Here is a 111468-nt window from a genome sequence, read left to right on the forward strand (position 1 = left end):
TTTGAACAGTTTACAACATTTTTAGAACAAACACCTTCAAACCAGTTTGAAACTTTACATCAGCAAATAATAATTCAATAAATCTGTCATCTTTTACTGCAAAAAATTGTTCAGGAGAAATAAATCTGCAGAGTAAAACCAGCAGGTTTAGCAGAATAGCAGCACAGTCCCCCGTCTTCGTTTTGACAGGATACAGAGGGCCTCAGCATTGAGCTGGAGGTCACATGTGTTTTGGAAGCATTATGAGATCAGTACACGCCTCAGTGATGCCTATGAAACTGAGTTGAAGTGTAAAAATACAAAAGGTGCACAGCTGGACTGATCAAAGAGAGGAGCTGAGTGCTCTGTCAGACACATGTGAGCCAGATGATGGTGCAGCTCTGAAAGTACTGTCCCATCATCCTCCGCTGCTATTAGCAGCGTGTCTATTCACTGCGCTTCAGCAAAACAACACAAAGATGAGCTTTACATTTTATATCATCCAGTTTTGCTTTGTTTTTTTTTCTGGTTTTTGTGATTAAAAACAACACTGGGAAAACAAGAGTTGCTTTATTTGACTAATTACCACACGCCTGATAACAATGGGCTTCCCTGGGCTTTTAGTTCCTGCAGCACCTGAACGTTCCTGAAGGGTTTGGAGACTTTTGTTTGGAAAGTAATGTAAGAAAACATGATGTTAACATGAACTTAATAATCTGCCTGATACATTTGTGGGATTGTTAATGCATTGTGGAGTGTTTAGCTTGCTCATCCTGGTAGAGGGGTTGAGACAGCGAGAGATTTACTGGAAGCAAATGATGTGATTGCAAGCGAAAAGAGGAAGTGGTGGTGCCACGTTGTGCTTATACTATAAATAATGATTAATTAGTTACTCATTTATATAAATATTCAGTGCACATGGCCACACAATTTGCATAAGCTATAAACAACACTATATAAAAGATCATTTAAAACTATGGGAGAAACCACGAGACACACTATGTGCGCACAGGTCAGAGGTCAGCCCCAGTGTTGTAGACTGGGATACCCAGGTGCTCCTTCCCAGTGAGTGCTGATTTCCGGCGAACACTCACCACCAGGGTACCGTCAGGGTTAAGGGTCCCACTGACTGACAGGGGGTCCATATCCTCAGGGAACAGGGACTTATGGGTGAACGTGTCACTGATGCTGCCATCATCCAAAACCTGAAGGATGGAGATGAAAAGTCAAACAAGGGATTGACCAGCTGGGAATGAAAAGGAAGAAAGGGCACAGAAAAGTGAGAAGAGCAACAAGGCCAGGGAAGGTGCTGGGGTGCAAAAAGAAGGTGAGAAGCAGTGAAAGAGATGGAGGCAAGGAGTGCTGCACTGCTCAGCTGGTGAAGAACAAGCGGGGGGAAACAGAGGCAGAGGAAAATGAGCACTGACTGCTGCTCTCTGAAGATGCTTTTTCACTGTTATAGGGCTTCGAGGCAGGTTGAACGCTTGTGGATTTTTGCCAATTTGCCTTCTTAACCCTGTTAAAATGATTTTCCTGGACTGCAGCGAAGGCTCTTCCCACTTCTCCTTCTGCTCTCTCACCTTTTAAAAATGATTAACATCAAACTGTGAGGGGAGGCGGAGAGCGAGAAAGCCGCAAAGGCACCAAGCTCCAGCTTGTCTGCAGCTCAACAGACCACATCCGAGTCCGATGTGATGGATATGACAGCGGCCCAGATAATTTTACTATACAACGGTCAGTCATTTTTGATTTACGAGAAGATGCTGTCTTCTCATAAACATGTTTTATTATGATAAATTCTGTTTTTTCACAATCTTTTTTCTGGCTTAAGAAATTATTTTATGTCTGCTTATGATCCCTCGTGTGATTTAATGTAGCACTGATGGTGAGACACAGATGGAACGGCCAAGCTTTGTTGGTCTAGGTGCATCTCTGCACTCCCACAGTCAGACAACAAAGTATTAACTCCCCACTTTTACAGCCTATACCACCAAGAGAGCACCAAATCAAGATTAACATCTTTTACGTGTTACATATGTGATTTTTTTTCTATTGTGCCTTTAACCATAATACTTTTATAAATGAGATGATACCTTGCTCAGGGGAACCTCATACACTCAACAAAAATATAAACGCAACACCTTTGTTACTGCTCCCATTCCCCATGGGATGGACCTAAAATTCATTCCAGATACACAATATAACCATCCCTCCCAAACAGTGGTCACAAATCAGTCCAAATGTGTGGTAGTGGGCACATCTGCTATATTGAGATAATCCATCCCACCTCACAGGTGTGCCACATCAGGATGCTGATCTGACATCATGAGTAGTGCACAGGTGTACCTCAGACTGCCCACAACAAAAGGCCACCCTGGAATGTGCAGTTTTGTCTCACAGCAAAATGCCACAGATGCCACAAGCAATAAGGGAGCGTGCAATTGGCATGCTGACAGCAGGAATGTCAACCAGATCTGTCGCCCGTGCATTGAATGTTCATTTCTCAACCATAAGCCGTCTCCACAGGCGTTTCAGAGAATATGGCAGCACATCCAACCGGCCTCACAACCGCAGACCTCGTGTAACCACACCAGCCCAGGACCTCCACATCCAGCAGGTTCACCTCCAAGATCGTCTGAGACCAGCCACCCAGACAGCTGCTGGAACAATTGGTTTGCACAACCAAACAATTTCTGCACAAACTGTCAGAAACCGTCTCAGGGACGCTCAACTGCATGCCCGTCGTCCTCATCGGGGTCTTGACCTGACTCCAGCTCGTCGCCGTAACAGACTTGTGTGGGCAAATGCTCACATTCGATGGCGTCTGGCACGTTGGAGAGGTGTGCGCTTCACGGATGAATCATGGTTCACATTGTTCAGGGCAGACGGCAGCTGAGAATGTCCCAGTTCTTGCATGGCCAGCATACTCACCGGACATGTCACCCATTGAGCATGTTTGGGATGTGCTTGACCAGCGTATACGACAGCGTGTACCAGTTCCCACGAATATCCAACAACCTCGCACAGCCATTGAAGTGGAGTGGACCAACATTCCACAGGCCACAATTGACAATCTGATAGACTCCATGCAACGATGTGTTGTACTGCATGAGGCAAATGGTGGTCACACCAGATACTGACCGGTTCTGGGTCCCCAGACCCCCAATAGCGCAAAAAACTGCACATTCCAGGGTGGCCTTTTGTTGTGGGCAGTCTGAGGTACACCTGTGCACTACTCATGATGTCAGATCAGCATCCTGATGTGGCACACCTGTGAGGTGGGATGGATTATCTCAATATAGCAGATGTGCCCACTACCACACATTTGGACTGATTTGTGACCACTGTTTGGGAGGGATGGTTATATTGTGTATCTGGAATGAATTTTAGGTCTCTACGTCCATCCCATGGGGAATGGGAGCAGTAACAAAGGTGTTGCGTTTATATTTTTGTTGAGTGTAGTAGCCGTTCGGTGGATTCAATCCCCTGATCTTCCGATTATTGGGCGACCACTCTATTTACTTAACTATCCCTGTCATCCCTGCCATGTTTGACTATCATCAGCTCATCTTTTTTGAGAGTGTGCTACATGTTCCACCTTATACAGCCATGGAAACATAACTACAGGGAATACTTCCACTAGAAGGAATAATCCCTGTCAAATCCTCAAGACCAAACAGCTGCCTTTCACCATTAATTCACCTATACTTGTTCAATGGAAGCAACAACACAAAGTTTAGAATTTCTTCCTGAGACCAGGTTCTCTGAGTTCAGTTGAAGTATCAACAGCTGAAATAGATGCCTGGAGTCCCCTGGTTAAAGTGCTATGCTGGTTCATTATTCTCATGGTAATCATCGAGCTGTTATACGTCTGGCAAGGAAATGTTAAGAAAATGTTTCTGTATAAGGAAGTGTGTATGATTTATTTATTTTTTGTCCCTAATCATAACCAATTAGTACCTAAACCTATCTGCATAATATAAAGTCTGACTTAATGCATAAATCTAACCGAACAGTGTCATTAAAGGTAAAGTGCAAGAAAAATGGTCCCAGCAGAACTTATTCTTGTCTTATGGTTGAAAGTCATATGATCTCTTCACCCTGTCTGACTCCTAACATTGACATTTGTAAATTATGATGAGGGCTTTCTGACTAAGTCAGAATGGAAGAATATGTTATTGTATTTGTTTTCAGAAACTCACGATAATCCCAAATTATTGGAGTCACTCATGGAAATTAGAAAGCATTCATAATAGTTAAAAAATTCAAAATATTAATCAGTGATTCAAATGGCAGATGTCATACTTTGTGATCAACAAACAAAACATTGGACATGATTAATGATAATTCATGGCAGCAGCTGATTTGTTTGCAGTGATTTTGTAACAATAACAGCTTTACCCAGACATGAGTGATGCATCGCAGCAGGCCCACGAGTGCGCTCATGCACATTTGCATGCTACAAGAGTTCACAAATACCCTGCTAATTCCCCCTCACTCATTCAGAAATCCCAAAACGCACATACACCTACACACCTTCTGGGCGTGGATGACCACGTGTTGGTTGTAGGCCAGCACCACTACGTCATGTGGCTCAAACTGGCTGACATCAGCTGACATGTAGTAGCTGTCTCCCAGACACCTCACTACACCACCTGTGCTGGTCTGTCCAACTGTTGCAGCGCCCCCCACAGGAGCTGCAGAATAAATGCACAAACATTACAACCGTATAAAGCAATATAGTTAATGCTCATGGAAATGTATCACAGACAAAATGTAGAAAAGTCCATCAACATGTTAACGTTATGAAACATTTATATTTGTAAGACATTTGTTTTTGCTGAAAATATTGTGTTGTGTCTAAAAAATAAAGTCAGCTCCAGATTGCAGTTATGGTCTGTATTTGTATAGCGCCTTACTAGTCCCTAAGGACCCCAAAGCGCTTTACACAATACACAATCATCCACCCATTCACGCACACATTCACACACTGGTGATGGCAAGCTACAGTATAGCCACAGCCGCCCTGGGGCGCACTGACAGAGGCGAGGCTGTTGGACACTGGCGCCACCGGGCCCTCTGACCACCACCAGTAGGCCTCTAATAGCCTCTTGAGGCTGAGTCCCAAAGTGGGTCAATTGCAATGGACACCCACAAAGAGATAGCACAATAGTATTAAAAGTGGATTTATAGAATTTTTAAAACAATCTTGGCCCTCATGGATAGTTTGAACCTTCATGAACATTTTTTAACTGTTTTGAATCTTTTTTTTCTTCTTTCTTCTTTTTTTCTTCTTTGTAACTTTTTTAGGACTTTGTTAACCCTTCAAAGTTTTCATTACTAAGTAGTGTCACTGAAATTGACATCTTGACTTTGTTTTCTGTGTTTGTGTCTTCAGTAGCATATTTCAATAATATTGAATATAAAAAAGGCAGCACGGTGGTTAGCACTGTTGCTGCACAGCAAAAAAGGTCCTGAGTTCAATTCCACCATCAGGCCGGGGTCTTTCTGTGTGGAGTTTGCATGCTCTCCCCGTGTTTGTGTGGGTTCCCTCCGGGTACTCCGGCTTCCTCCCAAAGACATGCAGTTAGTGGGGATAGGTTAATTGGTTAATCCAAATTGCCCATAGGTGTGAATGCGGGATTGAATGTGAGCGCGAATGATTGTCTATCCCTGTGTGTTGGCCCTGCGACAGACTGGCGACCTGTTCAGGGTGTACCCCGCCTTTCGCCCTATGAAAACTGGGATAGGCTCCAGCGCCCCCCGCGACCAGAGATGGGCAGTAACGCGTTAACGCGTTACTGTAATCTGATTACTTTTTTCAGGTAACGAGTAAAGTAAGGGATTACTATTGCAAAAACGGTAATTAGATTACCGTTACTTTCCCGTAGGAACGCTGCGTTACTAAAACCGTGATTTTTTTTTTGCCAGAATGTCTCACGACAGTGACGTAAGCGAGCGCGACGTTCGTGACAACAGCTGTGTGCAGATCAACAGTGGATCATATATCGAATGCAGGAGAGAGTATGAGCGTGCAGCGTTTAAAGCGTGGAAGTACTGACCTTATTTTGAGTTTAATTCCATAAAAAGTGACAAAAACATTAGCGTCCGTTGTGCGTGGGAAGAAAACTTCTCTTTACAAGGAAAAAACCCGTAAACTTCCACGCAAGCACCGAGTGCGCTGAGAAACTCGCGGATTCTTCAACTGACCGCCGCGGCACACCTGCACCAGGGCAAACCTCTGCCTACGCTACTCCTACTTTACAGGTGAAAATAGAGCAACAGGACCGCTAGTCTTTGATGTTATTTATTTTCTGCTGTGTTTTACTTGCATCTATTTGAAAGACTGAGTGTAAACACAAAAAAAAATATTTTATGTGCTGGAATGTGCAAAAAATAGGTTTAAATATTAAACAAATTTCTTCCAGTCAGAGAATGTTGCATATAATTAAATTTTTGCTTGATGCATAAAGTTAAAAGATTAAAACTAATAAAGCAAGTTTTAAAAAGAGACTTTTGATTTGATTACATTTTGTATGATGGATTATGCAGAAAAAGTAGAATTGGGCTGAAAGATCTATCGCTTTATCACCTATTCAGGTTGTAAATCGTGTTTTTAAAAAGTAACTAAGTAACTAAGTAATTAATTACTTTTGTAAATAAGTAATCAGTAAAGTAACAGGATTACTTTTTTGGGGACGTAATCGGTAATTATTACTGATTACTTTTTTCAAGTAACTTGACCAATACTGCCCGCGACCCTGAAAAGGATAAGCGAATGGATGGATGGATGGATAAAAAAGGCATACAAATAATATGTCTATTCTTAACATAGTTCTGTAAGCAAGGTGCAAAGCTAGCAAGCTAGCTAATGCATAACATAGCACTTCCATCTCTCCTCTAAATAGAAGAACTCTTGGCTCCTGAAAAACAAGATGGTGATTATCATGAAGCTGAACCAGGGCCTTCAAAGTGCAGAGTTAACAACCAATGGTGCCTCCATTTTCCGTATACAGTCTATGTTTTCAGCCTAATTTAATAAGATGTTATTGAGTCAGTGCACTGTGTTTATTTACAAAGTCCACAGACTGGATTATTCGGAATTACTTATGGCACTAGTTCGTTTCTAACATGAGACTGAGAGTAACTGTTAAGCTTCCTTGAGAGGCACTGTCATTATGAAATTAGAAAAAATGTTAAATGAAGTCATTTAATTCAATCTTGTATTTTTAAAACAAAAATGCACAGTAAACACAAATTAGTAGTTAATTTACTACTGTGCATTTCAATGTGCCTCATCTATTAGTTTGACACTGAACGAGTCCTGAGTCTCAGTTGTTTGGGTTGTTTCCAGATTTTAAACCACAACCTGTGCACTTAGAGGCCCGTGGACGTCCGACAGGGACAGACTGAAGGGTCAGTCTGGGCCGTCAGTGTGTTTTACTGCTAGTCAGAAATAAACAATGTTTTGGTAAAGAAGAGACACAACAGGGCAAGAATTGCTTTCATTTTATTTCCACCTTCAGTCTCCATCAGTTCTCAGGTAACTCATGAGAAACTGAAAATATTCCTATTCAGTGAAATAAAATTTTTAGTCCGGTTATTGATTTTGCTTTAATCTGCCTGTGGGATCATAAACCTTTTATTATTTCTGGTCGTTACAGTTCTGTGCCCTGTGCAGCGTAACTCATTTAACACGTCATGATAAGTCTATATCTGCACTCCACCTTTGCTGTAATAATTTTCACCTTGCTATTAAATGCACTGCATTTATACAGCTTTTTTCCAGCCTTATTGACCACTCAGAGTTACTTCTTTATGTTGTCTGGCAGACGATGTCTGGAGCCATGTGCACTCTCACAGCTAAGGCTGGTTGCTGTTTTTCAGGTCTTTTTTATTCATTTAACCTAGAACAGTAACATGGATTACTAAGACCTCTTTTCCTGCTTATGTGCAAAATAAAGAAAAGAGCTACGACTTACCATCACGGTACTCGTGAGCAGCTGCTCGAAAACAGCTAATGTGGAGCTAAGATGACCTTTTTTGTGCACTTTTGTCACACATAATAACAGCAAATTAAATCACATCGATCAGATCAAAGAATACACAAACCCTAGGACCTTTTGATCAATAATTTTTTATTGGCTGCTGACCCTTTGCTAAGCCCCTTCACTGAACAGTGACTCAAACCATAGCAGGTCTTCAGGCTTGTGATTTTTGTTCTTGCTGAAGGATCACAAAAAATAAAAATACATGTTTTTATGTCTTTATGAAACTAAAAACAGAAGCACAAATGTGTAAGTTATGCATTTCTGTGTCTTTATGTGCGCCAGTTGTAGATCAATCCAAATATTGATAGTATCGATACAAACATTGGCATCATATCGATACTGGTGTGATAGGATCCATACTTTATTTCTATCCTCTAACAACAGAAGCTGACCCAAAGTGCATTAGAGACAAGCACATTTACATTCCAGCTCTCCAAACAAACAGCTTCAAAATACATGAAAAGCTGAAAGATGTGTTTTGTTGTATTAGCTAATTACTGTGGAAAGTAAAAATCACAATGTGGTAATTAGAAGTGTTCAGAATTTGCAATTTAACGACGATTAATCTGATAAATCATAGCACTTAGAGGTAATTAATGACTTCCAGTGCTCTGAGCTATAGAGTTGTTCCTCACTGTTGTAACTGCACAGGGATGCAAACATAGACATATAAATCATGGATGTAGCTTCTGGGTCAGAAAAACCAAGCAAGTGCAGAAGTGCCTTAAACCTGCATTCTCTGCGAAAGGCCACCAGATGGCAAAAGCTGTGGTTGCAAAAACACCTCCAGTCCTAGAAGTCTGTGGAAAAATAGCTTTTTGACTTGACCGCTACGAACACTTTTCTGATGAGTTTATAAGCTCAGTTGTTCATTTCTGGGCATGTTCAATACAGTTATACTATGTTTAAGAAAAAGTATTATCTTTTGTGCAGTATTTTTGGCTAACTAAGTGTTTATAGCTTCCTTATTCGAATATTAGGTAAGAAGATGTTGAAAAAAGTGTTTTAATTTTAAATTTAGAAAAGAAAAGCCCTGTGTGAAGAAACCCAGAAAAATGCAGATGTAGCATATATTAACCTATACTGACACAAGAGTTCCTTACCATCATGCCCATAGAAGGGTCTGCTGTGCCTTCTGAATGGGGCCAGACAGTTTGGTCCTCCAGGGCCTTCCTCTCCAAACAGACTGGAATGATCGGCGTAGTCGAGAAAAGGCTCAAGAATTGTTTCCAGTGAATCAGATGATCCACCCAGAGACCCCTCTGTGCAGTAAGAGCTAGACGTGCTGTAGCGTGCTGACGAGCGGTACGATGAGGAAGCTCTGCGGCTTGAAGATGTCAGCGATGCCATATTGAGGGACACGCACAGTGCCAAAACACAGTCTGACTCTTCGAGCAACCAGGCTTCAGAAAACAAGATTGTGTTTCAAATACAAGGCTCTACTGACAAAATACAGCAGAAGCAGTGGGCAACCAAAGCTACTCTCCAGCCAGAGGTCCTTGCTGTGGGCTTTTATAAAGCACTGGTGCATTGTGGGTCAGTGGAGCACACTGTGGACTTTACTGTACTGTATCTCTCCTGTGGCCATAAATGGCATTTTGTTTCACCACTGGGGCCAAGAATGTAACGGACAAACTGATAAGGAGTAGAGACCCTTTCTTATTCACACACACACGCACGCACGCACGCACGCACGCACGCACGCACACACACACACACACACACACACACACATGGCAGAGATAAGTAAAGAGGACCTCTTGGAGATGCTTCTGGCATGTAGTCAGAAATAGGAAAGTGATGGACTGACCCCACACGTGATGCAAGCACTTTATCAATAACGCATGAACAAATTGGCCATTGAAATCCTTCTAAACTGCTAATGGAATAAAAGATATTTTAAGATGTGTAACGGAGAGTGTTTTCCCCAGAGAACACATTTCAGAACAAAAGTTAAAGGTTGTTGTTTTTTACCTTTTTCCCTCCAGAAGAGCCAGTGTAAATGCAGGCCCTGTTGACCTTTTCCATTCCCCCTCTAAAAGCTTTAATTGTAATGACATTTGCCTTCTGATGATACAGTCGCCCTCCAAACAGTGCCACACATCAACAATGACATTCAAGAGCGTCACATTAATATGTTTTGTGGTATGTTTGTTTGTGCATTTTTCATCCGAGGATGTGAAAAATGACATTCAGCAGCATGTCATTTTGCCCTTCGGGCTAACACCAGCCTCAGTCGGAGCAGGGACACAATCATGTACAACCTATAAACCTGAAACAATCCAGTTAATACAAGCAGCATACATCAACATGACAGTCCCAATTTGTGCTCTCAGGTGAAACACTTGTATCCGTCCTTGTATAAAATATTATGCATTAATAAATCCTCTGTTTTTCTTTTAAAGAGGCTTTTCAGAGCTTTTCAAACATCTTAATTATATGAGCTAAAAATGCACAAAACACACAAAATGGACAAACATTGAAAAATGTAGAAACTCAGTCGTGTGTCTTTCAGCATCTCACACTCAGCGGTAGAGGTGTTCATCTGTCCTGCTCCACCCCCACAGCGGTCCACTGTCTCCACTGGGAATAGTTTTAGTCTCTTGTGGCACATTATGGTCTCTGGAGCCAGAACATAGAGTCTCTGCTGACCTCTAACAGATGGTGTATCTTAGCTGCAACATGGATGATGGGATAAAAATGGTCAACTGGTGTTAATGAGGTAAAAGGCTAGAAATAGCAGCTGCTGTAAATTAAATCTTAAACTGTAGAAATTTTTCAAATTCGGCTGGAAACATGTTTAAAATCATCAATTACATTCAAATATCACGCCTAACAAAAAGCAACAGGCAAGGATGGGACTGTCTGGCCCTCTATTGGTCCAGACTGAAATATTTCATATTTCATTGATGAATTAATTGTTCCATGGAACTACATGCTTTCCAGCCATCAGACTTTGGTACTAATGCCTTCAAGCACACTCACTTTGTGTTCCTACCTGGTGGGTTTGAAAAAACAGACACACACAGTTTAAGCTTGGCTTTCTCGAGAATGAGCACACGCACTAAAAGAAGAAATTGATCTGACACTTGCTACAATCATGGCGTGTGTGTTGGTGTCTTTCCAGTGTGACTTGTGCTCGCACTTTCTGTAACTTGGCACGCACACAGTGCAGGTGGTTTGGAGGCACAAATGTGCAGTCAGGCTGGTCCGTGGTATATCGCTGCAGGAGCAAAGATTTCTATACAGATTTCTATACACAGAGAGAGATTACTGCAGATGTCACAGTCCAATGGCTGGACCCAGAAAGCAGACCCAAACAACTGACGTTAAGCTTAAATGGTTTATTTAAACAAATGGAGCTGGTATATGTACAGTGAAGACGTTTAATAGCAAAGGGCGGCGGACTGCTGGAATCTGGAAGAGGAGAGAGAGTTTTAGGTTCAAGGTTCTTTATTTGTCACATGCATAGTTATACAAGTATAACACACAGTGAAATGAAACCTGACACGCTCCTCGACTGGTGCAAAAGGGGGGAGGGGGGAGGAAGAACATGAAATATAATATATACATTAGGTGAATGTGCAGTAGGAGCATGCATGCAGGTGAATTCTGTACATTAAGTGAAGTAAATTAATGATGATTAGCAGTGACTGGCAGGCTCAGAGTGTGACTGAAGAGCATTCTTACTTAAGAGGTGACTGTTAAAGGCTGAGGCAGGCATTCTGACTTCTGTGAGTCATGTGGTGAGCGGTGGAGAGTGGGTTGGCAGGTGGGTTGGCAGGTAAGTACTGATATCCACTTTGTCTTGATGGGGGAAACAGCTAAACCAGGCAAATGCCAAAGCAGAGGACAGAGTATTTACAAAAACAAGACATCGCCACAGCCAGAGCCAAAAAATGATTTAAACTGCTGTAGATAACTTGTTGGCCTATAGTCTGTGATACAAATTCAAATTCAAATTTTATTTGTCACGTACACAGTCATACACAGTACGATATGTAGTGAAATGCTTGGACAACTGCTCGTGACCTAAAGAGAACAAAAAAGGAAAAGGCTATGAATAAGATAGGAAATAAATATGAAAAATTAAAAAGGGTAAATTTAACTAGGAAGGAATAAAATATAAATTAAGGTTAAAAATGAAATAACTGTACAACACAAATTAGAATGAAGGGTAAATTTAACTGGGAAGAATAAGATAAAGATAAATATATAAATTAAAGTTGAAAATAAAATAACTGTACAACACAATACACAATATAGAACTATATAAGAATGTATATAAGAATGTATATATATATACATTATACAATATACGTATGTCAAATATGTCTCTCATGAATCATAAAAAGTATTTTTGAGCCACAAACAACATTCCTGTCACAAGGCAGAAGCTGCAATCAGTTTGTGGCAAAATGACTTTTATATAACCTTTATTTATCCAGCTATAAAGTCTCAAAGGACTGGATTGAATATAATGTAGCTACAATAACACTGAGTCATAATGACACTTGCAGAATAGGTACATTTACCAAAATAAACAAAGATATTACACGTAAAAGACAAAGAAAAAAAAAAGAGAACAGAAATCTCTTTCTGGCACAATACTGACCCTTAAGTACACAGTTTTGATAATGATAACAGACTGCAGGTGTGTAACAGCCAGCCTGAGGAAATGTGATTGGTGGTTAGGCAGGAGTCCGCCCACATGTCCACCGGAAAGCACAAAGACAAGAAAAACAGCTCCACCACAGCTTGTCCCAATCCTAACAGGAAAAGACCAAACATTCAGCAGAATTAGGGCAGATTTTTGTTGCAATGTAACGTAGCGATTACTGGGCTGTGCAAACATCACAGTTTACACCAGGGGTAGGCAGCCTTTCTGATGATGAGTGCCATCTCAAATTTCCTCAGCAGTCAATGTGCCATATGATTGTATTAGCAATAAATGTAATAACGCTCTATATTAACAGTTACGCACTATATAGAACAACTTTATAGAATTATATTTGTTCACATATGTTGGCAGCTATCAGTGAATTGTTATCAGCTATTTTGAAACAAAAAAAGACACTTTTTATCCATAACAAGAACAGCAAATGAAATACAACAGAAAATGCAAAAATGCTATTTATGGTCTTCTCACAACAATGATATGAAAAATAAACTGGGCCAATATGGCATGTTTGTTAATACAGTGATACACATGTTAATGTGATCTATCCTCTCCCACTCAGAGACACAGGTCTCCGAGTGTCCAGCATTCAGACGGCTGCCTGAGGACACTCTTCGTGTGAGAGAAAATCTGCTCACACAGATATGTAGAGCCAAATGACTTTGACTAGAGACCGGCCCACCAGGGCCCTGTTTCAGGAAGCCGGTTTAGTGGAAAAACTGAGTAAGTATACCCTGAGTTAACGAAAACTCTGGGTTTTCGGTTTCACAAAGCGAGTTCAGCTGCAGCCTGAGTGAGTCACTATGACGACACACTCCGTGAAGCTAACCTGCCCCCTAGCAGGTTTACTACAACTAACCCTGACTGTCTCCGCCCCTTTGTCGGAAACCTGACAGTAGGAAGTGTCGGACATGGCGTGCCACTTCCTTGAAGAGCCAGTAGATCGTGAAGCCCAAATTCTCCGCAGAGCTCTCCGCCGGGAGAGAGTGATCAGAGCGCGTTTGGACATTTTATCATTTCCTGATGATTTTCTGTGCGAACGTTACCGTTTCTCAGCACAATCTATAATTTATTTGAATAACATCCTCAGGCCATATATTACGCATGTGACACATCGCGGACATGCTCTCAGTTCATTGCATATTATTTGTATTGCACTTCGGTTTCTTGCAAACGGGAGCTTTCTGTATAATATTGGTGACGCTGAGCACGTTTCCAAGGCTACCGTCTGTCGGGCAGTCAGGAATGTTACAGTTGCACTGAAACGTCTCCTGTACTCGTCTGTGGTGTTCCCCGGTCACAGACCCACAAGATTTATCAAAGAGGGATGCCACAAAATTGCAGGTATCAGGATGACCAAAACTTAATGTATGATGTGGTGATACTTGGACTACTACTTAAATTGCACATTTATTTTCAGGGTTCCCAGGCGTGATTGGCTGTACAGATGGCACTCACATTCCAATCATTGCTCCTTCAGTAAATGAAGGAGACTATGTGAACAGGAAGTCTTTCCACAGCATTAATGTACAGGTACATAGTTCCCTGTAGCATGTCAAACTAACAAATTATTTCATTATAGTAATGGATGCTAATTTGTGTTCTCTGCACTGTGAAGATCATATGTGATGCTGCCAACATTATCACAAATGTGGAAGCCAAGTGGCCAGGCTCTGTCCATGACTCACAAATATTCCGTGAATGTACACTGAGCACAAAATTTGGACATGGTGAGTTGAGAATACTTTAAAATATATAAAGACCAATTGCTTCAGGGACATTTGAACTGAAGTGTACCCTTCTGTCTTAGGAGAGTTCACTGGCTACTTGCTTGGTGATAGGGGGTATCCATGTTTACCCTATTTGCTTACCCCTTACCCTGACCCTGAACCGGGCCCACAGCAGCGATATAATCTGGCTAATTGCAGGACAAGAGCCAGAATTGAAATGACTATCGGAATGCTTAAGGCCCGGTTCCAGTGCCTTCAAAGACTCAGGGTCACCCCAGAAAGGGCATGTGACATTATTGTGGCATGTGTGATTCTTCACAACATTGCCACAATTAGAGGAGAACACTGTCCTTCTGAACCAAACATCAGCAGTGATCCAAACCATGAACATCCTGACCCTCCCACGGACATACAAGATGGAAGAGCAGTCAGAGACACCATATGTCACAATCATTTCTTTTGACCCATCACCTCAACATGTTGAAAGAAGAATAAACAGATTTTTTGTTCAACTGGCTTTATTGGTCGCCTGTATTTCCTGTACACAAAGTATTAAAAGATGTAAACCTCATAAAGTGTCTCTGTTGCTTCCTCCTCTGTAACAGCTGTCAATGTTTCTTCATTATTTTCCTGTAGTAAAGAAATAAACAACATTGCTGTTCTACTGTAAACTCATATAATCTGTGGAGTATTACTCACAACTGCATGTTGGTCTGGCTCAACAGGAGGCTGCACCAGATGCAGTACACCATCACCATCAACTGATAGAATATGAGGTTTATACAGGTCACTTATAACTTACAAGGGACCAAATGGCAATTAACAAACATACCAAGCACCTTACACTTCATTGTCATTATGCTCTCAAAGACAATCAAGGCTGAGGGAAGGCAAAATCAGTCGGAAAATAACTTCACTACAAAATAATTCATTATGGTAAAGAGTTTATCAAATGAATGAGTAGCACTGCAAAGGTGACTGTGAAGAAAGGATGTATGCACATCATGTATTATTTTGAATTTACCCCTTATGTAGGCACTTGTGTCTTGCGGGGTTATTGACTCAGAGGATGTCCCCGCAGAGATGCCTTCAGCCACAGGGCGCCCACTGTTTTGGCTGAGGGCCAACTGCTCAGCCTCTGTGAGTGGTGGTGGTGGAGGACCCCCACCTGTTTTTCGGGCCTCCGCTTTTTTTCTGTTGGCTATAACGGGCCACATTTGAGCATACAGAGTAAGCAAATATGTACTTGTAATGTGCTCAGATAATTTCAATAAGTGCTTACAGAAAGAAAATTAATGTAGCCTCTAACTGCAATTGATTTACATGGGACAAACAGACCAAGCACTATGGCTCATAATACAATTACACCTTACCTGTTTGGACTATATTTTTATATTTCATTTTTACTTGCTGCCAGGCACGTTTGGGGCCTGTTGGGTTGCACCTGCGCTCACATCACATCACAAAATAAAATGTATAAAATAACAAATAAAATAACATATGATAAAATAACGTGTTAAATGGGTGGAAATCCCTAGATCAATGTTTATATTAACACTCACGCATTGACTCTGTCGGCTATGTTTTGCCATGCATGCTTTTGCAGCTGTGGCTGTGTTACTTTTTTCCGCGGAATTTGCATGTTATCGGCATATGCTGCCATCAGAATTTCGGCCTCAAGCGCTGTGAAATACATTGACCGCGCCTTCTTTCCCTCCGTCTCCATGGTGACTCGCTTAATCTGTGCTCCGCTTATCAGGGCTTTATGTATCCTCGTCCGCGCGCTTCACTTGGGGTTAAAGCAACTCCGCGTTGACTGAACTAATTGTTATCAGCCTTTCTGAAACGGAATATTCCGAGTTGGACAGTTCGGGGTTACTCAACCGTGAGTGTCGTTTTTCACTCTGAGTTTTCCAAACCGGCTTCCTGAAACAGGGCCCAGGTATTATAGGGAAAGCCATAAAGCCTTTGGATGAAAACAAACGCTGTTGTGACAGTGATGTGCACTGTTCATCACCTGTTCAGCTCTGATGATTCAGTAAGGACATCTCCTGGTTTCATCTTCATGTTTCCCTCTCACCACATATCCAAACCGATATCATGACCAGCAGCTTTTACAGCTGTGGCTCCAGTGAACATCAGCTGATACTAGAAATTAATATTAAATCAATTCTAACAACAGCTGACCAAGCTTAAACGTGAAAAAACGTGAAACGTGAAACGTTTTAGACAAATTTCCACTGCTCTGTGATGAACAATAAAGATTTTTCTGATTTGGATTCTAATAAGTTACACCATGACACTAAAGGTGATGTCATTAACTTCCTGTTTGTTTTGCTTTTAACTGGATGTGAGAGTTCAATCTGACCAGGAAACTGAGAGCACTGCACACTTCAATTTTCAAATCAATGTTTTTATACAGCGCCAAATCACACCAACAGTCGCCTCAAGGGACTTTATATTGTAATGTAGACCCTACAATAATATATACAAAGAAAAACCCAACCCAGATGATTCCCCCTCCCCATGAGCAAGCACTTTGGCAACAGTGGGAAGGAAAAACTCCCTTTTAACAGGAAGAAACCTGTTATATGGTAACAGCCTGGAAACACAATGTAGCCACGTATTTAGGAATAGTTTGACCCTTATTTGGAAAAGTAGAATAGAATAGAATAGAATTCAACTTTATTGTCATTGCACATGCACAGGTACAGGGCAACGAAATGCAGTTTGCATCCATCCAGAAGTGCTTTAGTGATATAGATATATTACAATATATATTAGCAATAATATAGATATGTGAGTATATTACAGAAATGGGTCTATTATGGTATGTTATAATGTACACGGTATGAAGTATGTTGTGAATATTCTATAACTATAAGTATGTACAGGCTGTAGTGAGTACAAGCTATGTACAGGATATGAACAGGATATAAATATGAAAAACTATACAGAATATGAAATAAATAACTTTACAGAATCTGGGATATACAGCTATACAGAAATGGGAACTATGCAAGTTGTAAACAGTTGTAGGATTAAAGATTATCGAATGTACAGAATGATTATTTACACAGAGCTATACAGTAGTGCAGTTAAGATAAGTGAGGGTGTAGATAGTTTCTACAGAGGCTATATAAAGTGCTAGTGGTTGTGAGTGGTGGTTCAGTCCATGTTATTATTGTGTTTGAGGGTACAGTTGTCCATTGTGGGTGTGTGTATGTTCAGTCCATGAGTTTAACGTGGGTCAGATGTCAGGAGGCAGAGTTCAGGAGTCTGACAGCTGTGGGGAAGAAGCTGTTCCGGTACCTGGTGGTCTTAGTCCGGAGGCTCCTGTGGCGCCTCCCAGAGGGCAGGAGGGTGAAGAGTCCATGTGATGGGTGACTGGGGTCTTTGATGATTTTCCCAGCCCTTTTCAGACACCGCTTCCTGTAGATGTCTTTTATGGCAGGAAGTGGTGCTCCGGCGATGCGCTGGGCAGTTTTCACGACCCTCTGCAACGCCTTCCGGTCCGAGGCAGAGCAGTTCCCGTACCAGACTGTTATACAGTTGGTCAGGATGCTCTCGATGGTGCAGCGATAGAAGTTCACCAGGATGTCTGAGGACAGGTGGTTCTTCCTCAGAGTCCTCAAGAAGAAGAGGCGCTGGTGAGCCTTCTTGACCAGCTTGGAGCAGTTGGTCGTCCAGGTGAGATCCTCGGAGATGTGGACTCCCAGGAACTTGAAGCTGCTCACACGCTCCACAGCCGTCCCCTTAATGTGGATGGGTGGATGTGGGTCAGCATTCCTCCTGTAGTCCACGATGAGCTCCTTGGTCTTCTCGGTGTTAAGCAGCAGGTTGTTTCTGTCGCACCACTCAGCCAGACGATCCACCTCCTCCCTGTAGGCGGCCTCATCGTTGTCACTGATGAGGCCAATCACCGTGGTGTCATCTGCAAACTTAATGATGGTGTTGGAACCATCAGCAGGTCTGCAGTCGTGGGTGAGTAGAGCCTGATATAATGAAAATGCTTACTGGGGGGATAGATAATTTCTGATATATATTACAGATTATTTTCCAACCTGGAGAGTCACCCCTGGTGGTAAGTACAAAAATGCAGGTTTAAATAACAAGTGCGTTGGCTTCATTTATCAGGGACTTTTGGCATTACTGATTTTAAATTATAAAAATTATACAAAATACAATTACGGTACCTAAATTCATGGCATTGCTGATCAGCTCTACAAGCTGGAGGGTTCTGTATGGGTTTCTGAATTTTAGGTTAATTGAAATATTTAATGTCGAAGATAAATTAAATTCAAGTACAGCTCTACAGCAGGTCTTCTATTAATATTCTGGATTTATATTGTCACAGTTTTCAGAATTCAAACTTTCTGTATTTGAATTTTCTTTAAGTCTTGACCCAGATACTACTGGATATGTTGAGCTCACAGCCTGAGCTGGAGCCATTCAAGCCCAAGTCTCATAATCAGATTTCTCACTCTATGGCAGAGGTCTGATCTGTTCATGGCTGCCTGAGCTGGGAAGATCAGATGTGGTTCCACTCTGTTTCACAGCCTTGACAAGATGAGATTTGTACCATGAAGAAGTCTTTTTTATTTTTTGAGTGTGTCATTTTTTTCCTCGGCCCTGGTGTCAACTGTATTTTTCTGTTTTGAAAAACAGATGTAAAGCTAATCTAAAATACTCTGTAGTGCAGGTACAAGGATAAAAAAAACAAGGGACTTTGCTCATCTTCGTAGGTTAGTATTATATGACATATTAATACTGTGCACTAGTACTGAGAAACATTTGCATCATTAAAAGGAATGTGAGGCTGAGAGCTGATCTCCTGTCATACTGAATTATCTTTCTAGGTCAGAAAGATGTGTTTTGCCTCTTCAGAGGAATGCAATGGATACATTACACTGCCATCTGATAAATGATGTGCCTGACTCACACCGAGCTTTTCTTTTTGTCTTGGAGAGAACCTCGTGCTCTGCTTTTTAACCCAGACAAAAAAAGATGATCAGAGAAAAAAACGCCTCCAAGGTGAGGAGCAAACAAATATTCCACTGGAAATAAGAGTGTAAATATGAGTGAAAATGATCCTTCTTCTTGCTATTCTGAAGTCAGAATGGGATGAAAGAGATATATTTCAACAAGACGGTAGCTGCAGACAGTAGGAGCCTAGTAGGAGTAGGGTTAATGAAATAATACATGCTTCTCATTTGAATGTAATCTGAATGCTTACTGATCTGACGGTCTTTGGTCCGGGAACATTTGGCCATGGAACTGTCACAAACATCTGCAGGTTATTAACATCTGCATTCTTCTCGAGTAATCACTACACCTGTCAACTGTTGTGTTGCTAAGCTCACTTCTCAACCAACTTAGTGATATATACTCACATTTTATTAGTATATTTATACTGCTTTTAATCCCCTACAAGAAAACTGATTGACTCTGTTCGTTTCTGTCTGTGAAGTTTTTAAAATGTTGTACTGAAACAACTTTTGATCAGTCAGGCATTGTTAATGGCAGAACCACAAACAGCTAATCACAGAGTGGCATTAAGACCATAAACTGTATATAAAAGATGGACCTCTCTTTCGAGTGTGAAAATCTGATGTGGAAGTGCCTCAGGGGCAATTTTAGCCCATTTTTGGGGGTGCTTCAACATTACACCAGGTAACCTGCTGTGTTGAAAACGTGTTTTCCAACAATGTTTGCTACCCTACAATCCGTCCTGCTCTGTAGTAAAATCAGCGACATTTGACCGTCCTGTTGCTCCCTTTGAAATGTATATAGCCTATTTAAAATCTAAAACTTTAAATTGTCCGTAGCCTGCTGTTGTTACCACTGTCCTGTTTGAAATGGATACTAACTAGCTAACTGACTACTGACTGGATGCCCATTAACCTTATAACTCCTGTTGTGTGTGTGTGTGTGTGTGTGTGTGTGTGTGTGTGTGTGTGTGTGTGTGTGTGATTCTGTCCTACTGCTGTCCTTTATCAAAAGTCTTTCAGCATCATTGCTCTCAGCGTGACGTCCACCTCATGTGTAGGTGTGCTGGGCATGTATAGGGTTACCAAATATGCAGCATTTCCTGTAGGTCACATATAGGATAGGCATAACACGCACGCACACATACACACACCAAACTTTTCTAACTAAATCACACCCCTGCAAAATCTCATTGGACAGTTTAACATCTGTCTGTATGGATGCACACACTTGGTCTCCCTTTTACACACAATTACAGTCCATACATCCACACCAGAACATAATACAACACGCGCACATAATGGATGTAAGGAAGTTTTTTTTTTTCAAAAAAAGGAGCCACATTCAGGTAAAAGTGTAAGATCAAATGATCTGTCAATCAAGAATAATGTTGGATCAGTGTTTCAATATTTATCTTTTATTAGATGTTCATGTGGTTTGGTTATCTGCCTTTTGGTTGAAAGTACACTGAGAGAGGACTTTTCATTAGTGATCTTAATAGTATTTTTTTCATATTAATGTAAATTTTCATCTAATTGAATACAATCTAGTTGTGTATGATTGTCAGTCCAAAGAGGGAGAGAGGAAAGAGGAGAAAGTACGAGGTCAGGAAGAACCAGGTATGAAAACAGACAGGGAACAGTGACAGGCAAAACAGAAACTGTTAAACTGATGAAGAGAAAAAACCTGATTTTACTCACACAATCAGGAAGTTGTGTTCTCCCTATATTAAAGCTGCTATACAGAATCTGCAAAACAAACTGGTTTGAAACATTTTTGACCCTCTAACAACATTCCAACATAACATTATCATTGATTGGGGAGATTAAAATTCATGATATATTTTTATGTGGTTCAGCCACAACTTTACTAAAACCTCAGCCAGTAATGGGTAGGCCAACTTTTGGACTGTCCAGTTGTCTGTATGACTGCCGCATCAGAAAGTGCCAAACAGCCCTGGTGGAGTGAGGAGCTGTAAAGAGAAGCAGATGCTCTGTTTATATTCTAAAAATGTTTTAAGCTAGCTCGTTTCAAAGATTCTGTACTGCAGCTTTACCGGTAAATGTTTTCCAAAATCACACATACACTTACCTTATCAGTGTTTCTCAAACTTTTTACAGTGTGTACCACCTGAGAAAATGTCAAGCTCTCCCAAGTACCAAACATGAAACTCATAAATCTTACAACACAAAATTAGTATTATTAAATTAGTCAAATTAGTGTCTGCAGTAAAGATTTTTTCATACATTGTATACATTCTACCACAGGCAAAGTTGCCTCCATTTTTATATTTTTTTATTAATATTTTGTAATAATTTATTTGTAATAAGTTATTCTGTTTTGGGAGTATTTTTTATGTAACTGTATTATATTATACATTAAAATTGAATCTCTGTCCAAAAAATGCACTCAGTTTACTTTTTACTCACCATGAGCATCATTCATTATTCTCCCGCAGTAATTAAGGTTAGGATATGTATTTCTTTTATTCTAATCCATTCTTGTTTTGCAGCATTTAAATAAACTTTATCAGATTTGATGGTTTTGTTACAGACTTTTCAAAATTTGGGGATTAAATTGTGTTAAAATGTACAGTGACAAAAACAGTGATGTTATGTTTTGTGACGAGGATCCAGGCACAGAGAGACTTGATGAATTTAAGAATCTTATGATTTAATAAAGAAATTTGCAGTCTTGCACAGAGATGGTAAAATTATAATGACTGATAACAGAGACGAAGACAACAGACGACGAGGACAGGGAGGAACAGGGGTTTAAATGCACCAAGGAGACAGTCAGAGAGAACTTGGGACAACTGGAGACATTTAAGGATGCAGGGACTGACAGAGACAGGGAAGAAGTCTCAACCTGACGTGTAAAGTTTATTTTGCCTGGCTGTTTATCTTTTTATTATCTTTGTTTATATTTATATGCTGGCCACAATGTTATTATATACAGTTGATGTCAAACAGTATTTAATGTTGCAGAATATTCATGCTGGAGGCAGTCTGACTTCTGTGAGAAGTGTTGGAGAAATGGTCAGATAACATGTAGCCAAAAATGAAGTGTAGGGTGTCATCGTGCATAAACAATGACAACAGACCATTTCCCTCTTGCTGAAATATACGTGGTCAGATGGTCAGTTAAGTTTGTTAACCATCCGTCACAGCCCCGATCCTGCTCACTTTATCCTAAAGTCAGGTTATAATTTCCACTGCTTGCCAATCTGCATACTTTATGCTGTGAATGAAGTCTGTGAAATTTAAAATGATTCTTTTTTTTGTCTTTAAGTTCATTATCACTGGGGTTCAGCGACCCATAACTTAATGGTGATTTACATTTGTCTGAGTGTTACGGCCCTAGCTGGGCCTCCTGAAACTGCCCTTGTGTGGGTGTGGTTTTTTTCTCCGCCTCCTCCTCTCCCTGCCCCTGCCTTCTCCCTTAGGACACACCTGCTGCTCATCTGCCCTCGTTTACCACCAATTACCCTCAGAGGTGATATCTATAAGCTGGAGGAGAGCAGTGTGGGTGTGGGAGAGGCTTCTGGTGGTTTTCCTCTGTGCTGGGCAGTGTGTGAGACTGGTCTAGGTGTGGAAAAGGCCTGCTGTGTGTGACCAGCCCCACCGTGTGTGGCTCTTTGTGAGTAGCTCTTAACTGAGCAGTAGTCTTCCTTAAGTGTCGGTGGCCTCCATTATTTTGTTTGGCCTGCCTAGTTATTGCTAATAGCAGTGTTGCTGTCTTTTTCTGTTGAAGCCTTATAGTTTTCTTTGTTGACGTGGTCGCCGTCTCTTTGGGTTGGCCTGTCTGATTTATCATTAAAGCAGCGTTGCTGTCTCTTTTTGTTGGTGCTGTTTATATGAATATTGAGTTAACTGATTATAATAAAGATATATTTTGTGTTAAATACCTCTGCCTGGCGTTCTTTTCATTTCAACCTGGATCCAACTGTTACTGTCCCCCACCCTCTTTGCCTAGTTTTCATGTGGGGACGTAACACTGAGTGTGAACTCCATCCTCTCCACTCTTTCCTGAACCACCAAATGCATTAGCTGGCTCCCTGGGGGCCTGTGATGTCATGGAAAAATGAAATGCATACTACTGCAGGACCACTGTAACCAGCTCGATTCTGTGCAGTTTGTCTCCAACGAGCGTCCTCTGCCCTGCTAATGACTTCATAATTATTATGTCATCACGTCAGGGAGCTAATTGCAACAGGGTTTATGTTGTGTGTCCAAAGTGAGCATCCAGGACTAAATGATGCTGACAGAGGATGTAAAGTAATAGTTCATTATCTAATAATAACCTTTAAACACTGTATGAAATCCTTGGAGAACATTGCATCACCATGCGATTAAAAAAGAACACACTTTTTTTTGTAAATAGCAATAACAATATTTTTATTAAGTTGAAATAATATCAGATGCAGCAAACAAAGTTGTTGTTTTTTTTTTTCAAATCCAATGTGGTAATATTCAAATAATTACATTCAGCCAAAACAGGAAGAAAGTATTAAAAAGAAGAGGGAGGAAAAAAGAAAGAGAGAGAGAGATGATTTCAGTTCAGGAGGAGAGGTTGGGTTTGAGTGTTAGATGTGGGTGGATGTGGGTGGTGGTACATGCATCCCAGGTAGGATGTGGATGGGACAATACATTCATTTACAGTCATTTCCTCGTACCCTGTTAGCCCATAGTGCTGCGATGCCTCTCTCTGTTATATGGCTTTGCTCTCTGAACTCACACAAGCCTCCTCTCATTTCAGAGTGCACGCATCGCCATGTGCACCCAAACGCCCACCCCCGAGGATTTGTGGAACATTTTAATTAAAACAGCAGTGGCTAATGTGGGTTAAACATAGACCATCTCTGCCTGGGAAGATTCCACTCTCCGTGTTCCTGCAGCACTTTTCACGCTCTCTGTCTGTCTTGTGTTTGCAGCTCTCGTCCTGATATCCACAGGCGGGTGGGGCTGTGGCGCGGAGAGAAAGAGATCCGTCCCCAGGCCCTTCAGCTTTGCTCTAAAATGGTAAGTAGGTTATAAGGGGACAGGGGCACCAACGCCAACTGAATATTCATACACCCCCCCACCCCCCTCCCCTGTGTTGATACTGTCCAACAGATGTTTTGATGTCTTTTTATAGCGCTGGGTTCTCCCGTCACTATCACACACGTACACACAGAATCTGGAACACCTCTCTCTAATAAGTATCCAATGTCAGTGCTTGCCTGAAGCAACAAACGAAAACACACTGCCCAGAGACACACACACACACACACACACAAAGGAATATGTTTCATTGCAAAGACATCTGTCAGACTCAGAGACAGCAGGGTGGTCTTTTGTTAGTAGCCTACAAAATATTGTTCACTTCAAAACAGAGACCGTGGAAGTAAAAAAACTGTGAGGAGTTTTCTGGGACAGCCAACCTCGAAAGATGTCACTTAGAAAACGGGTGGTGGTGGTGGTGAGGAGAGGCAGTGGGGGGAGGGTAACGACAGAGTGAAGGGGAAAACGATAGACAGGAGAGACACGCATCTCCCGATCACCAGGCGGTTTTATAATCGCTAGCTAATTGCCTGTCGGCAAAGGTGGCACTCAGATGTCCTCTTAGTTACGTAATGAGACCCCTGTGGGGATGGATGGAGGGCGAGAGAGAGAATGGGGAGGGGGGGGAAGGGACAAAAGAAAGGTGGGAGAAGAGGAGACAGGAAATGACAGGACGGCTACAGCAGGATGGAAACGGGACACATTCATCAGGCTGTCTGTGTGCGTGTCAGTGGGAAATCTGCTATTTTTTACTTTTTATATGGACAAAACACTCCCAGGAGGACAGAAAAGATGAAGAAATCCAGAAAAATGCCACTTCTACACAGGAAAAGGTTAATGGCTGAAGTCTCTAATAATAAAACACACTTGTGTGGATCTGTGTGAGACAGAATAAGACAGCTGGGTGAATGAAAAATGCATCACCTTCAGTCTCACACACACACAGCCACACACAGATGGAAGGTGAGGACGCTCAGAGACACACAAACACAGTGGTGGACAAAGTGAGAAGATAAATAGAGGAAAAAAGGAGGGGGTTTCAGGGTGGGGCGTGGACAATGGCACACTCGCGTCACGACACCCAGACAAAAGCACAACCTCGCTTTGCCAGCATCGCCCAGCTTTTAATGTCAACCAAAAGGACAATGACGCAAATGGGCCGGCTGTAACCTCCAGCTACAGCAGGCGGACACAGAGGAGACGCAACAGGATCTTTGCTCTCGCCGTCCGACTCCAACTCAGGATTTTTACTCTGCTCTCACTCCTATTGTTTGTTTGTTTTTTTAGCAAAGGGGGGAAGGAGGCCAAGCTACGGCCTGAGTGACATCGTAGATTTGATTATGGCGATGATGATGAAACATGGGAGGTCAAATGAAAGGCACAGCTTCAATGGTTCCCCCTGAGTTGTCACAATCTTTTCAAATGCTCCTCCTCATATTCACATAGTTTTGATCAGAATTCAGACGATTTAGCTTTATCGCCACTTTTTGCTTAATTTTTTTTTCATTTTATGCACCTTTTGTTTTTTTTAATCTCCCACACTGGTAGAAGTCAAACCTCTGTCCAGCTCCCAGCTACACCAGACACTGTTTTAAAGGGAATTGCTGCATTGAAGGGATTTTGGAATGAATATACGGTGCAAGCTTAAAGTGCTTGCTGACATCTTACAATACAGACACACATACACACAATAACACACCCACACACCTGTGCAAAAACTTACAGAGTAGCACAGTGAGGCTTTTCTAAACAGTCGAACAAAATAAATTAAGGGATGTGGGGACTGATTCTGTGCTTTAATTATTTGTAGAAAATGAGTATGCGCACCGGGCTTTTTCTCACATACAAAGCACACACACACACGAGCAGGCGGAGGATGAGAGCTGAGCGGTGTGATGCGAGCGGGGGCGGGATGCATCGATGCTCTGGTCCGATGGGATTTCCTGAGTTGTATGAATGACAGTCCCTCTGGGAGAACCTCAACAGGACTCCTGACGTCACAATGGAGACAGGAGATTCTGCAACGTGTCACATAAACATGCCCTTTTGCCAAGCATCGTAGAAAAAGAAGAGAAAGTCGAGAATAAAAGGCAAAGCTTTCCAAGAGTCAGCATGAGAGAAGAGAGCGAAGAGCGTTTTTGGAAAGAAAAAAAGGAGGAAGGGAGGGAAAAAAAACAAGCTCTTCACGAGGATCATGACAAATGGCGATAACAAACTGTATCACAGTATCCTCTTTTGAAATAATTTTTTTTTGTTCACATTTGAATGTTTTTTTTGTTTGTTTGTTTCCCAGTAGACTATATCACACAGTGATAACAAAGAAAAGGAGAAATCTACAGCCACGTTAGCTTCGTGCAAAAACCACATACACTGGCACGCCGCATAGGCGAAGAGATCAAAGCAAGACAACGCATACAAAAATATAGAAAAATCTCCAATGCAACTTATCGCTTCACAGAGGAAAAAACAAAAAAACATATCTGTCTGTTTAAGACTGCGTGGCTTCCTGCTGAACACCCACAGCCACTTCAGGACTGCCAAAATTCTTGTTTTTTCCCTGCAGGAATCCACAGAATCACTCAAAATATCCAGAAGCCAAAGCTGATCATTATGGCGGATGCCCATCATAATGACGTTTGGAATAATATGAACAACGACTGTCTGAGTGATAGAAAACTAGTACAATAAAAACATATCATTTCTGTCATATCATCTGTGACAAATTTGTTTGTTTGTTTGTTAGTTTTTTTTTAACTTTGTTATTTTAAAATACATACTATGTCCTGTCACTTTGAAGACATTCCCAGCATTTGCTCATAATTGGTAGTGACAGGGATAAATAGTTTGGCATACTCAGCAAGCCATGCCCAAAAAGGATGCTATTTAGTCTCTTGCAAAGGAGGGGGGTTTGGGGGGAGGGAGGAAGGGCAGGTCCCAGGATGCAATGTCAACCTGCCCTCCTGTGGGAGACGCTGAGGTGGGAGGGGGGAGATGGGCAGGGAGGGAGGGGGGTTATACAGAACAGCTGAGATTACAAATCGTGCTCAAGACCGGGTCAGCCCAATGATTTCAGCACTTGCAAAAAACATGCAAATAGTAAGTCAGAGTTTTGGACTCTCAGTCATTCTGTGTGCCTCGGAGCGGCGTCTGTTTGCTTCACAGGTACAGAACAGAGCCGAAAACTGTGAGCGTCATACCCACGAGTCGGTCGCTGGGCTGCTTCAGCAAGTCCAGCACACTCGCCGCTTTCACATTGATAAGAAAAAGGATTGTTTGGACGCCTTCAAAGGAAAACTGACGGGAGACGTGGGATGAGGACAAAGCAGTTATGAGGAAATGCTGCAAGTAAGGCAAAGACGGATGATTTAATCGGTCCAAGGACAGAAAAAAACCCAACATGCTCAGAGGGTGACATTTTTCAGATGCCATGAAGGGGGCGAGGGAGTCTTTCGGAGGGTGTGGAGGGATTCAACACTGAGGCGAGAAGAGAGGAGTCACTGGTTGTTTGGCTCTCCTGCCCTCTCTTCTTCCTCCTCCTCCTCTTCGTCCTCCTCATCCAGAGAAACGACACCAGAGGAGGCCACGTCGGACACCCTCCTGCGAGGGTCGTAGTCGGGCGGGTATTCCACCCTGTTGCGCTCCGCCTCCACCTGGCACACGGTGCTGTCATAGTCCTTGCAGGGGGTGTCATCATCCTCACCTGGTGACAGGTACGTGTCAGAATAAGACACTGAGTAGCAAGGCGAGTCCTGACCCCCACAGGGCCTGATGCCCCGCCCTACCACTCCCAGGCTTTGGAAGCCACAGTCTCCCCCGCCAGGCCCGCTCTGCCCCACCCTCTGAAGTCGGGCAAGGAGCAGCTCCTCCCGTCCATGCAGCGCTGACAGGATCTTTGCAGCAAGCTCTGCGGCGTTGCTGTGGGAGTGGGTGCCGCGGTGGCCTCCCAGGTCGCGCAGCAGCGGGTGCTGCTCATCCAGGCTGCAGAGGCTGGAGCACAGGGTGTCAGGAGAGCCTGCCGTAGGGGAGGGCTCTCCACTGCCACCTCCCTCTACACCTCCACCTCGACTCTCGCAACAGGGGCTTCGGAAGCCGAGGTGTTGGCAAAGCTGACTGTGGATCAGGTCCTTCAAGTAGGGAGGATAAGATGGCACATCTAGAGGGAATGACACAGACTGTAAGCATGAAGTCCTGAAGGAAGAAGAACAGCGATAAGATAACATTTTCAGTTGGTTTTTGTGACTGACTGCAGAATCAAATCAATTTTTTTCCTCATTTAAAGGAACCCTATGGAGACGTTTACCACTAGAGGCACTCTGGAGCTATTGTAGTTTTGTCATTTTGTCATTAATTTTTATTTGTGTCTTAATTTTTTGTGTTTCTTTGTTTTAAAATATCATGATGACATACCATTAACTCTAGATTGAGAGTACACACTAAAATGGCAATAACGGTGGTGTTACGTCCTCAGGGTATGTAATAAATAATATGATTATATTATATTATATTATATTATATTATATTATATACTGAAACTAGAGGATAGAAGTAAAGTATTGATCTGTTTGTGCTAATATCGATCCAATACCAGTAGCAGCTTTAGTAACGATACTATCAATATTTGGCTCAATCCGCCCACTTCAACTAAATAAACTGCAAGAAAAGTAACAAATAAATGCATAAATAAAATTAAAACGTTAAAACTAAGCACTGGGTATATTGGGATATAAACTGCTGCCCCGAGGTTTATTTTCTTGTCATTTATTCTAAATGCCACGCTCCCTGCCAACTTAAGTACTTTCAAAAACACAAGTTACAGTTTTGTATTAGACAACCAAAAACAGTTTATAATTTGATACATTTAAGCACTGCAACTTTTCAATGACAATCACAGTAAGCTTTACTATAATCTCAGAGTAGAAAAATAATGAAATGAAGTTTAATTAACTATGAATTTACTCTCTATTAATTATTGTTTTTTTTATAAAGTGTTACGAAACACACATGCATTTTACTGAACATGTATTTATCTCCATAGAGTGCCTTTTAAACAAACTCATGTTTCAGAGTTTACTGCTAAAAAGACACAGGAAGTTAAAACACCAGCATTCTCATGTTAGAAGCTACTCAATGCACAGAGTTTAAAAATGTTAAAAAGTTACTCTTTAAATAAAGCCATGCAATGTCCTGCAAATATTTTTAGTAGAAATACTAACATGGCATTATAAGGATGACAAAATGTGATTTGAGTGGAATCACTGTGGAAGCAGCGGAGGTCGGGATCTATGCAACAGTAAAATGAAGAAGTCGGTTTCACAGTGTCACAAACTCAGATCACGTTTCATGTAGAGCTGATTAATATCACAAACAGGTTTGCACATGTGGAGCTGTCTTCACTGAATGGTCTTTGCCCCGGGGTAAGAAAACATTGATGATCATATGAAGACATAGATGCAAGAATGAGGTGAACCTTATTAGCTGCAGTACGGGTTATTGGTGGTTCCGTGTAATCAAGATGAAAGCTGTGGTGAACACGAGCATGCACGTACACACTGCCTTGGTCAGATGCACTCTGTGTATTTATAACCTGCTCACACACCATCCTCACACAGACACTGTCTCTGCTGCAAAGGAAATGATATTAAACATGCAGGAGGGATATCAAATTGCACCAAGGAACCAAAAAAAATGTCTGGAGAGGATGAAAACTAGGGCACTGGGACAATGAAAGACACAGAGACAATGAAGGGGGGGAGTGAGGAAGAGGGTGTGTAACAGGGTATTAGGGAGGAAGGGCACAATATGAAGGAAGTAAATGTGATTTAGTGATTTAGTGTCTGTGTGGGTGCTTACCTGTGCTCTGTGTGGTGGGCTCATTCGCAGGCAGGTAGTCTTCATCATATGAGTCATCATTGGACTCGTCGCCATCCACGGAGGACCAGGCCCTCAGCTTAGCCTCTGCAATGGCAAACTGCTCCGCCACACCTGCAAACACACACGGACACGCATGAGCTACACATGCACACAAGCTATGACATGATTGGCATAGTAACAAGAAGGAGCAGCAAGGCAGTGAGCCTCCACGTCATGTAGCTGATTTTAATTGGCAGGTCTGACCGAGCAACAAAGCACACGGCGCAGAATAAGAAGGGACACAGACTGTTCTCCTTTTGCAGTAAATGCTGTTCGGCAGCCATTTAGCTCGTGTACTTCAAACAGATGTCACAGAGTGTGTGACAGTGTTGTTATGCAGGTTGCATTCCTTCCAGTGCCGAGGAGACAGTGAGTTGGAAGAAGCACAAAGATGAGAGTCTAGCACTGGCTAAATGTGTTTGCCTCTCATAATAGCAGGAAAGATCCATTATTGATCAGCACTGACATTTTTATTGAAATGACAATGATATCATTTCTTTATAAAATTTGAAAATATGACACGCATGTCATGATGCATTTAATGCATACTCATGATGGCAGACGGCTGTACATGTGTGTGTGTGTGTGTGTGTGTGTTTGAGTTTGTTGTTGATGTGACTCAGCAAGTGCCAGAACCAGTAAGCTATAAGAACCAAGTGACCAGTCACCAGTTATCATCATCAGAAGCTGACCAATCAGAAAGCCCTTTCTCTGTTTTCCTCATCATGTCTCTGCCCACTCTCATCATACCTTTCTTACAAATGTCTTTCTTGATAAAACACTCTATCCACTCGCCTGCTCATGACTACTGTTCGATTGTCTTTCATAGTGCATACCTGCCCCTCTCTTCTTATTAGAATTTCTGTCTCCTTCGTCTCCATCACCTCATGTCTCTCTGACTCTCTTTCTCCATGCTCAATGCTCAGTATTCGTGCGTTGTCTCCCACAGAGAAAGATCGATGATCTCATTCATCTTTCACTGTAACTTGGCCCTGAGCGTCCTCACAAACACTGGCACATGTACCAGCAATAGAAATAGTGTGGGCTGCTCTTTACTTGTCCTTTCAAAGTCTTTTTATAATTCCTTTAAGCAAGCATTAAATACAAGCTACAATAATAAAAGAACTTTAATAAGAAAAGTAAACATTTAGTTCAGATCAATAAAAATAGTATTTCACAAAATATCTATAAGGTAAAAAATACCTTATATGTGTTTAACTAAAAACAAAAATATAAAGTAAAATGAACTATAAGAAAACAAACTATAAATAAGTTAAAGAAAATGAGTACAAAATTATATAAAATATTATTCATTATTTATTCATAATGAGAATTATTAAATGTTATAATTACATTTATTATTAATTATCTAATTAATTATAATTTGTCTTTTGAAAATCTGAATATAATTCAAGATGCTAAAGTAAATTGACAACAGGAAAGTAAAACAAATTATTAATTATTAAATGTAGTTTAAAAACTACAATTTACATTCATTTGTAGCAAAATAGTGTAATGGAGGGTACCACAGGGTAGCATTACAATAGGTGAAGCACTTTACAACGTAGCATAGCACTGGGTAACGTAGCACAGAGTAACATAACGTAACAAGGAACAATAGCATAGTGTAAAATAACATAGTATAGCGTAGCATAGCATAGCATAACGTGCAATGTGTAGCGTGATAAAGCATAACATAACGGAATATAGCATAACAAAGAATAATAGCATAGAGCATAGCGTACATAGTATAGTATAGCGTAACCTGACATAGCATAACCTTTCATAATGTAACTTCACCTCGTTGGCGTAATATAAATCTGGCCATGCAGCTACAGTGCTGGCAACAGAAACTGGTCTGGACTCACTGTAATGAACACATTCTTCAATGATAATATATGGGGCGATCGTGGCTCAAGAGTTGGGAGTTCGCCTTGTAATCGGAAGGTTGCTGGTTCGAGCCCCGGCTTGGATAGTCTCGGTCGTTGTGTCCTTGGGCAAGACACTTCACCCGTTGCCTACTGGTGGTGGTCAGAGGGCCCGGTGGCGCCAGTGTCCGGCAGCCTCGCCTCTGTCAGTGCGCCCCAGGGTGGCTGTGGCTACAATGTAGCTTGCCATCACCAGTGTGTGAATGTGTGTGTGAATGGGTGGATGACTGGATATGTAAAGCGCTTTGGGGTCCTTAGGGACTAGTAAGGCGCTATATAAATACAGGCCATTTACCATTTACCATATTCTAGGCACGTGTGAGTATGGAGATACTCTGCAGGATTACCTGCAAAGAATTCATGACTGTGTGCGTGTGTGTGTGTGTCTGAGCATGCTGGCAGAAGTCAGTCTATCGAAAGGACAACCCCAGCAGCTCTTTCAATTCTCAGCACGCCTCCTACACACATACACAGAAGTATATTCACAAACACCAGTGTGTTCTAGAGTAACTAGTTCAAATACGCACTAAGCCCACCAAATGCTCACTTAACACATTCGCACATGCCTGCTTAATGCATTAACACACTTGCTGACATTCACACAGTGTCTCCAGTCACCCACAGTAGCACCATAACAGACTACAAGGTGAAACTTGATAAACAAATAAAGAGAGTCAGCACAAGTGGCGGCTCCCTGAGATGAAGAGGAGTACAATGTGTAGTAATATCTCTCCAACAACTACCCCCACTGCTTCCAACTGTAATACAGAAACAAAGAAATGAATGAAATGATTTGAAGCTTTTATGTTTACATGCTGTTATCTACCGTTTAAAACAAAGCAAAAAAAACACTCTCTGGTATGTATTACAGTTAGCTGGCCAGGATCAACTAATACTATACAAATATAGTACTGTTTGAACTATATAAATAGTACAATATACAAAGAGTACAGGTTTAGTCCTGATAGTGTGTTGATCTTATGTATGGATATAATGCTTTTAGGTACCTCATCAATACACGTACACAAGACCATGAGATCACAAAGACAAGACGGATGAGTAAACAGTTAAAGAGGACAGAAAAAAAGAAGGCAGAACAGAGGAGGCACAGAAGAAAACCGCTCTGTTACGGTGCCACTAGCCGGGAGCAAAACCTTACTGTGCAAATTAACCTTGAGAGTCTGCATTGCAGGGAGCGAGCAAAAGAATAGAGGGAGAGTGGGCAGGAGGGGCAGGGTGAAAAAGATGGAAAAGAGGTAAGAGAAACAGAGGTCAGGGGGAGAAACATTTAAAGAACGGACAGCAAATAGGATAAGAGAATAAATACAGGGGACAAGAGTGAGTGAAAGAGTAGGCAAAGATGAAGTGAGTCAGGGAAAGAAAGAGGAGACAGATGAGCTGTGGTGAGTGCGCTCTCTCTCAGAGGAACATGAGAGGAGGAGGAGAGTTAAAGACAACAAATGCTAACATGTGATCAGTGTCTGGATATCTTACCTGACCAATGACATTTGAGCCTCCTTGTATTTACACCTGGTATTAATGAGTGTTGTCTCAGTTTTGCCTGCTTTGTGATTACATCTCAATATTCAAATTAGGAAGGCAGGTGTGACTGGCTGTGGAAAAACAATCAGGCTGTTCCAGGAAAGCTCTACTTACCTACTTGACATAAGGAAAATAACATCTTAACCGCGGTTATGTCATTAGAGTTATCTCAGCTCGGGCTAAACTCACTCTGCATTACAAACAGCTAAAGTGCACAAAACTGTAAGCTCTTGTGTTTTGATTCAACTTTTGGAAGTCAGGGAATTTATCGCCACATTGCCCGTCTCATTATACAGCAGTGCTGTGCAGTACTGCAGCTCTTTGTTGTTCATCTGATACCAAGTAAATATGGGAGCAGCATTGACAATACCAATACAGATACAAATACTTTTAACCTATAAAGGCAGCTTATATAGCGGAGAGCAATGTGTCAGTATTTATGAGCTCAAGCTTCACTAATTTGCACATTTTAAACACATTTTAATGACCACTAAATCACTGTGATTTACTGCAATTACTGTGATTAGTACACAACAAAGTACACCTGTCATTTTATCATGCATTTTGAAAATTAGTTTTTTTGGAGACCTTGAATGTTTACATTGGGTCAATGTCTGTTGTTTAAATGTGCAATAGGCTATAAAATAAAATAGATGTGACAGTTTAACGCAATTTCAGTGAACTACAAATTGCACTTGGAGGACAGAAGCAAAGTATTAATACTAACGTGCTAGTCGTGATCTGACACCAATACCTGTGTTGGTATCAATACTATTGTTTTTCAGATCAATCCGCTCACATCCACTGTACAGTGTGGCTGATTTAATCCTGTTTGAGATCCAGCCACAAACCACTCTTCCTTCACGTGTTGCAATCAGCAATTGGTGCCGCAATGATATTATTAACGTACGTAACTCAGGCAAGAGATTAATAATAATAATAATAATAATGGATACTTTATTGATCCCCATGGGGAAATTACTTGTTTTTCTCTGCATTTGACCCATTCACTCAGTGAAGCAGTGGGCAGCCCACTAAGCAGGCGCCCGGGGAGCAGTGTGTAGGGACGGTACCTTGCTCAGGGGTACCTCAGGGTAGCCGTTAAGTGGATTCGAACCGCCGACCTTCCGATCATGGGGCGACCACTTTACCTACTGAGCTATCCCTGCCTTTCCCCGTGTTTACCTGATCACACTAACAGTGACGATGTTGTGTTTGACACAGCATTAGATGGAAGTGCTGGGGTGGAGGTGGGTTGCAAAAGCGCTTGCACAGGATGTAGGCTGAAGCAGCTTAAATAGCTGTGACATCTGAGTACTAACCAGCCATCAGCTGATTGGGGTTGATGTTTCTGTGAACAGGTCTTGTTTAATGCTAAATTGTACCTGCAGTGATTTATTGAAGTTCATGAGCATGCAAAACTGATATGCCGTAAATATAGTCATCATGAGTTTGCTGTTAAATTAGCCTACATTTACTCTTATTATGGTTTCTTGTGTAACTAATGCTTCATCATGACGTTTTCATATGCCCTCTTGCCTTAAGTCATTGTTTCAGTTTGTTACCAGTGCCTATGTAAAAAACACTCTCTATAACTTTTTATAATACATTATAAGAAACACAAAATCTTACCAGCAGCAAAGCGTGCCTCCTGCTCTCCTTCAGTGAGGTCAGAATAGGAGTTGAAGTCTGATTCCAGGGCCGCTGTAGTGTCTATAGGCTTGCACCAGCCTTTCCACTCTATTAGATGGGCTACTCTGCCCTGTGCCATGGCTGTAGGCTTCGTCACATGGTCCTTGACCACCTGGGAAATACCTATATGCCAAATATCAAGGATTAGACTGCAACATGACCTCGCAACGATCAGGTGTTTTCACCATGTACGATATCATGCAGCACTCACCATGCAGGGAGGATCGTGCTAACGCAGCAATCTCTTGAATAGTGAGAGCTCTTCTTGATTTTGGTAACATTTCAATGGTGTCGTCAACATTCACCTGAAACGGCAGAAAAGAAAAGAAAAGAAAAAAAAATAAGAGTGAGTGAAAACTCATACAGTAGCTCAGCGTGAATGTGAGCCAGCTCTGAATACATCCTGCTATGAGTCACAGGAGAAAACACAGTGCTGCCTTTTGATAGAGAAGGAACTCCTGGATTCAGAGTACAGAGTACTACTACAAGCCTTTGTGAACTGAAGAATTTTCTCTTTACACACTTTAATCTGTGTTTTAATGAGTTGCACGCTGCACACCATCAATAATGTACAGCAGTTACTCCAAAGCTGGACTGTGCTTATGTTTAACCGACTTATGTAGCACGCAATAGCAAGTTAAATGTCCTATTTAAGCACTCTGGATGAGCATAGTGTTTGTTGAAGGGATGAAACAGAAGTTGCAGAAAAATACTTGATGCTTGGTCGCACTCACGTTAGCTTTAGTGGTTTTGCCTGCTGGCTAATTAGCAAACTAATAGTTCAGGTAACTGAGAAGATGCTTCTCAAGATACAATGGAGGATTTAGCTATGTGGCTGCAAGAACGGAGATGGTTGAGGAAATGGAGCATTTCTATGTGTTTCACTCATATTTATTTACAGATTATCTCCAAACAGCTGTTACCCAAGTGAATCCCTCCAGTGGCATCAACTCTGTCAGGTAGATTTTTATTTTTTTTGACATAGTTAAAATTCTGTCTGTTTAAATGTGTGTGTGTGTGTGTGTGTGTGTGTGTGTGTGTGTGTGTGTGTGTGTGTGTGTGTGTGTGTGTAGACAGGTAATTTCCCCATAGAGAATTAAGAGAACCAGACTGAAGACAAAAGGATGGTCCCCTTCCTCCCTCCACCCCGTCCTCAGTCAAATCTGTCTGCTCTGTAAACTCAAACCACAGAGGGAGTATCGGGTGTTGACAAGTTCCTTTGTCTGCTAACTTTTTACAGCACGACCTGTACTCACGTGGGAGCACGTCAGCAGCAAGGGCTGCGTGCTGAGCTAATGCTCCCACGTTGTTACTTGATATGGGTCAACACACTTGGCTGACTGAGCAATTTGATGATTTCTTTTGTAAAAGGCTGAAGAGGATCTCAACAGGTACAGGTTGTCTCCAATCCCACTGTGACTCACAATGGAGCTGTCTGATGCTCTAGTTTCAATCATCTAAAGGAACAGCACTGGACTACTTGACCTACTATGAAAGCCATATTTCCCTTCCTTGTTGCAGTGAGTCACCAGTCTATGCAGGGTGCATCTGATGTGCAACGAACACTGGTGATGAAGTTAGCTCAACACAGGAGCTTCACCCTGACCTTGTCGTGTCAAGTCCACTTAACCGCAACAAAACAGCAGTCTGAATAAATGAACAACAAAACTATCTGTCAGAGGGGCGCTGTCACGGCAGAGGGGATCCCACACTCAAGACGTGCTAATCCTCCTGTGTCGCAGAGCTGCTCACAGATCGGAGGGAGGATAATCCGGAGGAGACGTGATACATGGCGTCAAGGAGCTCAAGAATAACATATGATGTTGGGCTTAAATTGGAAATCAGAAACGACCCACAGCTAAATATCTTATTTGCTTTCAAACAGCTGCTCTGAGAAAGTCTAACATGGGAGGATTTTATAAATCATTGGAGAAAATCCATCTCAAGAACTCATGTCTAACCCTGCCTCATGAATCTAAACTTCATTTCACAGCTTGTTTTTTTTCAGTGGAATATTCCATGATGATTTCAGGGGGATATCACTACCCCAACACGATGCGCTTTTTCTTATTCTGATAAAGAACACATGCTTTTGAAAAACATGGGTACAAGCTCTCTGCTTGAGCATGATCATGCTGACTGCCGACTCTGCTCCTCCACCGACTCTCTCCCTCCCTGCTCTCCCACTGCCCCACTGAACAGCAGAGTGAACACGAAGACATGAACCGTACTCAGAGCAGACAGGGTGCTCAAGACTGCTGTGCAGAATCTTTATTCAGTGCAACGTAGCACACATTTATATACCTCAGATATTTTAAATACAACTGACTGAGTTTTAATGTCAAAATCCTTCATTTTAAAGTTTCATGTCTGCAGGTCAGTGTACTGGCTACTGTAAGAACAACAGTGCAAATACGCACGTACACACATCACATCAGAATCCATAAAACCTCATGGTCTACTGATTGCCAGCAGCAAAGAGGCTGCTCAGGTTCACCTTTGGCTTTTAAATCATTGGTTAAGTGCTGTCTGTGTGAGCCGTGGCCTGGAGACAGCACAGAGAAAAATGCAGCGGACTCATCAGAGCAACTTGCATTATCAGTGCCTCTTTAACTGCATCACCTGAAAGCCTGCACACTGAGATAAAAGCATACTGTGAGGTTTGATTCCTTTGTTTTTATTTAGTTTTTTCTTATTAAATTTTTTACAAAGATTGTCACTCCATTAAAAAAAAAGTAGCCGTTGCCATACATATATCGAATAACTGCCACCAAAGTACATTTGCTAACACAATTTTTTTCAATCTATTTGAAATAATGGTGCCATCTGTGATTGTCTGATTTACCAGTGGAGAATCCTGTGCTCTTATTTTGAAAGTTCTGTTGCTGTTAAACCAGCTCTTCTTGTCCTGCTGGGCTTGTTATTGCGGTGGCCCTGGATATCTTTCAGCTCCTCCGTCAGGATCTGGGATTCCAACTCCACCATCTTGGACTGCAGTTTGTGAAAGGAGTTCTTCTTTGCCTGTGCTGAGAGCTGGAGGACCACTCTTACCAGAACCTGCAGCAGGTCTAAAAGTGGTTCACAGGGCAGAACTAGGGCTACCGCTGACAGCTGCAGTACAAGATGGTGGAATTGAACCCATTATCTGTCACAAAATACTTGGGAATTCAATTTTTTGCAGAGGAGAGCCTTACAAATGGTATTGTTTATTCACCACAAATAGAATCTAAATCTGTGGGGAAACACTGGAATGTGCTGCATTTGCTATTGTACCTGTGATTAAGAACCTAAAGTGGATTATTAGGCTTACCTGTTTCACTGGTCTGCAGTGACACAGCCACAGAATAACATAAGACAATGCCCCAGGTTTTCCAATAAGCCTGGCAGAGAAGCATTTTACAGCCATAGCTTCTGTTTTATGGGCTAATTGAGGTCACGTCACAGCAGAAATCTAACTTGTACCATTGTACTGGCCAACTGAGTCAATTACCCTGTTCTTGTTTACCAAATGTCAACCCCTTCTTCTGCCACCCATACATGACAAAAAAAAGTTGAGAATTCAAGCCCTCAGAGCTGTTAGTGGAACAGAGCGCTGTGGCTTCTGCTTCCACTTGTGGAAAAGAACCTGAATATTTTGACACGCCACATTTCTACCGTCTTCCTCTTTTCTCACCCTCTCTCTGTCTGTTAACTTCTCCACAATGGGAACATTTCTATGGCAACCAGTCACCGTGGAACAATTCCTCCCGGCGTGTCTGCGTGCGTGATTCACCAATGATGTCACACACTCAGAACACCAACCGACAGCCAGATTAGAGACTCTCACACTTGGCGTCCTGCTTTCTTTTTACAGTAGACGCTGTAGCATTAAATAGAAATGTAGGATGCTGAAGCAGGGTCCGTTAAATGTGAAGCATTAGAGCACTTCCTCTGTAATATAGATGTGTTGAGCTCAGCAGTCCAGCCAAGCTGTCTCTCACAGTCTCCAATGTTCAATATCAGGCCTGCCCATGAAGAGCGAGAGGCTGCATTTCGTAATGGATCACTTAGATGCCGCTAATCAGTGCCTGGCTGGCTCTATGCGACACATCTTATTCACACCCAGATGGTATCCACTGACAAAACTGGGCAAGGTGGATTCATCATCACTCTTGTCATCTCTCAGCCAATTATGAGCCTGCTAACTCTCACTGCTGTTGCATTAAGTAGCTTGCTGTAGCTGAACCCCTTCTTCGTTCCTTATAGGAATCTTTTAAATAGGTCAAAGCATCGGGGTCACATAGATTAGTAGATTCACATTCAAGATGATATTTGCAAAACTTCTCAGAGAGAGCCGCTGGACTCACCCAAATTCCACTTACCTCCTTTTTTTAAAATATATGCCTGCCACACAAGGGCATCCCCCAAGGCTTTTTAGTTCTGCGAGAGAGCATGTCAAGCCTTGAGTCCACCTGTATTTTCAATTGTCAGATCAGAAATACAGATTAAAATGTGCAAATGTGTTCATCTTGGCTTGGGAATTCGAATGAACATCCAGGCAGATGCTCCAGTTGGGCATATGCGGAGCAACAGCGCTCTCAGTGTACTAGCTCTCGTGTGCAGAGTGAGGGACCTTGCACGTCACTGAGATTTCATTTAAAATTCCTAATTTGAAAGAAGTAGCCACTAATTACCCTGAATGGCTTGTAAAATCAGTTGAAAACCAGCTGGTTAGTATCAGCAACAGCTAAAAAGGAGAAAAGAAGCCCAGGTTGAAATGCACATTACAGACTTGGGTGGCTTGATTAATAAGGTAATTATCAGAGCAGGAAAGGTTGAGGAAATCATTTTCCGCTTCATGTGGGGAGATGCAGCCATATCTGATAGTTGCTTCTGCAGGTTATAATCCACCAGTTTACTTAAAACGTGGCCCAGACCATACGTGTTCAGCCACAATTGTGCTGCCAGAGGTGAGCCTTTTAAGGCAGAAGATAAAAGAATAACACGTGAACTTTTGCAGCAGCCTGCCCTTTCACCCTGTTAACAATCTGCATCAGATAACATGACTGCCTGTTAGAACAGAAATAACAAATCAGCGCGAGAAGAGAGGAGATTACTGAAATACTTAATGTCAAATATACCACCGCTACATCTTGCATGACTACATCCAAAGTAAATACAGGACCAGTACTGCTGATAGCAACACTGATACTGATAGCTTTAGTTTATGAAAGCAGCATATATAGGGGGAACAGTGTGACATTATTTATGAGATGAATCATCATTAATTTGCAAATTCCGAACACATTTTAACGACCGCTAAATCACTGTGATTGTGATTACTTTCCATAATAATAAATTAACAAGACAACTTTCAGCTTTCAGTGTATTTTGAAACTGGATTTTTGGAGACCTGGAGAGTAATGTGCCATCTCTACAGCCCTTTGGGGTTGTTTAAATGTAATATAGGCGAAATGACAGTAAACACAAAAAGATACAGTGCACGTCTGAGGTATATTTTTCCATTTCAGTCCTACTTTGTTAGTATCAGTCTGATACCAATGCCAGTACTGGTATCAATACTGTGGATATTTGGACAAATTAGGGTGAGATCCTGCTTCTGTGCACACTAGTTCACTGTTATGATTCACTGGCAGACTTGAGCCATTGTTTCTTACACCTGTGAAAATGGTCTATAATAATCTTATTATTGTCAATGCAGAACCACTTTCCAAAAGAAATTAAGGTGCCGATAAAAGCTTTTGAATCTAATTAAACACATAGGCTACATGTCCATTTTGTAGAGTAGGCCTGGTCTCTTTAAACGGCGCTGCACCCTGCTGCTACTACATTTAATGTGACATTGTCTTCATTTGAATCGCCATTAGTGCCCATTAGAAAGCACTCAGAACTGTGTTTAAATGTCTAACGTGAACTCTAGCCGAGCTATCCAACAGAAGACACTGCACGGGGTCGTTATGTCACAAAAAACTTTTTTTTTCTATGATAAAGAGAGAATTAAGGGCACCTCGCTGAAGTCCAGTGCGCCCAAAGGTGCTGTCAGTATCAGCCTGCGCGCCAAGGAGGTCCGCGTGCTCCCCAGGAGCGCTAGGTCAGACAGGGAGCTTGCCGCGCTCCAGTCCACGCGCAACGAACCGTCAACCGCCACTGTCAGGAGGAAGAGAGCCACGTGAGGATTATATCAAATGAACATGTCAGAAAACAACTCCACGCCGCATTCTTGCTCCGTAAAGCGTTGAATAGCGACATAAATAATAAGCAAAAATGTGACACTATGACAAAGGCCACAGTAACGTGGCAATAAAGTGTAATTAATGATTCGTAACGTGCTTTTTTTGTCTTCTTAGTGCACTGGAGTTTTAAGGCTTAAGCTAACCTTGTGTGTTTCAAAGTTTCAGTCACCATGCCAACGTCATGCCTCCAGAGGGACCACAGGTCGGGCGCTCAGGGGTGATGACCGTATAAGGTAATGTGGTGTTCGCGTCTCACTAACTTTGCTTTTGTTTGTTTTATCGGAAAAAAATTTAAACACCGAATTTCCCTTTAACTACCAAATTCCTAAACACGCTGCAGTAAATACAATAAAATAAAATTGAAATAACGACCAGTTTTAAAAAGTAATAACAATAAACCCGAATGTTAAATAGTACAAATTTAAATTGAGGCCTTAAAGGCGTATTTACTGTAAGTGCTTTCCTCCTTATGTAATGTATACAAGTGTTGGGCTTCTTTATTGCAGCGCATTCTGAGGCTATAGTAAGATAACAAGAGGCGGGCGGTGCATACATTTCCATGCACTTAAAGCCATGCTATGCCATGCACACGTACGGTTCTGGCGGCAGCTCGGGCCTGTTAGATGTTTCATAAAGTCGGGTCTACTTTTTCGGATGAACTGAAGCAGAGAACATAAAAAATGAAATTGATCAAATTAAAAACTAAAAAAGCAGGAACCAAGGAGCGTGTCTTCTCGTTTGTTTTGTTTCGCTTTTAAAACATATTTTTTTTACGTCAGCCGGCTACGTCACGAACAAACAGAGGCAAGGCTCCGACTACGTGAAGGGCAAATGTCACCAAGCAACCTTCTGGTTGCAAACGTCACGGAACCGCCCGCAGACACGTGACTGTCCGCTTGATTGGGCGCGTTTAACCTTTCCATCATCTTCCCCTCTCCGTGACCTCACAGACAGAGAGTGTGTGTATGGGGGGGGGGGGGGGGGGGGGGGCATGTAGGACCAAAGGTGCTCGTGTGCACGCGGCGCTGCGGAACATTTCAGCACCAGGACAGCTCCCCCCAACTTTGCATCGCTCAGCGTCTGCGTCCACGTGCACGCCCCCAGCCCACTCCAATCTCTCCAAATCAGTTCTGCACAAACGCGATTAGGAGGCGGGCCTTTAAATGTCAGTGCCCAGCTCATCTTTCCGACCCTTCGCTGCAGGGGAGGCGTTTCTAGTTACTGCCCGTGAAAAGAACAACTCGCTCGATTAGTCGCCAGCGCCCATCTCAAATATTGAATCCGATATCAGTCACCAGACTTCAGCAGTTTAGCGCCCCGAGCTCATGTTGCCCACCTGCTGAATTCAATATGCGCTGTTTAATTGGGTGTGATGAGATCGGATGCCCGATCGGGGGGAGGAGGGTGGGGGTGTATTGTATCGCTGAATCTAGGCCATCTTTAGTCGATGCGAGTATTGTTCAGAGGAGTGGAAGATGCGCACGTGCGTGTGTTCTGTGTAGTTTTCAATTGAGTTCCAGACGGTCATTTGAGCCTGCGTGGAAAGCTGTGCACCCTCACTCTTTTGCATTTGACATACACATGACAGCAACGAATCACCGGAAAGCCGCTCGGCGCCTGAAACCGAGCCCCGCACGCTGAGATGTTTGTTGATCAGCTTTGCTGGCCTTTAAACCCGCACGGTTGGTTTGAGCGACATTGCACAGACACTCACAAATGCGTTTTGCTTTCAAGCTTGCATTGGGCACGTCGCGCGTGTCAGATCAAGGCTGCGGTTTAAGTCGTGGCTGTGGATCAGAAATGCATGGAAGAAAAAACAGATCCACAGACACTGGTGATAAGGACGTTTACGGTCTAAAGTTTTTGGACCACTTAAAGCCCATGCGCACTTCTTACCTTACATTTATACTGCGAGACAGCCTTTTCTCTAACAATACAGCCTCAGGTATCAGTAGATTTCTATTAGAGTTTTAAAATACCACAGATAATAAAGTAACTAAAGCTTTAAATTAATGATGTAAACAGACTAACATATAAATACATGTAACTCACATTAACACTGTACGTGACTGTACCACGTTACATTCCACCACTGGAAGCATTAGTCCTCTCAGTGCTTCCGTGAAGTGGGCACTGGAAGATTAAGAGCATTTCGGCCTTTAGAAGCTCACGTTTGGAGCACGGCCATGACTGCGGGTAAGGTGGATGGGACTGGGGTCTGAATGAAAGGAAAGAGCACAGGTGGTGTAGGTTAGGGTGAAGAATAAGACTAAAAACATGTGGCGCATTTCTTATGAGGGGGGCTCACCGTTCTCCTCCGCGTGGGCCTAATTTGCTCTTTTTTAATCTTAATTAATCTTCTTCCCTTGACTGTGATCTATCTAAAAGGCAGCCTCAATCAGTGTCTCCTCTCCCCCGTCACAGCAAACGAGCGCTGCAGTCTCGGCTTTTATTTGTATTTATCTGTTAATTGTGCTCCTAGGTCTCTGCTCGCACTCGGTCTCCTTCCTTCTCCTTCTCTCTCTCCCTCTCTTCCACCGTACTTTCCGTTGTCGTGGAAACTGTAGAAAGAGAGACCTCGACCGTGCATCTTTCCCTCTCTTTCTCTTCGCCTCTCTGGTGTCTTCGGGCTCTCTGACAGACTTATGAGCCCATCAACACAATTAGGTCAAGACCGGTGTGATGTCACACACGTTTATCCACAGTGTGAATGTGAGATGTGAGAGGCAAACAGGTGGCTGCTGCCTTAGCTGCACTCTTTGCTGGATGTGCGGGAACACCGTGTGCACGTAGGCGGCAGACCTGTGTGAGGGGTAATGGGACCGGAGAGGGGTCGGGGAGGGGGGGCATGTCATGTCAGTACGCACTCCGCGACAAGTAGACAAGGGGACATCAAATGACGGGGGGGGGGTGACCATTTCCACTGCTAATCATCTGAGTGCAGCAGATGAAAGAAAGCGGGGTTTAAACGGCTTTTTGTAACATCTGAATCACGAGGAGGAAAAACAACCACCGCGTCTGTTTACGTGTGGAGAATCGAGATCGATCAAGAATCGATGGTTGGATAGGTGGTGGGTTCGGATTTAAATTAATGGCTACAGAGTGGGAAACCCAGTTGGATAAATACACAAAGGTGGTGGCGGGCTGGAGGGCATCAGAGGTCGGGGGCACAGAGAACCGGGGGGCCCTGGGCAGCATTTAGCCGCCAGGCGAGCGGATGGGAGACACTTGCGGCAAAGGTGTAAACAAGCGTGAGAGCAGAATAGATGTGGAGGAAACAGGGAGCTTGTTTCTTGGCAACAAGCAAATGACCCGCCGCTGCATATGTGCCCCAAGATGGACTGATCCTGAGTTCCTTTCTTTCTTTAGAGAGAAATTTTGACTTTAATACCAAGAAGAAAATCACCCTGATTCCAGTAAACAAGCTGCCTTTTAAATCAAGAATTTTTCTTCAAGGTGGCGTGTGCGATCGCATGTATTCAAGAGAAAAGAAAAGCCATCCTACCTTACAACTGAACTGGCTCAGCGCGGTCAGAACCATCTTGTCCAGATGAGACTTTGGATCAGAGGAAATTAAAGTTAAATTAAAAAGAAACGCCGTTTCTTCCTCGATGGTGTCAAGAGCACCTCTGCTTGTCTTCTCTATCTCTGACTGGCGTGCTCACCCAAAAGCTTCTTGCAACTCTCGTAGCATCGCGATGTTTAGGCTGCAGATTCTAGCCCCCCACCCCCCATCCAAAACACACACACACACACACACACACACACACACACACACACACACACACACACACACACACACACACAGAAACGCAGTCCTGCGCTCACACGCGCCATTAACCTCTGATAGAGTTGAAATTCCAGCCATGTAAAGCGCTCTGTGTGCACACTGAAGCTCCTTTACTGGCGTGCATATGACTCAGCAGCAATATTATATGCCTCCGCGACTCGGGCACAGCATGCTGTGCGTATACAAGCACCGCACCGGTCGGAAATTCGCTCTGTACCTGCGAGAGGCTGCAGCAAAAACATAAGCGTAAGAAAAAACAAATAAAAATAATAAGCAGGCTTCATTCAGCGTGCTTTCTTTTTCTCTTTCTTTGTTTTTTGAATGAAAGCAAATTCAAAATCTTTCTTACCAACTGGCGCTTTGGAGCTGATACAGCCCATATTTGCAGCTTCATGTAGAACCGCAAGCTATTACATGTGTTCCCCCCTAACAGTCGCGGAGCGTACCTCACTTATCTCTGACTCTCCTCCTTCGGAGGCTCCGCTGGGTTCCGGTACGAGGCGGCAGCGCACTGCTGTGCTCACACCGCTGCAGCGACGCCGAGGGCGGGGGGGAGTCCGGCCATCACTTCCTCTCCCTGCTTTCACTTTCTTCTGTTTTTAACCTGCTTCAAATCCACACACATAAAGTCTTTGTGCAGCTTTGCTGTTGCTTTCTTCTTTTCCTTCTTCTTCTTCTTCTTCTTTATCACTTGAGTCTCTTAGACGAGCTCTACGTCACCTGTCGCAGGGTCGGGTCCTGAGGTTCAGCACCACAGAGGGCGGACAGCGCTCTGTCTGGGGGCAGCGGCATGGGTTTCAGTCCCAGCCCGGCAGCTGTGAGGGTCGAGTTCTCTCGGCTCGGTCACTGCCACGCCACGCTGTCAAAACAGATTCCCGCGCGTCACAGAACGAACCTTGGGAGGCACACACATTGATAGAAAAATCCCACGCTCGGCCGCTTATATACGGCCAAATCTGAGTTTCCGCCTTCGAAGTAGAAGCGGAATGAGACGTGATTGGCTGGTGTCACCTTACATGCCAGCCAACATGAGGGAGGAAGAGAGGGAGGAGTTAGCAGCGCGCACACAGGAGGAGGAAGGTGTCAGATGAGGATTTCATGTCTCGTCGTCTGTGGAAGAAGCACGATGGCAAATCTGGAACGTGTTGCATATGTCATCAGGTCTAAATAGGGAACGCGCACAGTGTGAAGCCTGGCGCAGGTTGTGATGTTACGAGAGCGACAAAAACCCACTTTTCCACCGACAGTCGTGGGGTTGGAAAGGTCGCGTTGGGTCTGTATGACCACAGACTGCATGTTGGTGTAGCAATGCAAACGTCCAATAACAGTAGCTATTTAAAAAAAAAAAAAGCATGCAAGCAAATGGACAACGTTTCCGAACATCAGACCCACTTTCCTATACGCACAGCGCGCAGTGGTCCAGCTGCAGGCTCTCTGTGACCTCCAGCTTCACGCATCCAAATATAGGCAAGATGTCAAAGAAAGAAAAAAGCCTGACATTTGTGCTCTTGCATCCTCAATCCCAGTTACCCGTTATAGAATCGTGCATGGGCAGAGAGAGTGACTAGAGCAGGAGAAAGGCATGTTGTGACCTATTTGTAAGCGACCCAAACCTGTCTCCAAGCGAGCAGGTTGGCGCTCAAGCATCTTCCCTTCCAATTTTCTCTTAACGCCCACCAGGACTCTAAACATAGACCCAGAGCTGCTGACCCACGAGGCCGCTCTACCTCCACACTGCGCCTGTTACCTCATATGGAGGAACAGCTCCATCATGGAGCTCTTTGAAATTCGTTTTCTATCCATCCCCCCCGAAAAAACGCCACGAAGAACGTCATGTAGAGATATTATCCACTGGATCCTTTATTTATTTATTTTTTACATGAAGGTAACTTAAAGGCTATTATCTATAAACTACATAAATGTATCCTGTAAATCAGCACTCCTTTCCAGTTATTTTGTCAAATAGGGGCACATGGGAAATCAGGAAATTGAATCAGGAATAAATGCCTAAATAAAAACTAAATACATAAACAAAGAAACTTGGACCTGGTTGAAAATAAAAGTAGTTATTTTAATTATTGGTTATTTCAATGGTGGCTGGATCTCATCTCTCCATGAGCATGGATTAGGAAGCATAAGGTGGTCACAGACCACACAATTAAACTATGGAGCAAAATGCAGACTGATTTCAAGTGTAAATACTCCTCATTCTGCCAAAAAAAATGTAAGTAAAATATCTATGATGGATACATGATACATATTATGGATCAGCCACTGGACACCTCGAGCTCCGGCTTTACCTGCAACCCTGCCCCTCATATGCAGGCATGAAGGAAATGTTAGTTCTCTGTGTCTGGAACATGTGGAACTCCGACAGCTTTAGGAAAAGTCGCTGAGACATTTACTTTGTCACTCAGTTGGAGCTGTGCAGGAATACAGCCTGACTGTATGCTTCACACAGATCCCACGGGAGCATGTCCAATATGAGCTGTGTGCCTAAAAAGGCGCGACGGACACATGAGTGAATGGCTCGGTGTCATCATGAGAACATCATGGCTAAAAATGACCAACTTGTTATACAGTAAACACAAAGAAAGTGAATGAGAAACATCAAAGCATGATGCCTTAACATGTGCGGCATGTGTCACTTTACTCATCACAGAGTCAAACCGTGGGAGGACCGCCATTAGTCACACGGGCCTTTTTTTCCTTTTTCTTTTTTGCCTTTCTTTCTGCACGTGCACAGTCTTCTCGTGTTGTGTTATTTTTTACAGTTTGAACCGCAGAAGACTGCAATCTTCTGCACCCACTCTCCCCGCAGTGCAGCCCTCATCTCATAACACACACCGAAAAAGTTGCGGCAAATCCATACAGTGTGATGGGCCCTGTGCCTACTGTAGCTAGTGCTCTAGCGCCACCGAAAGGACGGCTGGTACACAGGCAGCTGTGGGAGCTGTAGGAGTGCGGTGAGAGCCTGTTGCGCAGTACAGTATGTGTGACTGCAGAGCAGTCCTGAACAGCTTGCGTGTCTCCTTTTCGTATGAGAACTAGTATCAGAAAAGTTAAACAGTTAGGAAACATGCAAGGAATAAATGCAAGCATGTGTTAGAGATGTTTAAACTGATTAAAATGGACAAAGTGTTGTACAGACAAGGCTGCTCTTTTCATTGAAGCATGTGAAAACACAACTTGACACATTTTAGATATAAAAATGAAGATTCAGAGTAAAGAAAAACAGGCATTCCAATCACATTTATTGTTGTTTTAATACCTGTTGTTTAGACATCTGTGATAGAAGTGGCAAAATGTCACTAAGAAGTTGGAGATTTTACAGTTTTTTTGCAGGCTATTGCAATCGTCACGTTTCCCTCTTTGATCAAAATGATCTGGATGATCAAGCGCATTCCACCTTTAAAAAAGGGGGAAAAACTAGGGCGTGAACAGGATATCCATTCTGTTAAAAGAAGTGATCGTTTGTGCTGTGATCAGACAGAGAATGCCTGTTTAGAGAGAGCAGCCCCCTCAGCTGAAGAAAAATGTAGCCGTCCTTTTCTTCAGAGAGCCCACGACAGCACGCAGAACACAAGGCGAGTGATGAAACAGAAGCTTTCTGCCAGCTTCAGGCTCTTGGGGCTGCAGATAAGAAGGAGATCTTGATAAAAAAGCTCAGCAGATTTAGTCTCATGCAGTAAAATGAGGACGAGACGGCATTGTAGAGCTTTGTAGAGCTGCCTGGCTGATTAAATGAAAAGCAGAGAAATGACCAAGAGACAGTTCTTATGTCCCAGGTTCTTGTTGCTGCTGTCTCAAGCTGTCCCATCCCCTACTGGGGGCTTTATATGAGAACCACTAAGCTCTGGAGAAACAGAGGATCTTTGATTATGTTGTGTTCTATTGATTATGGTGATATTGTTCATATGCATTCTTCTGCCACCACCTTAAAGCGTCTTGTTGTATATTCCAGTGCACAGTTTCATCACACGTGATGTCCCTTAATGTGAAAAGGTGGAGTGGTCCTCCTTAACAAAGAGCAGGGAGCAGCAGTATAACAACTTTTTCTTTTTGCTGTCACCACCACAAACAGCCAGGTTATCTCTGTTCTCTGCTTACATTTAAATACAGTGCAGCGTCAGACCACAGCTTACTGTAACATAGGTCTTAGAAAAACACAGGTTTTCACATTCTGTGTTGCTTACCAGTTGAACAAGCCAAAAACTTATGAAGTCCCATCTTCTGATTACATAATCCCTTTATGTAATCTGATTACATAAAGTGTTATCTGAATGTTTCTGCAATCACACTTGCACAGCTTCTAATTCTGAAAATATATCATAATGATTGTTTGTGCATTATATGTTTCTCTGCCTGTCCATCCATCCATCCATCCATCCATCCATCCATCCATCCATCCATCCATCCATCTATCCATCCATCTTCTTTTGCTTATCCAGGTCATGGGGGCAGCAGCCTAAGCAGATAAGCCCAGACCCCCAGCCACCTCCTCCAGCTTGTCTGGGGGAACACCAAGGCTTTCCCAGGCCAGCCGAGAGATATTATCTCTCCAACTTGTCCTGGGTCTGCCCTGGGGCCTCCTCCTGGTGGGACATACCCGGAACATCTCACCCAGGAGGTGCCCAGGAGGCAACCGTGTCAGCTCGTGACCATGGGTGAGGGTAGGGATGTAGACTGACCGGTAAATCGAGAGCTTTTTTTTTGCACTCAGCTCTCTCTTCACCACAGCAGACCGGTGCAGCGTCCACATAACTGCACCCGCAACACCAATCCATCTGTCACGCCTAGAAATTCTGTCCATAAAGAAATTCTGTCTGCCCCTTGTCCTTAGACTTTATATGTTTGTTTTGTGTTGTGTATGTTTGTGTACATGGGTTTATTCTTAAGATATAAACTGCAAATCTCAATGTGAGTACATGCTGAAGATAGGGACACACTCATATGTCAGTTGAATATCAATGCTGGATGAAGTTTTCTTGGTTTTCCTGCTATGAAAGTGGGATAAAGAACAGCAGAAAGTGCTGGTGCTGGAGCCTGTTCCAGCGGTCACAGGATGACCAGCAGGGTACATCTTGGACAGGTCACCAGAACCAGTTTAAATTAGGTACCAAACTATAATTTTAGGTTTGATGCTGTGTAGCTTCATGCTGCTTTGCAGCCAAAAATATCAGAAACAGCATGAACCTTTGTTATAAGGCACAATGGATCCATGCTTTCGTGTTTTTAGGTCAACCACAGCACGTTCAGAGTCACTTAAATCAATTTTTTGCTGGAGCCTATCCCTGCTACCATAGATGAGAGCCAGGGTACACCCTGGACAAGCTGCCAGCCTGTCACAGGGCTAAAACATAGAGACAACATTCACACCTATGGGCAATTTAGAATCACCAATTAACCCACAAACCCCCCTAAATGTATTTGTTAGGTGTACCTAACAAAATCAATGGTGAGTGTATGTGTGCAGAAGGAATAATGGGTACAAATCAGAGCCAAACCATTAAATAAGTCTAAATTTTCATCACATCTAATGTTTATATAGAGTATTGGCACACATTAATCATTACATATGATATCAGAGAATGTATGTTGCAAAAGGAGATATTGTCCCTGTTTGCCATGTCCTTTCTACTCATTAATAAACCTCACTTCCAGACAAAAGACAAAACGCTTCGTCTTGCATCGCCTCTCAAGCTGTTGAGCTTCTCTCCACCATATGATCTGCAAATGACTTTAATGAACGTGTGGAAAAGATGAGAGCAGGCCCGTCATCTAAAACAATGATGATGGCCTCAGGCCAGTCTAAATGAGTACAGGGAGAGTCAAAATCAGGTTTCACAAACTCCTAACCCCAACAGATGTCCAAAATAATTACTGCAATCTGTCTCCCAAGGATAAAAATAGGTGATCTTTACATATTTTGCAATATTAATGGACCGCTGTAGTAATGTCATCAAACCAACCCACCTCAAACCTCAATTAGCACTGCGGATGTTAGAGAGGATCAAAGGAAGAAGGAGGCATTTTCAGACTTGTCTCCTAACTGGTTATAAAATTAGTTATGAACTGGAATAATAGGCCTATACAGTAACAGGATTCTTTGGTGACTTAATGGGTAAATATGAAGACATATAAGAATATACAGCGCTAAGTAATTATCTTATGTTTAAATTCATATCCAGTACCACCAAGATAGACATCTTTGTGGTCTTCAAATAATTTTGTGACTCTACAGCAGCCAAGCAATACAAAAAACTATCTCCACCCACAGGAAGGACAAGAAACCTTAAAACACTTAACAACAAAGCCCGGTGTTCTGGGAATCCATCCTACCTGGAAAAACATCCTACCCAATGTTTCTGCACATGCGCACAACACCAAGGCCAAATTAACTACTTTTTCTCTCACCCATCCGGAATACTTCTTAAGGTTATGGTTATGGTTAGGTGTAGGGTTAGGTTTAATCGCAAGTCACCGTCAAATTATAATACGGGTAGGACGTTTTGTCAGAGTAGGATGGTTTCTCAGAACACCGGATCACAATATCACAGAGCCGGTGTGGGACTAGATGAAAAGACAGATGACACTGATGCAGTTCTCCAAGATGCTTGAGAAGCATTATGAAAATAGTTTGATGTGTTTTCATCAAACAATGTGTTTTTCAAAAGTGCAGTAAACAGGACTTGTATGAAGTTAGCAAATAAAAGCTATTCATTGGGGATACTGAGCTGTTCAAAGCCAGAAACAGGAACAGACCAGAAACATTATCTCCTAGGTCTGCTCCTTCTAACTGGACATGTCTGAAACACCCAAGGCATTCAGGAGCCTTCCTATTCATAACAGCTCGCACTAACGTACAGTGACCAGATAGCCCATAATAACAGGGAGAATACCCCATAATCACAAACTCCTCACGGGATACCGTGATAGACTGTCGAATGCTTTGTCCAACTCAAAACACATATAAACTGGTTGCGCACAATCCCACGCACCCTCAAATACATTCATCAGGAAAAAGAGCTGGATCACTCTTCCATGTTCAGGAAAACGCAATGTTCCTCTTAAATATGAGGTTCAACAAATGGACACATTTTCCTCACCAGTTCCACCAGTTCCAAGATTGATGTAGCTTCCTGATCTGAAAAGTGAAGCCAATGTGAAAGTACCTTAAACCTGCATTCTATTTAACAACCAACAGGTCCAACTCCTGCTAAAAGCAGGAGTTGGATTCTAGTAATCTGACAAAATACCCTTACTTTTTTTTTCTATGAGGTAAGTAAATACTTAAGAGGTGGATTATGATCTCAATTTCTATTTTCAAGTCTTGTTAAACACAGTATGATGCAATTTTATGGCCCCAGTTTGAGTCAAAAAGGAGGATAAAGCACAGTGTGTTTAAGGGCAGACCTACTTTGTTACTGGCAAATGTGTCGGTCACAAAACGGCTCTTAGAGCCGAATCTTTGAAGTGAACGACGAGAGCCGTGGGGTTTATTTTTCTTTCTCTCACCCTCTCTCTCGCACTTTTTTCCTGCTTCACTCCGCACGCGAGCCTTGTGCTTTGCATTGGGAAGAGGGGAGACACACATTAGAAAGGTATAGTAATCATCCACAACTATTTTCAGTTGCAGATGATAAAGGATTCAGAAAGTTTATTCATGCAGGACCATATGACAGAGAATATGCATCTTCTTTTAGTTTTCATATTTTAATTTATATTTAATTGTGTTGTGGTTTGCAGTGTTTTGTGTTGTTTCACTTTAAATTTGTTTAAAATGAAAAAGCTGAAAATTTAAATAGTTAATAGTTGAAATGTAAATAGTTGTTTTTTGTATTATATGATTTATTTTTTACATTTTATGTGGAGTGAATAAATAAAAGTATATTTACGGTGGTCCCTAGAGACAAAGCACCTACAAACTCCAAAACACGTATGAACTCAGAAGCACGTACAAAACACAACAGAAGTGCTCCAGGATGCTAGGCGCAGTGTTGAGCTTTTGTTACCTAGTGGCTACACAAGCCAGGAAGTACCAATGACCAGATTTGGTGTGTAATTTAAGTAGCTCTGTTTTGGAAGTTCAGTTAACGCTAGAAATGTGCTTTGGAGTTTGTATGTGTTTTGTCTCTAGGGGCCACTGTATATATTTATATATAAACATAGATAAATAAAACCACTTTCTTTTACATTAGTAATTCATTTTGTGCATAATTTTATATTATTGTTAATAATAAATTCATTAAAGCAACAAAACAACCTGAAGAGCCGGTTCGGAGCCGAAAGAGCTAAAAAGAGAATCACTACTGGCAAATTGCTACTATATGAGCATGCAGCGTTCCTAGATTTCTTAGATAGCTCCACCTGTCCACTCCACTGTCGCTCATCAAACCCAAATTCATGTTAGTTAGACAGAAGCTCACTCAACAATGAGTAACATCACGGTCCATTTTTTATTTCACAGAAAGTGCTTGCAAAGTGCAAAATAACCATTTTATTTCGAGGTTTCAGTAAATACATCTATGGATCATTTGTCACAAATATGAACTTAGGTGAAAGGAACAGTTTCATATTTTTAATAGATATACGTGTTTCCTCTTTCAGCCAAGAATTAGATGAGAGAAGCTAAAGTCAGCAGAAGATTTCATTAGCTTAGCACTAAGGCTGATAGCAAGGCTAGTTTCAGTAATGTGTTTGTTTTTGTTGTTTGTTTGTTTTGTTTTAGCCTCTACACAAATTCATCTGACTCCTTTATCAAGGATGCCATTTAGCACATTTTGCCAAAATGTAGACTTGTTTCTTTAATTATGCTGCCTGTTATGATCCGTAGCACGTTTAAAAATGTGAAATATAATGCAAAAAATATCAGCTTTGTTCACTTTGTTCTTAAAGCTTTCACTCGTGTGTATGTAAATGTGGCAGAGGGATTGTTTTTCTTTGTTTTACTGTGGAAACAAGGTCAGATAATGAAGATTTGTCATTCTGATAAAGCCAAAAATGTCAACAAATGAGATCATTGGTATGTTTAAATAATTTATATCAATAAACTCTCAGCCAACTGTCTAGGAAAGGACTGCTTTATTGGTATAGCCCAGGGATTCAACAGACTGCCAGTGCAGACGCTTGATGAGCTTACATTTCATAATAATTCTTTACAGTCACTGCGGGAGTGACAGTCCTCATGTCAGTTAATGATTTCTGTGACTTGATTCACTCTGTCCGATCACAACCCTTTGCAGGCTGCAAGATAACCCTGGTGCAAGAAACCACACTAGTGCACATCCGTGTTGAAGTGTCCTTGAGCAAATCACTGAACCCATTCGCACTGTTTTATGATGCTGACCTCTGACTGCAGATCAGATCAGCAAAGAAAATGATCTTACATGAGGACTGTGATGGCCAACAGCACGCTCAGGAAGTTACCGAGCAAAGCTGCTGAGGCACTAACTGCTCTGGCCCCGTTCTTGTTATATTCAAGGGTTATGTGAACCAAAGGTGGTGTAGTTTGCCCCTCACAGTGCCTTAGGTCAGCACCCACGCAGGCAGCGTAGCCCATGGCATGGGCAATATAGTTCTGCTCGTTGACACCCTGGAAGAGGTGGGCCATGGGTCCACGGGCCAGCACTGCCACATCCTCTCCACTGTGGGTTGTTGTATCTACGGGGACAGCTGCCTGCTGGATGTAGTCTTTAGATTCTGGAGAAGATAAGGATAGAGTACAAATGATTAGTCCTTTCAAAGAACATTAGACCCCATTTACACTTAAAACTGGTTTGATGAATGATATCAGCATCTGACTGGTGCATGGTAGTAGATCTAACATAGTGAATTCTGTGAAACAACGAAGTAATGACTGGGTCTTACTGGTGTCAACATTGCGGATGTCAGGGCGTGCGCCATTAACGATTTTGTGCCCAGGTCCATTGCCGTACATGAGCGTGGTATAAGGCAACATGTCACTTGCCCACAGTGGAGATTTACCTGGAAGACACAAACATTATTTTTGATTTATCTTTCTATTTCTTTCTGCTGTTTCTTTCTGCCTCGGAGTGCTAAACAAACAAAAACACACATCATGCGCACACAAACACAAGTGCGAGGAGGGATTGCTTGATCCCAAGGGTGCTGCGGGAGGTCTAGAGCTTGTTGACGATCTCAGCGTTTCTCTCCAGATGAGCCATTAGCCTGGCGAGTCTCCCCGCTGATGAAGAGCTCAGAGTTTCAGAGTCACATTAATCACTGCTGCACTGCTGCACCGCTGGGAGGAGGAGGAAGAGGGTAGAAAAGGAAAAGGAAAGAGGGAGCGCAAAGGTGTGAAAAGCATGACACGACCACAGATCAATCAATACAGACTCTGAAGACTGATAGTGATACAGTACAGTGATAATATGACTGGTAACAACTGGAGAGAAGGAGGAGCAGCCTCCAAGCCTGAGAAACAAAGTCCCAAACAGCGGCAGCTCCTTGAAGATGAAACATTTTTTTTGTTAGAACAGTGAAACTCTCTGTCTACTCTTGGCAACTCTCTGGACAGTTTTCCTCTGGATAGGTTTTCCCTTTCCCAATTACAGATTGTAGTGAGAGTGGGTTTTTGCAGAGCTCATCCATCTGAATACTGCAGTCAGAGGCGTAGCTGTTTTGACTGACAGACGTCTGGCACAGGCTGCCCTAACTTATCACTGTCTGCTGGACTTCACTTTCATAAAGAGGAGTCACTGAACTCCATTCCTCAGTGTTGTGTTGCCATCAGTACCTTTTGGGATCATCTTACTACATATTGACTTATGTGAGACCGTCCAAGAAGTTTTGCTCCAGCTTGCTTTTGCTCCAGCTTGCATACTAGTTACAGTAGACACAACACCAATGTTGGGATGATTCTAGACCTCAAATTTATCACAATCTTTGTGTGCAATTTCAGTACAACAGGCTGCATATTTCATTCCTCAGTCGACCTAAATGAAAGCAGTTTGGGAAATTTGCTGGTCTGAAGCATTCAGGTGTGCGTTACCACAACGTCATGGAGGATAGACATCAGCAATGATCTTTGAGAGATCATTTCTGCTCATCAATCTGGGTTACAAAATCATTTCTAAACTATTTGAAGTCGTTGCGGTCCTGGGTCAGTGGCCCAGTGTCTTGATTTTGTATTGTTGTTTATTAGTCTGTTTTGATTTTTGGTTCATGGTTTATGAGTCCTGGTGTTTCTGTTCTGTGTTTCTTAGCTTGTGTATTCCTCTGCTTCTCATGTCACTCTGGTCCCTGTACTCTGTGTTCCCTCCGTTCTTTGTCTGAGTTGTCTTTGAGTTGAGTCTGTGGATTTCCTGTTTTATTTTGAAGGTTTATGTCTTATGTCAGTGTTCTAGTTTCGTTTCCTCTGTCTCGTTAGCTCTAATTTCTCCCGGCTGTGTTCCCACCTGTTCCTCGTTCCCTCATGTGTATTTATAGTATGTGTGTCCTCCAGTGTTCAGCGTCGCGTCGCGTCCTCAACTTGCTGTGTGGTTTTCTTTTGTGCTCCCAGTCTCTTGTCTTTAGGTTTTCCTAGTGTTTGTTATTAGCTTTGTGTTTTCAGTTTAGGTCTGTTTTTGTGAGTTTATATTTGGAGTTTCTGCCACAGTGGAATAAAGCTGCCTCTTTTAGTTCACTGTGAGTCCAGCGTTTGGGTCCTGTTCTCCTGCCTGCACACAGCACACCATGACAGAAGTCCATCTTCTACAGTGAGAAAGATTATTCACAAGTGGAAAACATTCAAGATAGTTGTCCATTTTCCCAGGAAATTCATCCTGAGTTCAGACAGCAATCCTCACAGAAATAAAATAAATAAATAAAATAAAATAAGAAGAAAGCTCAAGAACTACATCTCACCTCTTCAGACCTTAGTATTCAAAGTTGATGACAGTACAACCAGAAAAAGACTTCATAAGTATGTCTGATTGGAAGAATTACCAGCAGAAAACCTCTTTTTAATAAAAAGAAAATGGCAGCAGCTGAGCTTTGTAAAGTTGTGTCTGAACAAACTAAAGATCTGGAACAATCTCCTTTGGACAGGTGAGATCAAAGTGGAGATGTCTGACTAACATGCACAGCACCACATTTGGAGAAAACCAAACACAGCAGGTGGAGGGGTTATGATTTCCACATGTTTTGTTTCTGGAGCTGATACATTTTTGGAAAAAATATCTACTGAGTAGATACACAGTTTAATAGTTACCACTTGAGTGATGCACCTAAAAGGGACTCAGCTACTCTTCATCTTTATTATATACATCTGTAAAAAAAAAAATTATTCTGTGGTAAGTCAAACTGTATTTTATGAAAAAAAGGACATCTTTCAGGTCTAAAACCTTAAATAAAACAGAAAAGTGAGCAAGAGGAGAGAGCGTTGAAGAGGTAAGGAGCACATAAGATCAATAGGAAAGCCCTTTAAAGGGAGATTAACTGGTGAAAGTGATTGAGAACTTAGAAGGAAAAAAGGTAGAAGAGACGGTGTCATCAGTGTTGTAGATGGTAAATGGAAGACAGAAGAGGGAGAAAGCAGGGGACTGAAATAGAAAGGCAAGCAGGAGAAAGGCTGCCAGTAATGTGTGTTTACCCTGGCTGTAATTGCAGGGAGAGACAGCAGATGAAATGTCAAGCTGCTGGTGGCAGAAGCACACTGAAGCTGTGAGGATACAGGCACTAAGAGGCATCGCGCACACACACACACACACAACAGGCACAAATGCTGCCGCAGGTGTCTATTGTCAGAGTGGTTAAACACACCTGGAGGGGGGAATGGAGGCACAGAGTAAAGGTTTGAGGGGGAAAACAGAAAGAATTGTGGAGAAAGCTTAACTTACTGATACACTGACGATTAAAGAAAATCCTAAATTCTTTTTAAGCATTTTTTTCAGCAGGATTTTTTTTTTTTGGATGAATGAATTGCAGTTCTGTTAATAATTACCCAGAATGCTGTTCCCACGAAAGGGGAAGCCATTGAAGGTAAGAGGCTGAGAGTGGTCAGCCATCACTACAGTGAGAGTTTCATGCTCTTCGGTGAGTTCGAGGCCCTTAGCGATAGCACGGTCAAAAGCAACCGCCTCATGCAGGGCCATGGAGGCCCGCCCAGCATGGTGAGCCTGGTCAATACGCCCACCTGTAAACACAAGGAAGGAAGGGGTTAAACATAACGGAGAGTGATGTACTGCCTTCTGGTCTTGGTTTTAGGAGCAGAAAAATAATTGGAAAAACCAGCATAATTTTAAAAATATCTCCTACATAAAGTGGCCATAATTCCTAAACAGTTCATGTAGTACTTTTATTTAATGTATATGTGATGTATACACACAACGAAAGCATTTTTTTCAAAAAATGTATTTTCCAAAAATGCACTGGGAAACAAACAAAGTCAAAATAAAGCAATGATGATCTATGTGTGTGCCAAAAGATTGATGATCTGACCAATCTGATTGGTCAGATCTGTTTATTCCGATCCAAAATATCAGAAAAAACTAATGCCTAAATTTGTCCAGCGGTCAGTGTGAATAGCTGCATTATGAACAGGTGAATCTGAAAATTATTTTTTAAGCTCTCAATATTCACACAAATTTTACATGTGCGTTGTGCAAAGGCAGAAACCCTGGACATTAGGAGATTACAGTTTCACTGATTCCCAAGAACAGTTTGCAAAATCCACAAATCACTGGATTAAAGTCTCATCAGCATCAAACGACTTGAGCTGCACTTGCCCAGAAGACTTAAAATAAACTTTGAAAGGTTATATTTAGTCCTAATAAACATCCAAACACCTTGCAAGGAAACAGTTAACTATTATTTGAATGAGTTATACAGTCTGTATATTTTCCCCCTGGCAGCAGGTACATTTCAGAGTTGAACCTTTTCTAAAGAGAGAGTGGGTGATTTTTTTTTCTGCATTAGCACATCTCCCGCTCCTGTCCTCTCCACCGGCTATATTGGAAAGTAAAGTAGACCCGGCTAATAAGTTGTGATCTCAGCGAGCTGTCAGTGATTGGGCGCACCATATGTCCACTTCTATTTATATATTTGCCTCTTATTTTTAAAGTCATTGTGAAGACACTCAGTGGCACCGTGGAGTCCCCAGGCAGCTGCCTCAGATTAAAAGAGAGATAGACAAGGAGGCCAGAGAGGCAGCCGCGTGGAACGGAAACACACCATCAGCACACACTGCGGCAAACTCATTGAGCTGTATGCAGAATCAGTGTCAACAGCAGGTACACACCGTGCTCTGAGCCAATGTTATCACTATGGCACAAAGATCAATTTATCCCAACCAAGCTCCTATGTTGTACGCATATTAATATTTCAGCAAACAACAATTACTTAGTTATTTATATATAACTGTCACTTGGGCTGGTTGGGTATGATTATTATGCAATTTAACTGATCCTTCTATTTTTAGTCCTCTCACAGGAATTTTTTATCCAGTGTTTGTTGGATCGAGTGATGCGAATGTGTAGAAAACAGATGAAGCTGCTGTCCTCACCCTCCACTAACAGGAAGAAGCCTTTAGGGTTTTTCTGTAGGATGCGGATGGCCTTTTCTGTGGTCTCGATGATGGATGGATCCGTGCTCGGGTCCCTCTCCTCCTCGTAGCGGAGATCACCAGGTTCGAACAGAGCTGGGGAGGAGAAAGGAAAACTGCGCTATATTTATCAGTGATCAGTGGGGGTGTAGTGGCAAGGAAAGTCCTATTTTCCTCCTACTACTATTACCACTATTTTCAGCACACAGGAACTGATTAACCACACAGCAGGAGAAAACACAAAATATAGCAGCAAGCAAGCCCTCAGTCCACAAAAAGCACAATGACTGGATCCCTACACTTCCTACACACCCTCAAATACCAAAGGTTTACTGACAGCACCTGGTACTGAAAAAATATATTGGAGCATTTTCTGAAACAGAGCTAAAACCCTGCAAACATTTCAGCTGAATCAGAGTCTACCATTTTTTCTCACTGTCTAATATTTGCTGAAAAATAGTTAAAAAATGAAAGTTGTCCCAGTGTTGAGCTGTTTTTTCAGTGTCGCCTGGATGTTCTTGCTGGACTTTTTGGTAAAGTAATATTTGGATTTGAGAATCATTTTTTAAAATCCTTTTTTCAAATGGAACAAAATGAAAAAAACAAAACAAAAACAGTGTTGATTGAGAAAAGAGTAGGAAATCCAAGAGAGAAAAGCAGAGCACAGTTGGCCCAAGTTGAAACAGTCAGTCAGAGTTTTCTTAAATCCATCATGTGATTTGGACGCACTGGCGACTGTTGACTCCAGAGGGTTAATATTACGTACACTTAGTTAACTGAGTCACTAAATTATGAAGTCGGAACACAGAAAGAAAAGCTCCTAAGGTTAAGGTATTACTTTATTATAGACCTTTTAAAGACCCTAAACAAATAATTTGGATACATAAACCGCAAATAAAAACAAACGTCCAAACTCAAAAAATAAGTGACTGATAGGTTTGTAGCTTGAACCCATCCGCTGGAACGTTGAAGGCAATATAATTACACTGCAAAGCAAGACACAAGTAGGCAAAGTTCTTCATGTTACTCGTGCACGGGAGAAAACCGGACAGACTCTCTCGTCTGACCCTATTGAGGTTACATGAATATGCATAAGTTCATTAACATATGACGTCTACACACACTTGCCTGTGTGTGTGTGTGTGTGTGTGTGTGTGTGTGTGTGTGTGTGTGTGTGTGTGCGTTGGTAAACATGTATTAGCTGGACATTTCGTCTGAATACACACCACACTAGAAGGACATTTTGAATTAACAGGACAGAGGCGGTGTCCTGCTAATTTTGACTGAAATCTAACAACGTAGAGTGGTTTCTATTGGTCCACTAACCCTAAAAAAACAAAAAAATCAAGATGTCGGTTTAATACATATAAACTTGATTTTGTGTTAAATCTGTGTATCACCAAGAGTGTCCCTGGTGGTAGCGTGTGTAATAGCAGGACCTCATGAATATTCACACATGTGTGAATAATAATGAGGCTTGTGTGTAGTTGTCCCGCCAATTCTTACACAGTCCTTCCAATTCACATGTGGGTTAGATAACTGGTAAATGTTCCAAAATGACCACACCAAATGAACCACTGTATGTTGAACTTAATTGTAATAAAAGCCTGCTTTACCTTGTTGGAAAGAAGACATATGAAGCTTTGCTTTTATATGAAACACTAAGGTTTTGTGTAATTATTCACAGTTATACTAAGTAAATACAGTTACGTACTTACAAAGTGGTATGAAAAAGTATTTGACTGATAAGTTATTTATTTTTTGGTTTGTTCTCTCATTTATCTGTTATCAGATTAGATGAAGAGAACCTGAGTGAATACAAATATAGGTTGTTTTCTATTATCTTATTTTTCAAGGGGAAATGCTTTCCTGGCCCTGTGTAAAGAGGATATTGCAATTCTAAAACAAATGTAAAAAAGAGTGACCTTTATTGGGTACACCTCGAACTGCTCGTTAACTACTCACTAATTGGGCAATCACATAGTGGCAACTCAATGCATTTAGGTGTCATGGTCCTGGGTCTCTCGACCCAGCATTTTGAGTTTGTGGTTATTTTTTATTCACTGTTTTAGGTCCTCTTGCCTTCACGTTTATCTGTGTTCCCTGGGTCTTGTGTTCACCCTTTCCCTTCACTGTGTGTTTTGTATTTATTGCTGTCTGTGTTTTGGTTTTTTGCTGCTCCATGCTTTGTTGTTCTGCTTTCTTAGTGTACAGTTTTGATTATTATTTTCCCATGTTTCGGTTATCATGGTTTGGTGTTCTGTCTCTGTGGCTGTATCCCAATTCAGGGTCTGCAGCCTTAAAATACGCAGCCTTAGCAGTCCACAAGGGCCGCGTACTCAAAGACCGCTAAGGTCGGAAGTGAGAGGCTTGTGAAATGGGACGGTCTAGGCTCCGTCGCACTGCTCAGGTTGCCTAGCAACCATGATACTCACCGCTGGAAACGTTTCTGTTGGATTGTGTGTCCACAGGTGTTTGTACTTTGCGTCACAATAAAATGACGGTAAAAGGCTCCGCCCACTTCCTATCCATGTCTCACCATGCAACGACTACTGTGAATGGACTGGAGAAGTGTAGTGGCAGAGTCCTCCATCAGAAATAAGATATGTGTGTTGACTTTTTATTCTCCCTCAAAAATATTATGCCATGACGTGGCCCAGAGCAGCTCTGCTAACAGGTTATGGGCCCAGCACGCTTCCGCTGCGCAAGTTACCGGCAGGTGTTAAAAGTTTGGCACGATTGAGTGAGTAAGCGTTTTTGTGCATCATGAGCAGACGCACGGCAGAGTCGGGCAGTCGATATTCCCGTTTGCAATTTGATGGAGATGAAAGGAAATATGAGATATGGGAAACGAAGTTCCTTGGTCATCTCAGACTACAAGGTTTGAAAGATGTCATCTTAAAGGCTGAGGGTGATGAAGAAGCCGATGGTGAAGATGATGACAAAAATGCAGAAGCATATGCAGAGTTGATACAATTTCTGGATGACAAAAGTTTATCGTTAGTTATGAGAGATGCAGTTGATGACGGACGGAAGGCCCTAAAAATTTTGAGAGGTCATTATGCAGGAGTGGGCAAGCCAAGGATCATAAGTCTGTACACCGAACTCACTTCTCTCACAAATGAAAAGAATGAAAGTGTGACGGACTATATTATCCGAGCAGAAGCAATTATCACAGCGTTAAAAAATGCGGGTGAGTCACTAACTGATGGACTTCTGATCGCAATGATAATGAAAGGTCTACCAGAGACGTTTAAACCCCTGATTGTGCACGTTACACAGAGTGAAGCAAAAATCACATTTTCAGATTTTAAAGTAAAACTCAGAAGTTATGAAGAAACCGAGCGAATGCGTGTGGCTATAACTAATGACAACGTAATGAGGACAAAAGTGCAATCAGACCAGGATTCTACTTCATGGCGAGCAGATGACCGAAGATCAAAGAATAATGAGATTGTGTGTTTTAAATTTTCGACTAAAGGGACACACTGCAAGAACGTGCCGATCTAGAGTATGGTGCAGTTTTTGCCGGAGTAGTACACACAAAGATGCGACCTGTAGAAGGAAGCTAAGACGGGATGAAGCGAGAGGGGTCGTGGAGAAGGACTACGCGTTCAAGACGGGCTCCAAACCCCAGAGGGTCCCGGACGGCGGCCAAGAGATGCTGAATAACCAGCTATTGGTGGATACGGGAGCGACGTCACATATCTTCACGAAGATCGAGAGTTTTAAGACTTTTGATGACACATTTCAACCCGAGGCTCATTGTGTAGAGTTGGCTGACGGAAGGCGGAGCAGAGGAGCTGCAAAGCGGCGAGGAGATGCTGAGATAAGTATGATCGACAGTAAAGGACGCAGCCACAAGGTAACATTGAAACAAGCACTCTACATTCCATCGTTCCCACAGGACATTTTGTCAGTAAAAGCAGCTACTAGTAACGGAGCCACTGTGGTTTTCAAACACGGGGACAGTTTTCTTAAACATGTTGATGGAACAAAATTCCCTATATATGAACACGAGAGACTGTTCTTTATAAACACTGTGCAAGAGTTTGAAGATAAATGTAATGGATGTTTTGATATGCAAACGTGGCATGAAATCCTAGGACACTGTAATTATGAGGATGTTCAAAATCTGCAAAATGTCGTTGATGGAATGGAAATTAAGGGTAAAATCAACAAAAATATGCAATGTGAAGCCTGTATACAAGGGAAGTTTATTCAAACTAGGAACCGAGAACCGGATGAAAAGGCCAGGGCAGCATTAGAGTTGGTACATACGGATTTGGCTGGTCCGATTACGCCAAACTCTAAAGAAGGGTTTAAGTTTGTTTTGTCGTTTGTTGATGATTATTCAGGTGCAACATTTGTATATAATCTGAAACACAAAAGTGATACAACTCAAGCAACTGAAAGATTTATTGCAGATGTGGCGTCATATGGGAAAATCAAGTGCATTCGTTCTGATAATGGAACTGAATTTACAAGCAGTCAGTTCAGAGATTTATTAAGTAGACACGGCATTAGGCAGGAAACTTCGGCGCCATATTCGCCTCATCAAAACCGAACAGCAGAGAGGAACTGGCGTACACTTTTTGACATGGCGAGATGCATGTTAGTTGAGAGCGAATTGCCAAAGTCTTTATGGCCATATGCAGTACAAACCGCGGGAGTGATTAGGAACCGATGTTTTAACAAACGCACAGGTCAGACAGCGTATAAGATGTTAACTGGAAAAAGACCTGATCTTTCTAGAATGAAAAAATTCGGATCATTGTGCTATGCTTATAAACAAAATAGGGGAAAGCTGGATCCAAGATGCGACAAAGGTGTTTTCTTGGGATATGACAAAAATAGTCCAGCATATTTGATCTATTTCCCAAAAACCGGGAAGGTTGAAAAGCACAGACTGATAAAAATACTAAATCCCGCGACAATGGATCAACAAACACAGAGTGATCAGATGTATGAAGATGAGGTTTATGAATCCAGAAAAGATGGTGAACCCAAACAGACGAAGGATGAGGACATTCCAGATGGTAGTGAAAGCAGTCAAACTGAGTCCGAGGTTAAAACTGAGGATAAAGTAGATGCTGGAGCTACACGTTATCCATCCAGAATCAGAAAGAGACCTGATTATTTGAGTGATTATATCACGGATGTGAAAGAGTGTGAAAATGAACAGATGCAAACTAGTGTTGATTATTGCTACAGATTGTTGTGTGAAATACCCACATCATTTAGTGAAGCTATTGTGTCAAGTGAGTCAAAAGAATGGGAAAAAGCGATGAATGAAGAAATTCAATCCCTTAAGGAGAATGACACATTTACTTTAACCACTTTACCAGAGGGTAAGAAAGCAGTGGGGGGTAAATGGGTTTATGCCGTTAAAAAGAACTCAGACGGATCAGACAGATATAAAGCTCGATTTGTGGCTAAAGGTTTTAGTCAAACAAAAGGAGTTGATTATGAGGAGACTTTTTCACCGACTGCTAATTTATCGAGTGTGAGAGTTTTGATGCAGAAAGTGGTTCAGGATGATATGTTGGTTCACCAGATGGATGTAAAAACCGCCTATCTACACGCACCAATAAATGAAGAAATATATATACAACAACCAGAAGGTTTTGAGACAGAATCAAGTGAGACTAATAAACTGGTGTATAGACTAAAGAAATCACTTTATGGGCTGAAGCAATTGGGTCGTAACTGGAACCAAACCTTACATGACTATATTTGACACAGAGTTCACTCACATGAATTTCACTCACATGTGCTGTAGAAGTGATTTGATTTGAGAGTTCAAACTCACTGCTGTAATGGCTTATGATGATTAATATAATAACTATAATATTGGCCATATCATATTTACACTGACTTTAGTCTCATGAACAACATTAGCTAATTGTTATTTACTAGCTAATCTTAAATGACTGCAGTACAAATATGAAGGCCAACAATCATGTTTTACAGTCCTGTGGTCTCAGCCTCAGATACTTATTAAATCACACAAAGCTCGTGTAGAAACAAACACACAAACAAAATATGTTCTCTTTCATTTCTGTCAAACAAAACTGTATGAAACGTTTGGTTGCTAGGCAACCTGGGCAGCGCGATGGAGGCTAGACCGTCCCATTTCACAAGCCTCTTACTTCCGGCCTTAGCGGTCTTTGAGTACGCAGCCTTTGAGGATCGTTGAGGCTGCGTACTTTAAGGCTGCAGACCCTGAATTGGGATACAGCCTTTGTCTCATGTCAGTGTTTTCAGTTTTGCTTCCTTGGTCTCGTTAGCCCTGATGTCTCCCACCAGTGTTCACCTCCTGCCTCTCATTCCCCTCGTTATGCCCTGTGTATTTTAGCCCTGTATTTTCTGTGCTCCCTGTCGCGTCGTAAACGGCACTAATCCTGTGCTGTGTGTCTCCCCGTGGATTAGTTTTGTATTGTCTCTTATTTTCCAACCAGCAATAAAGCTGCCGTTTTTGAGTTTCACTCCAGTCTTCCGAGAGTCTGCATTTTGGGTCCTTTTCCTCGTTCCTGCCTGCACACAGCTGAACTATGACATTTAGGTATGTAGACATGGTCTACATACATACCTGCATGTTAGACCTAATCCCGAACCAAACTATTTAAAGCGGTATTTCCTTTAATTGTTGCTCCAGTTTTGGATATAATGAATTTATTTTTAGAAAATGGATACGTACCATAGGATTTTAAGGTTGCTGTAATTAAACCTCTATTTAAGAAACCCTCTTTTAATCAAGACAACTTAATGAACTATAGACCTATATCTAATCTTCCCTTCATATCTAAAATTCTTGAGGTAATAGTTGCCAATCAGGTGTGTTAGCACTTAAACAATAACGACCTGTTTGAAGAGTTTCAATCTGGCTTTAGAGCTCATCATAGCACTGAAACAGCTCTGGTGAAAGTTACTAATGATATTCTCATGGCCTCAGATAATGGACTGGTGACCATTCTGGTTCTACTGGACCTCAGTGCTGTTTTTGACACATTCAATCACAATATTCTCATAGAAAGGTTTGAAAATGTTGCAGGGATCAAAGGAACAGCACTAGGCTGGTTTAAATCTTACTTGTCCAACAGACTCAAGGTTTGTTTACGTAAATGATAAATCCTCTTCAACCTCTATGGTTACTTGTGGCGTACACCATAGGGTTCTGTACTTGGACTGATCCTTTTTACTATATATATGTTCCCTATTGGTAAAATCATTAGACAGCATGGGATAAATTTCCATAGCTATGCACACCTAAATCCTGATGAACCTAATCAGTTATAAAGATTACGGGCATGCTTGGAAGACATAAAAACCTGGATGTCTTCAAACTTCCTCCTTTTGAATTCCGACAAGACAGAAGTTGTCTTTGGACCAGAAGCTCAGAAAAACAAATTACTTGGTCAGTCCCTTCATCTGGATGGCATTAAATTAGCCTCCAGTAATAAAGCAAAGAACCTCTGTGTTATTTTTTGACAAAGACATGTCATTTAGATCTGACATGAAAGAGGTTTCTAGGGTCTCCTCCTTCCACCTCCGTAATATTGCTAAAATTAGAAACATCCCATCCAGGAGTGATGCTGAAAAACTAGTTGATGCCTTTGTTACTTCAAGGCTGCATTACTATAACTCTTAACTATCAGGAAGTCCACATAATGCAACTAAAAGTCTTCAGCTGATCCAAAATGCTGCAGCCAGGGTTCTGATGAATATCAAAAGAACAGATGACATCTCCTCCCGTGTTTTAAATGCACTTTAGAACAGCACGCAGCAACACTACATATGAGCGAGCGGAGGGAGGCATGGGGTCTTCACAGAGCCCCACTCTCTGCCAGCCGTCAGGGCGGGGGGGCCTGAAGGTGGAATTGGCCATCTGATCGAGGCCTGGGTTGCAGCGGCCCCCTGCCACTGCGGAGCCGGGGACGGTCTGCTTGATTTCCACCTCAGGGAGGAGGGCAACATCTGGGTCTGGGTATGAGTTCCCCCTCCGGGGCAAGAATACCTGGACCTGGGATGTAGAGAATGTTTGGGGAGTGTGATTGTGTGTACAGTGTCCATTTATGTCTGTGTCCACGTTGGGTGAGGGCCGAGTGTTTGTGGTTGTGTGTATGAGGGTGGGAAGGTATGTTTGTGTCTGCCGTACACATCACCACAAACAACACCACAAGCAGAGCACAAGTTTTAAGCCAGCGTGGTGTGATTATAGATGCCGTGCAGGTGGGTCCATCTCACATGCAGCGGCATCGCAGAACACGCCCCGCCACATACCCTCTTCCCCCGACTAAGACCGAGGAGCCACCTCCCCCCCCCCCCCTCCATGAGCAAGCGAGGGAATAGGCCTGGAGCATCAGCGCCCCAGCCCAGCCACGGGGAAGTGACTACCTGGGCGTTCGCCTGTAGATCTAGCGGCGCTGGTGACGAGGTGGTTCCAGGGACCGCCCACGCTTCCAGCGGCACCCCCATCCCGCTAGCGCACCAGCCTGTGGCTCACCTGAGCCGGTCGTTCCCTCGCGCTGTCCAACAATTACAATAATTATACGGTTGCTGTAACAGATTGTAGATACAATGCAGGTGAGTCCATCTCACCTGCAGCAGCATCCCAGACCAGCCACAATAATAAAGATTTTTCTATTTCATTATAAACTTTGTCCTAATTATGTCATGAGTTTTTACTATTTAAAAAGAAAAAGAAAGCATCACAAAAACACTTAAGGTCATGAAAATTAATTGTATTGCTGCAATACTTAAATATCTGTGGTCTAATCTATTTTTATTCACCAATCTCATTGTAGCAATAATATGCCTTTTTGGTCCAAGTTAATTATTTGAATTTTAAAACTCTTTTAGCCAAATAACTTTGAAGTTGTTACTAAAACTCATCATCCCCATTTACTACTTTTGTTTCATTCTTTAAAAATTTAGAAGCATAAATATCAGTCTTTTGGAAAAATTACATTTTATACAGTATTATTAAGTCTACATATTCCAAGTGAGTTATGTCAGAATGCACTAGAGCAATTTAACTCTATTACATCATAGCATTCTATTTGCAAGAATCCCAGTGTTAATCCACTGTTCTTGGCCAATGATATCCACTCCTCAGCACTATGGGGGCGCTAATGTACATCTACGCTGGTTGCCAACCACCATGAACATTTAAAGAGCAGAAGAAGAAGAAGAGGACACTAAAGAGTTCAGGTGCACGACATGAGGATTTAATGAGACAGCTTTTATCTTACTGCTTTCGTGGAAGATCAGGTGAGAACCATACAAATTCCCTTACACATGATGTTTATATAAATATATTCATCCAATAAAGCAAAGTAATATAGGTTATTATATTACGTTCGGATACACCAAAGCATCTAATTTTTGACAGTTTAGCTAGCCAGCATGCTAGTAGCAAAAGTTTGACATTCTGTTGCTGTTGGTTTGATTAATTTTGGTTTTAGCATCACAAAACTTGTGGTTTTAAAACTAGTGAGATCTGTTTTCAGAAAATATTTTACAAATGAAACAAAAACTGTAGGACAAATATGCTTATTGTTCAACCATACTAAATCATTATTTTAATTTATAACTTTAAGAAATATAAAAGGTTAAGGAAATGTGGATATGAAAATTAACTCATTAAGATTTGCAGTAACCTTAGACCAAATAAAATATACGAAACAGAACTTCCACAGGTAGGGCATGCAGCCTCTGACACACAGTGATACAAGATAGGAGGAACACAGATATTTGGAACCTTTAGGGGAGCTCTCCCCAACATAAATAGATTTTTCGATCTGTTTATTTCTATGTCTACATACATTTTGTAGTATAATGTGTTATTTCTAAAGTCATTAATACCTGATCTTTGCAGGGGATGGCGGCAACAAGGCCACGGAGAGCTAAAATAAATCCCATACAAGATGCTAGGTATTACTGCTCCTTAGGTGAAGACAAGGCAGGATTTGATGTGAGGTATATTGATTCATTTAAAGGTGAGTTGATTCCAAAGAATGCAGTCAGCTTCTCAAAATAGAAATTTTTATGTTTTTTGTAGTTTTTTTGTAGCATACCATGCATGAGAAAATTAATAATCACGAATATAATTATACTTGTTTTATTATTATTATTATTATATTTCTATTTTTTCCTTGTCTTTCCCCAAGGAATTATGAACATGTTACATGTTCCAAAATAAATAATACAATATAATCAAATAAAAAACATATTTAAAAACAAGAAGGATTTTAATTAAATGGTTTATAGTTTATTGCCCAATTTGTTTTTGATGTGTGTCTTTAGGTCGCGGTGTGTTCAGCTGTCGGTCATTTCAAAAGGGAGATTTTCTTTTTGAGTACAGAGGACAAATCATAACTAAAGAGGAACAAGAAAACCGAATGAAACTTTACCATGATGCACTCAAGGTTTTCATATTTGATTTCAAGTTCAATGGAAAACAGTTATGGTATGTAACTGCTTTGATAAAGGATAAAATACATGAGGTTTACAAATTATAATATTCAAATAATATTTTGAATTGAATATTAAAATGTTATTCAGACGTTCTACAACCTAATATACTTAATGACTTTCTTTACAGAGTGTAATTGTTATTGTATACTTTTTGTTTTAGTGTTGATGCTACCAGAGAGGACGGCTCACTTGGCAGACTTGTAAATGACGATAATGTGAATCCAAACAGTAAAATGACAGTTACCAGAGTGGATGGAAGGCCCCATCTCTGTTTGTTTGCAATCAAAGATATTGGTCCAGGAGAAGAAATCACCTATAACTATGGTGATTCCAACTGGCCATGGAGAAGCAAGGTATAATGTAAATAGTACAGTATAAGTATAAATAGTATTAAATGAATAAAGGCTATACTGAAAAGTATGCATACACACACGGGTCCTGTGTAATACTCAACTGGACAGGTCCAGACATTAGGAGGACTGTATTCATCTTGGCTAGACCCAAAGACTGCCATTCATTATTCATGCTTCTTCCTTAGAAATCCAACATGGTGGCATCTCAGGCTGTGGATGAGATTGCAGCCAGTTCCTCTCCTAACGACGCAACAAAGGTAAATTGGAGTTTCAGTGTCAGATTGTTTTAGTTGTAGACTGAGGTGCTAGTTATTAGGCAGTATTGAGGTATGTGGGTCCTTGGTTATCTTGACCAAGTAAGATGCACGCATTAGGAGGACTGAGATTTGAAACAGGAAGTATAAACAACTGAGTTCTACCTACAAGTGCGCCCACACACACGGGTCCTGTGTATTACTCAACTGGACAGGTCCAGACATTAGGAGGACCGAGTTTCGAAATGAATTCAGATCAATGAGAGTTACTCTGGCAATTGTGCATACACACACGGGTCCTGTGTATTACTCAACTGGACAGGTCCAGACATTAGGAGGACTGTATTCATCTTGGCTAGACCCAAAGACTGCCATTCATTATTCATGCTTCTTCCTTAGAAATCCAACATGGTGCCATCTCAGGCTGTGGATGAGAATGCAGCCAGTTCCTCTCCTAACGACACAACAAAGGTAAATTGGAGTTTCAGTGTCAGATTGTTTTAGTTGTAGACTGAGGTGCTAGTTATTAGGCAGTATTGAGGTATGTGGGTCCTTGGTTATCTTGACCAAGTAAGATGCACGCATTAGGAGGACTGAGATTTGAAACAGGAAGTATAAACAACTGAGTTCTACCTACAAGTGCGCCCACACACACGGGTCCTGTGTATTACTCAACTGGACAGGTCCAGACATTAGGAGGACTGAGTTTAGAAATGAATTCAGATCAATGAGAGTTACTCTGGCAATTGTGCATACACACACGGGTCCTGTGTATTACTCAACTGGACGGGTCCAGACATTAGGAGGACTGTATTCATCTTGGCTAGACCCAAAGACTGCCATTCATTATTCACGCTTCTTCCTTAGAAATCCAACATGGTGCCATCTCAGGCTGTGGATGAGAATGCAGCCAGTTCCTCTCCTAACGACGCAACAAAGGTAAATTGGAGTTTCAGTGTCAGATTGTTTTAGTTGTAGACTGAGGTGCTAGTTATTAGGCAGTATTGAGGTATGTGGGTCCTTGGTTATCTTGACCAAGTAAGATGCACGCATTAGGAGGACTGAGATTTGAAACAGGAAGTATAAACAACTGAGTTCTACCTACAAGTGCGCCCACACACACGGGTCCTGTGTATTACTCAACTGGACAGGTCCAGACATTAGGAGGACCGAGTTTCGAAATGAATTCAGATCAATGAGAGTTACTCTGGCAATTGTGCATACACACACGGGTCCTGTGTATTACTCAACTGGACAGGTCCAGACATTAGGAGGACTGTATTCATCTTGGCTAGACCCAAAGACTGCCATTCATTATTCATGCTTCTTCCTTAGAAATCCAACATGGTGCCATCTCAGGCTGTGGATGAGAATGCAGCCAGTTCCTCTCCTAACGACACAACAAAGGTAAATTGGAGTTTCAGTGTCAGATTGTTTTAGTTGTAGACTGAGGTGCTAGTTATTAGGCAGTATTGAGGTATGTGGGTCCTTGGTTATCTTGACCAAGTAAGATGCACGCATTAGGAGGACTGAGATTTGAAACAGGAAGTATAAACAACTGAGTTCTACCTACAAGTGCGCCCACACACACGGGTCCTGTGTATTACTCAACTGGACAGGTCCAGACATTAGGAGGACTGAGTTTAGAAATGAATTCAGATCAATGAGAGTTACTCTGGCAATTGTGCATACACACACGGGTCCTGTGTATTACTCAACTGGACAGGTCCAGACATTAGGAGGACTGTATTCATCTTGGCTAGACCCAAAGACTGCCATTCATTATTCACGCTTCTTCCTTAGAAATCCAACATGGTGCCATCTCAGGCTGTGGATGAGAATGCAGCCAGTTCCTCTCCTAACGACGCAACAAAGGTAAATTGGAGTTTCAGTGTCAGATTGTTTTAGTTGTAGACTGAGGTGCTAGTTATTAGGCAGTATTGAGGTATGTGGGTCCTTGGTTATCTTGACCAAGTAAGATGCACGCATTAGGAGGACTGAGATTTGAAACAGGAAGTATAAACAACTGAGTTCTACCTACAAGTGCGCCCACACACACGGGTCCTGTGTATTACTCAACTGGACAGGTCCAGACATTAGGAGGACTGAGTTTAGAAATGAATTCAGATCAATGAGAGTTACTCTGGCAATTGTGCATACACACACGGGTCCTGTGTATTACTCAACTGGACGGGTCCAGACATTAGGAGGACTGTATTCATCTTGGCTAGACCCAAAGACTGCCATTCATTATTCACGCTTCTTCCTTAGAAATCCAACATGGTGCCATCTCAGGCTGTGGATGAGAATGCAGCCAGTTCCTCTCCTAACGACGCAACAAAGGTAAATTGGAGTTTCAGTGTCAGATTGTTTTAGTTGTAGACTGAGGTGCTAGTTATTAGGCAGTATTGAGGTATGTGGGTCCTTGGTTATCTTGACCAAGTAAGATGCACGCATTAGGAGGACTGAGATTTGAAACAGGAAGTATAAACAACTGAGTTCTACCTACAAGTGCGCCCACACACACGGGTCCTGTGTATTACTCAACTGGACAGGTCCAGACATTAGGAGGACTGAGTTTAGAAATGAATTCAGATCAATGAGAGTTACTCTGGCAATTGTGCATACACACACGGGTCCTGTGTAATACTCAACTGGACAGGTCCAGACATTAGGAGGACTGTATTCATCTTGGCTAGACCCAAAGACTGCCATTCATTATTCACGCTTCTTCTTTAGAAATCCAACATGGTGGCATCTCAGGCTGTGGATGAGAATGCAGCCAGTTCCTCTCCTAACGACGCAACAAAGGTAAATTGGAGTTTCAGTGTCAGATTGTTTTAGTTGTAGACTGAGGTGCTAGTTATTAGGCAGTATTGAGGTATGTGGGTCCTTGGTTATCTTGACCAAGTAAGATGCACGCATTAGGAGGACTGAGATTTGAAACAAGAAGTATGAAACCCCAACCCTAAATCTGGTTTGCATAAAGACGTAGTTCTCGGCTTGGTTGAAATGAACTCTGATGTAGTTAGATCGCATATTTGAATTTCAGCTGATCAAGGAGCAAGAATGAAGCTTACTATAGGAAGGAGCATGTAAATACAACCGAAACAATCGCTAAACTCTTTCCTGTTAATGCTAAGCACATTTATGTAACATTGTTGTGTAAAGGCCATCCGTTATGTCTTGATGGATTCATGACTTCATGATTTAATTATACTTTTTTACACTCCCAGTCAAAACTTTGGACACATCTTCTCATTTCAGAAAGAACAAATTGTAAGTCTAATCTTTTTTGGGTGTTGTGGGTCCACAATGAATTTTCTTTTCATTGTGGTTTTGTAATATATACCATAATATAAAACCTAGAAGAACAAATTGTTTTGAAAATTGATCTATATACAGCAGGTATTTTTCCCTTTAAATTTTGCATTGCAAAAGTTACAAAAATTGATTTAATAGTTTTAGTAACACTTGAACCTGTTTTTTTTTTTTTCTTCCGTCCTTAACTCCTTTTTAAAGAGGAACCAAAACAACTATTTGGTTGTGATATTTTACATCACAAAAGTATGAATTTTGTTTTTGATTACACTGTTTTTTTTTTTTTGTTTTTTTTTACCAAACAGGACTGCGATCATGATCTAGTCCCTGACGAAATGTCAAGTTTAGAAAAATGTTTTGCATGTGGAGGACCTTTTTCGCCTCTGAAATGGAGTGGTGTGAGATGTGAAGGTAATTATTTAATTATGGAAGGTTGGGTACATTAGAATATCTTAAATATGATCCATAAGGAACACTATAAAAACTAATCCATAAGTAAATATGATATATGTTCATAATGAACCTTTTACATCTGCACTTTTTACATATTTACTTACCATGTCATTATTAAAGCTGCTATACCCAATTTGCAAAAACAAGTTAGCTTAACATATTTTTTTTTCATGTTCATAACAACATTTTAACAAAGCATAGCTATAAATGTTGTTTGGAGATTAAAGAAAAAAAAATGAAGTGGTTCTGTTGCATTTGTCTAAAACCATCAGCCAATAACATGGCTCAGTCCAGAAAAACGATAGAACAGTCTTTCCTGACTCCTTAAATTCTACATTAACATGGCTCCACCACACTATGCACTGGCCTGTTTAGCAGCAAAGCACACCAGGGGGTGTGGCCTATGGATAATATCCAATGGGAGGGGGGAGCCTTCTTGACTGTGTTTATGCTTCCATCTAGCCTGTTTTTTTATATTGGGGAAAGCGGCTTTAACTACCTTTCTTTTATTAACTTAATTTTTCTCTGTCTAGTTTGCTACCAGTCCTGGCACAAAAGATGTTATGTTAGCCACAAGGTGAACCTCACTGAACCTCTTCCAGAGGTAAGTGTTTTTGCAGAATTCTTCTCAGTAAAATATGTAAGGTAAACAAAGTCTTACTTTGTGTTTTTGATTGTTATTAGGTCTTTAGTGAAGATAGTTCAAGTGAGGGGGCTTCATCAGAAGAGGAATATGTGCCAGATTCTATAGCTGACTCAGACAGCTCATGGGACAACAAATCAGAGCCTTTAAATATAAGTTGCAAACAAGTACAGAACTCTGAGATCTCCAGCAGTCAATCTGCTTGCAAAACGAAAAGACCTCGCCTAGAAAGTTTTTTAGAGAGAGTAGGACAAAGAATTTCAGAAGATGCCGAATCAATATCTGAAGATGGAATTGGCACAAGACAGCTCGACGTATCAGGGGTTATTGCCACAGCAGAAAAGTCTGATGCTGAAGGCATTGTTGATGACTCTAATACTACGGCTGAAGATTCCTTAAAAACATCCTCCTCACTAAGAAACAAAACATACTGCTACATTTGTGGAAAACTACAGACAAAGTTTACACGTCATTTAAAAACTCATGAGAAATCACATGCAGATGTTGCTCGAGTTTTAAGTCTTCCCAAGAAGTCCAAAGACCGTTTGAAAATGCTTTCTAAGCTGCGAAACAAAGGAAACCACAGACATAACTCGGAGGTCATCGCAAGTGGGATTGGATCATTAAAAACCAGACGCACATCAAAAAAACCCTACAAAGGAAAAGACTATATTCACTGCATTTATTGCGAGGCATTATATCTTAAAAGAGATCTTTGGAGACATGTTCGTAAATGTTCTTCAAAACCAGTGGAGGCCAATTCAGAGGGGGGACGAAAAAAGGTCTTGTCTCTGGCCTGTATGAGTGAGTCAGCTCTGTGTCAGCAAGTTTCCCCCGGTGTTTGGAAGATATTAGCTGTCATGAAAGATGATGAAATAACTTCTACTGTGCGAAGTGACTTCTCTATTCTTCAGCTTGCTCAATCATTCTTTAACAAACATGGGAAAGATCCCACCAAATTTGACTACATTCGCCAGACACTCCGAGAATGTGGAAGACTTCTGCTCACACTTCGGAAAGAATGCTCAATACACACTTTTGAGGATGCTGTAAGACCTGCAAATTTCAATGTGGTTATCAAAGCTGTTAAGAAGGTGTGTGGGTATGATGAAGAAAAGAACTGCTACTCGACTCCAAGCCTTGCTTTAAAGTTGGGACACTCACTGCAGAAAGTCTGTGATATTATACATTGCAGAGCACTGATGGCAGAAGACAGTGCACTGATAAAGTCAACCCAGAGTTTCAAAACCCTTTATGCTACAAAGTGGTCAGAACTCATCTCCCATACTGCATTAACCACACTAAACGAGCGGCACTTCAACAAGCCTTCCACACTTCCTTTCACAGAAGATGTTCAGCGTCTTCATAGACATCTGGAGAAGACTACAGAACAAGCACTGAAGGACTTGGAAGAGCATAGTTCACCAAAATCATACAGTGAACTTTGTAAAGCTACCATGGCAAATGTAATACTATTTAACAGGAGAAGAGGGGGAGAAATTTCAAAGATGACACTGAATGGCTTCCAGGAGAGAGACACTAGTACCCTGCACAAGGATGTTGCAATTGGACTGACAAAATTTGAACTTTACCTTTGTCAACACTTCAGTCGTGTAGAATTGAGGGGTAAACGAGGACGCAAGGTTGCAGTGCTACTTTCACCAGACATGGTGAATGCCATAACACGGCTGACAGAGAAAAGACAAGACTGTGGTGTTCTGGCAGAAAACATATTCCTGTTTGCCAGACCTCATTGTCTGACTCCCTACAGAGGACAGGACTGTTTGAGGATTTATGCGACTGAATGTGGGGCTGAAAACCCTGAACACCTACGTTCAACGCAGTTGCGCAAACATGTCGCAACTTTGTCTCAGATCTTAAACCTCAAGAATCACGAGTTAGACCAAGTTGCCAACTTCCTAGGTCATGATATTCGTGTTCATCGCGAATATTATAGACTTCCAGAGGCTACTACCCAGCTTGCCAAAATATCCAAACTACTGATTGCCATGGAGAAAGGGTCTCTCAAAAGCCTTCAAGGCAAAACACTTGAAGAGATTGAAATCGAAGGTAAAGTGGTGTTAAGGTTAAGAATTATACACGTTTCCTGCACTATAACCTTATAATTCATTAAGACAATCTTTTATTTTGTTAGATAACCTACAGTTGACAGATTCAAGTGAAGAAAGTGAGGTCGGAGCGGAGCGTGAGGAGGTCGGAGCGGAGCGTGAGGAGGTCGGAGCGGAGCGTGAGGAGGTCGGAGCGGAGCGTGAGGAGGTCGGAGCGGAGCGTGAGGAGGTCGGAGCGGAGCGTGAGGAGGTCGGAGCGGAGCGTGAGGAGGTCGGAGCGGAGCGTGAGGAGGTCGGAGCGGAGCGTGAGGAGGTCGGAGCGGAGCGTGAGGTCAATGAAGGAAATCTTGTATATCCACAGATTGGTAAGTACAATGTGATTAGTCTCAACTTTGTTCAATTTATGAAATCACATGACTAATAGACTTTATTACAGATTCTAGAATGATGAAGAAAGTTGTCAAGGAACCTCCAGGTATGTGTTTGTCATCATTTATTGAAGCTTTTACCTTTGTAACTACTTCCTAGACACTTTTGCTACCTTTGCTATCTTTATGTAAAAAAAAAAAAGATAATTCATTACTATCATTTTTCCAGTGATTGTTACCTTTGTCCAAATGGTAATTTAAAGAAAGTCAAGGATCTTTCTAAAGACCAGCTCAACAGAATAGAAAGGTCAGTTTTGGAGGATGGTCAGGTAGGAAATGCTAGTTTGAACAGGTGATTTTGAGCTGTGATTTAAAGTTCTAGAGAGAATCTAATGAGCAGAGGAAGTTCCAGAGGGTGCAATTAGCAGTGGCAAAGGATTGTACCCTCAGATTTATGATTTTGATGATGGGGGTAAGGAGGTTAGTGTTAGCAGTGTTGTGGGAGAGTGACAGTAAAGACAATCCCTCAGGGTGGCGGGGGCGAGGTTGTTGAAGGCTTAAAAGTTGATTAGGAGTTTGCACTCAATACTATAGTCAGTGTGCAGCCAGTAATGTTCTTTTTAGGATGTGGTGATATAGTCTCTAGAGTGAGTGCAGTAGAGTAAGGGGGCAGCAGAGTTCTTAATAGATTGCAGTTCTTGGAGGTGAGTTTGGGGAAAGCAAAGATGCTGGGATTCTTTTTGAGGGTGGAGAGAATGGATAGGATTAGGAAGAACAATATCATTGGGACTGCACATGTTGGAAAAAATGTCTACATTGTTCTACATTGGCCAGGTTGAGGTTGTGTTGGGCATGTGCAAACAAGGGACAGTGAGGAAGGTTTGTTGAAGGATGTTAGAAAGGAAGCTGCCCTGCAGGAGACAGAAGGAGATGAGATTAATCAAGAGAGATGAAAATAGTTGGTGTGTGGAGGGCTGATCTACTACTCTTTATTTACCTGGTTTGCGCTTCTGAAGTATTCCCTCTACGCTCTCATCCTCTTTCTACAGTAAATCAGTGGTGAGTGGAAAGTTGACCAGTCACCGGAGTAGTGATGGGTCGTTCGCGAACGAAATGGCTCTTAGAGCTGGTTCTTTGAAGTGAACGATGCGAGCCGGCTCCTTATTGGGAGCCGTGGATTTTTTTTTTTTACTTTCTCTTGCCCTCTCTCTCACTTTTTTCGCTGCACGTCAGCCTTGTGTTTGCGCTGAGTAGAGACGGGAGGGGCGCAAACAGAGCCTTGCGTTTGCACCCCTCCCGCCTCTGAGCAGAGGGAGGAGCTAGGGGCGGTAGTTACACTCGCAACAGCAGTAGCACACGAAAAGAGCAGCAGGGAGAGAGAGAGAAAGAGAGCCGGGAGCAACAACAAGAGACAATGTCGTCACATTAGAAAGGTGGAGTAAAGAAAATGAGTGACACCAAGAAAAGAAGCAAAATCTAGAACCATTTAAATTTTACTGACAATACATAGGCAGAGTGTAGAGTCTGCAAGAAAAGGATATCATATAGAGCCGGTGCACGGGCACCTGAAAACTGTCCACTCATCAGTGCGATGGGAAGATAAAACACAGTGAATTAAGTGTGATATAAGTGAAGCTGCCAGTGTGTCTACCCACTGAGCTGAGCACTGGGCACTTGGTATTTTTAAATTTAAAGTTTAAATTTTAAAAGTTAAATTGTAAATGGTAGGTTTTTGTATTTTATAATTTATTTTTTAAATTTTATGTGGAGTGAATAAATAAAAGCAGATTTATATAATGAACATATATACATAGAAAACACGTTTTTAAACATTAGTAATTCATTTTGTGCATAATTTTATATTGTTGTTAATAATAAATGAATGAAAGCAACAAAATAACCTGAAGAGCCGGTTCGGGAGCCGAAAGAGCCGGCTCTTTTTAGTGAGCCGAGCCGAGAGAGCCGGATCTCTAAAAAGAGCCGGAAATCCCATCACTACACCGGAGTCTTGTTTGGAGAAAAATTCAGCCTTGTATCTTTTAATATCAGCTGTAATAGCTCTAGCCATATTCCACATTCACATGTGTCACCTTAAACTAAAAGTCATAGTTGCGACTCTGGATTTATCTTAGAAACCATATTCAAGATTTCAAGGTCCATTAGTTGCTTGACCACATTCAGGAGCATTTGACATTACATTATAAGAGATTTAATACAACAAATATATGCTTACTGTTTTGTTTTGTTTTTCAGCACAAAGTAAAAATGGAGCGGGTAAGGTCATTGAACCCAACAGAATACTAAACAAGGAGATGAAGCCAAGCAGTAAGAAGAAAACAAATGAACAATCTGGTAAATGGTGACATGCATACAAAAGTCACTTAAGCACAAATGTAAACTTCATGCATTTTTGAACCCAGTTATCCACACCACCCAAGCCAGTATGGTGACTATGCTCATCTTTCTGCCAGGGACCGTACCATAATTCTACAACTTGGTTAGACAATTATATTAACCTACTTGGTAAGGTAAAACATAAATCACATTCAATGTGGAACAATACCTTGTATTAAGTAATGGGATAAATGTTTAAATTACTTTCCCTATGCCTGTTTTAATCTGTAATACATTTAAATACTTATCATTTTCAAAACAGCAATGCACCAAAACAATTAATAAACAAAGCAATGAGAACATATTATGATTTGGGTTTTTAATTTTGAGGATTCCTCAACCATTGGGCTTCTACATTATCTCCATACTCTGAACATCATCTTATTCCCATAGGCAGAATCTGGATAATATTGGAAAATTTGGGCTGGTTTGGCTAATTGTGGGCTGTAACCTGAACGTCTTGAAGAAAATTATGTTCACTGAAAAAACCTGAAGGCCCACCTCATGGTCAGGCAGGGTCCACCCTTGTTTTTAAATAAACATTTGAGTCAGACAGTTATATATGAAATGTTTGAGTATATGTTATACATTTCAAATTATTACAATATCATGCTATACATGTTTTTTGTTGTATAACGGTGTGTGGAATAAAATGCTCTCCATCCATAGTGATTTGCCATAGCTATTTATTGGAATTCTGACTTAATGTGGGCTACCTTTCAGAATTTTACATTTAAATAAATGTATTCATCCATTGTAATAAGTATTTAAACAGTCAGCATTACAGGATTTATACCAAAGAAACACTGTTACAACAAATTCACCTTAAAGGGGACATATTATGCAAAACCCACTTTTTTTTGTTGCTTTTGTATGTATATTTGGTTATGAATTGCCTCCCGACTCCTTAAGTGTAGGTTTTCAACAACTAAAAAAGGAGCTCTTTTAGGTCCCAGGTAGTGTATTTTGCACAATCCAGCATAATCACAGCCTCAGCACCTGTCCTCGTGGACAATGCAAAGGCCGTCTTTGGGCTGTGTAGACTAAACACTAACTGTTCTTAGCAGGGCTGTAAAACTAGTGTGTGCAGAACTCAATTCTTCGGCTTATTTGAAGGAAGCCGATTATCGCCATTATATTTTTGCATCCTACAACCATGTCAACTCACACAATTGAGCATAATACGTCCCCTTTAATTTAAAAATTGTTTAAAAAGTAGTTTGTTTACATTTATTTTTTTCTGCTTCTAGCTTCTCTGGAAAATGCAAGGAGGGTCAAAAAGCATCCTTGGTCTCCCACGGAGGTTGCTGCGATAATGAAGTATTTTGGCGAACATATCAAAAAAGGAAAACTGGCCACTATTATCGAATGCCAGCAATGCAAAACTGCAGAAGATCCTGCTCTGGCTGGTCGTTCTATTCAAAACATCAGAGATTTTGTGAGGAATCGGGGCGTGTCGTTGAAGAAAAAAGAAAATCCTATGTAGAGGAGTCTACATAACTCCAAAGTACTTCTTGGAGGAGTTACAAAAGATATTTTGTATGTTTTGGTTTCTCATTTATTTATTTTAGAATTTTACTATTAGAAGATTGGTAAATTCATTTTGTTGACACTGTTTTAGTGCATCTGATCTAAGAGGACATATAATTTTATATTGCCAGTTATTTTCATTTCTGTTAACAAAACAATCCTGTTTTTGTAAAATGCACTCAATTTGTTCCTTTTATTCACCTGTTGCCCTTTTAATACACACAAAATACATGTTTGTGTATGTGTATGGCCTTTGTCCTGTTAATAAAGTTAGCCCTGACAATTACTGTTCATGTCAGGGGGAGGAGCCAAGTTACCTAATTAGTGTTGTCCTCTTATTACACCATGTTGTCAGGTTCTTATATTTTGAGTTCTGGTGTGTTTTTCACAATTTTGAAGTGAGATTTGTGTTGTACAACTCAAATGGGATTTTTAAAGATGCACTTCATCTATCTAGCACAAGCGGAAAGGGGGGTCCGTTTAGTGTTGCAAAAATCTTGTTTGAAAAAATTGTCCTTCCAATTCACCTTTACCAGTATGTGTGTGTGTGTGTGTGTATGTGTGTGTGTGTGTGTGGACTGCTGATCAAAGGGTCAAACATCCTTGGTCAGGAAGAGGGTAGCCTCCCCCTCACCCTAGATAGATAACACGGTGAGGAAGTCCAGCAGTTCATCTAAACAAAGAGCACTTAGACTAAAACAGACGCAACTACGTTAATCCTACCATAAAACAATAAGACACGGTACGACCTCTCATGCTCCCAAAGTGCTGTGTAATACACACAAAGTTTGCAGACTATCAAGGATTAAAACCTCTACCAATCTACAACTAATTACAAAACTCTAAGCATATATAAGTAAATATTTCTAAGCATAAATGACAATCAACAATACAAATCTAACAGTGACACACAACCATGTTGATGCCTGACTCCACCACCGCTCCATTTAATAGAAACCACGTTTCTAGTTACATGTGAAGCAACAGGGGAATGCGCGAGGGAGCAAAGGAAGGGGAAAAAGAGAAAAAAACATACCCATGAGGTAGTCAGTGGTTTCAGGGTCCACAGCGTCAAAATCTGCTTTATTCCACACATAGTGGGCAACCTGTAACACACAGGAATACATATAACCATGGAGAGTGGAAGCAGAATACCAAAAGTGGTTGTACTTGTTATTAGTCACTGCATGACTCACCGGCAAACAGAAGGAAGCCGCTTCGTGTGCAAAGTAAAGGACACTTAACTGTTCTAACTATGAAACCTGCACCAGGTTTCTGTTCTTATATGATGCAAGTAATCACGTTTCTTATGGGAAAATAGCAGAATATTCATTTTGTAATACATTCACCTCTGGTATCTTTTGGCGAATAAAGTTTAAACAAAAACTCCCTGATACCTTATAATGTTAACGGTCTCCATTACAGTCAGATGCAGACACTGATAAGATCAGTCACACAACTGGACCCTCTTTAAACATATCAGGTCAAAATAAAAATCATCCAGTCCTCAGCAGGTCTTATAATAAATACAAATTTTAATGAAAGCTTGACATATTGTACCGTTTCATTATTTATGCAACAGAAATTTAAGTCAAAAGGCCAAAAACAGTGTGTGACAAACTAAGCACACCCTCGCCAAAAATAGTAAAGTTCATGACAAAACAAGTTTGCCAGGAGAAAACCTCTTCTTTCTAAAAACAACATAGCAGCCCAGCTCAGGTTTGTAAAGCTGCATCTGTACAAACAAGACTTCTGGAACAATGTCTGTTGGTCAGATGGGACCAAAGTGGAGATTTTTCGCAGCACCGCATTTGGATAAAACCAAAAGCAGCATATCATCACCTCACACCAACTGTCAAGCATGGTGGTAGAGGGGTCATGATTTGGATTTGTGTAGCAGTAAGACCTGGGTACCTTGCAGTCATGGAGTTAATAGTGAAATCCTCTGTATACCAAAGTATTCTGCACTTGGGTTCAGTTGTTATGCAATCAATAATCACACAGTATAATATGTCATGTGTTATTGATTAACAGATGTTGTATTTATCTGCTTTTAAGATTTATATTATGTCCTGACACATAAAACTGTAAATTGAAAGAGGGTGTCCTATCTTTTTAATATGACTGTATATATACAGGTTTTTAGGTCTTCTGATTTCACACCACATCATACTTCTTACTTCTACCTGTTATTATGAGCAGAGGTGTTTTACCTTCCCAGTTTTTAAGTTCTGCCACTCTTTGATCAGGTCACGCCCATCCTTTCTTTCACCGTTTGAAAAGTAGTCTGTGGGGTATTCAGGGTCCTTGGTACCAGTAGGGGTCATGTACTTTCTACCGCCGCCAATGATCACCTGAAAACACATGCACACACACACACACACACACACACACACACGCACACACACGCGAACATTTAAATCAAATTCAGCCGTTGAAAAGTTCAATATATACTGTTAAAAACAGAAGCGTACATCAATGTCTGTGTTGTTGATGAGCTGGAATGAGATATCCGTGCAGCCGTCCGTCTTAGCAGAATCAGGCATATCGGCATCACTGTACCACGTCCTGCTGGCACTGTGGGCGTAGCTGCCTGCTGGGGTGGCGTGTTGCACCCTCGTGGTTGTTACGATGCCCACAGACTTGCCTGCAACGTAAACACAGTAGCTTCCTGCTTAACACAGGTTAACAAAAAGCACTCTGCTCCATGCTCTATGAGCAGGAAGAAAAGTCATTAGTCGTTAGTCAAAAACTTTCTCAACTCTGAATGCAAAAGTTATCTTGGTGTGAAGTCTAGTAGATACAGTACTTATTGTCCTTTTAGTACTTAATTATCCTTCATCTGACAGACATTCAAAGTTTAAGATCTCAGTCTCAGTGTGATAGCTGCAAGATGAGTGATGTGACGGCAAATTATCAGACACAGATACTCATGGCTTCATGAAGTGGTGATGTGAGATTACAAATCTCTGTCATGTATCAGAGGGATCAAAGTTCTTTATGCTCACTTGGAAAAAGTGTCCTGAAACTCAAAAGTCATTAAAGACATAACAGTCTGTAATGCGCACTGTAGGCGGCAGCAAATGGTTGATTAAACAATTAGCCAATCCACAGGCAATTAATCCAAACAATTAGGACAGCTAATTGTTAGAGCAATTTTTCAAAAATGAAAGAAATATGCTTGCAGGCTGTCAAATGTGAGCACTGAGCCTCACTTTGACACTTCACCATGGGGTTTAGAGGGGAATTTTGACATAGTTTTCTAGACTTGATGAATGAATAAAATAAAACTCCAGCTAATATGTAATTTTAATTGTGCAGGGTTATTACTTAAGAGAAAAAAGCAAAGATATCAGTGAAGAAAAAGCCTCCTGTGATGCCTCAGAGTTACAGTGGGGCAAAAAAGTATTTAGTCAGCCACCGATTGTGCAAGTTCCCCCACTTAAAATGATGACAGAGGTCAGTAATTTGCACCAGAGGTACACTTCAACTGTGAGAGACAGAATGTGAAAAAAAAATCCATGAATCCACATGGTAGGATTTGTAAAGAATTTATTGGTAAATCAGGGTGGAAAATAAGTATTTGGTCAATAACAAAAATACAACTCAATACTTTGTAACATAACCTTTGTTGGCAATAACAGAGGTCAAACGTTTACTATAGGTCTTTACCAGGTTTGCACACACAGTAGCTGGTATTTTGGCCCATTCCTCCATGCAGATCTTCTCGAGAGCAGTGATGTTTTGGGGCTGTCGCCGAGCAACACGGACTTTCAACTCCCACCACAGATTTTCTATGGGGTTGAGGTCTGGAGACTGGCTAGGCCACTCCAGGACTTTCAAATGCTTCTTACGGAGCCACTCCTTTGTTGCCCGGGCGCTGTGTTTTGGATCATTGTCATGTTGGAAGACCCAGCCTCGTTTCATCTTCAAAGTTCTCACTGATGGAAGGAGGTTTTGGCTCAAAATCTCACGATACATGGCCCCATTCATTCTGTCCTTAACACGGATCAGTCGTCCTGTCCCCTTGGCAGAAAAACAGCCCCATAGCATGATGTTTCCACCCCCATGCTTCACAGTAGGTATGGTGTTCTTGGGATGCAACTCAGTATTCTTCTTCCTCCAAACACGACGAATTGAGTTTATACCAAAAAGTTCTACTTTGGTTTCATCTGACCACATGACATTCTCCCAATCCTCTGCTGTATCATCCATGTGCTCTCTGGCAAACTTCAGACGGGCCTGGACATGCACTGGCTTCAGCAGCGGAACACGTCTGGCACTGCGGGATTTGATTCCCTGCCGTTGTAGTGTGTTACTGATGGTGACCTTTCTTACTTTGGTCCCAGCTCTCTGCAGGTCATTCACCAGGTCCCCCCGTGTGGTTCTGGGATCTTTGCTCACCGTTCTCATGATCATTTTGACCCCACGGGATGAGATCTTGCGTGGAGCCCCAGATCGAGGGAGATTATCAGTGGTCTTGTATGTCTTCCATTTTCTGATGATTGCTCCCACAGTTGATTTTTTCACACCAAGCTGCTTGCCTATTGTAGATTCACTCTTCCCAGTCTGGTGCAGGTCTACAATACTTTTCCTGGTGTCCTTCGAAAGCTCTTTGGTCTTGGCCACGGCGGAGTTTGGAGTCTGACTGTTTGAGGCTGTGGACAGGTGTCTTTTATACAGATGATGAGTTCAAACAGGTGCCATTCATACAGGTAACGAGTGGGGGACAGAAAAGCTTCTTACAGAGGACGTTACAGGTCTGTGAGAGCCAGAGATTTTCCTTGTTTGAGGTGACCAAATACTTATTTTCCACCCTAATTTACGAATAAATTCTTTACAAATCCTACCATGTGGATTCATGGATTTTTTTTTCACATTCTGTCTCTCACAGTTGAAGTGTACCTCTGGTGCAAATTACTGACCTCTGTCATCATTTTAAGTGGGGGAACTTGCACAATCGGTGGCTGACTAAATACTTTTTTGCCCCACTGTATCTCAAGAGGTGCCGGGCTCCAGGTGAACCTTGCTGCTAGAAACTGCGTGGAAGGACACGACCGTTTCCAAAATGTTTTTTACAACATTAAATAGAAGCGTCTTCAAAAAACTGGTTCTCTGCAACATTCGCACCTGAGCATCGGTCTTTGGCATAGCGCTGGGGTCATGGCCATGACACTCTGCCTGTGTGCGTGTCATGAGATATTTATGGATGCTGATAACACTGGAACACGATAACAGTCAAGGTGCTTTCCCGTGTAGTAGATTATGCTGTGGTGGAACCTGAGGCTGCGAGCTGCTGTTGCTCCCTGCTCCCCGGTGGCCCCTGTAATACCACTCTGACAGGGCACTGCAGCTCACAGCAGAGCGCTCAGCTGTAAAATCAGGTTTTGTTGAGGCCGTGTAAGACCTGGGGGATTTTCTTTTGACAGAAGCTAGAACCTAAATGTGACACGCAGGGCCATGTCAGGTATCTGCCTGCTCTTTGTACAAGAGTCACACAATCCCATTTGTTGCTTCAATCACGGCATCTTTTAAATTCTTATCCTCTGAGTGTCATCTGTGCAGCAATGAGTTGCACTTGTTCACATGAGCCTATTGCCATCTGCTGAATATCACCATTACCATTAGTCTGTTTTATAAATCATTTGCTCATTATTATACATCACGTAAGCATTATGGTGAAATGTTATGGGCTTTTTCGCTTTAATCTTGTGGCATCTTGTTTTTAAACATCAGTTAAATTCTCATTTAAAGGTATTTTCTTACATTTACAATCATCTGCCACTAAATGTCGTCTCCGCCGCTGAATTTCCCGTCAACAAAAAAGCTGCAGCAGTGTTTTCTGAAGCATGTCAATTGAATAAAAATGCTAATTTAAATGTTTTTATGCTCTGCTTTGCGGTTCTCATCACCCACATTTTGTCATTTTTATGCAAATGTTTCTGTTTCCATTTTTCCGCCTCTGGCATAAAAAATATGGCGTAACCTTTTTTTAATTTCACTTACAAAGCTCTGACTGGCTCAACAGTTTTTCCAATTCAAATAAGCTTCACGGAGCACAGCACAAAACTTTTTCCCCCCCAATTATGTTTCAAACATTCAGAATAGCTAGCCATCTTATGTTTCTTTTTTTTCATTTGACACATTCAACTAACTGCAGTAAAGTAAGCTTTTTGGTATGATAATGATTAAAAACAAAGTAGTATAGTTCTGTCGTCTTTTGACTCTTTGACCCAGTTAGCATCCAAACTGCTGCATACACGTGACTATTGTTCCGCATGCTCTGATGAAGGCAAGAAGTCCAAAATATTAGCACGTTTGTTGACATGGTCAGAATAAATAGGTGAATTTTAAATTTGCCCATTTTTCCCTCAGGTTTTGTGCTACAATCTTTATACATTTGGGCATTAAAGGATGTACTAATACTCCACTACTACTGCTTGGAGTTTTAGTCTACAGATGAAAAAATTCTTTTTAAAGATTCAGTTAATGACATTTCTTGTCTTCAGTGGCTCACCAGCATCTTTGGCCCACTTCAAGATGGACGTCACCTCGTTGCCCTTCTGAGTTCTGCATACTCCGTTGCGACCCGCCGCATTCACTCCAACGATGTTCAGGTTGGTTTTCACCCCACACAGATAGGCTGTGGCTGTGGCTGCGCTGTCTGCAACCTGGAAGTCCACACTGTAGGTCTGCACAGTACACACACATACACAAAGACACATTTACCATTTAAATATTTTCAGTATTGTCTCATCAAGCTCCCTTTACTCCTAGGGTTGTGTGGTGGTGCCAGAGTAATTGGGCATCTGGAGATATTTAAAAAATGAAAGGCTTCAAAGTAATTTTCCCTCTTCTGTAGGCACGTAGAACTCTTCCTTTTGTGAGCCATGGTTTCATTGCACCCCACTGAAGTATTTGAAATTCAGTTTTCAGTGCTACTGTGCTTGAGCCATTTTTCACATCTTTATATTTATTAAAACATGTGCAAACATTTAAAATAAGGCAAGCAGCAGCACGGGCAGCACGGTGGCACGGTGGTTAGCACTGTTGCCGCACAGCAAGAAGGTCCTGAGTTCAATTCCAACATCAGGCCGGGGTCTTTCTGTGTGGAGTTTGCATGCTCTCCCCGTGTTTGCGTGGGTTCCCTCCGGGTACTCCGGCTTCCCCCCACCGTCCAAAGACATGCAGCTTGAGGGGATAGGTTAATTGGAAAATCCAAATTGCCATTGTGTGAATGTGCGAGTGAATGTGAGTGCGAATGGTTGTCTGTCCCTGTGTGTTGGCCCTGCGACAGACTGGCGACCTGTCCAGGGTGTACCCCGCCTCTCGCCCTATGACAGCTGGGATAGGCTCCAGCGCCCCCCGCGACCCTGAAAAGGATAAGCGGAAGCGAATGGATGGATGGATGGTTTTAAAAAAACTGATGAAATTGAAATTCAATTTTTAATATGACCACCTTTATTCTTCCACACAGCCTGAACTGTCTCGGGCAAGCTTATGTTCCTTTTTCTACCAATTGTCCCACTCTGCTTCTGTAATGTTGAGTTCTGGGCTCTGTGTCATGGTGTGTTTGTCTATCCAGGTATGTTTTTACTGCATTGATAATGCGTTTGGGATTGTTATCATGCTCAAAAGTAAAGCCATTACCAATCAATCTTTATTGTATGGTATTCTATGGTAAATCACAATCTGATGGTACTCTTTTGTGCAAATAATTCGATAAATTTTGACAACACTCCCAACACCACTGGTTGAAATCCAGCCCCGTAACATAAAAGAACCTCCATTGTGTTTTACACATGGCTGTAGTCGCTGTTATACCCTCTCCTAACCTTGTTAAAATACACCACCGTAGATACTGAAGATAATTTAAATTAAAAGTTTCAAATTTGGACTCCATATCTGTTACCACTGATTTTCAGTCCAGGTCTTGTACAGGGAGTGCAGAATTATTAGGCAAATGAGTATTTTGTCCACATCATCCTCTTCATGCATGTTGTCTTACTCCAAGCTGTATAGGATCGAAAGCCTACTACCAATTAAGCATATTAGGTGATGTGCATCTCTGTAATGAGAAGGGGTGTGGTCTAATGACATCAACACCCTATATCAGGTGTGCATAATTATTAGGCAACGTCCTTTCCTTTGGCAAAATGGGTCAAAAGAAGGACTTGACAGGCTCAGAAAAGTCAAAAATAGTGAGATATCTTGCAGAGGGATGCAGCAGTCTCAAAATTGCAAAGCTTCTGAAGAGTGATCATCGAACAATCAAGCGTTTCATTCAAAATAGTCAACAGGGTCGCAAGAAGCGTGTGGAAAAACCAAGGCGCAAAATAACTGCCCATGAACTGAGAAAAGTCAAGCGTGCAGCTGCCAAGATGCCACTTGCCACCAGTTTGGCCATATTTCAGAGCTGCAACATCACTGGAGTGCCCAAAAGCACAAGGTGTGCAATACTCAGAGACATGGCCAAGGTAAGAAAGGCTGAAAGACGACCACCACTGAACAAGACACACAAGCTGAAACGTCAAGACTGGGCCAAGAAATATCTCAAGACTGGTTTTTCTAAGGTTTTATGGACTGATGAAATGAGAGTGAGTCTTGATGGGCCAGATGGATGGGCCCGTAGCTGGATTAGTAAAGGGCAGAGAGCTCCAGTCCGACTCAGACGCCAGTAAGGTGGAGGTGGAGTACTGGTTTGGGCTGGTATCATCAAAGATGAGCTTGTGGGGCCTTTTCGGGTTGAGGATGGAGTCAAGCTCAACTCCCAGTCCTACTGCCAGTTTCTGGAAGACACCTTCTTCAAGCAGTGGTACAGGAAGAAGTCTGCATCCTTCAAGAAAAACATGATTTTCATGCAGGACAATGCTCCATCACACGCGTCCAAGTACTCCACAGCGTGGCTGGCAAGAAAGGGTATAAAAGAAGAAAAACTAATGACATGGCCACCTTGTTCACCTGATCTGAACCCCATTGAGAACCTGTGGTCCATCATCAAATGTGAGATTTACAAGGAGGGAAAACAGTACACCTCTCTGAACAGTGTCTGGGAGGCTGTGGTTGCTGCTGCACGCAATGTTGATGGTGAACAGATCAAAACACTGACAGAATCCATGGATGGCAGGCTTTTGAGTGTCCTTGCAAAGAAAGGTGGCTATATTGGTCGCTGATTTGTTTTTGTTTTGTTTTTGAATGTCAGAAATGTATATTTGTGAATGTGGAGATGTTATATTGGTTTCACTGGTAAAAATAAATAATTGAAATGGGTATATATTTGTTTTTTGTTAAGTTGCCTAATAATTATGCACAGTAATAGTCACCTGCACACACAGATATCCCCCTAAAATAGCTAAAACTAAAAACTACTTCCAAAAACATTCAGCTTTGATATTAATGAGTTTTTTGGGTTCATTGAGAACATGGTTGTTGTTCAATAATAAAATTATTCCTCAAAAATACAACTTGCCTAATAATTCTGCACTCCCTGTATAATTTGGCATAGCTTAACTATTTTTTCCCATTTCCCTTCCCCAAGAATGGTTTCTTCCACCCTTCCACTGAGAGCATTTCTGATGAGGCTTTAGTGAACAGTGATCATCTTAAATTAGAAACAAATGGTCCTTTAACAAGGATATTTTTCCAGTTACAGACAGAAAACAGCTGGCTTAGCTGTAGCTAAGACTAGCCATGGTTCATAGCTAGCTTTACAATTAACAGTTAAAATTCATACACTGTGGCTTGTTTTGCTATAGAATAGCCCTTTATTGCCATTGTATGTGTATATAAAATTACAGAAGAATATACAATTGTCTACTCTAGTTTCTTTTAAAGAAGTTTACGGTGCACTAATTTTCTATGGCACAATAGATGTTTGTCTGACAACAAAGGCTATTTTTTGTTTTTAATGTCCCTACACACTATTTTCCTATCCTTACCTTTCCTGTCACTGATTTTTGATCCATCTCTCTGAAATTAATATCCTCCATTTTTAAGAGGCAGAAAAGTCCCTTTTGTCACTCATGTGAAAGTCCACAGTTTGAGCAATACATGTGACAGCGTTTTCTGCTTAAGTTGTTTTATTTTTAATATGTTTTTAATATAAAATATTGTATTAGTTGATGTTATTATTTAGGGTAAGGCATTAAGTCTAACAAGTTACAGGCTTGTATTTCTGGTTAGAAGAGTTACAGCCACCTGCTAAAGGCTTTCCAAAACACGTGCTGTAGACACAAGTTCCAACTGAAATACATTAGTTTAATAATATATATTAGTTACTATGAGACCAGTCTGACATAAGGCCCCTCACACAGAAACTGTATGCCTACAGGGCTGATTGCATTCATATTCAGTACTGAAAATCTAAAATAGGGATGCCAGACTCATTTCCATTGTGACCAGTGAAATTCCTCTTTCTGTCAGTGTAAAAAAAAGTTTAATTATAGAATTAATCATTGAGATATCTTAATATAAGAAAAAGAAGTGCGATTTCAACAGGACATTTCAGTTTTTCTACATAATAAAACATTGCTGCTGCAGTAAATGAAAGAAATCTGTCACCCCAACTCTTTTGGCTTAAACTGTAAGAAATCAATGAGTAAAATTACAGAAAAACTTCTGGCAGCTCATTTAATCTTCTGTAATTATAAATCAGAAACTCTTTTTTTGATATCTCACAGAAAGAAGTGAAAAAATAGGAACTTTTCTGTTCTGTCTTTTCTTAATTTTCTTCTTTTTCTTAATCTGCTACCTAATTACTTTGGGGTAGCATAAATGGCCCATGGGCGAGGTCAGTAAAGATAAAGCGTTAAAACTAATGAAAATACACTCAAAAGTCCCAAATTCCTTTCTTTATTTTTCTAAAGCTGTGCAGCTGGGCCAGAGTCTGTGTCAGGCTGATTCTGGCCCCCGGGCCTTATGTTTGAAACCACTGATCTAAAGATAGAGGATGATGCATATACTTAAATGACTTCATCACATGTCACACTTGTTTTGGGAGCACCCATAGTTGTACTGTGGCTGACGCAGCAGCTATATGGTACCATGGGTTCCTCTTTTTATATCATAATTATGTATCGATGTGTGTGTGTGTGTGTGTGTGTGTGTGTGTGTGTGTGTGTGTGTGTGTGTGTGTACCTTGGCCAGCCCCACATTGGGGAAAGTGTCCATGGTCATCACTGTCTCTTCCCCTGGCTGGTTCTCCAGCTGTCCCTTGAGAATACGAGCTGCTGTGAGGGTTGTGAGTCCCATACCTGAGGCCCACAGACACAAGTTCACACACTGTAGCTTTGATAAACACAAATAACTCCCTCCTGCATCTTCTTGTATTCCTTTAAAATATTTGTTTTCTATGCTGTAAATTGGTGGCTGAGCAAACAGAGCAGACAATGGATCTATGTATATAAAAAAGTAATTCAAGCACTCTTTACTTATTCTGCTTGTTTTAACTGTTCAGCCGAGTGAGGCTGTCTAATGATATTCGTGCAAAGGATTGACAGTGTTGTGTAACCTACCATCTCCAAGGAAAAACAGGATGTTCTTGGCAACGTTGGTGTTCAGCTTCCTGTCTAGTGCTGCCTGCAGTGTCTTCCTCGCCTGTGACCTCCAGAACTCTGAGTTCTCTTCCTCAACTTAAGGCAAACACAGGAGTCAGAGTGGTGTTTAAAACATCAGTTCAAACAAAAATATGCACTCAACACAAGCACCAGCTTACCTTTTATTGAAGCTTCTCTTACATATTGGAGTTCATCTGATCTTGATGCTGGTTGCTTTCAGACAAAACTATGATATAACACTTAGCATTTCCTAGCTGGAAATTCAAAGTGTTCTCACAACTGAAGTAAGTACACTAAAATAAACCAGAGATGGAGCGGACAGCAGGAAACAGAAAAAAGCTAAATTGTACATACCATAATAATTACTCAGTAATCGCTCATTACCTTTAAATTGGAGATATATGGGCACATAGAGGGGCCTTTTAAGCAGTGCACATTCATTATATTAAAAGGGTAACTGATAACTATAGATGAAGCTGCTGCTTAAAGACAGTTTATGTCTGGAGAGTAAATGTTTGGAGCCTATATTTGTTTCATTATACAGGATGGGCCATTTATATGGATACACCATAATAACATGGGAATGGTTGGTGATATTAAAGTCCTGTTTGTGGCACATTAGTATATGTGAGGGGGCAAACTCCTCAAGATGGGTGGTGACCATGGTGGCCATTTAAAAGTCGGCCATCTTGGATACAACTTTTGTTTTTTCAATAGGAAGAGGGCCATGTGACACATCAAACTTATTGGTAATGTCACAAGAAAAACAATGGTGTGCTTGGTTTCAACGTAACTTTATTCTTTCATGAGTTATTTACAAGTTTCTCTTTGTTCACAGCCATTGACATGTTGAAGAGGTTAACACGTGAGGAGCGGATCGAAATTGTGTTGATATCTGGTGAACGCAGTAACCGGGTCATTGCAGCAGATTTCAATGCAAGACACCCTACGAGACCACCCATCTCCCATGCTACAGTTAGCAAACTGCTTGCTAAGTTTCGTGAAACTGGATGCAAGAAAACTGTCACTAATGAAGAAACATCAGTGGCTGTCCTAGCTTCATTCAGCAAGAGCTCACAGCGTAGCGCTCACCGCATGTCATTGGAGAGTGGAATTAGTCGAACATCCCCTCGGCGGATATTAGCTACTCACAAATGGCACCCTTACAAACTCCAGCTACTGCAGCATCTCAACGAGGATGACCCAGATCGGCGCACAGAATTTGCAAAATGGGCAAAACAAAAATCGGAACAGGACCCTCAGTTCACGCAGAAGAGTTTGTTCAGTGATGAGGCAAACTTTTATGTGAATAGTGAAGTTAACAAACAAAAGCACCGCTATTGGTCTGACACTAACCCACATTGGATGGATCCCTCCAAGACTGTTGGAACAACAAAAGTGATGGTTTGGTGTGGTATATGGGGACAACAATAGTGGGTCCATTCTTCATCAATGGAAACCTCAAGGCCACTGGACATTTGAAATTGCTACATGATGATGTGTTTCCCTCTTTATGCACTGAAGCTGGCACGTTCCCTGAGTTTTTCCAGCAAGATGGTGCACCACCACATTATGGGTTCCAGGTCCGAGCATTCCTAGATGAACGGTTTCCTGGAAAGTGGATTGGTCGTCGTGGGCCAGTTGAATGGCCCCCAAGCTCTCCCGATCTGACCCCCTTAGACTTTTATCTTTGGGGTCATCTGAAGGCAATTGTCTACGGTGTGAAGATACGAGATGTGCAGCACCTGAAACTACGGATACTGGATGCTTGTGCTGGCATTTCCCCTGTGGTGTTGCTATCAGTGTGTGAAGAGTGGGAGAAGAGGGTTGCATTGACAATCCAACACAATGGGTAGCGCATTGAACACATTTTATAAGTAGTCAGAAACTTGTAAATAACTCATGAAAGAATAAAGTTACGTTGAAACCAAGCACGCCATTGTTTTTCTTGTGACATTACCAATAAGTTTGATGTGTCACATGGCCCTCTTCCTATTGAAAAAACAAAAGTTGTATCCAAGATGGCCGACTTCTAAATGGCCACCATGGTCACCACCCATCTTGAGGAGTTTGCCCCCTCACATATACTAATGTGCCACAAACAGGACTTTAATATCACCAACCATTCCCATGTTATTACGGTGTATCCATATAAATGGCCCACCCTGTAGTCTAAAAACACCTTTCTTAATAAGAGTTTTATTCTCTGACTCATCCGGCTATTAAGCAATAAAGCCTATTGACTGTAGGAAACTGCCAAAACACTGATGTTTCATACAACAGTGTGTGATGCAGTTAACAAAGCAGCACAATCAGGTTCAAGCTGAAACTTTCTCCTGGTTTGACTCAGTTTGTGCTCTTCCGTGGAGTGATTAATACATAATGTTGAGGTTTTCAAATGGCCTTCTTTTCATCAAACAAGAATACTTTGATGAATTTAGACCATTCTGGGCTTGTAATCTACTGATGCTAATGCTCCAGGTACTCAGCTAGATAAAAGTAGCAGAATAATTTTAATATGTACTATCATAATTACAGAATGGATTTTTAAAATGTTTAATCAGGCTTTTAATTGAGTATTACAATGTGTCTTTAGAACAGGAGTGAGGCTCTCTAAAAACGGGCTCCAAAGTACAGATGCAGTTAAAAAAACATAATAAACACATAATGATTATAGATCCACAATCTTAGTTATTTACAAATTTCTGATCAAGTTAATTTAGTTTGACCTTGAAATATGTTTTCCATATAGCAACGTTCTAAACCTTTGAACTGTAGCATAATTACAGTTTTATCTAAGATGCTTTCCTACTGTGAGTGTTTATAGCGCAACATGTTCCTGCTGGAAATCAGTATCTCACTTCAGGTGTAACTTTAAACTTGGAGAAAACTTCCGCCTAAAATTCCACAGATCACAATCAAAGCCTTGTTCGGCGCATCCTGCAGAGATCACTGTGAGCAGTGTTAGAAAGAAACTCTTTCGAGACTTGAATGTGTGTTTACTGCAGTGTTTGTTCGCAGCAACAGCTGTCACACCTCACTTTAATGCTCTCTTATCTACTGCAGTACATCTCTGTATGCTGTTAAACAGTTATTCTGATACAGTAGTCCATTAATTCACAGTGATTGCTGATAACGGGGAGTTTTGCGGAACTCCATCTGCACTCAAAGTGCTGACTTGCAAAGTTTGGAAGCTCCTGTCAAAAAACAACCGGGGACCATGAAAGGAAGGGTGGAAGGTGAGACATCATTAAGAAGAAAAAAGGGAAAGTGAAAAGAGGGTAAAGACAGAGCCCAAAGGGAGAAGAGAAAGGGACTCAGAATTGGTGGATGATGGAGTTTTAAAGCTTTTAAATAGAGAAGAAGTTTGATTCTTAGGTTAAAAACGGAGAATCATACATCAAACTCAACATTTTCAGGTCACTCTGATGTTATCGTAAAAAGACCTGCAAATCTAATAGTTTGTGTAAAAGCTGCAGAGTGAAGGAATGGGGGGGGGGGGGGGGAGCCTGTGTTATGAAGAGGTGCATTTTTGCTTGTGGGTGAATTTCTGCAGCTGTAACACTGGAAGAAAAAAAATGAAGTTCTGGTCGAAGTGGCACTCAAATATCAATACTGAAAGAAAGGACAATGGGAAAACTAATACAAGGACAAGTGGTCTACTTGTTGTGTGCTACCAATAGAAGTTCTGGGTTAGGTTTTTCAAGGTTTTTGTTTAAAGGTAAAGAGCTGAAATCTGAAAGGGTTTGAACAGTGTTAAAGGTCAAAACACTATGTACTGTTTGGTTCATCAGCATTTGAAGGCAGCAGAATGAATGTACATTTGAAACGTAAATGAAATGCAAGCTTAAGATGGAAACAGTGGAACTGGTTTTTGATTAAACGCAGGTATTGATTCACTTACAATTAAAATGAACTTCAGCTGAAACATTTAAATGAAAGCAGATGAAGTGGGCATGTCAGCTGATGTGTAAAGTCTGAACGCAGTGGAGCAGTTAATTCAGGAAATATCACTGAAGCACTGAAAGGTTTTCAGTTGAAGGTTATAGTGCTTATTGTTGATTTTGTACATGGTGAACGCAGTTGAACAGCCATTTGTAGTGTAAATGCCGAACACGATTGAAATGACATTTAAAGACTGTGTGTGTTTGGCTTGATGTGTGAGCCCTGAGGTTCGGTAAATGTAAAACAATGGAAGCATTAGATGAAGAACATGCAGAGGCTGTTATCTGTCAAGAGTTGAGGTTTTTATTCACTTTTTAAAATGTGTCTCTATGCATAGACAATGGCCAGTGGGTAGAACAGGAAGTCCTGAAGCAAATATTGATTAACCGATATACTCACTAGCTGAAGTGTTCCCACACTGGTTGCAATACAGCAAGCAGTTGCTTAAATGTAAAAGCTGAAAATCAGTCAAACTACCCTGTGACACAAAAAGACTTATGAGCTGAATGGTCAGCAAAGTGTAAGAAACTGGTAAATAAAGTGACATAGGATAAGGTTTGAGCCAGATGTGGCAAAAGTACACACATTCAGTACTTAAGTAGAAGTACAGATACTTCAGCTATTTTTATCCAAAGCTAAACATTGTGCTATATTAATGTAATAATAAAATAACATAAGTAATTTCTATTAAGTGCTCCAGTATTTATCTTTGTGTACAGGCTGTGATCAGCTGATCTGGGACACTGCTGCTCTTTGTGAATATACAAACGGATGTGAGCAGATGCATGTGAGCATGAGTTCTCCTGGCTGATTTCCATTATCTACACTGACAGTACACTGTTTATGCTGTCTTTATGCTAAACAGTATCATCATCCTAACTTCAAATTTATCTTTGCTACATTGGATGTAACCCAACTCTGGCCATCAAATCACCAATCACACACTGTTCTTTACTTTAAATCCATCACAACACAGCAAACTAACCTGTTTGTCCTGGACTAACCTGCAGAGGAGTTTCATGTCAAACACAATGTCACATGTACAGACTCAATATCTGATTTAGAAAACATCAAAGCAGAAGAAAACCCAAAACAAAACTAAAACAAGAGTGCGTTTTCCTTCTTTCCTTACCTGTGGCAATGGATGATCCAAGCACCACCAACAGAAAGAGAGCCAGGAACGACCTTCTTGTGGACGCCATGGCCACGATCGAGATGGCAGTCTGCTCCTCTAAGTCTTGAATCAACTCTTCCACTCTAATAATACCCGTTTCCAATCTAACCTGCTGTCAGTCATATTTAACAGCATGTCATAAATACATAAACACCAATCAACCTGTGGCAGCCTTATATGACCCTTTGAGTGAAAAGAAATGTGTTGTGGTTGGCATGGAGGAGAAATAAGACACAAAAAAAAACATAACAAAAATATACCTGCAGCTTAAACTACTGTAATAATGAACCTATGAATATTTGTGGTCCTTGACTAGAGGACTCATTAAGAGTAGTTTTAATGACACCATTGAATTGAGCGTATACACGGGCATTATTTATGACCCTGTGACAAAGATCAAGGAAATGCATGCGAACATACCAATCAGCAATTGAAAGTGTGTGTGTGTGTGTGTGTAATTTCTAACCATAAATGGACTGTATCTGAGAGATAATGCAACAGAGCAATACAGTTATGTAAGTGAGAAAGACAGAGTCCGCCGGGACTGAGCTGAAAGTCAGAAGCACTCAGCCATCTATTTTCCAATGAATACATTAGCAAGAAGGGATATAAGTATCGACAATCATGTTTTATTTGATTGCTTGTCCAAAATTTCCACATCACCCTTCTGAGAGAACAAGAGGTAACATGGCAACCGATGCAGAAAGCGTGTTTTGCATCTTATTCAACAGGTGCCATGCGTCACACAGGTAATTTAATCACATAATGTTCCCTGCAAGTTCACTGATTAGTCTCACCGGTGTGAATGAGGCATTAAGCCAAGAACGCAAACCAATTTTAATCTCCTTAATAGGAATGGAAATAAAGTTTTTCTTCTTTCCTTTTTACATTTTTTCAGTAAATGAGAGCAAATGGAGGAAAAAATGTGGAAAGGGGCGTGGCATACAGTTTGTGTGACCTTGACCCATAAGAAAGAAAAAACAAATGTGATTTTTTTTTTAAGTAACATTTGAAAAAGTTTTCAAAAGTGAGTCCCAGAAATACTGGGAGCTCAGCACCAAAAGTATGAGTCAGGTATCAAAGTAGGAAAAGATGGTACACCATCAAAGCAAACAAAGTCTGTGAGGCTTCATATTTAATTAAAATATCATTACTGATGGATTCTGGTCAGAAGCCAGAAAAAGAATGAGAAATGATAGTGAAGACACACGAGACCAACAGCATGAGCACGTAAAGCCTCAAATCCGGTTATCAGGAAAAACTTTTTAGTTTTTCTATAGCTAAAATTATTTGACGATGCACAGTATGCAATAATTCCAATTTAATATTTAATGTTTATTTTTTTATTTAATATTGGCCTCTACATAACACATATTTAATGTTTTTTACATTTACAAATATTTAATGGTTGGTTATTATTAATCTCCACTTCTCTTCCACGGGATGTCTTCTATCCTGTCTTCCTCCCCTCATCTCCAACACCACAGAGATGGTGGAGGTTTCTTCCTGTCAAAAGGGAGTTTTTCCTTCCTACTGTTGCCAAACAGCTTGTTCATACTGGGTCATCTGATTGTTGAGGTTTTCTTTGTTTTCTCTCTATTATTGAATTATGAATTGAATCACATAAACAGTAATTCTGCTTGCTCTTACTCATTTCCGTGTGTTGTTAAACATAATAAATAGTCAATGCAAATCATAGTTCATGCTAAATTGAGTGATCTGAAAATGTGGAGAATAAACTGTGATGTTTTTAATGGGGATTTTATACTGTCATTTTGAAAAATATCCCAGTCCACATGAAAAAACACACAAAAAAAATGTTTTAAAGAAACAATGTCAGTGCATGCCAGAACAATAGGCATAACTACCCTGAACTTTACACCTTGTAGGAATGTTAGCCCATCAGAAACCTACAAACAATAATACAGTGGCTCTCCTTTGACCACACGTGACTTTGACATGTAAACGCAGAAACTGAACATCTTGATGCTGGAGGACGTTTTCTAAAAAGCTCTGTTTTCAGTGAGCTAAAATGCCATTTATGTTTGGACAAAAGGCCAAAATGCATTTTTTAAAAACGCTACATTTACCAGCCTGTGCAGTTATGGCCTAATTGGTCAAAAATAAATGAAGCTGTGGTAGGAAAGCTTTATTAAATGGTCATAAAACTGTAAATCTAAATAATGCTAATATCAGTCTAATACATTAACAGTGATGATATTAGGATTCAAACATTTCATAAAATCAAATATTGCAACTTAAATCATTTTAAATGCTACATAAAAAAAGTTTCTCTCTCATCTTCACTGTTTCCCTTTTAGCTAAACCCACACACTGCTATGTAGTTTACTATGCATGTAAAACAGTTGAATAATACCTGAACTTTGAGAGGTCAGTGTACTCACAGCGATTGAGACTGTGGCTGTTTGGCCTCCCAGATTCTAAAAATGACCATAATTTAGCAAATTAGTCAGCAGGAAGGTGTTTACTGGTGTCACAGAGCCATCAAGCCAAGGGTAATTTTCAGCTATTCAATATTTAAATAAAACCTGGTGCTGGCCATTAAAAAGAATGCAGGTATAAGGGGCTTCAAGGTGCTCATTTATTTGGTATGTTTGGATTAATTGTAGCTTAATTCATTTCACTGCCAGACTTCAGGGAAATTTAATGCTTGTGTTCCACATTTTGTTCTTCTTGAATCAGTTTTATATATATATATATTTATCTGTCTCGCTCATGTCTGCGGTAGGCTTGCTTAGCATAGGGGGTCTAGCCTTAGGACCCTTACTGGATACAGACGCCCCAGGCAGGAATCGAACTTGCGATCCTCTGTTCCAAAGGCGTGTAGTCTAACCACTACGCTATCCAGCTGCTAAACATGAAGGCATGCCGGCTCGGACGTCGCCCGGATCAACAAGGTCCGCGTCAGGTGTTGAGGAACCAGGGCACCCTGACGAAAAGTGGGCTACTGGAACAAGAAGGCATCGGTGGGCAAGAGACGAAAACAGGGCGTTGTTGGAATGCTACTATGCAAGTAACCCCGGCGGAAGGGGCTACATGAATAGGATGAGGGACCTATGGATTCTTCGATACCCAACATCCACAATGACGGCGAAACAACTAGTAGCTCAGTGTTCCAACATTCGAAAGAAGGGACTGCTCTCACAGCTAGAGATTGACGAGGTACAACACAAATGCTACGGCAAGGAGGAGTCAGGACGCCAGGTCAGGGGGGGAGATATCATCACCCCCACCCGAGATTGGGTACATAGCCCCAAGTGCGATAGGAGAAGGATCGTTGAGTGCGAGAGGAACTGACCTGAAAAATAGGATCATGGCCAAGCTTGAAACCTGGATCCCGCGTAGCCGGTTACCAAGATTACGTGAAGTTCCCTCAGAAGGTCTGCTAGATGATGTTAATGCAGCACTACGGGCAATACCTACAACCACGATTACCGACACAAACAAGCTGATCTACAATACGGCAACAGTGATCAGTGAGATGCTTGGCTACAAGTTGAACAGCGACAAGGGGCAGTACCCTCCATGGAGAAGGAGGCTAGAGGGCAAGATCAAAGTAGCACGGAGGGAGGTTAGCCAACTAACGGAGTTGCAGAAAGGTGCGACAAATAAGGTGCCTAAGAAATACAGCAAGCTGTCCATACCTGAGGCCTTGGAAACTGCCAAGCAAAGACTCACAGCCTTGGCCAGCCGCTTGAGGAGGTACACCAGAGAGATAGAAGGCAGGAGAATAAACCAGCTGTTCTCCACAGAACCAGCAAAGGTGTACTCTCAGTGGCAAGGGAACAATAAGAGAACAGCACCACCAAGGCTGGAGACGGAGCAATACTGGAAGAACATATGGGAGAAGGATGCAACCCATAACGGCAATGCTCAGTGGCTAGAGGATCTGAGGGCTGACCACAGCGACCTCCCTGAACAGGGTCCAGTAACCATCACAGTGGCAGATATCCAAGAAAGGGTCTCCAGTATGAAGAGTTGGACAGCACCAGGGCCCGACATGGTTCACGCCTACTGGCTGAAGAAGCTGACTGCACTCCACGAGCGTCTGGCAGCACAAATGAACCAGCTGCTAGTTAACGAGAGACATCCGGAATGGCTAACTGAAGGCCGGATGGTCCTGATCCCCAAGGACCCCAAGAAGGGACCGGTCCCCTCCAACTACCGACCAATAACCTGCCTCAGTACTACATGGAAGCTCCTGTCAGGCATCATATCGGCTAAGATGAACAGGCACATGAGTCAATACATGAGCGGGACACAGAAAGGAATTGGCAAGAATACCAGAGGCGCAAAACACCAGCTACTGGTAGACAGAACAATCAGCCGAGACTGCAAGACCAGACTGACCAACCTGTGCACTGCCTGGATTGATTACAAGAAGGCCTATGACTCAATGCCCCACAGCTGGATACTGGAATGCCTAGAATTGTACAAGATCAATGGGACCCTAAGAGCCTTCATCAGGAACTCAATGGGGATGTGGCGTACAACACTAGAGGCAAACTCCAAGCCCATAGCACAAGTCACCATCAAGTGCGGGATCTACCAAGGAGATGCTCTGTCCCCACTGCTGTTCTGCATAGGCCTGAACCCCCTCAGTGAGATCATTAACAAGACTGGCTACGGATACCGACTACAGAACGGAGCAGTTGTCAGCCACCTCCTGTACATGGATGACATCAAGCTGTATGCCAAGAGTGAACGAGACATCGATTCACTGATCCACACTACCAGGCTATACAGCAATGACATTGGAATGTCGTTCGGACTGGAGAAGTGTAGTCGGATGGTAACAAAGAGAGGGAAGGTAGTCAGAACTGAGGGGATTGAACTACCAGAAGGCAACATTGCAGACATAGAGGACAGTTACAAGTACTTGGGGATCCCACAGGCGAATGGGAACCATGAAGAGGCCGCTAGAAAAGCTGCAACCACCAAGTACCTGCAGAGGGTCAGGCAAGTCCTGAGGAGTCAGCTGAATGGTAAGAACAAGATCCGGGCCATCAACACGTACGCCCTGCCCGTGATCAGGTACCCTGCTGGGGTAATAGGCTGGCCAAAGGAGGAGATAGAAGCCACTGACATAAAGACAAGAAAGCTCCTTACCATGCATGGAGGGTTTCACCCCAAATCCAGCACCCTGAGGCTGTACGCTAAGCGGAAGGAAGGGGGCCGGGGACTGGTGAGTGTCAGCACCACAGTCCAGGATGAGACAACGAACATCCAAGAATACATTAGGAAGATGGCCCCAACTGACCGAGTGCTCAGTGAATACCTCAGGCAGCAGAAACCCAAGAAAGAGGAGGGAGACGAGGAACCATCATGGAAGGACAGGCCCCTGCACGGTATGTACCACCGGCAGATAGAGGAGGTGGCTGATATCCAGAAATCCTACCAGTGGCTGGACAAAGCTGGACTGAAAGACAGCACAGAGGCACTAATCATGGCAGCACAAGAACAAGCTCTGAGCACAAGATCCATAGAGGCTGGGGTCTATCACACCAGGCAAGACCCCAGGTGCAGGCTGTGTAAAGATGCCCCAGAGACAATCCAGCACATAACAGCAGGGTGCAAGATGCTAGCAGGCAAGGCATACATGGAACGCCATAACCAAGTGGCCGGCATAGTGTACAGGAACATCTGTGCCGAGTATAACCTGGAAGTCCCGAGGTCAAAATGGGAGATGCCCCCAAGGGTGGTGGAGAATGACCGAGCTAAGATCCTGTGGGACTTCCAGATACAGACGGACAAAATGGTGATGGCTAACCAACCGGACATAGTGGTGGTAGACAAACAGAAGAAGATGGCCGTAGTGATCGATGTAGCGGTTCCGAATGACAGCAATATCAGGAAGAAGGAACACGAGAAGCTGGAGAAATACCAAGGGCTCAGAGAAGAGCTCGAGAGGATGTGGAGGGTGAAGGTAACGGTGGTCCCCGTGGTAATCGGAGCACTAGGTGCGGTGACTCCCAAGCTAGGCGAGTGGCTCCAGCAGATCCCAGGAACAACATCGGAGATCTCTGTCCAGAAGAGCGCAGTCCTGGGAACAGCTAAGATACTGCGCAGGACCCTCAAGCTCCCAGGCCTCTGGTAGAGGACCCGAGCTTGAAGGATAAACCGCCCGCAGGGGCGTGCTGGGTGTTTTATATATATATATATATATATATATATATATATATATATATATATATATATATATATATATATATATATATATCATCCACTTACACTCCTGAAATTCATATTTGTAACTTTTGTAAAACATTATTAAAACATTGTTTTGTGACCTTGGCCAACCTCTGCTTCATCGAGACAGCAAAAACTGACAGCACCTCTGTGAGAAAAGCAAACTGTCACAGCTGAATAGGTTGATGCGGTGCGCTGTGCAGCGAGTCCAAGACGCTGACATGTTGTCACTGACGGTGGTGGAGAGATGCGACCACACTGTGTCCTCACTGCTGTGGGTCTCTGCGGTGAGCAGGACAGCAGGCTGTTGCACACACCCACCATCTGCTGTGGAGCTATGATTCATGACGATATGATGTCAGCTCATTAGTTTACTGTTGTGTATGTGTTTGAGTTAAACTCCAATGGTACCTGTGGGGGGAAAACGGGTCATGGCAGCAATTTGTAGGATAAAGCTAGACTCAAAAAATATTTAGGAACAAAATAAGTGGAACAAAATGAATGCATTTGTAATGTATAGATGGCACCGATCCAACAGTGATTTTGGCTCTCTATTATATTTTTAAAACGTGTGTTTGTTTGTTATCTGCTGCTTGGAGACAGTTTTAGTGTTTGAGAGATTTGCAAAAGCTGGCATGGTCACTCAATATAGTGAATGTGGGGAATATACACGGTGTAATGGCGCCCTCTAGTGTATGCAATAGTGACTATTACTGAAGTTTAATGCAACTCGCTCTTCAGACTTTAAATTAAAATCAGAGATTTTAATTTAGTTCAATTTAAATTAATTAATTTATTACATATTTTGACAAGTGAAAGAAAAATAATTTTTGCATTTATTCAAGAAGAGTATGAGATATAATATTGTATATTGTACAAAAAGCATGAGGATCTAGTATGGCCCCCTTTAGCAAGATTTATGAAAGGCATTTGGTGTTGTTATTAAGCCTCTCTGATGTTCACTTTTCACAGCAAAATTCCTTCAGCTGTGATATTTCTGACTTCAAATTTCCATAAATTCCAATGACATTCCAAATCTGGTTTTGGCGCTCTACTTTTTGTTTTTGAGCCAATCACTGGTGGATTTGTTCTCTGGTGAAAGCGTTTAGGATCATTATCCTTTTACAAGGTCCACTTCAGGTTCAACCTCAGTTTTCAAGCCATTTTTAGTATCCAGTGCTGTGACCCATGGTTCCTCTCCTGAAATGCCATCTTGTGTCTGAGCCACACAGATCTTAATCCTTTGATTAAAGGGCATTATCTGTAAAGGGCTGGTTTTCCCCATATGTTTAAGTTTTTCAGAACTTTCCTGGCACGTATTTTAAATTTGTGGAACCGTGTTGTGATTGTTGATGTGTCTGCTCTGACAGCAACAGCAGCAAGAGTCATCTGGGCCTGGGTTTCGGGGTCACAGAGACTTCTGCTCTTGGGCTGAATTTGTCAGGGCAGGCTGTGCTGAACAAAGCTGCTGGAAATCTGCCCTCCATGATGATGGTGGTGTGCAATCAAGTGATATATTCCACTGCAATTAGTAATTTTTTTAAATTTAAAATCCTTGCCAGACCCCCTACCACCCCCACCAAACAAAAGGCCCAAGGGAGCTCTTTAGATCTTTGTATGATGACACCACACACTTTACTGTGGTGGATATTTGAATAGCAAGGTTCTAACTAGCAGTCCCTGGAACCTCTGATTCTAATTATCATGGCTTAAATGTACTTTTCCAAGTGATTTTGTATTTTTGCATATTTATCTTAATATTTACTTGTCCAAACATTCAAAAGACAATTTAAATACATCCTCATGATTTCTATATATGGCAAAGTATCTGAAATGAAACGTCAAAGCAGGATGAGGCCATGGAAAAATCCAAATGTGTTCCCTGTGCATTCGAATGCTGTGTTTCAGTGTAGATATTAAAAGGGCAGACAGAAAAAAGTAACAAAATCCCTTTACATAAAAAACATCATCTTTAATGTCACTTTTTTGCAGGTGTTTATTTGAAAATCAGCACTTTAGATCTGCTTATTAGACTCTTGATTCCACATACAGTTTATCTTCATATCCCCAAAACCATATTTTTCAGGGTTTACCTGCCTCCTACGGTGGCCCCTAGAGACAAAGCATGTATAAACTCCAAAACACTTACAAAATCCAAAACACGTGCAAAATCCAAAACACATGCAAGCTCCAAAACACTTACAAAATAAAAAACACATGCAAAAGACAAAACACGTACAAAATACAAAAAACATGCAAAATCCAAAACACGTACAAAATACAAAACACATATAAACTCCAAAGCACTTACAAAATCCAAAACACGTGCAAACTCCAAAACACGTACAAAATCCAAAACACGTACAAAATCCAAAACACATGCAAACTCCAAAACACATGCAAAATACAAAACACGTACAAAATACAAAACACGTACAATATACAAAACACGTGCAAAATACAAAACACGTGCAAACTCCAAAACACTTACAAAATACAAAACACATGCAAAATCCAAAACACGTACAAAATGCAAAACACGTGCAAAATCCAAAACACGTACAAAATTCAAAACACGTGCAAACTCCAAAACACATGCAAAATCCAAAACACGTACAAAATTCAAAACACATGCAAACTCCAAAACACATACAAAATCCAAAACACATGCAAAATACAAAACACGTACAAAATTCAAAACACATGCAAAATCCAAAACACATGCAAAATCCAAAACACGTGCAAAATCCAAAACACGTACAAAATTCAAAACACGTGCAAACTCCAAAACACATACAAAATCCAAAACACGTGCAAAATCCAAAACACGTACAAAATTCAAAACACATGCAAAATCCAAAACACATGCAAAATCCAAAACACGTGCAAAATCCAAAACACGTACAAAATTCAAAACACGTGCAAACTCCAAAACACGTGCAAAATCCAAAACACGTACAAAATTCAAAACACGTGCAAAATCCAAAACACGTACAAAATTCAAAACACATGCAAACTCCAAATCACAACGGAAGTGCTCCAGGACGCTAGGGGCAGTGTTGAGCTCGATTTGTAAAATAAACGGCAAGTTTGTTGCAAACACATGGGCTCTAGTCTCCGTTGCGCTTCCCAGGTTGCCTAGCAACTATGATACTAACAGCTGGAAACGTGTCATACAACTTTTTTTGACAGAAATGAAGGAGAACATATTTTTTTTCATTTGTTTGTTTGTTTCTACAAGAGCTTTGTGTGATTTGATAAGTATCTGAGGCTGAGACCACAGGACAGTAAAACATGATTTTTGGGCTTCATTTCTGTACTGAACAGTCATTTAAGATTAGCTAGTAAATAACAATTAGCTAATGTTGTTCATGAGACTAAAGTCATATCACTTTGGTAATGTAAATATAATATGGCCAATATTATGGTTATTATATTAGTCATTATTAGGTATTACAGCAGTGAACATGAACTCTTTGTCAAATACTGAGCTTCAGTACAGATTCAAGTTGCAGTTATTTACATGTCTTACCACCTTAAATCTTCACTCAAAGACAAGTATATAGGAATGACTGCCAAATTTATTTGCCACTGAAGCCGAAAGATGGCATCTGAATAAAACCTCTCTTGACATGCCTAGATGACATTAAAGCTTGGTTGGCTCTAAACTTTTTAAATTTGAATGAAAAGAAAACAGATTTGTTGGTGTTTGGACCCAGTGGCCCCTGTGAGTCCTCTTCTTTTCATTTGGACCCCTGGAGGTTTATTTTAAACCTGTTGTTACTGCCCTTGGTTTTAAGTTGGACCAGTCCATTTTTATCATTTAAGGCGACTGGCAAGAGTGAAATCGTTTCTTTCTAGGCAGCACTTTGAAACCGTGATCCATGCTTTTATTTCTTCCCCTGTGGACTACTGTAACGCACTTTATGTGGGGGTCAGTCAGTTGTTACTCTGACATCTGCAGCTGGTTCAAAATGTATATTGACAGTGCATATATAGGTGTATCATATATAAGAGACAAATGTTGTTCCTTCAGTATGTTGGCATTACTAAATTTGGCTCAAATGCTTACATACATGTGTAAAAAGAAAATGTACAAGCTGTGAGCTGTTTCAAATCAAATCACTTTTATTGTCACATCACATGTGCAGGTACATTGGTACAGCACATGTGAGTGAAATTCTTGTGTGCGAGCTTCACAAGCAACAGAGTTGTGCAAAATACAATAATGTAAACAAGCAAAATACAAGAATGGCTACATCTGAAACTAATAAATATATGTACAATATATAATAGTATATATATGTTTCTGATAAAATGAAGAGTAGACTGATGTATTAAATATTCCTTTATTGGGTGAGAAAATCAGACCATGTCATAACTGCTTTAAGTCATACAGAATAGATATCAGAGCTTTAAACAGGCTGACGTCTGCTAAATGGGTCAAACTGGGCAGAAAGTATACAAACACATAACATCCTTATAGAATATGATGTAACACTATAGATCAACTTACCTCAGAATATATAAAGCATATAAACAATTACAGCAATATGATGCAACAAACACAGCAGTGCTACTGATCCAAAATACTCAAAGCTTCATAGAACTGAAACAAACATTTATTTTTAGTTCCATTCTGCTGCTGATACAGACTTTAGGTTTCTGAACATCAAACTTGTTGCTGCCTTTCATAGTGCGTAACTTGAAGGCCCTGAGTACTTTCTCCCACACTGGAAACACTGGAATGATAAAATTATTTGAACATTACCTAATAAGACTGATTCAGGACAGACAATTAGTTATTTTAAACTTTTCTAGCAGTCCTTCACAAACAGGGAACAGTCTGTCTATTCTCTCCATCTGTCAGCTGCTGCTGGCTCTTCCTCCTCCTCTTCCTCACATACTGCTGAGATTGTCCTGGTGGATCATCAGGGGTGCAAAGCCTCACAGATGATGTAATGCAGTGGGTCCCTCAGTCTGTCCTCACTCTGGACACTTGCAGGTGTCACACATAGAAATCAAATGTGTGATAAGCTGCAGGATTCAAACACAAGTGTGACTTATAAATACATGTTCATACTTTTATTCCACAATCAGAGAGAAAGAAACAGAGAGAGAGTGCAGGACAGACAGACAGGTGACAGTCTCAGGTGTACACACTGCTACAAAACAGCACCAGAGAAGGAGGATTTAGTGTTTGTGTCATTACGAGTGCTAAACAAGAAGAGTTCCCAGATGGTACAGTGGACACATGTGTGACTCCTGTGATTAAAGCATCTTTCTTTCAGCTTAAGGAGTGAACCGTCAGCTGACTGACATGACTGACTTTAATTACGCATAAAATCATCACATTCTCTGTAAGATTAAAGTCAGCTATTGAACGGCGAATATTTTGAAGTGAAGGCTTTAAAACCAAGTTAGTACAAACGTCGCTAATGTCACATAACTTTCCCGACATGTTGCCAACAGTAATGTTTTAATGTTCTTCATTATAAAAACATTTGCGCATAAATAAGTGACATAATATTCAGTACTTACTTCTGGAAGTTTACTCTTCGTCCGCTCCGCTTCCGCCGTTTTTTTTTCGTCAAAATTATCCAAACCACCGCCGCGCTATGAAGTCTGGGATATGTTGGGCCATGAAGGCTACACAGACCCATCCTTAAAATTCAGGGAAATTAAGGACGCATTTGAGGGCCGCATTTCGAGCAGCCTTTGAATTGGGACAGTCTTTGTCGTGTCGCTGTGACATAATCGGCCTTAAAATGCGGCCTTTAAGGCTGCAGACCCCAAATCCGGTCATTGGTACTTCCTGGCTTGTGTTGTTACTAGGTAACAAAAGCTCAACACTGCCCCTAGCGTCCTGGAGCACTTCCGTTGTGTTTTGGATTTTGCATGTGTTTTGGAGTTTGCGCGTGTTTTGGGGTTTGCACGTGTTTTGTATTTTGCACGTGTTTTGTATTTTGCACGTGTTTTGTATTTTGTACGTGTTTTGTATTTTGCATGTGTTTTGTATTTTGCATGTGTTTTGGATTTTGCACGCGTTTTGTATTTTGTACGTGTTTTGTATTTTGCACGTGTTTTGTATTTTGTACGTGTTTTGTATTTTGCATGTGTTTTGTATTTTGTACGTGTTTTGGAGTTTGCATGTGTTTTGGATTTTGTACGTGTTTTGGAGTTTGCACGTGTTTTGGATTTTGTAAGTGCTTTGGAGTTTGCATGTGTTTTGTATTTTGTACGTGTTTTGTCTTTTGCATGTGTTTTTTATTTTGTAAGTGTTTTGGAGTTTGCACGTGTTTTGTCTTTTGCATGTGTTTTTTATTTTGTAAGTGTTTTGGATTTTGCACGCGTTTTGTATTTTGTACGTGTTTTGTATTTTGCACGTGTTTTGTATTTTGTACGTGTTTTGTATTTTGCATGTGTTTTGTATTTTGTACGTGTTTTGGAGTTTGCATGTGTTTTGGATTTTGTACGTGTTTTGGAGTTTGCACGTGTTTTGGATTTTGTAAGTGCTTTGGAGTTTGCATGTGTTTTGTATTTTGTACGTGTTTTGTCTTTTGCATGTGTTTTTTATTTTGTAAGTGTTTTGGAGTTTGCACGTGTTTTGG

General features: G+C 41.5%; 5 protein-coding genes across 6 annotated transcripts; 2 read left to right on the forward strand and 3 right to left on the reverse strand.

The window, feature by feature from the left end:
* Window positions 1–992: 992 nt before the first annotated feature.
* hspb12 (heat shock protein, alpha-crystallin-related, b12) lies at window positions 993–9380 on the reverse strand. Its single transcript, XM_085371634.1, has 3 exons — window positions 9134–9380; window positions 4516–4676; window positions 993–1184 (listed from the first exon to the last, which is right to left on the reverse strand). Exons 1-3 carry the CDS (start codon window positions 9378–9380, stop codon window positions 993–995), a joined length of 600 nt encoding a protein of 199 aa, XP_085227760.1.
* An 18583-nt stretch (window positions 9381–27963) lies between these two features.
* Window positions 27964–45944, reverse strand: fam131ab (family with sequence similarity 131 member Ab). 2 transcript variants are annotated; one of them, XM_085371410.1, is made up of 6 exons: window positions 45914–45944; window positions 41549–41688; window positions 35753–35846; window positions 35482–35664; window positions 30320–30451; window positions 27964–28622 (listed from the first exon to the last, which is right to left on the reverse strand). In XM_085371410.1, exons 1-6 carry the CDS (start codon window positions 45942–45944, stop codon window positions 27964–27966), a joined length of 1239 nt encoding a protein of 412 aa, XP_085227536.1. The 2 variants fall into 2 exon arrangements, with proteins under 2 accessions (XP_085227536.1, XP_085227537.1); XM_085371411.1 differs by lacking the exons at window positions 41549–41688; window positions 45914–45944 and adding an exon at window positions 45280–45315.
* A 9005-nt stretch (window positions 45945–54949) lies between these two features.
* On the reverse strand, window positions 54950–98675 carry alp3 (alkaline phosphatase 3). Its single transcript, XM_085371491.1, has 11 exons — window positions 98606–98675; window positions 93487–93603; window positions 93110–93225; window positions 88491–88665; window positions 84448–84620; window positions 84187–84327; window positions 83010–83079; window positions 60071–60205; window positions 58511–58702; window positions 55435–55551; window positions 54950–55266 (listed from the first exon to the last, which is right to left on the reverse strand). Exons 1-11 carry the CDS (start codon window positions 98673–98675, stop codon window positions 54950–54952), a joined length of 1623 nt encoding a protein of 540 aa, XP_085227617.1.
* Window positions 68969–76467, forward strand: LOC146618311 (uncharacterized). Its single transcript, XM_085371394.1, has 15 exons — window positions 68969–69382; window positions 69990–70110; window positions 70418–70580; window positions 70749–70941; window positions 71127–71198; window positions 71595–71666; window positions 72063–72134; window positions 72531–72602; window positions 72999–73070; window positions 73467–73538; window positions 73935–74006; window positions 74822–74927; window positions 75503–75573; window positions 75654–76394; window positions 76441–76467. The coding sequence occupies exons 2-15, from the start codon at window positions 69993–69995 to the stop codon at window positions 76465–76467; spliced, it is 1923 nt and encodes a 640-aa protein (XP_085227520.1). The 5' UTR covers window positions 68969–69382; window positions 69990–69992.
* On the forward strand, window positions 76421–81960 carry LOC146618312 (uncharacterized). The gene is made up of 6 exons (XM_085371576.1): window positions 76421–77682; window positions 77768–77805; window positions 77890–78046; window positions 78106–78156; window positions 80303–80401; window positions 81694–81960. Exons 1-6 carry the CDS (start codon window positions 76473–76475, stop codon window positions 81927–81929), a joined length of 1791 nt encoding a protein of 596 aa, XP_085227702.1. The 5' UTR covers window positions 76421–76472; the 3' UTR covers window positions 81930–81960.
* Window positions 98676–111468: the final 12793 nt, after the last annotated feature.

This window comes from Diplotaxodon limnothrissa, linkage group LG14 (assembly GCF_057381915.1).
Source record: "Diplotaxodon limnothrissa isolate DT_005_m linkage group LG14, D_limnothrissa_male_GT1.1, whole genome shotgun sequence".
NCBI lineage: Eukaryota > Metazoa > Chordata > Actinopteri > Cichliformes > Cichlidae > Diplotaxodon > Diplotaxodon limnothrissa.

Excerpts from the sequence above, each read along its gene's own strand:
- hspb12 (XM_085371634.1), bottom strand. The coding sequence starts at position 9,380 with ATGGCATCGCTGACATCTTCAAGCCGCAGAGCTTCCTCATCGTACCGC. Across the intron at positions 4,677-9,133 it reads ACCCTTCTATGGGCATGATG|CTCCTGTGGGGGGCGCTGCA; the intron begins GTAAGGAACTCT and ends TTTATTCTGCAG. Across the intron at positions 1,185-4,515 it reads TGGTCATCCACGCCCAGAAG|GTTTTGGATGATGGCAGCAT; the intron begins GTGTGTAGGTGT and ends TCCATCCTTCAG.
- fam131ab (XM_085371410.1), bottom strand. The coding sequence starts at position 45,944 with ATGGGCTGTATCAGCTCCAAAGCGCCAGTTG. Across the intron at positions 41,689-45,913 it reads CAGCTCCAAAGCGCCAGTTG|TGGCGGTTGACGGTTCGTTG; the intron begins GTAAGAAAGATT and ends TCCTCCTGACAG. Across the intron at positions 30,452-35,481 it reads GGAGGCACGCTTTGCTGCTG|GTGTGGCGGAGCAGTTTGCC; the intron begins GTAAGATTTTGT and ends GTGTGTTTGCAG.
- alp3 (XM_085371491.1), bottom strand. The coding sequence starts at position 98,675 with ATGGCGTCCACAAGAAGGTCGTTCCTGGCTCTCTTTCTGTTGGTGGTG. Across the intron at positions 84,621-88,490 it reads GAAGTGGGCCAAAGATGCTG|GCAAGTCTGTGGGCATCGTA; the intron begins GTGAGCCACTGA and ends TTTACGTTGCAG. Across the intron at positions 55,267-55,434 it reads CATCCGCAATGTTGACACCA|AATCTAAAGACTACATCCAG; the intron begins GTAAGACCCAGT and ends TATCTTCTCCAG.
- LOC146618311 (XM_085371394.1), top strand. The coding sequence starts at position 69,993 with ATGGCGGCAACAAGGCCACGGAGAGCTAAAATAAATCCCATACAAGAT. Across the intron at positions 71,199-71,594 it reads CTCCTAACGACGCAACAAAG|AAATCCAACATGGTGCCATC; the intron begins GTAAATTGGAGT and ends CTTCTTCCTTAG. Across the intron at positions 76,395-76,440 it reads CAGAGGGGGGACGAAAAAAG|TTTCCCCCGGTGTTTGGAAG; the intron begins GTCTTGTCTCTG and ends TGTGTCAGCAAG.
- LOC146618312 (XM_085371576.1), top strand. The coding sequence starts at position 76,473 with ATGAAAGATGATGAAATAACTTCTACTGTGCGAAGTGACTTCTCTATT. Across the intron at positions 77,806-77,889 it reads ATTCAAGTGAAGAAAGTGAG|GTCGGAGCGGAGCGTGAGGA; the intron begins GTCGGAGCGGAG and ends GAGCGTGAGGAG. Across the intron at positions 78,157-80,302 it reads AGTTGTCAAGGAACCTCCAG|CACAAAGTAAAAATGGAGCG; the intron begins GTATGTGTTTGT and ends TTTGTTTTTCAG.